Raw genomic sequence first — 144179 nt, forward strand, 5'->3', positions numbered from 1 at the left:
TAGTCAAGTTGGTCGTGTGCAACATCAAGATAAGACAAAACTGAAACTTAAATCATACACAAATATTCAGTTTCGGTGTCCCATGAAATTTTCATAAGCAAATACATGTAAAGAGTTTTTTCTCTTCCTGTTATCCATCATTTGGTACTAGTGAGCACCTTCACTGTGGAAATGGCATTTTTTCTTAGTAGTTATTTTTGTTTTACAGTGCAAAAATCTAATGTAAAACATTTTGATATTTGTTTCTTGTTTAGAGCATCATGTTACTTAATTTTGATCAGTACATCAGAAGGCAAGATGAAATATCTGAAGTGCTTTGAATTTAGCTCAAGTAGAAGGACTGAAATTACTGAAGAATGCGTTGATATCCATACTGAAATACACAAATCATTTATGATACATTTTGACACCATGTACACAAACAAAGCAAACAGCTAAACAAAAATAGGCAAATTAAAAATGATGTCAAAGAGGAAATACAAACAAAAAAGTCCCTGATAGACATCATCCCTTACACACACAAAGTCTTAAACCAACGAAAAGCAAATATTAACAGCATCACATCCCTTCATTATGGAGTCCTTTCATATGCATGTTCACCCTTTTCATCCGTCTTTGTTTTTTTTTTCTTCTTCTACAGATTTAAACATAGTCCTTCTTGTCATATCCAGCGCTGGCTGAGCGTGGAGCAGAATAGCCCATTCTTGCCGGCTTGTACTTCTTCTCTTTTGGAGGACAAGTGCAGCACAGCATGGCTCCTCCAATGATTAAGAGAGCGGCAGCAGCGAAACCTATGTAAATGGATGCCCCGAGCTCTCTTTGCTGAGCGCCGGGCAGTAACGGGTTGTAAAAGTCCCGAATGATCTGGTTTGCCACCCAGGCTGAAGGAATGAGATCCAGGATGCCAGCAATAATGAACATGATGCCAGAGACGATCATCACTTTAGCCTTAGCACCTTCATCCTCAATACAATTGGTGCATTTGGCGCCCATGACGGAGATCATCACACCTAGAACAGCCAAGATGATGGCAATGACAGTCATGGCTCTGGACGCCTGCAGATCTTGACCTAAAGCCAGCATTGAGTCGTAGACCTTACACTGCATCTGTCCAGTGCTCTGAACGACACAGTTCATCCATAAACCATCCCACATTACTTGCGCCGTGACAATGTTGGCGCCAACGAAGGCCGAGACACGCCACATGGGAAGAGCACAAGCCACAATGCTAATTATCCAACCAATAATACCCAGGGCAATGCCCCCAATTTCCAGTCCCATCGACATTTTAGGTGTACTTTTGTATCTAAGATATGGAAAAGTTCATTAGTTGTAATCGTATACACAAAACAAAGCAATAATATCACATAAAATAATCCAAAATGGAGTAATGAATGTCATTTACCAAGTGTTGAGATGTCTTTGTTGAAGCCGTCTCAATCTTTCCTTTCTTTGTGTAGCCTGTGAAGGTGTTGTGAAGGTGACCTGCCTTTATATTCCCAGAGAGACAGGTGCGAGTGGAGGAGGACCTAAATGCGATGACATGGGGGAAGAGATACAGATTTGTGCACTGCACCTGCCCGCTATGGACGCTGTGGGGTTGAATAACAATATGTTGGTGTTGCTTTTCCCTTGTAATCCAATTCCTACTAAAGTGGAGAAACTGGCTCAGCCAGGAAAAGCACCAGGAAGCACAGGCCAATAAGCAAATGGGTGGAGAAGTCGGCTAATATTTCACCTGAATTGGTTTTAATGTTTTACACAACAGTTAGTGATGTTACATATGAAGGATCTCAGTCTTTCATGTAAAACTGGGCTTATTTTATTGACTTATTTATACAGGAGATATTATGGTGAGGGTTGGTTAGTGGTTAGCACTGTTGCCTCACAGTAAGAAGGTTGCTGGTTTAAGTACTGGCTGGGACAGTTGGCATTTTTATGTGGAGTTTGCATGTTCTCTCCGTGTTCAAATGGGTTTCCCCCACAGTCCGAAGACATGTGCTATAGGTGAATTGAATAAACTAAATTGGACGTAGTGTATTTGTGAATGAATATTATGGTGACTGGGATTGTATAGAAGTACAGAAAATTAAACACTCTAAAATTAAGTCTTCAACATAATTAAACATGGTAAAACTTGCATTACCTCTGAAGCAGTTTTGTGTTTAATTTATGTCTAACAGATGTCTAAACATAGACGTCTTGGCTAAAACAAGGCTAATTTTGGGCTGTCAGTGAAAATCTAAGATTAACTCAAAACTAGACTATTGATCAAATACACAGATAAGACAGATTTCACATTACTAGTCTAGTTTTAGTGTAGTTTATTTTTAGTCTATAGTCTATTTTAACCCAGGCCACAGCCCAAATTTTGCCTTGTTTTTGCCAAGACGTCTATGTTGATCTATGTTTAGATGTCTTTTAGACTTTTCTTAAACACAAAAAATGCTGGTTTGGTGCAGTTAGCATCTGAATGATAAAATGTCTTTATAAAATGAATAGTTCCAGAGCTTGAACTACAGTTGAAGTCTGTTGAGTCTATTTTTTTCCCAATTTCTGTTTAACGTAAAGAAGATTTTTTCAGCACATTTCTGAACATAATAGTTTTATAACTCATTTCTAATAACTGAATTCTTTTCTCTTTGCCATAATCACAGTAAATAATATTTTACTAGATATTTTAAGACACTTCTATACAGCTTAAAGTGAGATTTAAAGGCTTAACTAGGTTAATTAGGGACGTTGGGGTAACTAGGCAAGTTATTGTATAATGATGGTTTGTTCTGTAGACTATCGAAAAAAATATAGCTTGAAGGGGCTAATAATTTTGAACTTAAAATAGGTTTAAAAAATTAAGAACTGCTTTTATTCTAGATGAAATAAAACAAATAAAACTGACTCCAGAAGAAAAAAATATCAGACATACTGTGAAAATTTCCTTGCTCTGTTAAACATCATTTGGGATATATTTCAAAAAGAAAAATAAATTCAAAGGGGGGCTAATTATTCTGACTTTAACTGTCCATCTCTTAAAATGCAGCCACTGATATTAAGACATTTCTTCTTACTGTTTTTTTTTTTAGTTGTCAATAAGTTAATTGTAATTGAATCATACTTATTAAAATACACATTTGTATAATACATTAGAAAGAACAGTATATATGTGAAATGTGAGTGAACTTTGGGAGATGCCTGTACAGAGCCTCTTTTCCTCCATTGTTTTGATCAGAGGAAGTTGAACTTACTGCTTGAATTCAGCCTGTGTTTCTGTCTCTATACTGTATCTCATGTGTATATTCCCTTTTCTATAGATATACAGAAGTAGACATGTATTATGCTGTGTTAGATCTAGAAAGATAGACTGTAGGAAAAAAAATATGATTTGACAATTTTTCTGCCTGGTTTAACAGATCTAATTTATTTTTCTGTGTAAAAACCAAAGCTGTTTTTTTTTCTTGAAGAAAACTGTAAAATTAGCACTGAAATAAACACTGAACACATGTAAACATTTGCTGACTTTGATTTCAAGCAAAGCATTAGTAAAAGAAACAGTAGAAGAAAAGTAACATAAATGAAAGCACACAAGACTGCAAAAAACAACAACAATTACATTTCTTTAATCATAAATCAACTTTGATTTGACAATTTTGACAGCTGAAATTAAACAAAACTCTAGACAGAGTATCACCAGAATCATTCTGTGCTAAAACATATCAATACATCTGTGAAGTGACAGTGATTGATCAAAACAATATAAACATTCACATTAAGCAAAAGCAAACAAGACTAGTTAAGCAACTCATATGGCCATAATAAATATTCTATGTCTGCTCACAAAGATGAAGATTTTAAAGTAGTTTTTGGGGCTGGTTTGCATGGCCTGATTCAAGACTTGTTGCAGCTGTGTTTGCCTCTTCCCCCAAAATGCCTGATATACCCACAGTGTTTGGTAAAAAAGTAATATAATCTTAAGCCTATCTTTTTAAAAACGTCACTAAAATGACTAATGTGACAGTATATTTTATGTTATTTTGCATTTTTGTTTAAATATTAAAATAGACTTAAGATTTTAATATATTACCCAAACACTGTTTATGGATACCCACAATAGCCAATGAAAGTAAGCAATTGTCACCAATAAGATGATGCATGCTTTTAATGAAACCAATACTATCTCATGACAATTTTTGATTTAGTAGCTAATTTGTATGAATTTGTACAATCTCATTTGTACAATTTAGTACAATTTACTTATTCATCAGTGACAGTTGGGTTTAGGGGTTTGGTGCCATGCCTCCTTTAAAAACTCTTTCTGTGAGATATTCTGTTTGGCTCTGTGAAATCTTTATTACATGACTTTGTGGCAAATAATCTTGAACTGGGCAACTGCAGCACAGGATGGAGCCTCTGATCAGAAATAGTGCCATTGCAGCCAAGCTGAGGAACCGAAATGACAAATCTCTGACAGGTAAACCTATAAATCCAGCTCGTAACACACAGACACACACAGATGAAAAGCAAATAAAATACAACTTTTCTAGACTTTTTATTGTGGAGTCGTTTCAGAAGCATCTACACAGTATTTGCGTAAGATCTTTAGATTTATTCTACTTTTTCTTAAAAAAAAAATAGTTTTAAGCATCTTCATGTCATTCAGCACTGACTGAGTGTGTAGATAACTCTTGTAGTAGTTAATTCAGAGTTGTTAACTCTTGGCGATTTCTCTCTTGGAGGACAAGTGCAGCATAGCATGGCTCCTTCATTGATTTAGAGAGTAGCAGCAGTGAACCCTAAGTAAATGGATGCACCAAAATCTCTTTTCTGAGCAATGGTCAGTAGCGAATAAATGAAGCAATGAATGTAATTTACCAAGAGATACAGGTGAAATATGTATGCAAATTCTTACTTTTGTGTAGCTTGTGAAGATGTTGAGAAGATGACCAGTTTTTATATTCTAGAGAGCCAGGTCTGAACGGAGAAGGACTTGATGTGAGGACACAAGGGATGAGATACTGCTTACTGCGGCCACTGTGGGGAAAAAAAAAATGTTGTATTGGTTTTCCATTACAATTCCAAAAAGCAGAAAGATGGTACCATTTGTAGATGTGTTCCAAACAAAAGTGACACAGACATCTGAACCCTCTTACAAAGAGCCCTTCCAGATGTTATAGCTCCGGAAACAAACAATGGTGATTTAAGGTAGTCAGTTGATCATTTATGTTCATTAATGTAAAACTAAATGTAGCAGAAGAAAATTTATAAAATAATTCAAGCCTATATAACAAGTTTTCATCATGCATTTCATCTGAAGTTTAACCAATTAGGTAGTTCATTATTAGTAAGGTTGTTAAATGTAACTAGACCAGTAGAGTTAAATAAGAGGCATCACATTTTATTAAGATAATATCCCTTCAAAGTGTCTTTATATGGATTTTGCCCAAGCAGAATGACAGACAAGATATTAAAAAAAGATCTTTGCCTATTGTGACCTGTCGTTTTTTACTGCTCTCTCTGGCCTAAGAAAGGGAAGATTGATCATACACACACACACACACACACACACACACACACACATATATATATATATATATATATATATATATATATATATATATATATATATATATATATATATATATATATATCACTTACATTAAAAAAATTATCAAATGAATTGGCCTAATTCAGCTAGCTCACTCAAAAAAAAAAAAAAAAACTGTTAAATGAACGTGATTTAATCGTGGCACCCTTTATGCATCTAATCCAATCAAGTAAACCTGAACTGCTTTGAACATGTTGTATGAACACAAAGCACATTTGTAGATAAAACATGGTTTCAATATGTCAGTGTAACTTCTTTGCAACTAATTGACTCAAAATGTTTGTATTGTGTTATTCTAATTAAAATGATTCTAATTTACTCGTCTCAATGTAACACTAAAGCTTTACTTTAACAAAATAATGTCTTGTTAAATCAGCTAGTAAATTTTTTGTTCAATATTGTTGTTTAAATTCATTCATTTTCTTGTCGGCTTAGTCCCTTTATTAATCCGGGGTCACCACAGCAGAATGAACCGCCAACTTATCCAGCAAGTTTTTTTACGCAGCAGATGCCCTTCCAGCCGCAACCCATCTGGGAAACATTCACACTACATACTCATACACTACAGACAATTTAGCTTACCCAATTCACCTGTACCACACGTCTTTGGACTGTGGGGGAAACCGGAGCAAACCCACACGAAGGCAGGGAGAAAATGCAAACTCCACACAGAAACGCCAACTGAGCCGAGGTTCGAACCAGCGACCTTCTTGCTGTGAGGCGAAAGTGCTACCCACTGCGTCGCCCTGTTGTTAAAATTACATTTTTTAAATGACAATACTATGAAGCAAGATTTAAAATTAAGTAATCCAACACAAAAAGGACAGAAAACATGTTTTATATATATATATAATATTCTGATACAAAATGTTATTTAATATCCAAAATTGTAATATGTAATATAAAATGTATGAGAAACATTTAGCCAACAAAAAAACTGATCCCCAAGCAATACCCAAGCAAGAGTTTAAACAGCTTTTTTCACTTTGGTACTCCTATTTAAAATGTACAAGTATAAAATGTATAGAAAACATATAGCCAACAACATAATATGCATAACATTAAAGCTCTTGGAAAACCAATGGGCTCTATGCACGTCGGCGCGTGACGCATTTCCGGTAAAATTTAAGACCCCGAGCCTACTTCCGCCGATCGTACAGTACAGTGCTACAACAGGAGCGCTGCTGATAAAAACGAGTAATGTTTTGGACAGTTGTCTTAATGTTTTATGCCATTATAGCCCACTTATATATGTTTATGTCAGCTACATAAATATGACATCTAAACGTTTAAAAGTGTCATTTCAAAGACGTGAGAACAGTACTTGTAGATACCACAGCTGTGTTCAGCAATGCACAGCGTCAAAAATTGAACTCTTACCTTAGTTTCCACAAGTTTCCAAAAGACAAAGTCGTGCAGAAGAGGTGGGTTGTTGATATTAAACGTGAGAATTTTACAGAAACAGAAAAAAACAAGAGTGTAGCTGACAATTTCAGTCTAGCAAACTGATCGAGGCTCGAGTGCCAACCGGATGCAGACATTTAAAGAAAGGAGCTTTTATGGCAAATAATAGTTTATTTTCATTGCCTTTGAAGTAAAAAAAAACTGAACATTAATATACATAAACATTTCTTAAGCTACTTTCTAAGTGCAATTTTTAATTCAGAATAAAGACCTTTATTTTATTCACTGTACATATAAAATATAATTCACTGCATAGAATTTGAAATAAAAATTGTCAAAAAAATGTAACATTTTGAAAAAAATATTTTATTCAGATGAACAGAAACAATGACATTGAATCAGTTGTTTTCTTGAATTAGGTGCTTCTTCTGTAACTTGTGCATAGAGAGGTATTTGGGCTTATACGTATTAAATAAATAAATAAAATCACCCCTCTGTTTCATGGAACTTAACACATAATTGATCCATTCCAAACAATTGTTCATGTGATAACACACATTACACATTTCAGAGTAATGGGCTGTCTGGAAAAGCAAAGCAACCAAATGTTTGCATATCCCACTCTCAGCCACACAAGAGCAGGAGCTATAAACTAGCAGGCGATGGCATGGATCTTCTGACTGATGTCCGCTCCAGGATGAAGTAACACATAAAATTTTCTAGCTCTGAATCTCATAATGTTACCTAGAAAACAGAAACAAGAATATTAATAGGTTTTTAAATAGAGTCATTAAAGGCAGTTCACTCAAAACTGAAAATTCTATTTCCTCATCCTTCACTTGTTCCAAACCTGTTTGAGTTTCTTTCTGATGTTTAACACACAAAAAAAATACTTTGAAGAAAGGTGGAAACTTGCAACCACTGATATTCATAGTAGTTCTTTTTCCTACTATGGAAGTCAATGGTTACAGGTTTTCAGCTTTCTTCAAAATATCTTCTTTTGAAAGGCATCTGCAGCAATATCATCAGATTAAACTACACAGTAAATCATTCATTTAAATTATTTAAAAGTAGCTCCCTTTAGTCACACTTTAAAATAAGGTTTCATTAGTTAATGTATTTGCTCACTATTAAAATAACTATTTAATATTTAATAGTTAGCATTGTTAAACTAATTTACTAATGAATAAAAATCCAAAGTCATGCTTGTTAACATTAGCTATTACATTGTGAGTTAACAAGCACAATGAATAAGCATTTGTTCATTAATGTAAAAAACTAATAAATATTGCAATAGACAAATTGTTGATGTGAAATTAACTAATGACACCTTATTGTTTTGGGTCACCCTCCAATTTAATTACAATGTTATCGACTAAATAGAAAGCATGCTATCTACACTGCTACACTGCATCTGTCATCTCCACTGTTTCAGCAATAAATCTCAGCATTGACACAGTGCTATTTGTCTGTTGTGGATGGAACGGCATTGTATTATTTTATTCCTAATATATCTTGCTCAATAATCATGCTTACAAGCTAAGACAGCATCTGTGTTTCTGTAATTATCCGAACTGAACAGTGGTGGTCACTTTAGAACAGTAAAAGTATGAATGGGACAGAACTTCACATGTATGTTGTCCTAACGTTACTCTCAGCTGGTGAGGAGACTCCGATTTCTTCATAGATCTATCGGTAGTAATGAGCTCTCACTGAGATCTTATTCCTGCCCTGTTTTTACCTGACACTATGAGACAGAATTACGTACACATATGATTATTTTTACTTACGTGATAAAGCTGCCGATGGACGGATCGTAAGAGTATTAACGCTAAAGTTAGCCTTCAGGCTAGCTGAACTTACCTTCATAATTGCACAGGTAGGAAGATGCATAAAACTTGAAACCTTTCTCAAGCTTTGCTCTGCGGTGTTGTAGAGCACATCCGGACAATCATTTGCACATCGTTGACCATAATTTACTCGCAAACAGCGAGTAAATATTGACGACTCTGCCATAATACTGCTTACCTCCGCTTAAAATCACCCAGACCGGAAGCTGGACCGCGGCCTTAGACAAAACGCGGAAGTAAACGCGGTGATACTTCTTCTTGTTGTTTTCGTATGGTGACATCCAAACGCACTACCGCCACCTACTGATATGCGCGAAGTGACTCTCCAGAGTGAGAGTTGTCGATTTGAAGCGTCTCAGTCTCATTGAATCAACATGTTCTGATCAAATTCATTTGATTATTTCTTGATTCAGTTTCAAATAACATGAATTAATCATTTAACATACGTAAACTTGATTTGTTCTTTTCAATCTGACAAATTTTTATTTTGTAAATCCAATACATGCCTAGTTGATTTTTTTGAGTGTTGAAGACATTTTTATTTTGGACATTACTATTCTGTGACAGCCAAATTAGTCCCAAAACAAATCCAGAAAAAGACAAGCTTTTTCTCCAGCAATATTATAGGCATGTTCAGTGATACAGTATTGTATAAAATGCAAAGAGAGAACAGAAGTACAGTGAACTCAAATGAGCTCTTGTCAAAAGTGTACTAATCAATACTAATGTCACATAAAAATATGAACAGGACTGACATCTCTTCATGAGTCACCTGTTCAGCAGAGATCATTCCACAATTTAGGGCTTACATGAGAAAATGCTCTTTATGTTTCAATTTTGTCCTTGTAGTACAGTGGAAAAAAATACTTTTCAGATCTTAAGGATCTAGGAGGGTTGTAGGTTGCCACTATACTAGCTAGATAAACTGGAACTAAATTGTGCATGGCTTTAAAAACAAATACAAGAATGTTATAAATAATCCTGATCTTATTGTCAGCCATTTTAATGAAGTTAATAATAGGATTACAGAATCATTTTTTTGCTGCAGCATTTAGAATTTTCAGTTGCCACATTAGTGTACAAACATCATCATCATTGTCTGCTGCTTATCCAGGTCTGGATAGTGAGGGCAGCAATCTTAGAAGAAAAATCCAGACTTCTCCAAGATGTTCCCTGGCAAGACGAGAGACTATGCCCAATCCCAATTCTACTCCTTAGCCCTTCCCCTTACCCCTCAATTTGCACGTTCACGTGAAGGGGTAGAGGTATCCTAATTCTCTTTAGCTTGAATATGTAGGGCTGAGGGAAAGCGAAAGATACCCCTCGAAAGGGGGATGAGTCAGGAGATGCAATTTTTTTTTGTCATTATTATGAATTTTTACAACAAACAAGCAAAGGCATATGTTTTAATACATTCATAAACATGTTCGTGTTTTACCGCCAAGCTTTAAAAAACCTGCTAAAATAATAACCGCTAAATTTTGCTATCTATAATCCTTAGTATTAAATCCTGTACAGTAGTCCCACAACATTCTGTCACATCTGACACTTAATGACACACAAATCCCCTGTCAGAAATGTCTAGTGGCTGGGAATAAGCTTTTTACAGAGTCTGCTATAATGTTAATGTTGTTTTTGTGTGTTTACATACGTAGATGAATATGGCCAGGGTGTAAATACACAGTACACAAGCTTATTGCCACATTAGATCGTTATGATAACATAATATATGCCTTCAGTGATTTCCTGAAGATAAATACCAAAAAAAAAACACAACTGGAATAACGGCAGTCGCGATCTCATATGAAGCAAGAGCTCATGATGAAATATGCTGACGTGCAGGTGTTGTAGTGGTGTACCATTTCTTAGGGGTAATTTTTGAAGCCCTTTCCTACACATTCTGTTTCAAAGGCCAAGAGCAAGGGGTAGGGATACAAAAGTAGAATTTTTTGACCGGGCCATAGTCTCTCCACCATGTCCTTCGTTGTCCTCTGGGTCTTCTCCTGGTGGGACAAGCTTGGTAAACCTCATCCAGGACGCATCTAAAACAGATGCATGATCCGCCTCAACTCTCTCGCTCGATGTGAAGGAGCAGCAGCTTTACTCCGAGTACCTCACTCTATCTATAAGTATGTGCCTTTCCACCCTGCAAAGGAAACTCATTTTGCTGCTTGTCTCCGAGATCTTGTCCTTTTGGTCATGAGTCATGACCCAAAGCAAACTCCAGTTGCATAAAATAGGGAGTTACAATAGTCCATCTGGAGAAAGACAATGGCAATAATAGCTCTCTTGAGGTCAGTGTTGGATAAAAATGGCTTAGGCTTACCTAGCAGACAAAAAAAAAAAAACAAGACATTAACAGAACATTTAGTTGTTTGTCCAACTTTAAGTTGCTATCAATAACAGAACAAAAATGTTTTTCACACTACATTTGTTACAAAACTAAAAAGAGATTTAAAAGCTGAATGGCCTCCTGCTTTTTTGGGGGGTTAAACAATTTCTCTCATTTAGTTTTCATTAAGTTAAAAAAAAATTGGTGCCATCCATTTTTAACTTTATGAAAGCACGCTGATAGAGTGGCTTCAACTCTTTAACAGAGATATACATTTAAGTATGATCAGCATGTGTCTGTGTGTACTATCAGCTTACGAAAGTATTTTACTTAAATATTTTACATTTGCCAGTTTAGTGGCTAATTCGTACAAATTCGTACAAGTTCAGTGGTACGAAATTGTACGATTTTAAAAAGGAGGCATTGCACCTAACCCACCCCTAAACCCAACCGTCATTGGGGGATAAGCAAGTCGTACAAAATTGTACGAATTAGATCGCATAAATTCATATGAAATAGCCACTAAATCAAATAGTTACAAATTGTTGTGAGATTGTGATGGTAATATATACAGTATAGAGAGAAAAGCATTGAGTGAGTCTCCAGTAAACGATTCACTCTACAAACTGATTAGAAAAGAGTTGTGTGTGAATGTGGTTTCATATGTTTTCACCAGAATTATCAGTGTGGGAGTTAGGGCATGACAAGAGGTTGGGTAATTCCATTTTCAACATTTTTAATTTACTGAAGTATTAAAGGTAATGCTGTAATGATACGTATTGTCAAACTTACTGATGGGCCAGTAAACATGATACTAATATTTGTAACCACTATTTACTCACTCTGAGGTGGTTTTAAACCTTTGTGTTTCTTTTTCTAACTCATTCTTAATTCAAGAGATTTAAGTAGTTGCACTTCATTCACATCATTTCTATTTCTTTGTATTAATTATTTGAGATTTAAGGTAAAACTCATGTGGTGTTAATAGCATATTAATGTGGACAGTAATGACTGGAGAAAACAGTTCATACAAGGGCAGCCAGCTGTTCAGCTGCAATAAATCGGTCAAACCCTACAAAGTAAAAGAAAAAAAGTCTTCCAGGCTTTTAAGCATGTGCTGTCACCATATATCATTTTCATACACGTTAAAGACGTACAAAGTGCATGTAACGAGGTAAGCATGCTCTTTTTAAATTTGCTGAAAGCAGCACACTATTTCACACTGATATCATGAAAACAATCTTTCAGCATTACAAGCAAAATGTTGCTTACGCCAGTGGTAAAAGTGGCCTTTACTCGTTGTTTGAACAGAATATAGGTTAATGGTGCAATAAGGAAATCCATTAATAAAAATCAAATGATCAATGATCATAAATGAAAACAGACAGTTTCTTTCTTTCATCACTGATATATATTTAATAATCAACAATTTAAGTGAAAATGGTTATCACAAGGCTATTAAGATACATGGTAGTGCTGAAAACAACGACAACAAACATGAAAGTGTGCAAAGTATATAATGTGAGGAAACTTTGGGAGGTGCCTGCACAGAGTCTCAGAGTTTCTCAGAGTTGTTTTGTCCAGAGGAGCTTGAATTCAGTCTTTTTTTCTGTCTCTTGAATGAGGGAAATAAATCAAAAACATTTTCCCATTTTGTAGTTTTACATACATTCACTAGTATTGTATTTTGTAACACGTACACAGATAGGAGAGGAAAACGAAAAGGATAAAGTTGCTCTCTAGACATGTTCCATATCTAAACTCTTCTCTGTCCATTTTTGAGCACTTCAGTGAATAAAAACAAGAACAATACTGAAATAAACATTAGACACAACTAAACATTTACAGACTTGATCACAACTCAAGCAATGTACAAGCATATTAGTAAAAGATTTCTCGATTCAAGGATTAGCAGATCGTGTTTAATTCTTTTAGATGAAAGTATAAAAATATTTATTCTCAACTAGCTTTGGTGAAAGAGTAAAAACTGAAAAATAACAAAAAACGAAAGCCCACAAGGCTACACAAATATAAGCACTGACATTTTCTCACTTTAAATCAACTTATATAATGGATTTTGAAACGCAATCCTAACAGAGAACTACAGCAAAATGAATTATAAAACTACATTGTGGAGTGACAATGGACAAAACCAAAACTTTTACATGGAGCAAAAGTAAACAATACTGAGTTACCTCCAACACACATGTTTACAATTATCTTTCAAGGAAAGACTGACAGCTACAAAACAAATGTCCTCTGAGCTTCTCAGACATAGTCTCTCTTGTTATAGGTACTTGGAGCCACTGAGTGGTGGGCTGAATAGGCGATACGACTTTGCGGAGGGTACCTCGTCTCATCTTTTGGTGGGCAACTGCAGCACAGTATTGATCCTCCAACAAGCAACATTGCCGAAGCAGCCCAGCCCAGATACAGCGATGCTCCAATTTCCATCTTCTGAGCTTCTGGTACCAGCGGGCTGTAGAACTCAAGAATGACCGTATGTGCAGACCAGCACACAGGAATAAGCTGCAAGACTGAAGCAGTTATGAAAGCGGCTCCAGAGCTGATCATCACACGGGCTTTGGCTGCTTCCTCCTCAATGCAGTTGGTGCATTTGGCTCCCACAATAGCCACAAAAAGCGCAAGGACACCGACAATGATGGCCACCACCACCAGAGCGCGAGCCGCCTGTAGATCTGCAGGAAGAGCCAGCATGGAGTCATAGACTTTACATTGCATCTGTCCGGTGCTTTGAACCACACAGCTCATCCAGATTCCCTCCCAGTACACCTGTGCTGTGACGATATTGGTGCCGATGAACGCCGTGACCCTCCACATGGGCAAAGCACAGCAAACAATGTTGAGAATCCAGCCAAGGACTGAGAGCGTGACACCTACTAACTCCAAACCAAAAGACGCCATGTCTCCAGTCTCTTTCTCCTGTTGAATGTTCAGTTTGCTTTCTCTTATGCTCGCTGAAGCTCTCACAAAGTCTGCCCAAGTCCTTGAGACAATTACATCAGAAATCTCCAAAATCACCAAAAGACCGTTCAGGCATGGAGGTGGGTGTTGACACACTGAATCTCCTCAACAAGGACGGCTGGAATGTTCTGTCCTGGTAGAAACTTCCCCTTTTCTGAGAAAAGGGCTGAGTTACCTGCCTTCTGACATCAGATGATAAGGTGCGATTCAAGTATTGGTTGGCGTCCTAATAAAAAAGGGGAGCTGCTTTCTGTTGAGCACTTTAACAGAGTAGCTTCTGGTGAAACGTATTCAAACCAAAGGTTGTAACTTTTTGGTGGCGTTAATAGATAACCTTGGGTAGATGTGTAAAAATGCTCCTAATGGATAATCATTGACAACACCAATGTAAACAGCTACCTGTAAGTGTAGGCTGGAATGCATGCATAGTGAAGTCTTAAAGGAATAGAGTTTACCTAGATATTTCAAACTATTTACCGATGGTTATACATTTATCTAAATGAAATAGACAAACGAGGCCCTCTAAAAAGATTATATGTTGGATGACTCAGGACATACACTACTTTTGTAGTCTATCACCTGTAGTGACCTACATTAAATATAAATGAGAAAAATGCTGAAACTTTAATGTTATTTTTATATAATTATTAAATATTATATTACTACATTATACATAAGTTAAAATAAAACCAAATACAATGCTATATATACATATTTAACGGAGAGAAGATTTTTTTCAGCACATTTCTAAACATAATAGTTTTAATAACTCATCTCTAATAACTGATATATTTTATCTTTGTCATGATGACAGTAAATAATATTTTACTAAATATTTTCAAGACACTTCTATACAGCTTAAAGTAACATTTAAATGCTTAACCAGGTTAATAAGGTTAACTAGGCAGTTTAGGGTAATTTGGCAAGTTACTGTATAATGATGGTTTGTTCTGTAGACTATTGAAAACAAATTTAAGGGGCTAATAAATCTGACCTTAAAATGTTTTTTTTTTCTCAAAATTAATAATAACTTTTAAATAAATGCTTTAGAGTTTTACACTTTTTCACAAAGTCTTCCTTCCTAGAAGTACGCGTAAACACACTAACTACTGAATACAAAGTCCTGGAAAAACTCGAAGGCATCTTGCTGTCCATAAAATCCCGTCATAAAACATGCCTGTAGTCAGAATATTTCAAATAGCCATTTCCTGGTTGTCCAAGTAAAAGAATTTAGTGATGCAACTCCAAAACAATACATAAAGAAGTGAAACTAAGATAATGATAAACTGATATCCAAACAGTGTAAAAGAGCAGCTTAGACAATCAGAAATTAGAGTTTCAGAATAAAAGAATTTTAGAGTGATCAGGTGAAGTGAAACTGTGGTAACTCATTATATTATGTCAATATGTGTTTTGCAGGTCAAGCTTGGTGCACTTAAGAGAACAAAAAGACACATTTCGTCAGGTGTGTACACAATTAGGAAAGCAGAAGTATGTGGCAATGTTGGAAGCGGGAAAGTTATGCAACGTAAAAAACAAATCTGAATGGAATTGTTAAACCAAGGCATCATAGATAGAAAATATGTATCAATTTCACGACAACAGCTCTAAAAAAACCAACAAATGTTGAAGGCCTTAAAAAGATAGCTTACCCAAAAAGCCCACAGTATCATAATTTCTGTTTTTGTGGCCATTGACTTCCATGTTATTTTTCTCGCTATGGAGGTAAATGGCCATTGGTTTATAGCATTCTTCTAAATATCTTTATATCTTTAATATCTAAATATAAGCAGAAAAAAAGAGGAAGTATTAAACTCTTTTATTATTAAATTGAGATACTTAAAAAAAATTGTAATACATTATATTAAAATGAATATTCATAAAATAAATTAAAATATATTAATTTATTCATTTTCCTTCAGCTTAGATCATATTATAAAAAATATATTTTTTAATAATAGTATAAGCAAAATTTATTTGTATCGCAATTTAACTAAATAGACCTTATTTGCCAAGCACTTGTGTGTTAAATAGGTTGTTTGTTCAAACTGACCAATCAGATGGGCCTTACTAACTTTATACCTACCTCCCCAAGTAGGTGCTATTTTGCTTTTGGCTGGACTGGCCCAAAATTAAGAAAGTTCACTAGAGAGTGCCTCTGAGCGCAGATCTGAAAATAAAATCCTGCTCAGTAAAAAGTGATTATTTACTTTACTTTAAAAAGTGAGTTAACATGTTGCCTTAAAAGCAACAAATTCATTAATTTTCCCACAGATTTATCAAGGGTCGTCATAGTGAAATGAATCACCAACTACTCTGGCATATGTTTTACGCAGCAGATGCCCTTCCAGCCACAATCCAAGTACTGAGAAACACCCGTACACACTCATTCACACACACTACAGCCAGTGTTTGTTTACCGAATTCACTTACTCAATTCACTGTGGGGGAAACATTAAGTGGGGGCACATTAAGTGAATAAGAGAACATGCAAACTTTACACAGAAATGCCAACTGGCCCAGCTGGGACTCGAACTAGCAACCTTCTTGCTGTAAGGCAACAGTGCTAACCGCTGAGCCAACGTGCTGCCCATTTTTTTAATGCAAGATTCAATCTTTTGGGTTTTAATGCAGGATTTGTGTATTTGCTGAATTACTGAATTACTGTAACCATATATATTATACATCCCTGATAAGACTTAAAGACCAATTTTTCCTTTTTACAAGATGTAAGATAAGCCTTTGGTGTCTCTGGAATGTGTCTGTAACATTCCTTTATTCATGTTCATTTGGCTTAGTCCCTTATTTATCAGAGCTCACCACAGCTAAATGAACTGCCATCTATTCCAGTATATGTTTTACGCAGCGGATGCTTTTCTAGTGGCAACCCAGTAGTGGGAAACACCCATACTTTTTTGTATTCATAAACACATTCATACACAATTTAGTTCACCCAATTCACCAACAGTTGAAGTCAGAATTATTAGCCCATTTTTGATTTTTTTTCTTTTTTATATATTTCCCAAATGATTTTTAACAGAGCAAGGAATTTTTCACAGTATGTCTAATTAATATTTTTTCTTCTGAAGAAAGTCTTATTTGTTTAATGTTGGCAAGAATAAAAGCAGTTAACTTAATTAGCAGTTAGCACTTAATATTGTAAAAGTCATTTAAGGACAAAATTATTAGCCTTGTTTGGAAGCCAGACATGGTCCAGTTATGTACCATAATTCACTGTGGCATGTGGGCCAAGCAAAAGCTGATTATGTGGGCCAGAGCTGGGCCAGAATTATTTTGCTATGCAGGATATGTCTGTGGACACACTGGACCTATACACAGTTTTGTCCAAACTGTTCCAACAGTTGATTTTGCCCTTTAAAACAAAAAAAAAGTACTTGCCTGTTTAATTTATATATCAGTAAAGCCACAATGTTTGTTTAAACTGCAGAGGATTCCCATACGAGAGTTGAAGTAAATACATACAATTTACAATGTCATACAATTTGATTAATGCCAACATTTGATTGATGAATTGATGAATAATTTGACACGAGGAACTCACTAAACACTTTACTGAACATTCAATAAAAAGTACAGCTCTTTAAAAAGGATACACCCAAAGAGCCTGAAGCTGGAAATATTGATAGCTTTGTAGAAGAAATATACTACCACACCCATATAAACCCTTTTAACCTTTTATGTGAAAGAGAAGAAGAAAACGTTATCACCAAGTGTTTTCGAGACTGCCTGAAACTGGTTTGAGTTTGATAGGTGAACATGACATCATCAGCATGTGTTGGCCTACTTCCCTTTCAGAAAGAGGCTGATTATATTTAAATGAGTTTCTGTGGAGCAGTAGACATGACTAATGAGTTTCAGTGGGAAGATGTTGTTCTCTGAAAGGGGCGGAGTTGAGGGAGAGGCAGCTGATGCCTGTGACACTCCATTGGCTACACACCCTTAGTTTTGGTTATTACTTTTTAACCCTTGTTACCCCATGTTAATAAAAAAGTTATAAGTTCATAGAGGACAAGAAAATTATAAAAGTATAATATTTGAATACTTTTCTGCAGTTTAATGGAGATAGATTTCTTTATATGCATTGGACTTGGTGATGTCTACCAAAAATGTAATCATTTAAAAAGACATAAAGCTTTTCAATTATAGTTTGTTTACATAATGCCACTGCTATTGTTTTTAAATGAAAACCAATAATGAGAAAAATACTCAAGGCTAAGCAATTTATTCAGATTAGTAAAGTCTTTAGTCTTTCATAAGTCAATGATTTAAAAAAAGCATTAGTTTAAATGCATTATTATTATTAGATTTTCTCTCTCTCTCACACACACACAAACTTCCATTGACAAACAAACAAACTCCAAATCATACCAACACACCCATATAATTATATAATTGAAACATTTGGCCAACAGTGCTAAGAAGATGTGCCAAAACAAACGAAAAATAAAATAAAAGTCCTGAGAAAATGTGCCAAATTATGACAAATCCAGCATTTTTTACACTAAAGGTTTAAAAACCTTCTAAACACAATGGAAGCTTGTTAACAAACAGTGTGTGACACTTATTACTTAAATGACACTGGGATGAAATAGCTTTATGAAATCAAATCGGTGTGAAGTATTAAAATTTCAATAAACATACATGTTTTGATGCTGTTTGCATTTGTTACTACACTTGTGAAATTCAAAGCAAAAATTAAATAAACTACTTTTAAATAGCTATATTAATTTGTTAATTTAAAAGTTGAATTATTTTATTTTTATGTTTGAGTTATTCAATTTTTAATTGATTCTAGTGGCACTTTACAACCTCTGCGGTACATCAACATCCTGGTAAACATACATTTTATTTTAAACATTTCACAGTGATGATTGTTCAGTATTAAAGTAACTTTCTTTTTAAAAATTGTTAAAAGTGTTTTGCCACACTAAACATAGCTTTTCCATGGTATTACTTACTTTAAACTAGAGATGCCCAAAGTTGGGCCTGCTGGCCAAAGTTGGCCCATTGTCCCTTTGGCCCACCATCCCTGAGAGTAGAGTGAGAATGATGGAGAGGGTTGGGATGAATGCTTTTAACACGGAGATCGTCATTACTAATTTGAGGTAACCTGTTTAACTTATAATTATTATAGGAATTTACCCGTGGCAACTATATTACCTTCGGCCCACCAGCCCAATTGGTTTTTGGCCCTTCATAAGAAAAAGTTTGGGCACCCCTGCTTTAAACAATGGTTCATGGGCACTGATAATATTATAATAAAACGTTTCAGAGTCAAATGAAGCAAACATTTAGTTTATTAACATCATTTCATATTTAGGCTATTGTTTAAACCTGCGCACGACACCTACATTTTTCTCTTCGTAAAAATGGAATAGTGCGCAAAGGGCATCTGAAAGCCACACCAGGTCGTCTCCAGTTTTTGACAAGTATATGTCAATAATTTATTGCGTTTGGTTTGGACTGCTTTCCTATTTCCTTTCCCTCCACCGTTTGCACAAGTAGTTAAAGAACCGACTCTCGCTGTGATTGTTGTAGCGTATTATGACTTAATAAATGAATAATTTACGGAGCGCCTGCTAATAAATAACTCACTCCGTTAAATGCAATTACATCCGTAGCCACAAGCTGGCATACATTAACCATACAAAACATTCCGTGATGCTATACATAACACATTAGGCAATATTAATCGTGAATATTAATATATGTGTTCATTTAAACATGCTAATTACTAGCTGCTTTTAATCATAGCCTATTTTTGTGTTAGCTAAATCGCATGTTTACCTTTTTGTTCAAGCATGTGGATGTAAGCATATACAGTTGCATAAATGTAATTTATGTTTCTCATAGCCTAATTTATGTTGCTCCAATAGCCTTAATAACAGTTTAGTGATCGGAAAGTATTGTAGCTATCTTAAAGGCTTGCATTTTTCTCATGTGAAACAGCTCATTATCAGGAGGGTGTCTTTCCCAGCCGGCACACGACCGACCTTCAACGTTGAAATATGGTTGAAATAAGGTCAGATGTGTTTTGAACGTTGAAATAATGTTGATAGAACGTTTAATTTTGAACGGTTGAAAAACAGCCTGCATATGACAAGGCTTCAACGTTGAAATGTGGTTGAAAATACGTCAGTAGTTGCTTTAATGTTGAAACAATGTTGAATGATAAATGGTTGAAAAAAGTTACAGAAATCCTTGTACAAATCAACGTTGACATTTTTTTTTATCATGATCTGTATGTTGAATTAACGTCATGACTTCACCCAATATTCAACATGTTTGGTTACCATGGTATCGGAGGACTCGGCGCACGCGGCCACGCGCAGCGCTTCACTTCACTTAATTACGAACACCTGACCTGCAGTGCAGCAGAATTCAGAGGTAAGCGTGTTTTTAGATGCTTTAATGTTTTATTCACCCCCCGATTTTGTTTTACACACAGTGTATCTTAAATGTGACTTGGTGTACTGTTTCGAATTTTGAAGCATTTAAAACTTTCCAGTTTGGTTTTTAGTCTTGTTTGCGCTCCGGTGACGCGCAGCTAACCTCGAGGTAATGTCACGTTTAACGTTAGTCTAAATGAGCGTTTTTATGGCAAATTCAAAGCGATAAAATCCAAACGCAGTTTAAAGTTACGGAGCAACGTTATAAAACAATATCCTTTTTATACGCTGTATCATTAGTGTTATTATTACAAAGTGAACTGCTGTCGTTTCACTGTTGTTGTTGTTTTTGCTTTTAGACATGTAACTTACTCCAGAGACGCACTAACTTGCACAGCATTGAATGGAAAAGGCTTTGTCCATGTAAGTTTACTTTACCTTTAACTAAGCTATCTGTTAAATCTTCTTGGTGCTTTGGTTGGTGATATTCTCTTTCTAACATGTTTGTTTATTGATTGTTAGGCTATGTTGTGATATTATATTGTTATATTGATATTATTATTGTGAAATCATGTTGTGATGTTATACTATGTGACAGTATTGGGGAACAAATATGTATTTAGTGAGAAATTAATGCTTAAATTACACTTTGTATAGTAGCAGATAAGAGGTGTAATGGATTTTAACTTTCTGGGTTTTCTGGAAGGTCCAGTTGAGGGGCATCAAGAACACGCAGATGGCCTAAACCTGTGTCAGCATGGACAGACTGCAGTTCTGCTACTCCACGCCAAGGCTTTTGTATGGATGTCTGACTACTACTGTGTTCTCTAAAGGTATTACTGGAGCAAAACAACAGCACCTGTTACAGTGAAATTTGTATTCATAAAAATAGTGATACATGTGTAGCAGGTCCAGTACATGTGATGTCATTGAGAAGTTGTTTTTATTAAATGTCAATAAAACAAATAAATAAACATGCTATTTAAATAAATCTAAATATTAAAAACTTGAGGATTAAGATGAGAAATGAAATGCATCATCTGTCTTGCGAAAGGGGTCTACTTAAGAATTCTGGTGTTTTCCAACTGAAAGGGATAGTTTACCCAAGAATGAAAATTTACTCACATTTTACTCCCCAAATGGTTTAAACCCAATATGAGTTTATTTTGTTGAGCAAAAAAGAGGCTATTCTGAAAAAAACTAAAAACCTGTAAACATTGACCTCCATAGTAGAAAAAAAATACTATAGAAGTCAATGGTTATAGATTTGCAGCTTTCTTCAAAATATCTTCTTTTGTGTTCAACGTGGTCAGTAAATGACGACAGAATACAAATTTTGAACTATCCCTTTAATTCTCTGTCCTACATGCAGACTTTTGTAGAAGTGCTACTCCTTCTAGAGTTTTTCTCAACCAGTCTAAAAAGCTTCAAACAGCTTTTACAGTACATTTAATGGTTTACAACAACTTGTAATTATTAGATGTGTTGAATGTTTCATGATTCTTTACTGCAGCCTTTGTTAAAAAAAAGAACGAAATTTTTTCGAGAATCTGAAATTTGAATTCTGGAAATGCTGGCACCGGTGGTGGCGAAGGGCTTCCTGACGATATCACACCTAATTCTTCACTTCTCTTAGTTAGGAATATTCAGATGGATAAGTCAAAATTATTGAGTGTGACGATATTATAGGACAAATTTGGATTCAATAAAAAATAAATATTTGAATTTCACTTTGTATAATAGCGGATACCAACTTAGTTGTATTCTCGTATTTCATTTATTGCAGGTTTTCTGGAAGCTCCATTTGAGGGCATCAAGGACATACTGATGGCCTAAACCATGTGTCAACCTAGACAGACAGACATCTATTGCAGTTCTGCTACACAAGACCAAACTCTCTGCTTTTGTATGGATGTCTGACTAGTACGGTGTTCTCTAAAGGTATAACTGGAGCAAAACAACAGCATCCGTTACAGTGAAATTTGTGTTCATAAAAGATAGTGATATGTGTAACAGGTCCAGTACATTTGTCATAAAGGTTAAATCACAGTAAGTACTGTAAAAATAACTTGTTTGCCTTTGCCACAACAGGTCATGGTGTGTGCATACTGCTCGTAGTAAACACACATGCTGATCTGATGCGGGAGAGATATATGCAAACACATTTGTATTTACTGTTTTGTTTTGCTTCACTAAAGTGTTGTTGGAGCTTGGTATGTTCACAGTTGAAATCACTGAAGTCACATGGAACGTTTTGACAATGTGTTTTATGCCTTATCTTGACAATGACCATCTTGTGACTATTGCTGTCTGTAGAGGATAAGGAACATTTAATCTAAAATATTTTAGTTTGTGTTCTGAAGATTAACAGGTCTCTGGGATGACACAAGTACTTAATAACAGAACCTATATGAACACTTAATGTGACATGTAATAGTGAAATAGTGGTCCTACATTCACAAATGTGAGCCATTATTATAAGACCCCTGTGAACATGCAATTTTTATGATACTAATAATAACGGAATAACAAATTGCTTTTACTGTTGTGTTTGTGAGAGAGAATCAAACCATATATTCTACACATTTTCTTGATGATTTACTGAAATATTTGTCTACATGTTCTACTGTCACAGGTGCTCAGTTTTGCTGCAGTAATGCTAAACACAATAGATGTACTTTATGCAAAAAAAAAACAAAACAAAAACAAACAAAAAAAAAACCTACTAAATATTTAGCATGCAGACCTGCAAAGTGAAGGAGTAATGTCAGGTTTAGATTATAGCATGAGTTTTTACTATTGTGAAAGTGAAGCCATTCATTCACAATGAATCGGAATAGCAAACCTCATTATTGATTTTGTAGGAAACTCACCTGGTGTTTGAAAAATAAATATGTATTTAACTGCTAGACTGATACAGATGTTTAAGTGTTTTACACTTGATTCTTTGTCCCAGTGCCATCTTTTATCTCAAGTTTTTCTCTCAACCTATAAAACCTCAAACAGATGTAATGTATTTCACTTGTGATTCTTAGTTGTGAGTGATGTTTTTTATTTTTATTTTTTTACTGCAGCCACTTTAAAAATGGGTATTTTGTAAACTTTGTAAACGGAATTGTATTTTGGAGACTGTGATGGTTGAAGCGTAGTTAGTTACTTAGTTTAATTTAGTTAGTATCTGTCTTTCTGAAGACAATAACACTTTACAATAAGGTTGTATTAGTAAGTGTTAATGTATTTACTAACATGAACAAAGAACAATGAAGCATCTTTCATATAAAGAAAGTACAGTTCATGTCAGCTCAGTGCATTTATGTTAACAAGCATGCATTTTGATTTTAATAGCATCGGGACATATTTCAATTAATTAAATGATTAATAAATGCTGTACAAGTATTTGTTCTTTGTTCATGTTAGTAAACATTAACTAACTTTAATTCATGAAACCTAATTAAAAAGTGACTATTTAATTGTATGCCTTTTCCTGTATTTGAGTGTACAGCGTGTATAGTAACCTGCATGGTTTTAATGAACTATGTATGCTGTAAATGTTGCTGTATATTTAGAATAATTGAAATAATGAGGTGTGTATTAAATAAATTGATACACAGGCTAAGTTGTGTATTTGTGTCGTGTATTTTTTATTAGTAAAAATTTGTTTGCTATTTTTATGGACTTTGCGTTGTATGTAATTTCTATTTAACTTACGTTGAAATGTATGACGGTGAAACAACGTCACGGTATCAACGTTGATCCAATTTGCAAAATCGAAAGGTAATTCAACCTTCATTCAACGTCTACAAAACGACCATAATTCACCCATGAAGAAGGTAAGAGTGAAACAACGTTGTGATTTCAACGGTGAATCACCGGTGGTGGTCCAACGGTGAAACAACGTCACTATATAAACGTTGATCCAATTTGCAAAATCGAAAGGTAATTCAACGTTGATCCAACCATAGACCTGACGTTGATTCAACGTTGAATCACCGTTGAAATGCCGGCTGGGTTGTTTAACATCAGGAGATCATGTTTATTTTTCTGAATGCGACATTTGAAACGGCTCAAGTTTAAATACTCGAGGTGAACACACCTTATAGCTGGGTGTGGGTTAGGTTATTACACAGACTATCCTTACTTTTGGGACATTCTATAGAAACGTATATCTGTTTCTGAAAAGCACAGCTGAATAACAATAAAAAAAAATCATCACAAAAATTTATAAAATGGACTGATGGTTGACTTCTGTGAGCTGTTCTGTTAAGGAATATTTCATTCGTGTCTCAGATTTTTTTATTGAAAACACTTTACAAATGTACAAATCCTGTCATTGCCCCTGTCCTCTGCCCAACTAAACGAACCTAGAGCTTTAATAGCTTTGTTATGACTAAAAACTGTTATTTAGAAAAAGAAAAAAAAACTTCAGAAATAGCAAGGTTAAGTTTTTATCATTCACATCACTTTAAAAACATGAAATTCTAAATTCTACAAATTAATACTACAAATATATAATATAAATAAATTTACAACTGCCTCCATGTTTTGTCATATTTGTATTAAATTTCCCATAAAATTAATGCTATGACTCGAAAGTGACATCATTTGATGGAGAAGCTAACAGTGATCAAGGATGCGTTCTATTATTGAATTGTAAGAATTCTTCTTTTTGTATGATTTTTTGAGGAAGACAAGCTAAAGGTCAGGCTCTGTCACATTTTTTTAAGTGAAAATGTAATGTTTTGATAGAATGTCCCTTTTAATGGTTTAAATAATTACACAGTATATCTGATGTTATTAAACACATTAATGGGCTATTTGTTTTTTGTTTTTTTGTATTTGCTATTTGTATTTACAACTTATTTCTCTTTCAATTTGAGGACATCTGCACAACAAAATTTAGCTAGTATCTAAATAGCTAGTATCTAAATTATGTGTGTAAAGAAGCTAATACAGCTATCAGATATAGAAACAATTAAAGAGAAACTTGAAAATTCTTAGTATTCACAATTTAGAGTTATTGTCACGTTCACAGCCTGTGTTTGTGTTTATTTCTTTTTAGTTCTGTTTCTTTTGTTACTCTTTGTTTCCTTAGCTAACCTGTTAGTTATTTATTGTTACTCATTGTTTCCATCCCTCATCTCATTATCTAGTTTAGCTTAATTGTTTCCTTTCACATACGTACCATTTTGCGTTTGCCTCTTGTTAACTAATGTTTTAAGTTACTCTTATGATGTCTGATTCCCCGATTGTTATGCTTTTGCTTTAAATTGTTAAAAAATTGATTATATTGCATTTGGATCCTCACCTTATTTTTTATTCTTCTACTACAACACGCTGGAATATTACAGTTAGGAGCTAAATGTAATACTCCATTCTGTAAACTAATGATGACATTTCTTCAGAATTTAAATTAAAAATGTGTTTTAATGTCTTTAAAAGTTAAGGAATCAACATTTGGTGGCAAAACCCTTATTTTCCATCACAACAAATTAAAATATTGGTTATTCAGAGCAATTGTCATTTTTGTTAAAAAAATTACATTTACATTTAGTCACTTAGACGCTTTTGTCCAAATTGACTTGAAAAGGCATTCAGCCTTAGAGTGCTATAGTTAGAAGGTGTTAGAGTTAGAAGGGTGTTAGAGTTAGAATGGTGTTAGAGTTAGAAGGGTGTTTCTACAGGTGGTTTGTCAAGACCACTCACCTGTGTGAAGCACACTTTAAGAATGCACAATTTTTAATTTATTCAATTATATTGAGATGTATAGTGATTGAAAGAAAGTTTGGTAATGTTTTACATTTTACATTTTAAATAACCCCCCACCACACCCCCCCACCCCCACACACACACTTTCATTTTTTTTTTTTTACGTTTCCATAGTTTTTGGAACTGTATTTCACATTGAACTACCCCAACCCTACACCTTCAAGTAAATTGTTTACAACTTTATTTTCTGAAGAAAAAAATCCTTATGTATGACTCATAAGGGTGACACTGTGGCTTAGTGGTTAGCACTGTCACCTATCAGTAAGATGGTCACTGGTTCGAGTCCCGGCTGGGTCAGTTGATGTTTCTGTGTGAAGTTGGCATGTTCTCTCTGTGTTTGCGTGGGTTTCCTTCAGGTGCTCCATTTTCCCCCACAGTCCAAAGAAATGCAGTATAAGTGAATTGAATAAACTAAACTGGCCATAGTGTATATGTGTGAATGAATGTGTGTGGATGTTTCCCAGCACTGGGTTGCAGCTGGAAGGGCATCCGCTGTGTAAAACATATGCTGGACATCAGCAATACCCTCATAATTCACCTTATACCCGAGTCAAATGCACGTTATACAGAAATTTATGTCACACACACACCCACATAACATATACCAATATTTCCACAAAATTTGCCCTATTGTTGTTGTGTTTTTGTCAGTTGAACAGACATGCCTGAGCAATGGCTTATGACGAGTCTTACGCTGGCTCAGAGTCAGTTCACCTGTTCTCCAGCAGAAACCGGTTTGACCAGGTGGCTACAGGTGCACTGAGCTGCTCCTCCCCCACACTGAGACACAGCAACACAGGACTCTTGAGAAATACTGATTATGTGCTGAGTAGGACACTACGTACATAAAGCATGTTTAGTACAAATGCGTCATGTCCAGGAGCCATAAAGTTTCACTTTAGATTCAGAAAGTGTGATGATGAGGTATGGTCAGCACTACGGCAAACAGAAAACATTCCAGGAATCTCCGAGTCTGCTCTCTGTTGTGTCACATGAAACCGGCAAACACTCAATAGTTTGTAGACCACTAAGGAGGAAATATTTTAATGTAGAAATGTAGAAAATATTCACTCTATGCTATAAATAATTTTTCTGAAGTAGTAAAGAATACAAAGATTATTTAACAATACAATTAAAATGTTTTTTTTTTTTTTTTTTGGAAACATGTTACATTGTTTTCATTAATTATATATGTTAATGTTTTTACTAACATGATCAAACAATGAACTGTCTATTACAGAAAGAATTGGTAAATGTTTGTTAACATAAGTTATTGAAAATACAGCAAGAGGGTCACTGGTTCGAGCCTCGGCTGGGTCAGTTAGCATTTCTTTGTGGAGTTTGCATGTTCTCACTGTGTTCGCTTGGTTTTCCTCCGGGTGCTCCGGTTCCCCCCACAGTCCAAAGGCATGCGGTACATGTGAATTGGGTAGGCTAAATTGTCTGTAGTGTATGAGTGTGTTAAAACTTCTAAGTTGCGTCTGAAGTTTAGATGGAAAATTAACATTTTTCTCTGCCTTCATTGTTTATGTTGAAATATTTCATTTTAAAGACCAAGAAAAGAAAGTATTCTTTGCCATAAAAGTGATATTACAATTTTTTTATATTAGTTCATATTAATTTTAATTATTTATGTCAATTATTTAGTGATGGTTTCTATTGACAGAACTTTGTTGTTTTTGTAGTTTCAATGTTGTTTTTTTATCCCTTTAAAAACATAGAGATCACTTCCTGTCAACAACTCTTCTTTTGTTACATTCTGTCACTTAAAGCTATTAAAAATGGTTTACTTTACTAGACCTTATAAATAATCAAAACATAAAAATAAAAACCCATTTATTTTACACATAATCTTGATCCATTTTCTTGACCCATCCTTAAATTTTCACACACATATAGTTTAACCCTAAACAGTAAATAATTGTTTAAGGAAACCCATATAAGGTCCTTCTTTCCACAACGGAAAGTCTCTTAGCAGTGACTCATTCAAAGTGAGGTCCGTTCGCACATCATGAAGTAACAACAAAACCAGTAGAGCAGGTCCTTCTCTAGAAGTCCCTCCCCCAACCGTCTTTTAAAGCATTAGCGCACACCCTTTCACACACACACGCTTGATAAGACTGCGAAGAGAACCACCAACCAACCAACAAGGAAAACGAAAAAGCATGGCATCAACCGGCCTACAGATGCTGGGCATCGCCCTGGCCATCTTTGGGTGGATCGGAGTCATTGTGCTCTGCGCACTCCCCATGTGGAAAGTCACAGCCTTCATCGGCGCCAACATTGTCACTTCACAGACATCCTGGGAAGGAATTTGGATGAGCTGCGTGGTTCAAAGCACCGGACAGATGCAGTGTAAGGTCTACGACTCCATGCTGGCTCTCTCCTCAGATATTCAAGCCGCTCGAGCTCTCACCGTCATCTCCATCGTGATCGGAGTCATGGGAATCATGCTGTCGATGGCTGGTGGAAAATGCACCAACTGCATCGAGGAGGAGAGCTCCAAAGCCAAGGTTGGGATCACGGCAGGTGTGATTTTCATCATCTCTGGGGTGCTATGTCTGGTCCCGGTGTGCTGGACGGCTAACGCTATCATCCAGGACTTCTACAACCCGCTAGTGGTCCAGGCACAGAAGAGGGAGATTGGAGCGTCACTGTACATCGGCTGGGGTGCCTCAGCTCTGTTGATCATTGGTGGAAGTCTGCTCTGTTGCCACTGCCCCGAAAAATCAGACAGCGGAAAATACACAGCTAAATACAACGCAACCCCTCGCTCTGAAGCCTCTGCACCCTCCGGAAAGAACTTTGTGTAAATGATCAACTCAGGAAAATGGACTCTACAATGTTTACGGTCTTAGTTTGTTGGACATTGAGGCTCAAAATGAGTTTGCAGGACTTGAAAAGCAGATGCTGAATGTTTTTTTTTTTTTTTTTTTTACCAATATATATGCAAAACAAACAAAGAAAATGGGGAACCACGTTTGAAACAGCCTCTGCAGTTAAAGGAGGTTAACCTGAAAATTATTTTTGCTTAAGTTTGGTCAAATGTTCTTTTGTACCGTGGTCATTATAAAAGTGTTCACTTTTGTATGTTTTCAAGTATGATTTTGTAAATATTAGCATTTTTGTACAGCCTAAGTACAGGTTTTTCTACAACTTTGTACAGGTTTATTTCTTGATATATGTTTAAAGGAATTAATAAATAAATACATTTTGTTAATATCACACCTGTCTTGTGGATTGTCTTTTGAATTTGCATGGGCGTTGACATGGGTGTTGCATTACAGGCCTCTATTATGTGTCACTAACCCTGTGGCACTTTAAAGATTTCAAAAGAGTTTCTGTGTGCAAAACATTCCCAAAGGGAGTTGGCAAACAGCAGGTTAGATGTAGTTTTTCAGGTTTTCTCTTGGAGCCAGTTCATTAAGGACAAGGCTAAACTTGATCTGAGGTTTGGCTTGTGTACTCAAACCTGCTGATAATTAGACACATTATGAACTTACAATTATTACAGTTACTTGTTAGTCAACAAAGTTTGAATTCAGGAGGCAAACAGATGCACTGCAAAGCTGCTTTGGAACAGCTTATGAATTGAATTTGATTGAATTGAAGTGAAATGAATTGAGTATTACAAATCAAATGTAAACGTATAGAAGCAGAATTAGAAGGTGTTTCACACAGCATTAATTCATATAAAAATGTGCAAATGAGATAAAAAATGTATATGAATTAGCCATAAACACACAAGCTATATAGAATATATACAGATGCAAAAACCTCTAAGTGCCATCCGAAATTTCCTTCTAAAATTAGCCCTTTTCAGAGACTCCTTTATTTGTGTTCACTTAATTCCCATTAAAGGCAATGAAAATAACATATTAATTGATAAAAAAGGGAAATTACCCAACTTATACATAGGAGCTTGACAAAAAATAAGGTCACACTTTATTTTGATGGTCCATTTGTTGAATTTGAGTTACATTGCAACTAATTGTCATTGGATTATAAATAGACTGTTGTAAGGTCCACCCAGTTGGCCCAATGCCGGTGTCCACTGGTGGATGAAGGTTCACTGCATGTTCGGTCTTTCCAGTGCACAATGTTGATTTATATTAAACTTAACTCATATCTGACTCCAATTTTAGTATGAGGTGGTTTAGAATATTAATATATTTATCCTCGTTTTATCTGACTCCAATCATAAAACATTAAGAAGATTATATCAATATGTAATTTAGATAAATGTTTGAACCGTTTGTCTTTACTAGTAACTATTACATCCGTTCATTCGGGTGCTCATGTCGCTCAGAGAAATCGCCTCGGCCGAAGGCGTCCCTCACGGTCACACTCCGGTCAGTCTTGAATATTAAACAGAGGTAAATTGACTAATACTTTAGATGGCCGCTACCAGCGCGCTCGTTCTAAAATACTTTAGTTAGTCCCGCTTAGATGTACACCTTTGAGTTAAGACAATCATCATTTCTAATTAGAGGTTAGGGCATTAATATAAATGTACCCGACTACTGGACTCTATAGTAACTTTGGTTTTCACCAAGCCCATGGTTTCCCATATGAACTTAATTTAGAATGATATTACCTTCAAACAAAGGTCGGGTACCCAATCTAGGTTAGTCGTGCAACACCTTGTTGACCTAGACGGAAGTTATCGCCCTTTCCACCTAAGTACACATGAATCAATATCAAGAGTCAGCCGGATCCCTAAAACACAATTAGTGTGCCAATGCTCCATCTCAATTGGATTTTAGTCCGTCTACTGACCTGACGCAAGACTTGCGGAAACAAGGATACAGCGTAATCTACTTGAATTAATAATTACAGAGTGAGCAAAATATGGTCAAACATTACAATTTATTAGTCAGGTAAATGTATTATGCCAATTCAATCAGTCAATTCATAAATGATCAATACAAAACATCAAATTATCAAAGATAAGTCCAAGATGAAAAAGATGCATTCCTGACTTCTTAATATACATAACATGGGGCAGACCCCATGTTATGGGCTGATCTGGTTAGGCAGAATCGCCCTGAGCTTTTCTTAGTCCTTACCTTAAATAATCCAAGAATTCCCTCAAGGAAGGGGGTGTGAATGTATAACAAAAGGCATTCACACTTAGTGTCACACCCCTCACAGTGGATCAAAAGATGCCTGAAGTTATATATTTATTGTTCTGATTATGTCTATTTCTGAGAGAATGAGACCATTGTACCAATCGCACTGAGACATTTCAAATGATATCAAACATGATAGTTAAAGTCAGTTTGGTTAATTCTAGAACATTCAAACATTGAAATGACCATATGTGTGAGTTGGGGGGATGAAGCAGACTCAGATGCAAATTCAGCAGGAACTGGTTTTTCCCGCATTCCTCCCTGGTGGGTTGTGAAGTCACCAGTCTCTGTTTTCAGCTCATGTTTTGAATTGTCAAAGATATCAGAATATTTGCAATATTTCAATTCTTACACTGTTAAATTGGGGTTATGGTTTGGGTTTGGGTTAGTGTATGCTGACATGTAACTGCAAAGTTTCTTATAGTCAGATAAATGTCTGTTGAAGGAGCAGTATCAACAAATATTAAGCAGACAGTCTACTAATACTCATGGACCATTAAAATAAAGTGTTACTGAAAATGCTAATTTTAAGAGAAAAATTCAGATGGCACTATAATGTTTTTGCATCTGAACTCTTCATATAAACTTGTATTTTTTTATTCAGAATAAAAATGCGAGCATGAAGGTTCATAATATTCATAAGATATAAAATTGTATAAAAGAGATGATACAAAATTCATATGTATTTGCCATCAGGGTTTGATAATATGATAATTTGAACAAAACAAGTTCAAACATTAAGGTCTGCAACAAAGCTTAAACATCACTGCAGGTAGGCTAAGCGGATTGTATGAAAACATATGAAGGAAAAGGTCCATATTTGTATGAATTAGCACCAATACATGATTTCATATGAATTTAAACAATGTTTTTGAATAGAAATGCAAGGATAAGGTGCTTATATAGCCTTAACTGTGATAGGGGTGTGTCTCCTAGCAGACTGTATGAAAACATACAACTGAGAAGATAATTAATGGATGCCAGCAACGTGCAATTAACTTTTCTAAAGTTTTTCTGTGGAAAAAGTTAAATATATATATGAATTTAGAAATTAAAGCACAAAGCTTTAGAAGGTTTAAACCAAACTGAAAAGCAGATCGCTTAAGAATACAGATTCAGTGTGATTAGCCAAATTACCATGAAGATTAATTGGTAATTTTTAACCAGAAAAACAAACTTTATCAAGACATGCAGTCCTTGACTTTGAAAAAATGTGGGGTGGATTCAGCCAGCCTAAACCAACCACTGGGTTAAATTTCAAATAAAAAACTCAACTGTAACCGTTTGCTTGGGTTTGTCCAGCTGTTTCCCCAAATTTGAGTTTAAAAAACGTGTTTTATCAATGCTGTATTCAATACATCCAAAACACAACCACACGTTTCTTATTTATCAAATAATTTGAAAAATTTAAGTATTTTGAAAAGCTGATTAAAAACTACATCTGCTCTGTACTGCCCGCTCACACTGACCCTCTGCAATTTGCATACGGAAACAACCGCTCCACCGATGATGCAATTGTTTACACTTTGCACACTGCTTTTTCTCACCTGGAAAACAAAAACACAAATGAGAGAATGCTGTTTGTGTACTACAGCTCAGCATTCATCACCATAGTGCCGGCCAAGCTGGTTGTGAAGGTCCAGGCTCTGGGCCTACACAGCAGGATCCTGGACTTCCTGTCAAGCAGATGCCAGGTGGTCAGAATGAACAACCTGACCTCATCCACACTGATCCTCAACACTGGTGCTCCACAGGGCTGTGTTCTCAGCCCACTCCTGTACTCCCTGTACACACACAACTGCACATCCAAACACAGCTCCAAGGTCATCATTAAATATGCTGAAGACACAACGGTGGTGGGCCTAATCACCAATAATGAGGAGATGGCCTACTAAGAGGAGGTGCACACTCTGACGCAGTGTTGTCAGGAAAACCACCTCTCACATCAGCAAACCCAAGGAGCTGTTGGTGGATTTCAGGAGAGAGAGAAAAAAAGAATACACTCCCATCACCATCAACGGGGCACCAGTTGAGAGAGTCAGCACTTTCAAGTTTCTTAGAGTCCACATTGCTGAGGATCTGACATGGACTGCTCACACAGATGCAGTGCTGGGGAAGGCACAACAACACCTCAAGAGAAGCAGCAGCAATCAATCAATCAATCAATCAATCAAGCCTTTATTTGTCACTACACTTTCGTATAGCGAAATTGGACCCCCCAGACCATACACAAAACATCACAAACAACTTTTCAGGGGAGACAGATCTTAGGAGGTAGCATTTAGAAACGAAGAAAGATACATTTGGACAGTTAATCTGTTTAGGACAGCAGGTTAATCTCCCATTCACGAGTATTTCATGCAGTGAAATCTCCTCAGGTCTTTGGGTAATTATGCATTCAGACGTTAATATCCAAACAAGTCTTTAAATAAGTTCAGTATTGTTGTTGCAGATGAAATATAACACAGAAAACGTGATTTAATTTTTTTCCAGTGGCCTAGATATTAATTAACAGTCATACAAACAACTTTACCGAAGCCTCTCTACTTGACGGTTGGTCTCGCGTGTCCATAATGTTTGTAGTTTGTTTACACTTTTCACCCGTATTTGTAGTTCTAATCGAATTCACGTCCATCGTGCAATGTACTGTGGGCAATATCAGCGGTTAGAGTATGGACTCTTCTATTCTTAATATTTTTACCGGAAATAGTAAACCATCCGGGAACCTTTGGCATACTCTTTTTAACATACTATGGTTTAGGACATACTAATTCTATTTTCAAATACTATTTAGGACATAGTATGCAGATTGAGAAGCAGCATTTGTCATATTCGTAATACTGTCAATATTGCTAAATGTATATTGTTTTGTTTTTGGGGAGTATGTCGTTTTTTGCACTGCTTGCAGCTAGCACCTAAGATTTTCACTCATCATAGCCCACATGCTGCTGATGATCTGACAATAAAAGTGATTTGATTTGATTTAGCTGTCTCATCAACACATATATTAGCTGCTTCATTACTTTTTTGAGCTGCCAGAAGGTGTCTCATGTTGTCTACATACAGTATCTCTTTAAACCCCATACACAATAGCCAAAGAATATCAAATATCCATTATTCTCCACTTCTTTTTATTCTGTCTTGAACCCCGCCCAAGGTTTTCGTGCTATAAAACCCCCTCAGACACTTTCGTTCAGTCACGCATGAAGTGATTTGTGTCCGGCGGCGATGGCATCTCAAGGCATCCAGATCCTGGGCATCATGCTCTCCATGATAGGCTGGTTGGGCACCATCATCGCCTGTGGTATGCCCATGTGGAGAGTCACAGCCTTCGTTGGCGCCAACATCGTCACGGCCCAGATCATCTGGGAGGGTTTGTGGATGAGCTGCGTGGTCCAGAGCACCGGACAGATGCAGTGCAAGGTCTACGACTCCATGCTGGCTCTATCACAAGACATGCAGGCCTCCAGAGCCATGGTCATCATCTCCATCATGGTGGGCATCTTTGGGTTCCTCATGGCTGTGGTTGGTGGGAAGTGTACCAATTGTTTGGAAGACGAAGCAGCAAAAGCAAAAGCGTGTATCTTTTCTGGGGTGGTTTTAATCATTGCTGGTTTGCTCATCTTGATACCTATTTGCTGGTCAGCGCACACTCTTATTAGAGACTTTTACAACCCTTTGTTAACAGCATCCCAGCGGCGGGAGCTGGGAGCCTGTCTTTATATAGGCTGGGGGTCTGGAGGCCTTTTGCTGTTGGGCGGTGGGTTACTTTGTTGGAACTGCCCATCCAATAATACAAGGCCCTACATTGCAGCCAAGTACACCCATGGCAGATCTATGACCCCAACAATTAACTACGTGTAAGAAAATGAGCGTAAGTTGAAGATATGAGGCACTTACTGTAAAGAATGACTCAAAGCGAATGCTAATGGATTTACTGTGTGCCTGCAGTTGGCTAACATGCAAATTACTGCTGTCATTGGTTAAATGCTTGAAAATGACTGAGTTGATGCATGTGAAAGTGAATTATTGTTTGTATGCAATAAAAAATCTAAAAATCTAGTGTTTGATTGATTATGAATGTCTTAAAATACAGATCTATTTACATACAGTGAGCAAGCGCTTCTCTGTTGACCATCCTACAGCTGCTGTTTTGTGCTGCTGTTTTTATTACACTTGCACACAATGGATAAGTTATTACCGTTGTCAAGGAGAAACTCTTTGCACTCCAACTTCTTTGCAAAGTAAACAAGAGGAAGAATTAATTATACAGTTGTGTATAACAGCACTCTGTTTAGGACAAGCAAAACTAGAGATGTAAGCAAATAGTGTTTTTAGATCAGTGCAAGAAAGAATTCCTGAAATTATTAAAAAATATTATAACTCTATTTTAAAAATGCATGTGTTGTTTCATAAACCAAAATATTTATTTTGGTTATGAAATGCAGAATTAATGTTTGATTTTTTACATAAGTAAATAAACACTGTTTCTAAATGAGATGTTTCATAAATATTTTATAAAATAATAATGGATATAAAATAAAATCTAACATTAACAGGCCAATATACAGTACAATTCTATTAAATGAAAATAACTTGACCTCAAAGAGGCTGATTTTATTTTAATTATATATATATATATATATATATATATATATATATATATATATATATATATATATATATATATATATATATATATATATAAAGGAGCTGAATGATTGTATGCACTAAATCTAATGTATTTTACCAACTAAAAACAAAAAAAGATTGTCACTTGACTGTTATTTCAACAGAGGTTTATTTTTGCTTTGTGCAATTAGTTAGAAAAAAAAGGTGCATAAAATGGTATAACAGATATCAATAAAGTTTGTGTTAACATAAGTGGATGCATTATCTAAAAATTCGAAATACATTTTTGCATGAAGTTTGCTAGGTTAGTTTATTAAAATGTTCAAGTGCATGTTTAACAGGACATTTACTTAACATAACTATAACAGCACTAACTTGATTTTAAGTAAAAGTTTGTTAGTTGGTGATTAATTATACTAATGTTAACAAATTAAACCTTATTGTAAAGTTTTTTTCTGTTCTATATTAAAACTAAAAAACACATAAGCTATATAAAAACGACAAGCATGCTCGATACAACACCAATAAAAGGCACATTTCGACCAAAGTTCTGATCGTCCCCTAAATGTCCTTCATACAAATTCTTTGTCCGATCCGTTTGATTTCGGTGCCGGGTATTTGGCCACGAACGCTCGCTGGTCTTTGGCAGGACACTGGCAGCACAAAATTGCTCCGCCGATGAGCATCAGCCCCGCGGAGCCCCAGCCGGTGTAGAGCGCAGCTCCGAGCTCGCGCCTCTGCGCGTCCTGTAGCAGCGGGTTGTAGAAATCCCGAATTGTGTTGTGCGCCGTCCAGCAGACAGGAGTGAGGCACAGCAGTCCGGAGAGTAGAAAAATCACCCCTGCAGATACGACAACTCTTGCCTTGGCGGATTTATTTTCGATGCAGGTGGTGCATTTGCCTCCGACGACCGCCAGGAGAACAGCCAGTATTGAGAGCAGGATGGAGACCACGAGCAGAGCGCGCGCGGCTTGCAGGTCCGGTTCCAGCGCGAGCATCGACTCGTAGAGTTTACACTGCATCTGACCAGTGCTCTGCACCACACAGACTATCCATAAACCCTCCCAGATCATCTGCGCCGTCACGATATTGTTGCCAATGAAGGCTGTGACCCTCCACATAGGGAGGACGCAGGTTATGATCGACCCAAGCGTCCCAACAAACGACAGGGCAACTCCTAAAATCTGCATCCCCAAAGATGCCATTTTGTCCCGCTCCTTTCATTTAACTGTATTTTGCACGAGTGGGGGGTTATATAAGACCCACTCAACTGTTCGGGGTGGGATTTGAACAACCGAACTATCAAAGAGAGACTTTTTCTGGTCACATAAACTCTCCTTCAGATCCTTTTTTTATATGTATTTATTTATTTATCGGCTTTAGTTATTGCCATAAATGCCTATAAATAACCCTTATGTAAAATATGTGAAAAAAGTTTCAAAACAATGTGGTGATATGAGTTCAGTGAGAGGCAATTCTCAATAATTGTGGCATGTATATGTTTAAGACACATGAAATGGTTCTGTTTACTTGTTCTCAATGAAAGCAAAAATTTCAAACAATAAAAAATAAAAGGGTAAAAAATAATAAAAGGTTTAACAATCAAGTAATTTTATCACAGCCTTTTTAATTTTCCTCATATTTACCACACACATTCAGTGGTTATTGGTTGTTGCAGCTTTTAATATGTATGTTCCCTGAATGCATTAAAGTATTTAAATATAAATACAAACTTGATAACATGCTGAATAATGTGACCCTGGTCCACAAACATACTTTAAATTTATCCAAACCTATATTCTGATTAGTAATATCCATGGCTAAAAGCTAAATGGACACTTTTAAAGGGATTTTCTCAATAGTTAGATTTTTTAAACCCTCAGATTCTAGATTAGTTGCATATCTCAGCCAAATATTGTTATATCCTAACAGAGCACACAGAAATGGAAAGCTTTTTTCATTCAGCTTTTATGTATGTATAATCTCAGTTTCTTAAAATGAACTAGTATTAGTTATTGACTCCTCAGTAGTCCATGGTCAAATATGAAAGTGAATTTTTTAGTAAATAAATAGATATTCTTGAATTTAATGTAGATTACTGTAAATTTACACAAATGAAGCAATACTATTTTGCATCATGGTAAAATGACAGCAATAAATTTCTTCTACATAAAAACAACAAAATGTCATGACAATTACCTTTACTTTATCAGTGTTGTCTTTACACACCAAATATCTTGCTCTTCCTCTTCACTGACACTGCCGGCTTTGGTAAATACCCTCTGAAAGAAAAAAGCATGTGGCTCAGGGTGGGTTTGGTAAAGTAGACAAGATTTTTCATGACTGATGAAGATTCTGTTCTGCTTTACATTTTTATTTCCTCAAACTCTGGGAGACTGTCATCATACTGTAATGATGAAGATGATTCTTTCTAAAAATACATAAAAAAATTTAAATGATCACAATCAGATTGCATTCAGAATCAGATCAGGGCAAATTCACCACAATTTAAATGGCACAATTAACAAAAAAACAAGGACCAAAAGAGTGATTCACAGTGTTACCAGAGAATAACCTGCATTGTTCCCTAAAAACATTTTATTAAAGGTTCTTCAAAAGATCATTTAGATTTAAAAACATAATAAAAATTAAAAAACATTTTTTTTGCACTAAAAAACACTTGAACATGGTTTTGGCCACTTCCAGGCTGGTTTCCAGCCATTTCCAGCCCTGTCTTGGCTGGACAGGCTGATAAATGACCAGCTAAATCCAGCTAAAATAACTAGATTACAGGTCATGTCCATTTAAGTGTGGCCAATAGTGTCTTCAAAGTTAGTGAAAGATCCAGATCCTGCTGATTTGATTCAGAAGGTCACTTTTTTTGTCAGATGGCTCACCGGTTGGACTTTCATTCACCATCATTCATTTTAAAAAGTACTCGGTCCATTTTATTTGTATATGTTGTACTCAAATGCATAAACTCTAAAGGTGCCTGATAGTTAGATGTGGAGCTAACATTGATCAGATTCACTAGTGAACTGCATCCATGTAAGCACGTCACATTTGATGCAGTAATTTCACAGTAGGAATACACACAAAGACTCATCACCATCATCATCATCATCATCATCTTATCATCTTTCATTGGAAGACTCGTTCTCACCACCTACAGTGCAATTCAGCCAGGTATACATACGCTAAAATATTAAGGTGAAAGTCATAATAGCTTGCGTAGAACAAACCCAGCTCCCAACCCAACTTTGAGAATAGATTAACAATATTAGCAATATTTTTTATAAAACAAATATAAACAAATTACATTCTTCATCCTTGTCTCTTCTCTAATAGCGTATACTGTTGTGTCTCGTAACCATGATTTAATTACTGGCAAAGGTAGCCTACAGTAGGACTAATTTTCAAATGACTCACATAGATTTATGTTGCTTTTTTAAAAGTCTATGCAAAACTTTTATTTTGCCTCCTCTCTTTTCCCCAAATATGACTTTAGTGTTTTTTGGATGTTCTTGACTGTGACCTTTCAAATTTACCCAATAACTGATAACTGAACTCTTCTTATTTCTATACACATGTCCCCATTTCAATTTGTAGTACTGCAATTGGTGTAGATGTAATTGCTCTTCTACATAATCTTATACCTCATGTTGTTTTTTTTTTTGTCTAATGTTCTCAGAGATGTCTCTGCTGCTGACCCAGTATACCACACAACCATAATCTAACACAGATCTAATCAATCAACAATAAATGGCCTTTAAAGCTAATTATCTGCACCCCATTCACTACCTACTAAACACCTTTTTATACTTATTATTTTATTATATTTGTTAAACAAATCTTTCATCTTTATTGACTGTAAAAAAGTCTTCAGTTGCAATACCGAGCTAGTTAGTATTCGGAAGAGCTTGTACGTGAAATCAATTAGGCAACGAGCGCGTGAACCACCACCAGCTGCATCCAATCCCATTAATTAAAACCCAACCTCCAAAGGCCACTATAAATAATCGTGCCGTCTACTCGAAAGATAGAGTCGGGTTCTTTACACTATCAAAATCTACAATGGCATCTGTTGGGCTTCAGCTTCTGGCCACTGTCCTGGCGATCATCGGCTGGTTGGGTGAAATCGTCATTTGCGCGCTGCCCATGTGGAAGGTGACGGCTTTCATTGGCAACAACATCGTGACCGCGCAGATTTTCTGGGAAGGCCTCTGGATGAACTGTGTGCAGCAAAGCACAGGTCAGATGCAGTGCAAGGTTTATGACTCCATGCTGGCTCTACCTCAAGACCTCCAGGCCGCCCGAGCTCTCGTGGTCATCTCCATAATCGTCACTTTCATGGGCGTTTTCCTGACCATCGCTGGAGGAAAGTGCACCAACTGCATTGAGGACCAGGACGCGAAGGCTAAAGTCGTGGTCGCCGCTGGAGTGTTCTTCCTGGTTGGTGGAATTCTTTGTTTGATCCCGGTGTGCTGGTCCGCGAACTCCGTCATCAAGGATTTCTACAACCCCACCCTGTCCGATGCTCAGAAACGGGAGCTGGGAGCGTCACTCTTCATCGGCTGGTGCGCGTCCGGTCTGCTGCTGCTCGGCGGAGCACTGCTCTGCTGCCAGTGCCCGAAGAACGAGGGTCGCGCTTATTCTGTTAAGTACTCTGCTCCCAGGTCTGCTCCAGGAGCTTATGTGTGACGCACCGACTTTCTGGACTAGTGTTATCGTCTCCTGTTTGTGTAGGAAGAGATTTTTATGTTTTACTTTCTGGTCTTGCATGACCGTTTTTAATTTAATAAACGTCTTAATGATTTTTATATATTTGTCTCTTGGGATTTATTTTAAGTGAAGTTGCTCCGTTTCCAAAAGTCAGAACAGGCTTAAGTGATTTGGTTCAATTTGATCTGGTAACGTGTTTCTGAAAACATGCTTAACGGTTTAAATTTAACTACACTGCCATGCTGGTAAATTCACAATTGTTGAAAAACAATATTTAAAGTCTATTTAACTACTTTTAAATAGTAACTATTACACTTATTTGAGGAATCTTTCAGTCTATATGCTTTAGCAATATGCCTATTCTGTGAGCTCTGCTAAAAGTATTTTGGTTTTGCTTTTGTACTAACATTAACAGTTGGAGTGCATCTTCCCATTTCCAGAAGCTTTAATTTTTGAATTGAATTCCTGCAGTGGTTTTAGAAGTTTGGATTTATTACTGCTTTGGCATGACTAGTGACCATTTTAAGTGGTCACTAGTGTGGTCTATACTTCTCTATCTTTACCTGCTGCTTTCCTTTTTTTTGTTAGCGTTAATTATAGTTTGTTTTGTTTCCTTACATTGTTAGTAAGTATTATTTTATGTTTTTGGATTAGAGAAGTGAGTGTTGGTTTGAGCCGGGGAGTCCCTGCTCTCACCTGTTGAGAGTATGGCTGCCCCAGGTAGTGGAAGTTTTAATGAGTTGACAAGACGTCACGGAGTGAAAATAGACTCAACTGCTAGTATTGAAGAATGTGGTTTAGCAGTGGGGGAAGAAGTCGGGCATGATAATATTTTATCAGCTTCCCGAATGAATGGCGCTGTTGTTGTTTTTGTGAAAACTGTTGATCTAGCTAATTTGTTAGTTCAAAATGGAATAGTGATTAACGGTATTTTTACACCGGTGCTTCCTTTGTCTACACCCTCAAAAAAAGTAACGTTGTCGAATGTGCCACCTTTTATCCCTAACGAAGTGTTGACAAACTTACTTAAGCGTTATGGGAAAATAGTTTCACCTATTAAAATGATCCCGATCGGAACTAAATCGCCGCTCCTAAAACATGTTGTGTCATTTAGACGGTACGTGTACATGGTTTTGCAAGAACATCTTGATGAACTTGACTTGTCCCTAAATTTCCGACATGAGGACTTTATGTTATTTTCGCCACAACAAATAACGTTAAGTGTTTTAACTGTGGCGGTTACGGGCATTTAATTCGCGGATGTCCCAATAAGGTGGACAATAAATCAAATGAGGCAACTTTACCGGTTGCGACTGATGAGAGTGACGCGCGTCAGGAAAATCAGACCGCTGCGGCGCAGGTTGTAGAAGAGGAAGCACCTGGACCAAGCTCAGGTCAGACAGCTGCTGTTTTGACTGAGCCTGGGAATATTGAAGAAAGGGAATCAGTGGACAGAGCTGTGGACGAAGAAGATATGATTGTCACGGGTGATGAAATGAATGAAGTTGAGAACGTTTCAACCGCTGCGGAAGCTGTGGTGAGTGAATTGTTTGATCAGCGGGAAGGTGCGATAGCAGAGTTGGATGACAATTTATTTAAAACACCTCAGAAACGTAGGCGGGAACAGTGTCCTTTAAATGAGCGAGCAAAGAGAGGTGCTGGTGATGAACCGGGTCAAACAGACACGGAAAGCGAAAGTGATTTCTCTGAATGTAGCGTCAGTTTCAGTTTACCATTGAGCGGCTATTCTAGCAAGAACTATACTGCACACGAAATTAAAACTTTTCTTAAAGAGAAGACTTATACAGATGATTTTAATGATATTACTGATATATGGAGGAATTTTAATTCTTATCAAAGACAGTATACTTGGCTACACACTTATGATAATTTATTATCTTTAGCCAGGTTAGACAGATTTTATGGATATAGGCACCAACTTAATTTATTTAAAGAATGTGTTATTTCTCCTGTTGGCTTCTCCGATCATAGCTTAGTAAAATGTTCTGTTACTATGGGCCAGTTTAGGCCAAAAAGTGCTTACTGGCATTTAAATACTAATTTACTAAGTGACTGTACATTTCAAGATATTTTCAAGGAGTTTTGGAGTAACTTTAAGTCTACAAAATCAACCTTTTGCTCCATACAACAGTGGTGGGATTTTGCAAAAACACAAGTCAAACAGTTGTGCCAGCAATACACCATTAATGTTACAAAGGACAGGAAAAGTACAATTGAAGTATTAGAGAATGAAATTAAAGCCATGCAAGAAAAAGCAGATGCTTCAGGAGACTTGGGTTTTATAAGGAATTTTAAAGAAAAAAAGAATTCTCTAAACAATTTACTTGACCTGACTGCTCAAGGAGCTCTTGTCAGGTCAAGATTTCAGAATATCGAGTCGATGGATGCACCATCCAAATTTTTCTTTAATCTAGAAAGAAAGAATGGGCAAAAAAGATGTATATATAACCTGCTCTCTGAGACCGGAATTTTGCTGTCAGAATCTTCTGAAATAAGAAAAAGGGCAGTTAATTTTTATCAAGACCTTTATAAGAGTGAGATCATTTCTGATGAATCAGATACAAGTGATTTTTTTAACAATTTACCCCAAGTTCCTCAAGATTTTAATGTTGAGTTAAAGAAGGCTGTCACACTAGAAGAATTACAAAAAGCACTTCAAAGTATGGAATGTAATAAAGTCCCTGGCATTGACGGCTTACCAGCCGAATTTTATAAGACTTTTTGGAAAGAAGTCGGTTTGGACTTATTGCAAGTTATAAATGAAAGTTTGGCATATGGACAATTACCTTTAAGTTGTAGAAGGGCAGTGCTTACTTTATTACCCAAGAAAGGTGATCTTAATGATATTAAAAATTGGAGGCCTGTTAGCCTGTTATGTACTGACTATAAATTACTCTCTAAAGTTTTAGCTAACAGGCTAAGTGATGTCCTTAGCCATATCATTCATCCGGACCAGTCATATTGTGTTCCAGGAAGGCGAATATTTGATAATATCTCTTTTATCAGAGACATTTTAGATATTGGAAAAATTTTTAATTTGAATTTTGGCCTTCTTTCTCTTGATCAAGAAAAAGCTTTCGATCGAAGTTGAGCACAAATATTTGTGGAACACTTTAACAGCCTTTGGTTTTAACAATGAGTTTGTATCTATGTTAAAAGCTTTATATAACGATGTGGAAAGTGTCTTGAAATTTAACGGGAATTTATGTGCCCCTTTTAAAGTTTTTAGGGGCATTAGACAAGGATGTGCCTTATCGGGTATGTTGTATACTTTAGCTATAGAGCCTCTGCTAATTAAAATAAGAGCGAAATTAAGTGGGTTATCTCTACCAAGTTGTACAAATTGTTTTAAAGTGTCTGCATATGCTGATGATATTGTTGTTTTAATTAATGGGCAGATTGATGTTACCTTGTTACTGGAATTAATGAATGATTTTAAAAAGATATCTGCCACAAAAATCAATTGGTCAAAAAGCGAAGCCTTATTAGTTGGAAATTGGCACAACGCAGAGCCAAAACTTCCAGAAGGACTAACTTGGACTAAGCAAGGTTTTAAGTATTTGGGAGTGTTTTTGGGAGATGAGCTGATCATGCAGAAAAATTTTGAAGACATTATTGAAAAAGTCAGAGGTCGACTTGAAAGATGGAAATTTTTACTTTCTAAAATTTCCTATAAAGGACGAGTGTTGATCATAAACAATCTAATCGCTTCTGCTCTGTGGCATCGATTAATTTGTGTGGACCCTCCAAGTGACTTATTAATAAAATTGCAGTCACTTTTGATAGACTTTTTTTGGGACAAGATGCATTGGGTACAAAAAGCTATTTTGTACTTACCGAAAGAAGAAGGAGGACATCATTTAATGCATATCCAGAGCAGAGTTGCAGCTTTCAGGATTCAGTTCATTCAAAGACTTCTGACTGGTCCGGTGGACTCTAGTTGGAAAATTGCTGCATGTGCTATTTTGCGAGGGTTTAGAAATTTGGGCCTTGAGAAATCTTTATTTTGGACTGACCCACAAAAGATGGACTGGTCTAAATTGCCCATTTTTTATCGAAACATGTTTAAAGTTTGGTCTCTATTTAAAGTACAGAGGCATGGCAATGCATCATCTTTATTTTGGTTGCTCCAAGAACCTTTGATTTTTGGATCTCGAATGGACTTATCGAATGAGGGGATTCTCCCTTCTGTTAACGAGATTCTTCTGAATGCGGGAGTTGTAACTGTTGGACACTTGTTTAAACTGGCTGGCCCTGCTTTTAGGAATGTTGAACCTGTTGCGAATCGTTTGGGTTTAAGGTCCAAACGAATAGTAGCAAAGTTACTTGAAAAGTGGAAATCCTTTTTTACCCCTGAAGAAGCTAACATGTTGGAAAATTATGCTGATGGTTTAATCATTCCAAATTGCAATGATCCTTTTCCTGATTTATATTTATCAACTGATTTTAAGGAGTGTGAAGGTGTTTTTTTGCAAAATAATGTGTTGTTTTTAATGGGAACCAATTCTGAGTTTGGAAAAAATGTTTATAATAGTTGTGTGAAATTGCTAAATAGGAAGTCACTGAATGATAAGGTTGATACTCCATGGCGCTCTGTTCTCCATTTAAAAGAGAATGCTAAACCAGAGCGGAGAGCTCTGTATAAACCCCCCTTACCAAAAAAAGTGGGGGATTTGCAATGGAGAATCTTGCATGGTGCCATAGCTGTGAATGCGTTTGTTTCAATTATAAATCCAGGTAATAGTGATGAATGTCCATTTTGTTCTCAACGTGAAACCCTATATCATGCTTTTATGTTATGTAACAGGCTTAGTTCCTTTTTTCAGGTCTTATCTAACTTGTTTGTTTGTTTTGGCGAGACATTTTCTATGGAAACGTTTATTTGTGGTTATAAGTATACACGTAAACGACGTTTTTTTTGTCAGTTATTAAATTTTCTTTTGGGTCAAGCAAAAATGGCAATTTATGACACTAGAAAAATACAAATTGAGCAAAACTCAAGTGGCTGTTTAAAAACATTTTTTTTTAACTTGGTGAAATCCAGAATTTTAATTGATTTCCAGTATTACAAAACAATGGGTGATCTTATGTGTTTTGAAAAAATTTGGTGTTACAAAGGAGTTTTATGTCAAATTTGTGATGAAAATTTAGAGTTTATGGTTCATTAGGCTGTTTCTAATTTTTATGTGTAACATTTGATTGTATAACGTCTTTAAAATGTTTATTAAAGGCGTGTTGAAAATTCAAAATTCTCTCTCTCTCTCTCTCTCTCTCTCTCTCTCTCTCTCTCTCTCTCTCTCTCTCTCTCTCTCTCTCTCTCTCAGCATGACTGTAAAACAAATCACAATGTTGCCAAAGCAATAACAAAATACAGAACATTCTTATAGATAAAATAAATATAAGTAATAATAAACAAACACATATACATATCGTTATATTATACATATATGTTGTCACAATAAACAAGTTAATAAAAAACAAAAAAGAATTAACAAAAGTATATAATAATAAATGGTAAGGACAGAGAGCTTTAATAAGGGATGAGGGGGTTCAGCCTTTTTCTCTCATATGGTGGCATGAGGACACGTACTGTGCTGCTAGGTGGAGACACTTCATTTTCTCCCAAAATATAATGGAGTTTCTCCGTATTTGTGGCTTGCTGGAATTGTGGTAGAATCAGAGACATTTGTGTGAAGTAAGCTTCTCTGATGCTCTGATATTTTCTGCAGTGAGTGAGGAAATGCAGCTCATCCTCCACAACTCCAGCAGGGCAGTGTGGACACAGTCTGAGCTCTGGGCTCCTCCAGCTGCGCTTGTGTCGGCCCGTCTCCACACTCAGACTGTGTCCACTCAGACGGTACCGGCTCATCAGCTTTCTCTGACCGGGGCTCTTAATGTTGGTCAGATACGGGGCCAGTTCATAACCAGGTTTAATCTGGTTGAAGCACGCTAACTTTTTTATTTGTTGTACTTTATTTTGCCAATTGAGTTTATAATCCTCCTGGGTAATCTTTTCTATTTCTTTAGTCTTTATATGTTGGGACAGGGTTTGTGAATTTAGTTGGTGTTTTTCCACCAGATAGTGCATGGGGTCGCTGGCCGGATGTGCATTTCTATATATGAGGGCTTGCTGATGGTAGCTCTCTGGGCTGGAGTCTGACAGATGGAGCCAGAACTTCCCTGCTCTCTTCTGGATTTCTGAGAGCAGAGGGAACCTGCCTAGTTCTGCTCTGCAACCAAGGCTAGGTGTGCTTCTGTGAACTCCGAGGATGTTTTTGCAAAACTCCAGATGAAAGATTTCAACTGGAGTTTTTTCCCAAGATTCATAGTTTAATTTAAATGTGGGTCCCCAGAGTTCACAGCCATACAGCAGGACTGGCTTTACAATGGTGTCAAATATTTTCAGCCACAGTTTAATGGGTGGGTTAAACTTAAAAAGGTTTTTTTTAATACAATAAAAAGCCCTGCGTGCCTTAGCGGTCAAGTCTTTTAGAGCTTGACTGAAGTGTCCAGAGGCTGTGATTGTCAGACCCAAATAGCTATAAGAGGTGACGTGGTCAAGTATTGTTCCTCTGATTTTAAAAGTGTGTCTTTTTTTATCAGCCAGACGAGGTTTTTTACAGAAGATCATGATCTTGGACTTCTGCATGTTAATGGGCAATGCCCAGTCTGTGCTAAACTCCACCAAGATAGAGAGACTGTGGTGAAGACCCTCTTCATGAGGAGACAGAAGCAGCAGATCATCCGCATACAGGAGACATTTGATCTCTCTGTCCTCCAGGCTCAGGCCAGGACTACAGGACTTCTCAAGTGCTGATGCCAATTCATTGATATAAATGTTAAATAGAGTCGGGCTGAGACTGCAGGCTTGACGGACTCCTTTACTCTGAGTGAAATAATCAGTCAGCTTATTGTTTATTTTTACACAACACTTGTTCCCATTATAAATGTTCTTTATTATGTCATAGGTTTTTCCTCCAACTCCACTTTGTAAGAGTTTTAGGAAAAGCCCATTGTGCCACACCGAATCAAAGGCTTTTTTAAAATCAATGAAACAGCCGAATATTTTCCCTTGTTTGGTCTGGTGGACATGTTTTTGAATGAGTGTTTGGAGTGTGTAGATGTGATCTGCTGTTCTTTTTTTAGGCATAAATCCAATCTGACAATTATTTAAAATCTTGTTTTCCTGGATGAACCCAACCAGTCTATCATTAATGATAGAGCAGAATAATTTCCCCAGGTTACTACTCACTGTGATGCCCCTATAGTTTTTGGGTCATATTTCTCACCATTTTTAAATATTGGCGTAATTAAATTCTCCTTCCAAATTTCTGGAAAATGTCCTGATTCTAACAAGAGGTTGAATAATTTCAAGATGGCGTTTTTTAATTGAGGACTGCTGTGTTTTAGCATCTCATTAGAGATTCCATCTGAGGCACAGGACTTTTTATTTTTTAGAGTTTTTAATTTTTCTGTTAACTCATTTAATTGTATTGGGATATCTAAATGGTTTAGCTGATCTTTAATAGTATTTTCTAATATATGTAATTGGGAGGTCAGATGTTTTTGTTTTTGGTTCAATTCTTTTTGTGAATATAGCTTTTCGAAATGTTTGGTCCAGATTTTTGGGTCTTGAATGGGAATTTGTTTCGATTCTTTAGATTGATTTAATCTTTTCCATAAATCCCAAAACAAATTTTGATCAATAGCCTCCTCAATTTGATCCAATTTTAACTTCATGTGATCAGCTTTCTTTTCTTTTAATAGTGATTTATACATTTGGAGAGTTTGTTGGTATTTTCCTCGTGTGTGTTGGTTTGTCGGATCTCTGTGTTTTTTATTTGACAATTGTCTTAATTCTTTTCTTGTATTTTGACATTCTTTGTCAAACCAGCCAGCTGTAGTTTTTCCTTTTTTAGATTTGTATTTCAGATTTTTCCTCAATATTTTTTGGGCAACTGTTGAAAAAATATTGGTCAGCTGTTCGGTTGCTAAATTTATAGTTTGTTCCTCTTTACCAAATGAAGTCAGTATGAATGCATTGATCATGTTCTCCACTTGAGTGTAGTGGAGCTCTGCTTCATACTGGGCAGGACTGTCTTTACTCCAGATTAATTTAGGTGGCAGGGGATGCAGTTTTATTTTTTGTTCTCTCTCTCTCTCTCTCTCTCTCTCTCTCTCTCTCTCTCTCTCTCTCTCTCTCTCTCTCTCGTGGTAAGTACTGAAATCATACTTGAGTAAAAATACTAATACTTGCCTAAATGTAGTTTAAATAGAGAGAGTATCTGTTGTCAATATTACTCAAAGTATGAATAAAGTAGCCCTTTAGAGTATGGAGTATTACGCTTTTAAAAGCTGATGGTTTTACATTGTGCACGTGTGTAAACTTAACATTCTGTAGTGCATCGAGTTATTGCCCAGCAGGCACACAACATCATAAGACATAACCATTAGGTTAGATTGTCTAGCCAGGGTCTAAGGACAATGTTATTTGTTCAATAACATTAAATTACATTGATATTTGGATGTTGGAAAGTGAGCAAATCCAATGTCGAGCAAATATCCAATGTCATTTTGGGATCACATGCTGACACTTCCATGATTTTCATGGAAAAACCAAATGCAACATCCCCATGACACTAGGGTACAACTTTATTCTGACATCTTGTGCCTGCTGGATGTTTAAGGCCATTTCGATCATCATACAGTAAACATCTGTCATCTTCTCATCAGTGACATGCATCTTAACAGTCTCTTTGTCCGATGCATGTATAGATTTTGGCCATCTTGTACACTTTTAATGCTTCCAAACAGTTTGCTGCAATTATAAAGTGCACATGTTTTAAAGTATAGGGTTGGGTATTATTTCAATACCGGTGCTAAATCGATACTTTTAAATCAAAACGGTGCCTGAACCGATACTTCTTAGTCACAAAATTATTTGACAAAAATATTTTAATCATCATTGAACAATGTAATTCTATATTTATAATAACTTTAAAGTAAACATCAATTCATATATTATAAATTTGAATTGCATTAATATATTTCTTTTGATCAACCCTATTTTGAGGTAGTTCATTATGAGGCGATATACCTTCTATGTGAGATTTGTTTGAACAGGAATCACATGACTGATTTTTCTAATCCCCATAGACGAGAAAATAAAACAGTGACTGCAGGACTGAAAGTAAAAGAACACATTTTTTTTTAAAACTACTTACTAAATTACAATTCCTGAGAAAAATCTATTCAATTACAGTCATTTGAGTAATTAGTTTCTTTACACCACTGGTTTGATAAAAAGGTATTTTAAATATTGCAACAAACATTTTGCAATAAAATATAATAATAATAATTATTATTATAAAATATGAAAGGGCAGACTGGCACTCAATTCATTCAATTATTTAATTCAGTAAATCATTTCAATGAGTTTTAACCAACTTTTTATCCCATCTAATGTTTTAAGTTCTATAAAATCCACAAAATATTCAGGTTGCACTAAAGAAATTTCAAAATGGTTGAAGACTTCTTTAGAGAATTGAAACATTCTTTCCACATTTCTGGGTTTCTTAGTAGTATAAGGCGTCATGGTTGGGTTAAGTACAGAGAGTTAAAGTACAATTTTATTTTTTACAATTATATTTGCTGAAGTAAAAGAAAAACACTATAATGCTGTTATCAAGACTTTCAGAAAAAGGAAAAGAATAGTGTGAGACTGACAAATATCAAATTTACACACTGCATTAAAAATGCCTCACATAGGCGTTAATGAGTCTTTTTTTTTGTAACTAGACCAAAGATGATATAATACATAAATGCATATAAATGTTATGTTTTTTTTTTTAAATCATGATGATGACCGTTAAACGTTTTATAAAAGTCTTGTGAAAGGGCTCCATTGGCATCAGTGGTTCAATAAACGTTGATCATTGTTCTCATTAAAGTCCACAAAATTTCTTTTAAAGTGGAAATCAAAATAGTAATATTTCATGTAAAACAATCCACTTTGGACTTTGACCAACATGTTTGAAATATTGAAAGGTTCTTTTAGGAAACCAAAATTCAAAATTTAAAGCATAAAACCTATAAAACTGTTATTTTAATTTGACAGCTGTGAATTTTTAAATGAAAATTAATGAGAACACACTTTATATATAGGGGTGACCTGGTAGCTCAGTGGTTAGCACTGTTGCTCCACTTCAAGAAAATCTCTGGTTCAAGCGCCAGAGTGTGTGGAGTTTGCATGTTCTTCCCATGTTGGCGTGGGTGAATTGAATAAAATAAAATGGCCATAGTGTATGTTTGTGGGTGTTTCCCAGTACTGGGTTGTTGCTGAAAGGGCATCCACTGTGTAAAACATATGCTGGATGAGTTGGCGGTTCATTCTGCTGTGGTTACCCCCGATAAATAAAAAGCTAAACTAAAGAAAAAGTAATTAATGAATGATTCATGAAATTAATTAATTATAAAACTAGAGCACTGGTGCATTCCTGAAATGGGTCAGACATTCAATACACATCAACACACACACACTGATTCTAACACACCAGAAGAGAGGAGGGGATTGTAAATCTAGCTCTTTAATATAAAATGTGGTCTGCTTATTAAATTCCTTTTTGATCATTTTATGGAAGCTATCAAATAAGCAGCACACACTCTAAAAGAAATGAGTGCATGCCTAAAGGTTTTTCTTTATTTGCTGGTTTGGGATGATATTAGCCTTATTAAATGAGGATCTTTCTATAACACCTAGTGATTGTAATGTTTTGAATTGCGGCCCACTATACAGTAGGTCAAAGTCTTTTGTCCATGAATCCTTGTGGACATATAGCGCTGAAAAATCAAGTCGAGCAGGAAACTCAGCACAGGTCTCCTCCCCTCCCTTTGCTTTCAAATACCAATACCTGAGGCACAACAAGGAAGAGAATTCACATTGTAAATAGTCTTTCACTTGCACAACTACCACATTTTCCTTCCTTTCATTGCAGATGGTTTGTCTTCGCTCTATGAAAAATGAGGACACGACAGTTCGTGGCTGCATTTCTGGCTTTGGTTGGCCTGTGCGGGACCATCCTGATTTGTGCCTTGCCTATGTGGAAAGTGTCGGCCTTTGTCGGAGCGAACATTGTGACTGCACAGGTCTACTGGCAAGGCTTGTGGATGAACTGCGTCTTGCAAAGCACTGGCCACATGCAGTGCATGGCGTATTACTCTGTTCTGGCACTGACTCAAGATCTCCAGGCCGCTCGTGGTTTGATTTGTGCTTCTATCGGTGTCAGTGCAATTGCCTTTGGAATGATGGTTGTTGGGGCCAATTGTACACGGTTTTACAGAGAAGATCAACTTAAAAAGACCAACATTGGAATATCAGCTGGCGCATTGTATATAGTTGGAGGTGTAATGTGCCTTGTTGCTGTCTGCTGGCAGACGTCTATTATTGTCATGAACTTTTATAATCCTCAAGTAATAGCAGGGACACAAGGAGAGCTGGGAGCCTGCATCTATATAGGATGGGTCGCTGGATTTTTGCTAATTATTGGCGGTGGACTGCTTTTAAGCACATACTCCAACCGATGTTGTTGACCAGATTTGGGGTTAATAAGACTCAACTGACTCAGTTTGACGCCGGATTGTTTCTATTTTTCCTTGGAGGATAAAATGTTTTTTTCTGGATCCCCCAATTCTTCAGAGCTGTTTTTAAGACTGTCAAATGTTTGTTTGTAATACTGTGTATCAGTACTTACTCAGGCCCGTAGCCAGCCTACTAAAAGTAAATCTTTTTACAGTTATTCAAGGTTTAAATACTGTATTTTTAAACACATTTTAAGCACTAATTTGTGCTGGATTAGCTTGTTGGGTGGTTATCATTACCACATTTTTCATTACCACATTTTTTGATCCAACAAAAATACTTCCTACATTTTTATCAAAGTGCTTATAATACTATTTTTTTGTTTACAAAAATGTATGTTTATTCACAAGTTGTAACAGTTTTATATGTAATGTATTGAGATTAGAATTTTTAGAAATATTGAAAAATACTGATTTTTAAATGCTTATTTATTATCATCCATCATTAAAAACAAACAAAAAAACAAACAAGCAACAAAAACTTAAGAATATGTTAAAACTAGTTTTTGATGAAAAACTTTAGCCTATAGGTTGGCCCACATGAAATCTGCACATGCAGAATTCCACAGATTTTTAGCCCATTATTGATTCTGTTTATTTACTTGTGTAAATGTGATTAAATTTATATTTATTCAGTTTTCAAATTAATTACAGTAATATTATTGAATAATATGAAAATATTCATATGATTTATTCACAATACAGTTTGTAAAGTAATATTTTCTGACTTTTAGTAGATATATGTGAGACTTGCTTTGTTTACCAAGTAAAGTGGATCCTAATTGGATTTGCATTGTAAGCATTAGATAAAAGTTTAAAAGCTATTACTTTTTTATTACATATATTGGTAACGCTTTCTTTGACAACCCGCAAAGTACTAGTTATGATACCCCTAGATTAATTCTGCATAAATCCACAGATTTTTAAGTCTGCCCAGAAATAGCAAAAAATCTCAGCAGATTCTGTCTGGCCCTGCCTATAGGCCAATAACTATAGGTATAAATTGCCTATTTAAATAATAAAAACCTTCTTTCATTCTTTATTTTATTATTTATTCTTCTTAAAGTCTTCTTCTCTTGGTTATTTTCACAATTTATGATGGCATACTGTCAAAAATTGGACAAATGTGCTCGGTTTGGAGTCAAAACCTGGACTTTGTGGGAAAGGGGATGGGTCTTTCAAACCACCCAAACCTCCCTGGCTACTTATGCCAGCTGTTTTGACATATTGACTCAGATTAAACACTTAGCTGTAGAACGGCTACTAGTTGCACAGAAAAAACCATCAGATGTAGCACAGTATATAAATAAATACATACATTTGTTGAGAATTACATGCAATAATATTCAATAACTGTTTCAATGAATGTCTCCACTGTAAAAAGCGATTATTGGTTTTACTTTAAAAATCGAGTAAACTAATTTACTCAGTATAAAATTTTACACAGGTTTTACTTCACACCTGTTCGACTGCACTGTCACCAAGGTTAAGCTTACTGGGAAATAGGGAACAGATGCCAAATATTACAAAAAGAGAGTTCACAGTGATCATGGCGAGGATTTCAGTAACGGCTAGAGTCATCTTAAAAAACTGGTAAACTCCAAAGTTAAAATAATGGGACAATATAATGACTAAAACAGCTTCCTGTGAATGTTTACTTTATTAATGAAATAACAAGGACAAAACACAGGTCCCTGTATCCCAGTGTGGGAAGACTTTTGGTCTTATGTGACGACGTCTTGTAACACAATTGAAAATCACTCAACAGGTTTTCTTTATAATATTGCACTTTTGTTGATAGTAAGCATTGTATGCACTCTGGCTTTATATGTAGTAGGCCTACCAGTGATCATTTGTAATATGTGTCTGTATTATTTTGTCATGTATACCAAAAGAAAAAAATAATAATCAAGTAATCAATTGTAACTTGGAACGGTTAAGCTGACAGTTTAACTGTATAATCATGCACGTAATTCATTTACTTTAATAGGTTTATGGCAACGGGTTTACTCACTTTAAAAAGTACAATGTAAAAATGATTATTTAGTACTGACAGCATATGCTTTAGGTCATTGTAACTTATTAAGCTAAGTTAATAATGTTCTAACTTAATTTGATAAGTTATGCAAGCTGTTTTAAGTCAGTTCAACATAATATAGGTTCAATGGACTCATAATATTAATTTGATTCAGCTTAAAATCAAATTTTTTAAGGCAACCAGGATTTTTTTTACAGTGTAAAGTTATTTAGCTTGTAAAACTGCATCATTTATATGGTCATAAATCAGCTGATTTGATTGGTGATCTAGCATTAATTATATCATACTATGTATTTTCTTTGTACATCTGTGATTACATTTCTTTTGCAAAAAAGTATAAATATATTTTTTGCATAAAATAGTAAAATCCCAAGATCCTGATTGTCTTCTACTTTGTGTGTGTGTGTGTGTGTGTGTGTGTGTGTGTGTGTGTGTGTGTCCAGAGGCCCCCACAAGTATAGCAAAGCAAGTACGTTTTGACCTTGTGGGGACATACTTTTTATGCCCGTGAGGAAAACGGCTCATAAAAGAACACAAAAAGTTTCATATTAATTAATTAATTATATTTTTGAATATTTTTTTGCAGACAGAAAAACAAAGAACAGACAGACAAACCCATCATAAAACAATAATCTGTGCAAAATGTAAAATAAAGCATGAAACGAGAAAATGGCGACATACAATGTGTCATAAAGATTTTTTTTCGGCATCAAGAAGAGGCTTTCCTCAGTATTGTTTACAGCAAGTATTTTCCACACCGTGTCTAACTCAAAACCAGTGTTTCAACACTTAGGTATGAAACCTAAATGCAATGAGCAGCTTCATCGTCATTTTAAGAACTCCTAAGATTGTATAAATAATCAGTGACTCATGGAAAGACATTCAAAGCAAATAAGTGAGCAATTTTCCTGTTTGCCATTAAATTGACTAGTTTAGAACTTTAATCGTAACTATTGTTAAATATCTATGTTGAAAGAATTAATAGCCCCCTTTTGATTTTGTTTTTCTTTTTTTAAATATTTCCCAAATGATGAACAGAGCAAGGAAATTGTCACAGTTTGATAATATTTTTTTTTCTGTAGAAAGTCTTATTTGTTTTATTTTGGGTGGAATAAAAGCAGTTTTTTAAATTTTTTAAAAACCATTTTAAGGTCAAAATGATTAGCCCCTTTAAGCTATATTTTTTTGATAGTCTACAGAAGAAACCATTGTTATACAATGACTTGCTTAATTACCTTAACCTGCATAACTAAAAATTACATAATTGAGCCTGTAAATGCGACTTTAAGCTGTATAAAAGTGTTTTGAAAAATATCAAGTAAAATATTATTTACTGCCATCATGACAAAGATAAAATAAATCAGTTATTAGAAATGAGTTGTTAAAACTATTATGTTTAGAAATGTGTTGAAAAAATCTCACTGTTAAACAGAAATAATTCTAAATTCAACTGTACATTAACATCATATTAAAGTGAATATATGAAGGCACCATTTTAATTTTATTATTATTATCTTTTTAAAGGGATTGTGCCAAACCTGTTTGACTTTCTTTCTTTTGTTGAGCAGAAAAAGAAGATATTTCGAAGAAAGATAAAACCTGCAAATATTGACCTCCATAAGTTAATGGTTGCAGGTTTACAGTTTTCTTCCAAATGACTGAGCTTTCCCTTTAAAATACAGTATAAAAAGATTGTTACATCCATTATAAACACTTAAACAAATAAATAGAGACTTGGTGCTCTTATATAAAGGTCTTCAAAATCTCGGATACAACAAAAGAAACAAAGTGATATCAAAACTTCCTCTGATATCACACAAACATCCAAAGCATCTAATGCAAATTTCCAGCAGCCTATCTACCTGCTTTTTCATGACCCGCCCATATTGTCCGGAGCTAGAAGAAGGAATCTGGTTAGTCTGGTAGTATTTGAATTACTGGAGGCATGGTCTGTTTAACTGCACACACCTCCTCTCTTATTCTCTCTTTTTTTTAGCACATAAACACCTCACCATCGTCCTGAGAGTGAAAGCTGAGCTGTAGACAGCAATGAGCGAGGAAGCAAACATCACAAGGCCTTCAAAAAGGCTTTGAGAAAAACAAAGAGGCCTCAAATAGCTGTGGACGTTTAACCCCGGCACAATGGCGTCCCTCGGCATGCACATGCTGGCGAGCGCTTTGGCTTTAATGGGATGGACCGCAGCCCTCCTGTGCTGCATCCTGCCAATGTGGCGAGTGACAGCCTTCATCGGAACCACCATCGTCACCTCAGAGATCATGTGGGAAGGCATCTGGATGAACTGCGTGGTACAGAGCACAGGTCAAATCCAGTGCAAGCCGTATGAATCGACACTCGCTCTAGATGTGAATCTGCAGGCCTCTCGGGCCCTCATGGTTATGTCCGTCATTGTTGGAGCTGTGGGCCTCATTTTGACCTTCATTGGAGGAAAGTGCACCATTTTTCTGATCAGATCCGAAAGATCCAAAATGAAGATTGTCACAGCGGCAGGTGCCATTTTAATCATTGCAGGAATTCTCTGCTTGATCCCACCCTCATGGTCGGCTGGCATGGTGGTAAAGGCGTTTTACAATCCACAGTTAGCGGATCCACAGCGCAGAGAGCTTGGAGGGGCCATTTATCTTGGTTGGGGGGGAGCCATTGTCCTCATATTGAGTGGAGGAATTCTTTGCACCTCCAAATGTAAAGACAAACCAGAGGATGACCGTGGTCCTTCGGTGAAGTATCTGGTTGTGCGATCTTCGCAGGCAGGATCCAGCAGGCCGGGCTCTCAAAGGATGCATCCAATCTCTGTGAGGTCACTTCAGAGTGGTGCCCCATCTGTGAGGTCCCAGTGGAGTCAGAAAGCCCCTTTTATTCAGGGCAGACCTCAGTCAGTAGGCTCCAACCAGAGCAGGCCAACACCTACAAAGTCGCAGCTTGCCAGTTCTGAATCAATGCTAGTGTCTGAGCAGGACGAGGGGATGTCAACAAAGTCCCAGCTGTTTCATGATGGCTTCATACACTGACCAACTCAACAAGAGAGATGCTCCATTGACATGCTTTTGATTGTGGAGACTGCAAAAAGTATGCAGATCAAGAGACTTGCACTTGGACAGTCATATATCTGCCATTGCACTATTAATTACTGCTATTATTGATAAAATGAAGGATTCTAATGAAGGCTGAAATTATTGCTTGTCAATTATTAGGCATTTTTGAAGAAGTGGAGGCACTTTAAGAGGTCCTTGAGGTATAAGGAAACTGACTGAGGTAATTTGCACTGAACTACACTCAAACCTCAGGAGCCAAGATTATCGTTGTTGCTATTATAGTTCATTTCTAAAAGTATGTATGTGTGTACACCTACTCGAAGTAATTCATATTCTTCATTGTGTGTCTTATATAAGCCTCATGTTACCTACAAAATTCAATGGACAATGTGGCCATCAGTAAGCTACTTACAAAAGCTTGTTCTTATATGTAACATAAAAAGCTGATGCCTCTTCAACAAGCATACAGAATTTTTTTGTTTCATTCAAATCTCATGTTTTGCTTCCTGTTAGGAAACTAGAATGAACACATTTCTGATGTATGAAGCACTGCTATGACCTTGCCGACATTGGTGGTCTTTCATAGTTGGACAATGGTTTGGTTCAGATTTTACAAGGGAGGGAAAAGTACACTCTCTTCTTTGTTAGCCTTTCTTCTACGTCAATTCGAGCCCTCAGTGAAACGGCAGATCCAGGCAAAACCGGTTCAACAGAGAGTATCACCTCGTAATAGCGCTTTGCATTTTGTCAGTACAAAGAGCATTTAAAAAGAGTTCAATGGAGTGTGCTGTAATGAGGCTACTTGTTTAGACAAAAGTTAGCAATATTCAACAGTTTCGTTTAAAATAAATTGATTAGCTACAAAAGTTTATAAAGTATAAATACAACACTTCCTGAATACTTTTATGCCATTATAATGTCTGTTTAATGAAAACACTGTGATGCTGCATGTTTCCGGAAATGCAAGCTAATAAATTATTTTTAAACTGTGTAAACTTTTGGAGTGTGTTTATTTATAATACAAATCTTCAAATTGGATATTGAAATTGCGGTCAATAAGATGAAACAGATTCTCGTTTATTTACGTCACTTACTTGACACAAATGCAAATGGCGGCTCCAAAAAAAAATTGTGGTCGGAGTATCGAGGAGTGGCAAACTGAAAGGTTAGATGTAACTGGGATCGAAAGCTTTGTAATAATACACCTGAGACATTTCTCACAAATTCCTTTAGGTTCATACACTTCGGCTGAACAAATGTATTTTTAAATGTACCCAGTGTGTTTCAGTGTTTATGAAGTGAAAATAGTTGTGTGTTAAACTAATGGATCAGGTTTTGACATTTCAGGCGCTTCTCTGGGGAGCAAAAGAACTTTCAAAAATAAACAAGTGGTCGTCCAGTTTCTGATTAACTACCGCCACCTGCTGGTGGATTATGAATTCCTTTAAAAAGTTTTAGTGTTTGGTTGCAATCATGTGCTCATAAAATTATAAAAACCCTTTCTGATACAGATAAACGGCTCCTGGAATGTACCCGGTGTCCAGTTCTGATACGCCTCTCTCCCACTCCTCCACCTCAACAACAGCCACACTTCTCCATTTCTGCTCTTCTTCCAATGCTTTGATCATTTGCTCCAATTCAGCCTTGTACTTTTGGTTATCAGTGTTGGCTCTTGTAGTCATGCACACATAACCGCCTGTATCAGAGAATAATGGGTTTAGGGAAGATAACTGAAAATCACTCACCTTAATTACACCCTTTCAAAAATACAAACTTGAGAGCACTTAAAGGCATAGTTCACCCAAAAAGTAAAATTACATCATTATTTACACTCCCTCATGTAATTTTAAACCATTATGAATTTCTTTCTTCTGTTGAACACAAAAAAGAAATGCTTGTTACTACTGGGACTCATTGACTTCATTATAGGAAAAAAATACTATGGATGTCAATGGGTCCCAGCCAAGGGTGTAGATTTGCTCTTGATATTGGTGGGGACGTAGATCCCTTGAGTAGAATGTATTGAACAGCACAAATTATATTTTGTGCTTTTAAAAACATTTAAACACTTAATAATAAAAATAACAATTAATGAAGCACGTCCTATATGCTGCTAATGTCAATTTATGATTTTACTGTAGTATGGCTTTGAGGAGGTATGAATGTATAGAAATATAGATAGCTATGTGACACAACCTAACCAATTTATCACCTGTTATCTTTTATATGTCTTTGGATTTATCCCTTTGAGCAAATCTAGGGTACTAAAGGTTGATAGCAATATTTTATTTTGAAGATGGTTAAATTATTGGTGGGGACATTTCAGTAATTGGTGGATATTACAGGGGACATGCCCCCTCCGTTCATGCCAATTCTACGCCCTTGGTCCCAGCAACCCAATAGTATCTGGATGCATCCTTTATGATGCAAGCTGAGATTGCATCACTCAGAAATTCAATGTTAGACACAATTAATGCACTTAATGGAGCTAGTGACGTCACTGTGAGGGGTAGTGTTAGGTGAGCGCAATAAAAAAACATTGGATGCAGCTCAGATTGCATCTGCACTGAACCTGCAGCCAGACCCCTCTTCGGCAACCAGCATTTTTTTTTCAAACTATCTGATTTTGTTGAACCGAAGAAAAGTGAAAGATGAGTAAATGATGACAGAATGATCATTATTGGTTGAACTATGCCTTTATAAAAATTTCCTAATAATAATACTAAACGTGCACAGTAGTGGCCAAATGTGGTGTTTAGTTAAACCATCAAAAGTTGAGGTAATGTTCGGTAAACGCTGGACTATTTAAGGTATTTAGCTGATAATTATTTAGCAAAGAAGTCAGTGGATTTTATTTTAGCAGCCATTCTCCTCCACATTCCCAGATAAGCATGTTTCCTTGTGTTATCACAATATATATAAAGCGCAAAGATAAATATTTCCCAGGCTGGACATGGGTCTGTTGTGTATTAGAAAGCAAGATGCCCCATTTGGATGTCTGCATCAAATTAAAAACACTGAATAAAATGATTCCTTGGATTGATTCTTTTTTTTTAAGGTACATGGTTGCAAAAATGTATATGGGTTGAATTTAAACAAATAAATTTAGCTGAACAACTTTTTTTGCTAGTTTTAATTTAGCACATATACCTAAAAAATTGTAAATCCAATGAATCTACTTTTTATAATTCAAATTATCTTTGAAGAAAAAAATGATGGGTGAAATAATGCTCCATTGCATAACTGATTTATTTCTGGAAAATTCTGACTTAACAGTCTTAACAAAATTATATTATTTGAAAAAATGGTTTATAATGACAAAAGGGATCATCCTAAATCATATTTTAAATCATTTAAAAACTGATATATAACATGGTGGGTTGAATAATATTGGCAAAGTAAAAAGATTTAAAACAGCAACAACAATTCATTAGTATTTTTGGGACTGGGGTCTGATCATTAAATAAGAGTGTATCAATATGTCATTTACTAATTTGCTAAATATCTCTGACGAGATCTGTTGATATATAAGTTGCCAATGGTTGATTTGAATGACATTTTAGTGGATGTCTTCTGTAAATCATGGTAAAATCTATGATAGAATCTATGATATTGCATTGGACTGTTACAGTTATAATGCTTGAAACCCATTTTTAGTCCTTAACTCAAATGCATGTAACAATGATTATTCTTGTGAAATTTACATGGTACCTGGTTTTGTAGCATCCCAGAGCTCTCTAATGACTTTCAAGGGCACCTGTCCAACACTTAGAGCTCCAACAATTATAACAACATCATACGTTTCTGAGACAAAAGAGAAAACATAATCAAACAGAGCTTATCAACATAAAGATCATCAGCAGAAAGTGCTGTTTTGTAGTTAGGATTATTTGTTTAGAACTACTTAAAATGTGCAGTATATTTTGTTGAGAATATCCTAATCACTAAACCAGCATTTCTAGTGACAACTCTCTAACTGGTTATCATTATTACAACAGCCATAAACTGAAAAAATGAGATCCAAACATACAATTCTGATAAGAAAACCTAGATTATTCAGTTAAACTTTGACAGTAAACGTCAAAAACATTCCAGCATGGTATGGTTCGTTACCGGCTTTAACAGGAATTCTGTCTTGACCCAGCATGCAATGCATAAGCTGCTTATAAAGTCCTGTTTTCTTTGCCCCCTCCAGCATCCTCAGACTTCCATCTACTCCATCGAAGTGACGAAACCCCATTCTCTTCAACTTTCCTCGAAGAATTATCAATTGAGAAAATAAAATCACACTACTCTTTGATTTAGGAGGCTCATTGCAGGCTCAGAATCCAAATGAAGCAATACTTACGTGTTTGGAGACCAGTCCTGTTCCACAGGCCACATCCAGAACAGTGGCCTTCTCTCTGTCATCGTTGAAAAACGAGCTCACACACTCGGCTGCCAGCAACGGGGCTCTGTAATCCAGCACAGCTACATCCTGAGAAAAAAAACATTAGAATTGAAATAGCTTTTCTGAAAAAGGAAGAAATTCTTGCAGCCTAAAGTTTACCTGCTCATAGTTATCAGCCCAGGTGTCATAGAAGCCCACCTTATCCTGGGCCTCTGTGTTTTTATGAGCCGACAGAATCACATTCCTAACATCAGAAAAGGTCCGGCTGGTGTTTGCCATCCTTCAGGGGAAATGAAACATTATTTACCATTTTGAGGGATGTAAACAATAACAATAGTCCAAATGTATTTTCTGTTTTAGATCTTTCATTTCAAAAGATTCTGAGAACCAGAAAGCTTCACATGTTAATACAATTTTAATGACAGCTGTGTTAACGTTATGACACCTCTTGTTTCAGTTATGAAAAAGTTTTAGGACAAGCAGGAACTGTTTATGGACTAATGGTATTGTCATATTGAAATGGTCTATCTATAGGACAATATCTTACAGATAATTTTAGAAGCATTTTACAGACATTTTATTATAATATGTAGTTATGTGCAGATACTATACAGCAATGGTCTCTGCACAGTTTTGCTCCAACCCTAATCAAACACCGCTGATCCTACTAACCAAGGTGTTCAAGACTACTAGAAACTAAGCAGGTGTGAGTTGGAGGTGGTTGGGACTATGCAGAGCTGCGGCCCTCCAGGAATTGAGTTTGAGACCATTGCTATGCAGTACATGACATTTCATCGAGTGGAATAAATTGGCACTGCACTCAACCAAAATATTTTAAAAGAGTATTTAAAAAAAAAGTAGTTTTATTTAGCATTAGAGTAAATTATATATTCATACATACAGTTGAAGTCAGAATTATTAGCCCTCCTTTGATTTTTTATATTTTCCAAATGAAGTTAACAGAGCAAGGAAATTTTCACAGTATGTTTGATATTTTTTCTTCTGGAGAAAGTCTTATTTGCTTTATTTTGGCTATGTGTGTGTGTGTGTGTGTGTGTGTGTGTGTAAATAAATCATGATTTACTCTAAAACTAAATAAAACTTTTTATAACTAAGCAATAATTTACCAAGTGTCTTATCTGAAAATATAATAAATAAATAAATAAATAAATATTTTGGAAGTTGCTGTTTAAAAGTTGGAAATTTATTATTAAAAAAAGCATAAACTCCCTTATTGGTACAAAATATAAAACAAAATACAGATTTACAGATTTTTTTTTACAGATAATACAAAATACAGTACAGTCATTTCACTAAAATAAAAACTTTTTACAATTTTACACTCATTTTACAAACCACTCTAATAATATCAAAGGGCTAAAATAGTAACTGTTATAGATCATTTCAATGTGGTCATATCATTGGCCCGTGAACAGTTCCTGCTTGTTATCAAATTATATCAGAAATGTAAAGAGGCAATTCAATCATAACTTAATATTAAAACAGCTATCATAACATTATTTATTCATATGTGGCTCTTTTTGGATTCTCCGAAGCTATAGAAATTAAAAATGCAAAACAGGAAATGCAAAGGGCACATTGTTTTTGTTTACATCCTTCAAAATGGTCTGTACATACAATACTTGCAACAGAATGATATTACATAATAGACCAATAAAATAAACTAAATCACAACAACTTCAGAGGGCTAAATTAGCAGTAATTGTGTTGTGTAGTTGACTGTACAATACTTGATATAAAACAGCATGATATTACAAAACAAACCAATATAATAAATTAAACAAAATAAAACATTTAACACTTACATAATAAATGACGTTAATTGATCTTATTGAGCATAGAAAGAGTGACATAAATCACTGTATACACACCGTCATGAACATTCCTCAACTGCTCTTCTCCATCCAGCAGGAAGAGGGCGGCAAAGAAAACCAACAACAAAGTCCTGCTAACTCCCTATCCAACATTTTCTACTCAAGATAACATCGTATTTATATTCCACAATCGTCCAGTTAATAGTTTATTACCAAAATGGACACTCTTTAAACGATTTCTACAGTTTCGGACAAGCTTACAACCATTTCCATGTAGGTGACCGACGAAATCCGGTTTGCATTGTTGTGGTTTAGCGGAGTGCCTGGAAACTCCTTGCTGTGGATCGGGCCTGGTTTAACACATAACCTAATCAAGGTAACTGACTGATATTTGGCTAGTTTCATTCACATATTTTTAACAGTGTTCAGAATGGATTATACTTATCGTTTAAACGTATACTGTGTCGCTGTAAAGGGAGTAAATTTGCCAGCTTACTTTCTGTCACGTTAGCCAGGATGTAACGTTAACGTTAAGCTTTGTGAGTCGCTTTCTACATTCTCGCTCGATATAACAAGGCAGATTGTGTTATATCTTACTTATAAAGGTTGAAAACTAACAATGTGTTTATTTTAAGGAGAGTGGGCATTGTTACAGTTGTTAAGTTACAGCACTTTGCGTAAAGTACTCGTGAATGCGACTTACCTGTGGCTGACTTCATTCATCTGCCTTGTGATAGTAGCACTAGTACGTTAGATAAATGATGATAATAATGATGCATAATAAGGGAAGGAATAAGTTGAAGTAATTTTCTAATTAAAGCTCTGATAGACTTTTTAAAATGTCTAAATTATCTTTTTATGTATGTATTGATGCACTTTGTTTTAGTTTTTAGATATATATTTAAGTAAATGAATGTTAGCTTCATTTTGTTAAATGCTAAATATACTTTACTATATTGAGGTATTAAAGTAATTATTTGTGTTTTCAGGTGTATATAAAGTCACTATGTCAATTTTGGGTCTGAAAAAGAAGCAACCAAAGACTTTTAAAGTCAAAGTCAGCACTATGGATGCTGAAATGGAGTTTAGTTGTGAGGTAAACGTATGGAAATACTTAATACATGTGTCTGTCTGATTCTGTGTCCTAAAATGTCCTACAAAGTTTAATGTTTGTCTATAACTTCTAGGTCAAATGGAAAGGGAAAGATTTATTTGACCTGGTATGCCGGACCATTGGCCTGAGGGAAACGTGGTTTTTTGGTCTTCGATACACAGTAAAAGACACATATGCCTGGCTGAAGCCTGATAAACGGGTGAGATGTAATTGTAGTTTAGAGCCTAAAATCTGTTCCCAAATCACTACTCACTGAACCCAATCTACAGAAATGAAAGAAGGAAATCTTGACCCAAGACAAAGTCAATCAAATTAGACCTGAGTCTGACCCAATGGCATTTATTTTTAACCCAAAAGTAAACTGCATTGAAGTAGGGCTGCACAATATATTGTTTCAGCGTTTATATCTCTATGTGTGTGTCTGCAATAGTCACATCGCAGGATCTGCAATGTTGAGTTGTTATTATAGTTGATCAGCACAACAGTTGAGAATAAATGAGATTTGTGGAGTCTTTGCAAAGTATAAGCATAACAGAGTGAAAGTTTATAATTTGAATGTGTTTCTTAAGGCAATGTCATAAGAGTTTAAAACGTTTTGGCACAAAAAGTTAATTTGTGACTTTAAAGAATAATACTTTAACTGAATTATTTATACAATAAAGACTATACAATGTTATTTTGATTTTATTATTCAATTTCTGTAACTGAATAGTTTTGACTCCAGAAAACCAGTTATTCCTGGGCCCAGCTTTTAACTGTGACCAGTGGCTTCTACACACACACACACACACACACACACACACGCACGCACACACACACACACAAACACATTGTTTTAACACACTGCATAATAAAGCAAATGGCGTTTCCTGGTTTTTATCTTTTTTCAATGAGGATATATTTCTTTGTTTGAGGTTTCAAATGCTTCTTCCATTTTTTTATAAGTTTCTTAAAAATTTAATACCAGTAGTCTAATTGGTCAAGTACATGCTGATTGCTGAAATTCTTAAAGCTCATTTACTTATCACTCAGTTATGATGATCACATCCTATAAGTTTTCATGTCTTTTTGGTAGTACCAGCGAGAATGTTCAGACATTGTTTGCTATTTCTACGCAGCATTTTGTAATGAAAAATTAGCAGATTTATGTGAAATAATTTTGGTAGTATCGTAACTAAAAACTTAATATTAAAACTTAAAAATAAAACTTTAAATATTACCATTTTAACTTTTATTTAACGTTTACAGTGCAAATGTAATTAGATCCACTTATTTGGTAAGCAAAGCAACTCTGATAACTGATCTACTAAAAGACAATTATTACTTTACAAATTAAATAGTTAAAAATCATATAAAAATTTTCATATTAGTCAATAATATTACTGAAATTAATTTAAAAACTGAATGAATATAAATTTACACACATTTACAGAAGTAAATAAATAGGCTTGATGGATTTTTGCACGCGCAGTTTCCGCATGGGCCTTCTTATTGGGTGCATTTTCAAAAGCACACTAAATGTTAAATTAACCGAGACCTGAGGCTACTAACTTACTAACCTAACCTGTGTCCAAGGCACAAAACCCATCTGGGTTCTTCGTTCAGACCATGGGTTTTTAGATTTATGTGACCCATGAAGACATTAAGCATGAACAAGTACCCAAAATACAAATATGTTGTTAAAGTTCTCCCCATTTTAGGTTATCCACAATGTAGCTGACTTTTTAAGTGCAGTGTAACATTGAATACAATTTAATTTCTGCTCAAACTGCTTCTTGGTGTTAATTATAACACAAATAATTAGTTACAAAATAGATTAGATTAGATTCAGCTTTATTGTCATAACAAATTTACAAGTACAAGGTAACAAAATTCAGTTTTGGCCTAACCAAGAGTGCCATAGCATCAAGTGCAGGATATAGGTTATAAAGTGCAATTATAGAAAAACTATGGTGATATTTACATATGGATGTACTATGAACATTATAAACAGATTGTATTAACTGTGAACAGAGATTTACAATAGATGAATTTATGTACAGGTTGCTATTAATAATCAGAAGTATGCAGATAGATAAAAAACATGTATACATGTATGTGCAGTGGATATGTACACTTCAAGATCAATTAGTACAACCAAGTGAAATATAGGCAAGAGGGAATAGTGACATTGAAATCTTGTAAAGCAAATTGAATTGTTGGTCTGTATTAAAAACTGAACGTAATTTACTAAATTAATCCACAATCCTAGAAAAACAGTACTAACCAAGTTCATGGCAGTCAAGTTTCGTGGTGTTGGTGCATACAGTTTCTATTACAGACTGACCTTTGATTTTCATAACACCTTGGTTTGACTTCAGGAGAAATTTATTTTGATGTTGTTTGGCCCCTAACATATTTGTTGACTTTTTAAATCCATCTAGGTTTTGGATCAAGAGGTTCCAAAGGACTCTCCGATAACATTTCACTTTCTTGCTAAATTCTTCCCAGAAAAAGTTGAGGACGAGCTCGTTCAGGAAATTACTCAGCACCTCTTCTTCTTACAAGTATGTGGGAGTTGTTCTTGTGAATTTGGCATGATTGCTCTCCATCATGGTCTTTTCCGCTGTACAGAAACCTCATTTGGGGGAATGAATAATCTTATTTTCTTCAGGCCAAATTCTTGAGATTAAAATCCCTTCTGTTTTTTTACAAAGGTTAAAAAGCAGATACTAGATGAGGAGATATTTTGTTCTCCAGAAGCCTCCGTTCTTTTAGCCTCATATGCTGTTCAAGCCAAGGTAGGTCTCCGTATCAGTGTTTTATGAAGGGACACACTCAATGTATATCGTTTTATTAAATATGACATTCTTTCTGCAGTACGGGGACTACGATCCAAACTTTCACAAACCAGGTTTCTTAGCTCAAGATGAACTCTTGCCCAAAAGAGTGAGTAATGGCTCTACTTGACTACTTGAAAATAAGCCAACATTTGCATTCTTTAAGATGGTTTATGTGATCTGTGTGCTTTATTGTGCAGGTGTTGATGCAGTATCAGATGACACCAGACATGTGGGAGGAGAAGATAACCGCTTGGTATGCTGAACACAGAAACATCACAAGGTAAAACTGTGCACGTCCTGCTGCTGTTTGTGTGTGTGTGTGTGTGTGTGTGTGTGTGTGTGTGTCTAAACCACCTTCCTCATGAAAGATGAACTACAATTGAGCTTTGTTTGTAGGGACGAGGCTGAGATGGAATATCTTAAAATAGCCCAGGATCTAGACATGTATGGAGTTAGCTACTTTTCGATTACAGTAAGTATTTTTTTATTTTTTAAAGTTGGCTTGAAATTGAATTTTCAGTAGTCCATTTTTCCATATAGTTATGAATAGGGATTTCCCTATTTTTTTTTGCCCCCGAGTCATTTGATTTTGAACATATAGCGATACTGAAACCCGATCCGATGCTTCTATAATACATTAAAAAAATAAAGATGAGTGAAGAAACAGATCCAGGATGTTTTTTTTATTTTTTATTTAATTCACCTTATTTTAACATTCAACAATTCTGTTAACAAACAGAGCACTTATGTGAGGTAGTTTGAACATTCATTCATTCATTCATTCATTCATTCATTCATTCATTCATTCATTCATTTTCTTGTCGGCTTAGTCCCTTTATTAATCCGGGGTCGCCACAGCGGAATGAACCGCCAGCTTATCCAGCAAGTTTTTACGCAGCGGATGCCCTTCCAGCTGCAACCCATCTATGGGAAAGTAGTTTGAACAATCAATTAATAAATAACATGAATTCTTCACCTTTGGACTTAAGTGCAACAGTAAATATAAAAACAATCACATGTAAAAAAAAAAAAAAAAATAGCACCTCAACTTAAAATACCCGGCAGATTTGTAAACAAAAAATAAATAAAAGTGCCAAAGTGTTTGCGAAATCAGTAATTTGCTTTTAGGAACTGCACTCTTAACTCTAACTGTCATCACAGTAGTAAGTTTCACAGAAGGAGATGAATGTTTTTTTAATGAAAACTAACATCTCTACCTTGTCAGGTTTGAGGCTGTCTCATCAACCTTTTAATACCTTCAGACTGCAGACATACCTGCCCTGTCCGTTTTAAGCAGCTTCTGTGTTCTAGTTTTCCGCCATTTTACCAGTAGCGTCTCTGCAACAAAGTGATGTCACACCGCACACGTTGCTGATCCGGAGGTAATGTCGGATTCCGATCGAGTCTGAATTTGCCTGATCAAGCCTGATTTCTAATCACGTGAACAGATTTGGAGATCCATTGTAATGAATGAACCAGAATTAAGTATATTAGGGATTACAACCATCTAATCACAATGTACATTTACATTACATTGTTTTAAAAATAACTCGCACTAGGTGAAATCGGTTAAGTTGTCAGCTTTATTTTTACAAATATAGATGTTATAAGGCTAAAAAACCCCATCACTACACACTTTATACACTTTTCTCGGACAAGCATAATATTTTCACACTTTTTTCTGTTGTTTAAACACTCAAAGTTCAAACCTTTGTAGAAAAATAAGTCTAGTATTGTAGAATAAAACCAAAGATCAAAACCATCTGATCTTCACTTATTTATTCCATAATGGTGCCCTGCCGTCACGTAACATCTACCTTTCTTTAGCATGTCCAGAAGTTTAACTTTTTGTGAAATGGTTAGCATCTTCCTCTGCTTTTTGAGTGCTACCACAAGTGCCTTTGATGGTGCAGAACGTTTCATTGATATTGTGGGGAGAAAGCTTGCATACTGTACAGCACTTCAGAAGCACACCTTTAGCGATCTGTACTGTACAGAAGACATGGCACGGAGAATGTTGATTGGCAACGGTCTACAGCCAGTCAGGCACTGTAGAAAAAAAACATGTGAAAAAATCTGCGAAACTGCGAGGTCGCAAAAAGTGAACCGCATTATAGTGAAGGACCACTAATATATATATTTAGATTTAATATTTATAATTGTTTAATATTTTCTTTATTTTTTACATTTTGATAATAGATATTGTCTAATTTGACCTTTTATGACATTGTGAAGCCATTTTTTTTCCACAACATGGTTGATTTCTGACTCTAATGTACAATTCAAACTGTCCCACCATGATGTTTCACAGCAAAATAAGAGGGACACAGAGCTTCTTCTTGGAGTTGATGCTCAGGGTCTTCACATTTACAACCCCAACAACAAGCTGAGCCCTAACAAATCCTTCCCCTGGAGTGGAATCCGAAACATCTCCTACAGCGAGAAAGAGGTTGAAAGATTACCTCTTTTTTTAAACACAAAATATGCAAATAATTTTACAGAACTCTCACAAAAATATTTAAACATTCTGTATTTGTCTATTCTCAGTTTACTATCAAACCACTGGACAAGAAAAAGGAAGTGTTTAAATTCTACTCATCCCAGCTTAGAGTTAACAAACTGGTGAGCTACTTCTATGAGTATTTGTGTAATAAAGTATATTCAAGTAGTTGCTCACATAAATTTTTTACTGTATATTTTAGATCTTACAGCTGTGTATTGGGAACCATGACCTGTTCATGAGGAGGAGGAAGGTGGATTCAATAGAAGTGCAGCAGATGAAGGCTCAGGCCAAAGAGGAGAAAGCTAGGAAGAAGGTAATTTTCTTCCATTCTACATATGTTAACCATAGTGGTGTTACTCCAAATTAATTCTTTTCTTTATGAATTTAATGTTTATGCAGATATACAATGAAATATAGTAAACATTTATTTGTTTAAACATTAAAATATAACTTATGCAGTAGGGCTGTTCAATTAATCATAATCGTGAAAAAAACGCAATATAAGCACATGGTATTTCTAAACCGTATTAGGCTGCGATTTTTATCTTTTTACTTTAAAATTTACTTCTTTTTATCCAGAAAATGTTCTTGTTTGCACGACTTTAATTTTAACCAAATAGAGCTGACGCATACAATCACAGATAAGCTGAGCAGGAGAAAGATGTTAACCAGCACACTCTGTGCACAACAAAGTTGAGTGGGGAACCGAATAGAGTAGCGGGAGGACAGAACATAAAATATGGATGCAGGTCAAAGTAAAAATAATTTGGTGGCAAAAAAAAATCAACGTCAGTCAATTGGGAGTATTTTGGATTCAGAAGAGAGGATGTGTCACAGAGCAAGGTAATTTGCAAGACTGTTCTAACATTTAAAACAGCGTCATAAAAAACTGCATGATCAATGCATGTCGACAAAATCCAATGAAACAAAGAAAAGCACAACAGATTGTACAAGTATCCATTGTTCAAGCATTTGCAAGCGCCATGGCTTATGAGAAAGGATCAAAACGGCACAAAGAAATTAACGACGCTATCACCTATCATATATGCAAAGATATCATGCCTGCGCACATTGTCAGTAAAGACAGCTTCCGAAAACTAATACAAACGCTTGACAAAAGATACCAGCTGCCATCTCGCACTCATTTCACACGATTTGCTATTTCCGAAATGTATGGCGGGCGTTGAACACAAGCTCAAGTAGGTGAAATACTTTATTTAACGGTCCACTATTTTAATGATAACTTTGAAATGAAAAGTGGTTGTTTGCAAACAGCATTCTTCCAAGAAGACCACACTAGAGAAAATATATCTGAAGGTTTTAAAGAAGCTTTACCATCATGCTTTGTGAAGAGCAACAAGTTATTCCCGAGGTTTCCATAATCCTGGACCAGGCTGTATCACCAGCTGCTGTGGTGGTCATGGAGGAGTGAAGCGCATGAGACTGATTCCTGTAAGACCCCAGTGACAGACGAGTCCTTGAATTGATCTTGAAGGGCCAGCATGTACGCCAGCCAGTGACCTCTCCCACCTGCAGTTTCTCCTTGATTGATGACCAGCGTTCTCCAACCTCTGGTGCCTAGACTGCAGCTCTGCACAAAACGTTTGGCCATTGGAGAAATGGTCATACCCAACTGAGCCTGGTTTCTCTCAGAGTTGTTTTTCTTTCACTTTCTCCAATTGGTGAAGTTTATTCCTCGCCGTTGTCGTCACTGGCTTGCATGGTTCAGGACTTCTGGAGCTGCGCATAAGATGGATTTGCTCTTCAGTGTTTGGACTTTCAACAGTGAAAATCACACTGAAATGAACTAAACTGAGCTTCAACTCTGAAAACTGAACTGACACAGTTTAAATTTACTATAATCTTCTATGTAAAGCTGCTTTGACACAATCTACATTGTAAAAGCACTATAGAAATAAGGATGAATTAAATTGAGCAGGTGTATTTCAACAAGTTTATTTTATGTTGTCTGTTTTAAAGACAATTTTACGACAGTTTTGTTTATTAAACTTAATACTATGTTATGTTTTGTTAAGCAAATATTGTGCACTGAATACATATAGAATGTATGTATGTTGCTTGTTTGCAAAAGCAAAAACAGTTGCCAAAATCACAAATAAAATCGCAATCACAATATTCGTTCAAAAAAATCGCAATATGATTATTTTGTCTTTATTGCACAGCCCTATCATGCAGTACATGTTTCATTTGTTAAAGATGTTATTTTGGCCAGTACCATTTATTTTACAATTAATACTTGTTTTAAAGAGTCCTGAAACAATTTTTTTTATTTCAAAGGTATTAAGAAGCTGTGAAAATTCAGCTTTGAATAAAAGGAGTATATTGTAAATATATTGTATTTGTGACAACATATATTGAGCATAAATAAACAGTACAGATTTACAGAACAATTAGTGTAATTAAAAAAAATAAAGTGTATTAGTTTGTTTATTTTATAAACTTCCTTGTTTCCGGTTGGCTTGAGTCAGAGGTCACACGATCCTCTTTGATTGATGTACCCTGCAAGAGTTGGTATGGACAGCATAGTGAGATCTCAATGCAGACACATGTTAAATGCTCCTGATTATTCCACTGCTGGTTATCAGGCCAACACGGTAAACATTATAACGGTAAACATTTTGTTTATTATTTGTTTATTTTGATTGTGATTGTGTGAAACATTTGGTTTGTTTGTTTATCTTTTTAGTTTTCACAATGTTCAATAAATAAAATGCATGGCTATCTGTATTTGGGAAGCGTGGACTGTTTAATAACCTGCGGGTAGCTACAATCACACTTAAATTAAACCAAATGTATTTGATCAAATCTATCTTGAGTAGATTTAGTCAACCTAAATATTATAAATTAAAACTAAAACTAGACTAAAACTAAAATGATTCAGAAGACTAAAATATGCCTAAAACTAAATTGGAATTTTATTCAAAAGACTAAGACTAAAAATCATTTTGAAGATTTATATTAAAATGTTTCTCATTCAGCATTCTCTTTTTTCTAATGTCTGCCTTTGATTTATGCTGTGTGTCTAGGTTGAACGTCAGATTCTTGCACGGGAGAAGCAGATGAGAGAGGAAGCAGAGCGAGCGAAAGAAGAGATGGAGCGGCGTATGTTTCAGCTGCAAGACGAGGCTCGAATGGCCAATGAAGCTCTAGTGAGGATTTTGCCAAGATTGAAATTGAGCGATGCCAAATAGCTTTCTTTCCCCCGCCAGCTTGTGTTTTATGTCCTCAAAGGCCCTGAAGTATAGAAGTATGTGGTCCAGACGTAAATTTGAGATGAACTGCAGACATATTGAGGTCTAAACCATTGTCCTGGGCTCCCATTAGAATTCCAGTCAGGTTGTGAAACTCCCTGTGCTTGAGTCTGTAAGTCTTTCTTATCGCTTTTTCCTTTCTGCAGCTGCGCTCTGAGGAAACAGCCGATCTTCTGGCGGAGAAAGCCCAGATCGCTGAGGAGGAGGCCAAGCTGCTGGCCCACAAAGCGGCTGAGGCTGAACAGGAGAGGCAGAGGCTGGAGGTCACGGCTCTTAAAACCAAAGAAGAGAAGAGGCTGATGGAGCAAAAGATGAGAGAAGCAGAACAACTGGCCGTTAAGCTTGTTGAGCAGTCAGAGAGGAGGTAGGCCATTGATATCAGTACTAGAGAAAAATTTGTATCAATAATAATCTTGATAAAGGGTGTTAAATCAGCAAAAATTGCCAGTTATGTCAGCATTTCCTCACTCTCATGTCATCACAAACCCATATGATTTTTGTTCATCTTTGAAGCACAGATATCTGAGAGAACAGAACATTCTTTTTCATTGAAAACCTGTTTACTCAAAACTTTAATGTGTCAAAACATAGATAAAATGTGTCCATATGAATCAAAAGCAAAAACATCTAAGTTCAATAAAACAAATCAAGTCGTTTTTTTCAATATCTTTTGAAGAGACACATTGATTTATAATTTTTTTTAGACATTTATTTACATTTAACAGGGTTTCTGCAGGCTTTTTAAAAGTCTTAAATTGCAAAAACTAAATTTTAAGCCTTAAAAAGTCTTAAATTCACTGGAATATTATCTTGTAGGTCTTCATTTATATCTTGATTTTTCTATATTCATTTAAACAGGGTTTCTGCTGGGTCTTAAGTCTTAAAATGTGTTAAATCTCTAAATCCAAACTTTACGCCTTAAAAAGTCTTAAATTTACTGAAATATTGTGTTGTTGGTCTTAAATCTTTTTTAAACAGGTCTTAAATTTCCTTTGTTCATGCATTGCTACCAAATCTGGCCAAAACCCATACAATCACCAACAATCATTTCAGTAAAACTTTTTATTAAATTTTTTTAACTACACTTTTTAAAAAAAAAAAAAAGGGTTATTTTAAACTCTTTTTATCATAATAGTTTAATTATTTTATGTAACTGCTTACAAGTAATGCCATTTACATAATTTATTTACAAAAATGAAATGTTACTGTGATCCATAATAGGGCTGCACGATATTGGAAAAATCTAACATTGCGATATTTTGTTGTTCTGTTGATTAATAAATAGATGAAGTCAAAAAGAAAATTAATGAATGAATAAATGAAGGAAATAACTCGTATTTTTTGGATGATCTTTTTTGCAAGTAAACGTCTTAAATCCTTGGTGTTCAACCCTGTATGAAGGCTGAAATTTAATTCATAATGGTTTTAAAAAGGTCTTAAAGTCTTAAATTCGATTTTGTGAAACCTGTAGAAACCCTTTTTAATGCTTGATTAATGTTCATAAAATATCTTCAAAGACTTGGATTAAACCAATTTCAATTTTTGATCCCTCTATGAACATTTTGACGTGTCACAGTATTGGGTTGAGTATTTTAGATCTGACTTGAAATGGAGGGGTAGATCTGTTTTTGAAATAATATTTTCATTTGTGTTTGAAGATTAACAAGATTATCTCCCCTTTAAATTAATAATCACACCTTTTAATTGGAAAGTTTCAAATTGAAACGCCAGTGAACATGTATGTGTCAATTCTTTATGAACCATGAATCAATTTTATATGAATGTAGAGTCAGGTTTTATTTGTACAATTATATGTACACGTACATACTTGTTTAGCTGGGGCCCGTACCATGAAGCCAGATTAGCTGTTTAGCCAATTAAGTTTCAATTTAGTTTGCATCCGTCCTTGGGTTCAGGTACCACAAAGTTAGCTAGGCTTTATTCACTCTTTATTGCTATGACATCTTACATGGCATGGATGACCTTCTCTGGTGGAGGACATGTTTTGGACATAACATAATTCTGACTCGATAAAAACACTCCCCCAGTTTCACCTGCTCCAAATTATAGATCACTATATATCAAAAACATTTTTATAAATAAAATTAATTTTAGCAAAGAATATTTATTGTAATTATTATAGATAATTTACACAATTATTACATTGTTAATAAATACAAATATTTGCAACATGACAGCCTTATTTTTGAATCATTAGCTAAAGCTTTAAAAATGATTACACATGAGCTTAGGTTTTTGAGTCTCTTTGTCAGCTATACTGTATAAGCTAAATTAGACTAAACTACTACACTTGCAGCAATAATGCTAGCTATTTATTTTAGCGGTCTTCTTTTATGGACAGCTCTTTTCATCTTGCTGTATTAATGCTTTTAAATTATTTGTATTTTAAGCTATTTAATCTTTGCCTCTCTCACGAGAAGTCAGTCACAGCATCTTTATGTTTCAAGGCATGTGACTGGCTGTTTACTGCTGATGTCCAGCCTTCATGTACACATGCTCTTGGCCTCAGGATCAAAGCCTGAGTTAACAGACAAAGATTAGTGTCAGGTATTGAAAAGGCCTGATTGCACTGGTTTAGCTTTGTCAAACTCAAAACTCATGCAATAATTCTGAATTTGTTTAGTCTTGGTATAGAACCCTGGTTATTTTAAGGGCTTTGTAACAAAATTTTGATCATTAAATTATGTGTTTACTCATATTATTATAAATAGTAATAAAACTATTTTAAAAAATTAGCTTGCAGGCTTTGATTGTTGCTGAATACTAAAGGCGCCCTAGGGTTATCTTGACTAAAAAGGTTTAAACGCACAAACTCAAAATTAAATTTTCTTTAAAAAAAATGCTAAAATGTTTCTCCACACTGTGCCATAATTCACCACTGATTTCCAAAGAGCTTATAATTTTTCATTTTAATTTTTGCTTGTTTTTTGTTTTTTTGTGACCTTTAGGCTAAAAGAGGCAGACCACCTTAAACAAGATCTGAATGAAGCTAAAGATGCAGAACGGAGGGCAAAACAGAAACTTCTAGAAATCACCAAAACAACATACCCTGTAAGGATTTGTAATCAACAATTTGTAACTAATTTACTATTCTGTTTATTGCCTGCATTGTCATTTTAAAACATGTGATCTGTTCTCAGTTAATAGCAGCATACTCCAACCCTCCTCCACCTGCTGGACCAGAGAGTCCAGAAATGGCAATAGAGATGGGCAACCCCATCCAAATGGACTTTAAAGACTCGGACATGAAGAGACTTTCGATGGAGATTGAGAGAGAACGGTATGAACTTGAACAGGTTTTTTTAATTTGATTGTCTGAATTTAAGCTGAACATACTATAGGTTTTCTTGTGTTTGTTTATGTCAGGCTCGAGTATATGGAGAAGAGCAAACATCTTCAAGACCAGCTGAAGGAGCTCAAGTCAGAGATTGAATCCCTGAAGCTGGAAGAACAGCAGCAGGCTGGCGTTTACAATCTCAGAAGTTATGCAGAACCGCCTTTTATCCCACCCAGCAATGTAAGAACATGTACTTTATCCTGCTTAGTGCATGTCTACTTTTCCACATTATAAAATATGAAAATAAATGGCCATCAGGTTTTGATTTGACTTGAAATGTTGAAAAGCAAAATGTCTTTGATGAGAAAGCAGCTTTTAGACCATATGAATGCTCAAATGAAATAAACAATAAGAGATACAGGATACTGTACAATTTATCATTAATAATTTAAAGTTTTAATACATCAATAATACACATTAAAACCTGTCGTGGGCACTCAAGCTCTTAAGATTTCTGCCTTTGAGTTTATTTTGAGACAGATTTGTGATTCAATACCTGGAGACTCATCAGTGAGTTGTTGACTCAGGAACAGAATTGGATCAGTCCAGTTCTTGAATTAATTAAGTATAATTGGTTTAAAAGCAATAATTGTATGAAAACAACTATTATACTACACTATATACTATTGTACTTTGTTGACTATACTCATTCATTCATTTTTCTTTTCGGCTTAGCCCCTTTATTAATCTGGGGTTGCCACAGCGGAATGTTTTTACGCAGCGGATGCCCTTTCAGCCGCAACCCATCTCTGGGAAACATCCATCCACACACACTCATTCACACACTACGGACAATCTAGCCTACCCAATTCACCTGTACCGCATGTCTGGGGGAAACCAGAGCACCTGTAGGAAACCCCACATGAACACGGAGAACATGCAAATTCCACATTGAAACGCCAACTGACCCAGCTGAGGCTCGAACCAACAACCCACTACCTACTGCGCCACTACATCGCCCTATACTATACTATACTATACTATACTATACTATACTATACTATACTATACTATACTATACTATACTATACTCTACTCTACTATACTACACTGTACGTATACTATACTATATTATAAATATTTTTCACTAAAACAACCATTCAAGCAGTCTTTTTAAGAAAATTTTAAATTAATCAAAAGTGGCAGCACACTACAAACCAGGATTTTGTTTTGTAGTTTCTATTATGCTCACTAAATATGCATTTTGTTCAATACAATACAACCTACACTACCGTTTGGGGTCAGTAGGATTTTTAAATGTTTTAAAATAAGCTTCTCCTGCTCTCCAAGGCTGTATTTATTTAGTTAAAAATACAGTACAAAATGTAAAATGTGAAATGTTATTGCACTATAAAATAACTGTACAAAAGTAGTTTATAATTTAACATTTTTTTCCATTGATTTTACAGATGATTTTTTTGCCTCATTGCTCCAGTTTCTTCAGAAATCACTCTAGTGTTAATTATTATTATTGTTATTATCATTACTAATATTATTATTAATAATGCTAATAGTAATAAAAGCAATAATGACTAGAGAGATCATTTCATTTGAAACTACATACAGTAAGTAATAAATATATATTTAATAACTAACAATTTTTTTTTTTACATTTAATAAATGCCGCCTTGATGAACAGAACAATTAAAAAACGAAAAACATGAATAAACAAAACAAAACTGACCCCAAACTTTTGACCGGTAGTGTATTTTTTTTTATTGATTTACTTATTCACAATACATTTATTAATATTTAATGTGTAATAAATATTTCAGTAGTTCAAATAATTAATGGATTTAGAAATTGGGCTACTTGGTAAAAGTGTGCTGAACCAAAAAGTTTATTTTTCTTTTCTTTCAAATTCTTTTCATGAAATAGTTCACATTCCTCAAAAGACTGCAACAATCTAGTTATTCTGCCGTTTATGTGTCTTGCAGAGAAACTCTGCCTACATGGCTCAGATGGCCTTCTACGAAGAGGTGTGAAAGAACAATCCGAGCTCTGTTGGAGGAGAGGCAGGGTCTGGAGGAACAGTTTGCAGCTATCACTGAAGCGTGCATGTACACCAAAATATGCAGCAACCTCATATACTGTGCTTTTTGAAAATTAATATATTTCTCTACCAGCCAGTTTTTGGTTTTGTGTTCACCTCAAATGTCATGTATTACTAATAACACATACAGTTTGACACTTTCAAGCATATGAAAGCATATTGTTGATCATATGCCAAAAACGTGTCAGAAATGCATGCAAGGCATTAAGGGATATTTCTGTGCCTTCAGATTTTATCAGGTTTCAACATCACCAGAAAAAAAACACACTATGGTTTAGAATGTATTTTTATTGTATTTACCTTCTACTCTTTTTTCCTATGGGTTGCTTGATCTTTTTAAAACTAGGTGCCTTTAACACGACACAGGTTTTGAGAGGATAGTTCACCCAAAAATTACAAATTGCGGTTAATTTACTCAGAAGTTATACAAGATGTAGGTGACTTGACTTTTTCATTTCTTCAGTAGAACGTTAATACTTGGGGAATCCTAAAATGCAAACATACAGCTACCAGCACTTTGAGATTAAAAAACATTCAGGCTAAACAAAATTAACATGTGGCTCATGGTGATAAACATGATAAACGAGTTTTCATGGTTCGGTTTTGTGCAAGAAACTGGAAATTATTTACAACTTTTGTTTTTATTCTTCACCCATTCTAGCAGCCTACAGCAGGGATGTCCAAATTCAGTCCTGGAGGGCTGGTGTCTTGGATAGTTTATCTCCAACTTCCTTCAACACACTTGCCTGGAAGTTTTAGTATACCTAGAAAGATCTTGACTAGCTGGTTCAGGTGTGTTTAATCAGGGTTGGAACTAAAATATGCAGGACACCGGCCCTCCAGAACCAAGTTTGGGCACCCCTGGATGTTCAATTAATTGTGTTTTGCCTTCGTTAGTGTTGTCATGATATTGGAATTCGATACTAATCAGTACTGACATGTTAAAAACATCCATTTCCCGCTAACATGTGAGCGCTGTTGACACATTCTTAACAGAAATTACTATGATCAGGGCCGGCGTGTCCATAGAGTCCACAGAATAATGAGGCCGGTGTCCGCAACACAACCCCCACCTCTGGTCTTCACTTTGTGAATTGGTCACTTTCGTTTTCACTTTCAGAATGAGGGGTACGTGATTGTCGTTTGCCTAGAGAACCAGTTTAGCTTGCTCCGGTCCTGACTGTGATTGGCCGTAAAGATCATCAGTCCACCGAACTCACCGCAATTTACTGAGTGTAACCACAGATACATGGACACTGGAGCGTTTTAAAGCTGTGAAGATCAGTTTATTCATCAGTGGATTGCTCGTCCAGCTAATCTTTACAACTTTAAAATGCTCCAGTGTCTCTGTATCTGTGATTACACTCTGTAAACAGCAGTGAGTTTGGTGAACTGATGACCTTCACAGCCAATCACAGTCATTTCTATTGAACAAATGAACACAATGGCAAATCAGGGCTGTTTAAGAACATGCTCAACAGCGCTCAAATGTTGGTGGACATTTTTAAAATTCCAGTAACGATTGGTATCGAATTCCAGTACTGTGACAACACTACTGTTAGAAAAAATGGTGACGAAGAAAATCTCAATAAAGATGTTTATTCAGCATAGCAGTCTCAAAATACACAACTGTACCTTGGGTTCACCGGAGTGAATCCAACCCTAAAACTGCTTAGACTCAAACCTTTATAGTGTTTTAGATGTTGCCTTTTAGACTTGCCTTTAGATGTTAATGAAGTTGCTCCTTGGCTGTTGACCCAGCTGTTCTCTCTATCTCTCTATGTTAATGCAGTTTCAACGCTATTGGTGAATTGGTTCTCTGTGCACCACACCCATCCCCATTCTACAATTGGTAGCATTTGGTCGAGATGTAGTCACTTCAAACAATGCAGAGATTCTCTTTTTTCTCATAAGTCAGCCCTTTTCGGAAATGAGCATCAATCAACCATTTAGAGTGGAAGTTGGGTCAAAACAGACTCATTTCTTACACTACTTTATATGTTGTCTATATGTTATTTTGACTCTTTAAGTGCCAGTGCTTTATTTTAAATCAAGGTTTCAGCTAAAATTTATTTAATGTTCTACTGGAAAAATCTGATCTGGGCTGAGATTAACGTCATACTTTATTTATTTTTTGCATGATCTATCCTTTTCACTGCAATATCTCTGTATGTCAATTGATTTTAAGTGTTTGTCTGTCTTGAACTGTAGACTGTGTTCATCATCAATTTTGTTTCTTTAAGCTTGTTGACTTTATAGATGATTGATATTTTCTAGTCCACTCCAGTGCCTTTTGGAAAAGCTTGCACTACTCATTGAGCTGAGTGATTTTCTGCCGATGCTCCCTTTTTCTGCTGTATGACTGGTCATATAACCTGCTTGTTGAGTGCATCAGCTAAAACTGCTTTATCAAATTCAGGAACAGAGGTAGATTGATGGCCTCTCTGTTTATAAATGTGCTGTACTCATCCATTTTGGCTGGAGACTGTTTGTTTTTTAAATCCGTGACAGTTCTTGAAATAGTGATCCACAGGCAGATTTATTAGTTTCTCTGCCATTTTCGGTGCCTAAATCAACTGATGCTTGGGCTTAGTGTTATGGTTATGAGCCATGTTGACATTTTATCGCATTTCCATCTGAGTAGCATTTCAGATCTTTAAAAATAGTTGTTTTTTTTGTCCTTTGTTTCAAAACACAATGTATGCAACTACACAGGATACATTTTGCACTTTTACATTTTGGATATAAATACTGTTGCAGAAATGTTGACGTGAGAAATGAATTTGTGCGCTCGTATATAAAGGGATGTGTTTTGATGTCGGTTTTAAGATTGTTATGCCTCATTACGTTACAGCTGATTTCGCAGCATGCTATATTATCAGCTAATTATATGCATTAAGATGTATTTTGGAGCAGTATCTTTTGTAAATACACTACATACATTGCTAAGTCTTAGTTTAAGTAGTAGAGACATTCCTGTTATCGCACAATAGCTTGAGATGTCTTAACAGAGTGACTTCACAAGGCAATTGTTCATGTTTTAATGAATGCCTCAAACACCTGCCAGTTTGATTTGGTATTTGTTTGTTTTCATCCTGTTGCACCACATAACCTTGTGTTTTTGGCATGGATTTCATGACGTCACAATCTACAAGGATGACTTTCTTTCCGTGTTTGATGGAAATGTTTATCAGAGCACAAACTGCCTGTTTAATGTGCCATGGATTTAGACACATTGTCATATGTCTCATGTGCAGTGAATTGTAAAGTGATATACAAATAAACTGCATTAAAGATTTTTTATTTGTGCTGTGTGCTTGTCCTCTGCTGAAAAACAAAACAGGAAAACATGACAATCCAATTTGTGTGTCAGAGCATGTATCTCAAACTTGCTGTGTTTATCCTCAGACCAGCCAGTGCTTCTGTGTTTTTTATCTCGTCAGGCAAAAGTACGAAGTAAGACAGTCTGTGTCAGTATAAAAACGTTACAGATACTACCAAAAGAGGGCGTAATAAACCACCTTTTCGGCTGAAAATCTCTTCCAATTGTCTACAGGTAAGGTAATTTCGCACTTTATAGACTACTTATTAAATTTAACGCAATTGAATAAGCCTGCGAGTCTTTACAATGCCTCTGATACTAGATTATGGGATAACTCGTATAACTTTTAAATTTATAGAAGTTTTGTTAACTAAATGTAAACTCAAAGAAAGTTAGCATTGCTCAGTTTCACTACACATTACACAGTGCAGTAATCTTTGATGAATTTGTGGTTACCAAGTGTTTTATTTGTTGTAAAACTATGGGGAATTTTGAGAGGCTACGTGTATCTGGCAGTCCAGCTTTGTAAAAAACAAACCGTGAAGTGAGAAATACACTTTTATTTATTATTTAACATTTCTGAGGAATATTTAGTTTTTTCCCCCACTTGTAGGTCTGTGCCTCATGGCCTTTTCAAACCAAACAGAGGACGCTATGGGCTTGCAGCTCACGATGAAAAAAGGTAGGCTATATATATAACTAAAGAGTGTTTTTCAGTTTTACTCTTAATAAAATTTAAAATATATTTAATACTTTAGGGGCTACTTCTTAGGTTGTGTCGCCGTTTGTGCAAATTCTTAACTTAGTACCATATTTCTTTGACCAGTTTTTCTATGGTTAGCAGTATAACGAAACCATAGTGTATTTTAGTTCTGAGTTATTATTTCAACTACAAAACTCATGGTGTTGTTTTGTAGTAAAATCTTATAGCTGTTTAACTAAGCTTGTTGGCTGGTTTTAGTTGGTCGACCAGTCTGGTTTTAGAGGTTTGACCAGCTAAAAACAGCTTGACCTGCCTGGTTTTACCACCTAACATCAGGCTGGAAATGGCTGTAACCCCTCTCTAACCAGGTTAGTCGACCAGCCAACCAAGCTGGATTTTTTTCAGCAGTGTAATCAATTAATTAAATCATAAGTCATTTAAAATGAATGCTTTTGACCCATACTATAAGAAAGTTAAATAAATGTGTTGTCATAATTATTTTTGTTGTTGTGATACAGCTTTAGATATATAAAGAACCCTGCTGTACTAGTTTTCTACAGCTATATACAGTATACCTATAGTCTAGTTGTCGTAAAAACTGTAGAAAAATATTTTACAGTATTTATTAGTTTTGCAGTTCAGTATAGTTAACACAATGCTGGACCATTCAGTAACAAAGAGTTATAGAGAATACTTTTTATATACAGTAGAAGACACTTTATAGTATGCTTTAACACTATAATATTAACTAAAATTGCAGTAGTATTTTTTCTATGCAGACAATTTAAAATGATAACAAAATATAGACCTATACCAGTATTAAAACATTTGCATTCGATTCGATTGCTGGCACCAGCAAACCAAAATTACACCAGTCTTAACAAATAAGTGATTTATTAATTCCTTAATTCAAGCGAATTGCTTAGAACAAATTATATATTCAGGAACAAAGCAAAGTTATTCTGTAACCAAACCATTCTGTAACCAAACTCTGTTGTTGTAGTTGCAGTGGTTCTTCTCTGACTTTGACTCTCTGCAGAGTATATATTAAAACCTAAAAAGCATCTTATCATTTTTACATAATTACACAAGACCAAGCAGCACCTAAATAGTTGTTAACTAAAAATTAATTTATAACCTGCCAAAGTTGTAGTTAGGTCAAAATGAAATGTTTTGTCACTTCACCAACATCTTGCTACTTTCAAAACCTAAACATTGCAGAAAGCATATTCAACACATTTCAATCCACTGACATATTTTTTCCTTTTCTATTATTATGTTTGTATTTTATTCTTTAGCATATTGTTGTGTCATTTGGCCCTCCAGTGAGATGAAGGAAATATATATCTCCTCAGATATCAAAGTTATGGGTAATTATTTTCAATGGTGCATCTGAGGCCTCATACATTTTTTTCTTGTGGCTACAACAACAATCAGATCCACCCACAAATATTGAATGTACAGCGAAATATGGATGTGTCCAAGGCTGTATATTTTATCATGTATTATCATACATTACGCATTCAAGGCCATCTGGCAAGTAGTTGGAAGAAGGTGAAAATCTTGTGGAAAATCTAACTTGAGGATTAGAGCTAATTATATTACTCCCTGAAATTCAATTAGACGTGAGTTATATATGCAAATTGCTTTGAAGGACAGTTTTTGAATAGAATTGCAGAATAGTATGGAGTAGACCTACCATGAAGTGAGATATTGCTTTCATTATGATACACACCTAAGTCAGTCCATTAAAAATTATAATGTGAAGCATCCAGACTTTCTAAACATGTCAGTTTTGATTTAATCAATTGGATTTTTCAAGGTTACATAGATTTTATTTACTAAATTAATTTAATAAAATAAATGATTATTATTTCACTTAAATTTTTTTTTACATAGATTATTATTAAATAAATATTGTAATATTGCATGTTATAATTAATAATAGATTATATCTATAAAATATATGTAAATATATTTTACATTTATATATTATCTGAATAAACTAATGTAATTATGGTAGTTGTATACATTAAAAAATATTTATTCATATTTATATAGCACATAATTCAAAAAATATAATTATTTAAAATATATATACACTCACCGGCAACTTTATTAGGTACACCTTACTAGTACTGGTTTGGAACCTCTTTTGCTCTCAGAACTGCTTTAATTTCTCGTGGCATAGATTCAACAAAGTACTGCAAATATTTCTCAGACATTTTGATCCATATTGACATGATAGCATCACGCAGTTGTTGCAGATTTGTCGGCTGCACATCCATGATGCAAATCTCCTGATCCCCCACATCTCAAAAGTGCTCTGTTGGATTGAGTTCTGGTGACTGTGGAGTCCATTTAAGTACAGTGAACTCGTTGTCCTGTTTAAGAAACCAGTCTGAGATGATTCTTGCTTTATGACTTCAGTCTTATGACTTCAGCCATCAGAAGATGGGTAAGCTGTTGTCATAAAGGCATGAACATGGTCAGAAACAATGCTCATGTAGGCTGTGGTCTTGACACGATGCTCAGTTAGTAATAATGGGCCCAAAGTGTGCCAAGAAAATATCCCCCACACCATTACACCACCAGCAGCAGCCTGAACTTTTGATACAAGGCAGGATGGATCCATGATTTCATGTTTTTGATGCCGAATTCTGACCTTACCATTTGAATTTTGCAGCAGAAATTGACACTCATCAGACCAGGCAACGTTTTTCTAATCGTTTATTGTTCAATTTTGGCGAGCTTATAGGATTTGTAGCCTCAGTTTCCTGTTCTTACCTGACAGGAGTGGCACCTGGTGTGGTCTTCTGCTGCTGTAGCCCATACGTCTCATGACATATTGTGCGTTCAAGTAATGCTCTTCTGTTGTCTTTGTATCAGCTGGAATGTTGAGATCAACAAGGCAGTTATGCCCACAGAACTGCCGCTTGCTGGATATGTCTTTTTTGAACCATTCTTTGTAAACCCTAGATATGGTTGTGCGTGAAAATCCCAGCAGATCAGCAGTTTCTGAAATACTCTGACCAGCCCATCTGGCACCAACAACTATGTCACGTTCAAAGTCATTTAAATCACCTTTCTTCCACATTCTGATGCTCTGTTTAAACTGCAACAGATTGTCTTGACCATGTCTACATGCCTAAATGCATTGAGTTGCTGTCATGTGATTGGCTGATTAGAAATTTGCGTTAGCAAGCAGTTGGACAGGTGTACCTAATAAAGTGGCCGGTGAGTGTATATGTGTGTAATTTACTAATAAATATTTATATTATATACTTTTATATAAATATTACATTTTATATTATTATAACAGTATATAATGTATGCAAATATATTGATGCATAATAATATAACTAATATTAATTTCATTTAAGTTAAACAAATAGAAGCAAGAATTGCAATGGCTAGTTTCTTTAGTATAAATGTGCTCATTAAATATTTTGAAGTGTAATTAATTTTAATTACAGCAGTGGCTGTTATTATATTAATATTATGTGACATCAAATATTTTGAAAAATTAGAAAAAAACAGTCACTAGACTGAGACCGAATGCTGCTTTAGACACAAGCTGATTTTGAAACTGAAGGTCAGATTTGTGTGTGTTTGTGCTGGCTTTTTTTTTTTTTTTTTTTTACTCCAGTAGACTTCACTGTTTAAGTGATGAGTCACCACCACACTGTTTTGTACCTCAGACTGCAGGGACATTGTTTTCCATCCGGCGTCTTCGTGGCGTGCCAGCTGAAAAATGTATGCAGATTTTTACAGTCCCATCTCCACCGTTGATGTGTTTCGCATCCCGTTTGCCTCTGGCACCATTCTTCTCAAAAAGTCTGAAAATATGTTTTAAATAGACTTGCCATTCCAGGTATTTGTTTGTTGTTTGCTGTGCAAGACTTTATTGCCTTCAGGAAGCATTCCGAGAAGCACTTTGCTTTTGCCTGAGGCAGATTGGGGAAATATTTTATATCCACGACACTCATATCTACTGTCATCACATATATAGTTCAGATTGAACACATTCATATTTCCAAATGCTCCTGGAAACAGTTTTGTTTGATTCATTAGTATAACTACTTGAAGTTGGAAAGCTGATGGTTTTTATTTTGAATAAATTTGTGCGTGAATTCGACAGAGCCGAATGACTGGATGCTTTTTCTAACACAGCTCATTAAAACAAACTCTTCATCAGTGATTCCCCCTGTTTTTATTTTGATGCCTAAAACAAGACCCGTATGGGCCCCGTTTGGAAAGAGAGACCCTTTATTTTCAGGAACATCCCAAAAACCAAATGTTTCCTCCTTTTTATTACTAATTAATACAGTCCCTGTCAACCCAGACCCCCAAAAACCATTCAATTAATGCACACCAATGCACTTCCCAAATGTATTAATAAAGAAGATTGAAATATTTCCATTTTTATAACTTTTTTCCATTATGTCCCACTACAGTTTGCACCAGTTCCAACAGCGTGCCTCTTAGCAGTTGTTAATTCTGAGCCTTAGCATTCACAATGCTTGTAATGGAGTTATTTAAAAGCAAGATTGCTGATTTAAGCCACTTATTCGAGTAAACAAGACATTATCTCTAATCTTCGCCATGCACTGTCACTGTTTCCTCTTGAGTGAAATGTGATCTTTATTGGCTAATAGTTTCATCTCCTCTGAGAGATGTTGCTGAGTTCAGAATTTAAGGTGGCTGATCACTCAAAGGTATGGAAATGTGTATTTTAATGAAAAGGAAATTCAGTAGACATTAGTACAGTGGCATGCAGGAGACTGCGGCTGGTTTTATTGCCCATCATCCAGAGTTGATGCGTCTCTGGAGTTTTCCTGCAAGGCAACCCAACTGAAAGTCGTATTCTGACTGACTTTCAGCTTCTTGTTTTCTTCTCAAAGTATTTGGGGTGGGAGGTAATCATCTTCCTTGTAGAATATGTAATAGACCGCTGAGCAAAACATTGAGATTGCCTGCTTAATATACACTTGGTCCATTGCATAATTGCCAAAACTGTGTTGACCTGCCGAGACATGGATTCTACAAGACCCCTCAAGTTGTCATGTGTGATTTGAGCACTAAATCATTAGCAAAATATTTCTTAAAATCTCATAGGTTTGAAGTGGAGTTAATAGATTGAACTTTTTGGTCCAGTAAATCTCATATATGCTCAGCCAGATTGAGAATTGTGGGGTTTTGGAGGCTAAGGCAACAAATTAAACTCTTCATCCTGTTCTTCAAACCATTCCTAAACAATTTGTGATTGCATTACGCCAACCTAATTTCACCAAGTAGGAGATGTTCCTGGATTAACATCTAAGTTGATTTTGGAACAACATTCCAATTAGCCAATCAGAATTAGGGGATATATTTACCGTTTATGTTAGGTTTAGGCTTACAGTTAGGTTTATGCACTTCTTCATGATTGTTATCCAACTATTATTCCCCTCTGATTTTGGGAATAATTTACAATTATGGTTTGGTTTAGGGGTAGGAAATAGGTATGGATTACATTTTTGAACAAAAATGATGTTCCAGGATCTACAGACATGTTAATCCAGGATGGCATCATACTTGGCAAATTCAAGAGGTGCAATTGCATTATCCTCCTGAAAGAGGTGCCTACTTCCAGCAGTGAGCAGTATTGTCATGAAAGGGTGTACATGTTTTGGAACAGGTGTATTGCATGTTTCAAGCTTACATCCACATGAAAGGCCTGAGCGATGGTTTCAAACACTGTTTAGAGCATCAGACTCCATCCACTGGCTCATCGTCCCACAGTTTATTCTGGTGCTCTCTGATTCCCAGGTATATGGGTTACATGTACACAGATGCCCACATGAGAAAATATTGTTCATACCAGGTGGCTATTTTTCACTGCTCAAAGGTGAAGTAAACCATTTTGTGTTTATTAGATGTCTAATAAACATCCATATATAGACAACTTGGCTAAAACAAGGCTAAATTTGGGCTGTCAGTGAAAATCTAATAGACATCTAAGAATAGCCCAAAACCAGACTAGTAGTCAAATGGACAGATTATGCCGAGTTCAGACTGCATGATTTTCAAAGTAGTCGTGTCATGTTTTCACACTGCATGACTATCTGGGTTAGAGTTCGGTCGGTGCTGTGTTTACACTGTAGGGTGGATCAGCGAATGGGGATTTCTCACTGCATGACTTTAAAATAGGAAGAATCACCGACAACTTTGTCCAAACTATATCTCACAACCAAACACACGTGAGAAGTGACATGGAAATATGCAAGGTGACGTAATTTATCTTTCGTTATAAAGTACATAATGGAAAAAGAAGGTTAGTGTGGTAGAAAATACTTCTTTTGCTCACCTGGGTTTTGAAGAAAATGAGCAATTTCTCCTCAACTTTTTTACTTTTCAACCCAATTGTAATATTGCTCAAGGTTAGTGTGGTAGAAAATACTTCTTTTGCTCACCTGGGTTTTGAAGAAAATGAGCAATTTCTCCTCAACTTTTTTACTTTTCAACCCAATTGTAATATTGCTCAGATGACACGTCAAACAGACACGTTTACTCATGCCAAATTTACTCTAGTTTTTCTTCAATTTTTTTGGGTCCAAATCAACTAAAAATGAGCGCTTTTAACTTCTCCCCCAACCTCCGACTGGCCTGCAGATACCCACACTAGTGAATGTTGCTTTCTCATTGGCTGTAGTTAATCACCAATGGTTTTTTCAATCAGAACACATTTCACACGGCATGATTTGAATCGCCAACAGGTCCAGATATTTAGCATGCCAAATATCTCACGGGTGTCGGCGACTCATCTGCAATTCTCTTAGATCATGTCTTTGATAGTTCACACTGTGTGTATATTATTTACGTGAACAAGCAACGATTTGCCCGTTATTTCTGGCATTTGTCTGAGATTTCTCAGAGCCTGTCAGTGAGTCAAAATCAGGGCTAAAATCATGCAGTCTGAACTTTTCATTAGACAGACTTTACGTGTAGTCATTCATTTCTGTTTATTTGATGACTAGTCTAGTTTTGGCCTATTCTCAAGCAACGCTCCAGGGACAGACGAGTCTTCGCTGAGGCCATCTTCCAGCCTCCACCCAGTGACTGAAGCTCTGCACAAGACTTTTGGCCAGCGGAGAAATTAAAATAGTCGTGCCCAACTGAGTCTGGTTCTCTCAAGGTTTTTTTTTTCTTCACTCCCATCAGGTGAAGTTTTTTTTCCCTCTCCGCTGTCGCCACTGGCTCGCATGGTTCAGGATTGGTAGAGTTACGCATCAATGAATTTGCTCTTCAGTGTTTGGACTCTCAGTAATGATTAAATCACACTGAACTGAGCTAAACTGAACTGAGCTGAACTTAAACACTAAAAACTGAACTACACTGTTCCAGTTACTATGACCATTTATGTGAAGCGCTATACAAATAAAGCTGAATTGAAATTCTCAGACCACTGTTACTGTAGATTTTCACGGACAGCCCAAATTTAGCCTTGTTTTAGCCAGGACAACTATGTTTAGACTTGTATTAGACATTTATTTGACATCTTTTAAAACAAGCCAAAAAAAAGCTTGCTAGGGATGCTTGCATGCAATATATAGATAATAAGTATAGCATGGTGTGATGCCCTGTGTGTTGTGACATTTCTTTTAATCCCAAAAGCCATTTGGAGCCCATATGGATTAACACTAGAACTACCAGAATGTCTATAGTGCTGACTATTTATATAAGACTCAAATTTGAGATTTTAGAATTACATTTTGAATGTCTGTCATCATACTTTATAAAGTCATTATCCTAAAAATATTATTTTTTTGTAGTACAGCTTATAATTGTAGATGCGTTACTAGAGTGATCCCAAGGCACATACCTCATTGGAATGTTTTTTCACCCTAATGAATATGTTGCTTTGAAATACAAGTCTGATTAATAAGTGATGATAATAATGATTAATGATTAATGATTTTCCTATAAGATAGTTATGTTTTTGTTAGCAGAAACTTGCTAGGAAACAAAGGTGCATATTCCAAACTCTCAGAATTGAATATGGCCAATTTGACCCATATGGCCAATGCGAGAAATACTCAAAGCTCTTTTGTGTTTTGTAGCTTCAATAAAAAACAATGTTAGAATAAAATATATACACATATACCACAATTATATCGGTTTGACAGTTTAAATAAACATTTAAAAATTGAGCTTTGGGAGCCAGCTTGATGTGTCATGCCAGTTTGTTTTTTCTATTGGCCACTCTTGGAAAATCCTCATCACTACTAAGTGCTGTTTCAGAGATATGCCTTGCCATGACAATTTGACCCTTGTCTATTAATTTGGCTAGTAGTGGTATATAGGAGCAATAATAGGATTCTGAAGTGTGGAATAAAGTCTACCTTGATTTGGCACTATCATGATCATAAGAAATCAAAACATTAATAGAATGTTATACATAAAACCCTTTTAAGTGCAACAAGAAATTTGGTCATCGAGGCTCCAAATCCAATTAGCTGCAGCTGAGTTATTCATAGCAATTTGCATAACATCTGTCCTATCCAATTTATCTAAATCTGCTAATTACTGCTCATTTATTGTGTCTGCCTGCTTAATGTGCCCTGAGACAGAGTGAATTGAACGTGACATCAGGGTGCTCAGGTGCTGCTCCAGAGCCTTTTGTCTGCATTTCAGGCTCATGATTAAACAAAGTCCTTCTCTGTTGCATCACATTGGAAGAACATGACAGGGTGTAGAGCTAAATGCTTTGAAACCCCTAAAGCAATGCTCTTCGGAGCTTCTGAACTGGAACATAATTGCAGTCTGACAGATAAAAATGCTTCGCCAAGCATTTTTAAAAAACGAAATGAAGAAGAAAAGCAGTTGGCATTGTGGATAGTGAAGATACACAAGTAATGTGATGCATCTTTGATGGGAAGAGAATTGCAAATTATTCATTAGCTTTCAAGGACGGTTTATAGAGGCATTAACAGTACAGGGATATATTACTTTTATGGCTTTTATCACATTTTCAGAAATAACAGTTTTTTTCCTTATGTATTAAGTGTTAGAAGAGCAAAGCAATGATTTTGACCTTGCCAACAGTGTCCTGAGAGAGTTATAAAATGGACGAAATTTTTGAGTGATACATAATAACAGCTAATAGTTTTTTCCAGCAAGGTGTCATTGACATTGCTTGATATTGTGTCAGTTTAGAAGGAAAATTACCAAATTTGAAGGCAATATTTCTCAGAGGAAGGCTCTCTGGGTTTCAACATTTTGACGATTCATCATGGCAAATTCAAGGACCTCATAAACCTGTGTCAGTTTACAAGATTCACATCTTGCTGTCTGCAAACTAATCTCAGTTCTAGGATTCAGTCAGGTGACTGTGGGATAAAAAGAAAACATCCAATTCAGAAACGGATACAACTCCAAACACTATGAAGCAGTAATAACACTGAATGACTCTCATACTTAGGCATCATTACAGTTTTCCAGGAAGTGATTATGATTACTATCATTGTGCAATGACTATTGTAATATAAATTTCCATTCTGATTGTAGGTTTAATGTTGAGCCTGAGAGGTTATTTTTTTGTAAACGTATGTGTTTGTGTTACACTGTGCACTCTTGTTTAGCACATATGAGCCTTTTTGAATTATACTGATTTGCTGTATGAGGAAAAAATGTTTGAATCAGCATAAAATGGGACTGGTTTGTTGTTATTGTGAGTATTGATGGAACATAATTAAATGTTTGGGTGAAAAATAAGCTATTTAATAAATCATTATTAGATTTTCACCTTTAAAATAATTTGTTTTAAAGGGCCATGACACCCCCCACTTTCGGTTAAAGTCTACTTCAGAATTTTTTAAAAAGATGCATGATTAATGGGCGTGGAGCTCCGCGAGCATCGGGCAGGAGTGGGCGTGGCCAGCAGGGGAGAAGAGGAGCGAATAACTGTTGTTGACAGTTAGCTCACAAACTGAGACACAAACCGTGAGGAGACGCATGAGTTTATAGTTCACAAAGTTAAAATGCAAAGAAATAAATAGTATTTTAATGCCCTGCAACATTTTTTATTCGTAATTTCATATACACATAACCACAATTTATATCATTATAAAGATAAGTGTGTTTATGTAAACACTATAAATGAGGATTCTCCCTCAATCCCCGTGTCTAAATTATAGATCTTGAATGCAGACTCAGTGCAGCAGGTCTCCTGACGTGCCTATTTTAACCATTAGCCCTGCTGGTAATATAGAGGATTAGGCAAACACAGCAGCACGACGATGTGTCTGAATGTGAACGAACTCCTCATAAAAGTCAACGTCCGCCATTCTTAAATTCTCATACTGCTCTCCCGACAAAAATGCTTGCAGCACACACACAGCTTTGCTGTATGATCGGTCCTGACAGGATCGTGGGGAAAAAACATGCAACAAACCCCGTGGATCATGGAAACAAACACATACGAGCCTTCATGAACGGCTATGTGCCGTTGGTCTGTGTCTCACAGCTTGCTTGAAACTGGCAGGTCTGCCTTCGGAAAGCACACTCTCATGAATAATTAAGCAGCCGGCTCTTCTCATAGGATAAGAAAACTCCGCTATGAATAATAACGAGAAACCGACGCGTCATCATTGCACTTGCAGTTCTGCGCTACGTCGCCGATTTTGATCCCTCCTCAAAAATCATTTAAACCCGGAAGCTGAAATTTGCTGACAAAAGCTCAAAATTATCCAGTTTTCCCCACAATTAAAGCTGACAGGTGCTAACATTGTCTTAACTGATGCTCAACACACAAAAATCTGTTAATATAAAAAAAAAAAAGTTCTCCAGGCTGTCCTGAACCTTTAAATACTACACTTAAATTTAGACATCAAAACATTACAAAATATAGCATGACAAACGTATATTTACAATATGAGCTTAATATCACATTTTACAGTCTAGTATTATAATATACAGTGCATTCGTAAACTCAGTATTCATAGCGCTTCACTTTTTCCACATTTTGTTATTACAGCCTTACATTCACACGGGGCTTCAGCGTCAACGCTTGACTGAAGGCGTGTCTGAAGTTGGGGCTGAAGCGATCGTTATAAAGCGTCAGCCAATGAAATTCAGTCAGCAAAAGGCCACTGTCTGAGCTGGTGTATTTGCATACAGCGATCTGATTGGCTGACGCTTTCATTGGCGCTTGAAAAGTTGAGCTAGTCCCAACTTCTTTAGCGAGCTACGCTTCTGAAGCGGTGCCGACGGATCCACAATGCAGTTCGGCAACGCCTGACATCACCCATTCAAAGTGAATGGGAAGCGTTGACGCTGACGCTCCGTGTGAATGGGGCGTAAAAGGCTGATTTATACTTCTCATACCCTTCGCCGTGGCCATCGGCGTGCACCTCTCAAAAAATGTAACTACACATCGCACCAACGCGTAGCGCAAGCTCTGTGATTGGTCGGCTTGGTAGCGCTGATGAGTCTGGGCGGGGCGGGACCGAGAGCGGTTGATGGAGCGATTGTTTACAAATGTGGAGTCCCGTGAAGTATGGAAGCATATGAGTAGCATAATTCAATTCACAATGTAATATGCAAAAGGGCAATGCAATATGTTAAATGGCAATGTATTTCTGTATTTGAATTTGCATTTTCCAAGACATATGAGCAATGTTTGGTGCAGAATAAAAATGTAAATTAAATTACATTGTTCGCATTTCTCATTTCAAACACTGTTTTAATATGTAAATTGTATCCACATTTTAAAGCTTTATGAGTTGCAAAATTCAATTGAAAATGCTATACACAAACTGAATTTGATGTGAATAAAGTACAAGCAGAAACTGTAGCAAAATGATCATTTAAATGTTATTTGTCTTAAATGAATTTACACTCGCGTCTAGAAATCGCAGGATTACATTTTCAGCATAACAGCATGGGATGTGTGTAGCAAAATTAATTTTGAAATGTAATACACAAAACGATAATGCAATATGTACATGGCAGTGTATTTCTGTATTTCAGTTAGCATTTTCCAAGACATATGTGCAATGTTTGTTCTTTTAACTTTAAAATAATATTTTAAAATAATTAAAAGATTCATGAAACCTCAGATTTATACAAAGGTCTGTTATGAAACTATGCATGCACAGAGGCTGATGTTCCATTCGGATTTCAACCCCATTATTATATTTACAAGACGCTGGTGATTGGTTGCTGTCTCCTTGCCAGCCAATAAGCTTGTCCCTCAACCTACCTTGACATTTTCCTTTGCACTAGCAATCTGCAATGGGTTTTCGGAGAACCTCCTTTACCCAACCTCCACCTGTGTTCAGATCTGCTGTGGGGGTTTCATGTATGACTGCATGTTTATGAATATACTGGATGTACCAAGTCTCCATACTTGCTCTGCACCTTTAGTCAAAGCAGCAGTAGCATAGAAGAGCTATTCCCCCTGACACATCCACAAGATAACAATTTATCATATTAAATCTCTTCGAGAGTTGACAAAATGTGATCATTATGATATGATACGCTTATATTTTTTCATAATCTTGAGATAAAAATATAAAAGGCTTAGTTTGAGATAGAATTATAATTCTAACAGTTTTTTAAGATTATGAGGTACTTGAAATTAGATGATATATGTCAATTATGATACAGCATTTAAAAATGTGTGATTTTAAGTCAATTCTGACCTGGAAGTTCTAATTATGAAATGAAAACATGAGACAAGTAATTTTGAGCCTAAATGGTGCACATATTAAATAAAATGATGAAAATAGGAGTCAAAAGCTTGACTTATATGAGTCAAAAAATAGAAATATAATTATGAAAATGTTAAAAAGAGTCAAGAGTCAATTACAAGAAAAACGAAAACATAACAATTTAGTCATTATGAAATAAAAAGTTAAGATGTCATAATATGAGATAGAAAACTGGAAATATGAAAGTACCTAATTATGATGATTTCAAATGATGACATAAAACACTGACACTGAGATATATTTGTTAAAAAAATAGATGTTATGCCATAATTTTGAGATATAATCATAAGTATAAAGAACTTTTTATGATTATGAGATAGAAATGACAAAAAAGTTGAGATGATGACAGGGAATGTTGATTATGAGACGATTAATGTTGATTATGAGACATCACTTAAAAATATAAGATGCTTCATATTTTGGACAAACATTTTAATTATTAAAAAGTTATCATGAAATGTTGAATTTATGAAGTACTTGTTAAAAGTATTAGATAAATGGATGAAAATATCAGACGTAAAAGTCAAAATGAAAAGTCAAAAGCATGGCCAAACTATTAAATATGAAAGATTTTTTTTTTTTTTAAGTATTCAGTCAATTTTGAGATAAAAAAAAGGAAACATGACAGTCTAGCCAAAATTATGACTAGAAATGAATTATGATGATTTAAAATGATGACACATAATACACAATGACATTATGAGAAATAGTTATGTAATAAAAAGATATAAATATGAGATTTTGGTAGGTCCGAACAATATATTGTTTGAGCATCCATATCGCAATGTGTGTATCTGCAAGTCACATGGCAGGATTAGATTATTTATTAAAGATTAAAAGATAAAGACATTCAATTTTTCGTTTTTTTTATTTTTTTATAATTTATATGATGCAGACCAATTGATTGTACTTAATTACTGTTAGACTCCACTGAAAACCATAAAGCCCTGTTTATTTATTAATTTTTGCTTGTAATTTATTGATGCACTGCAAAGAAATAGACTTGATCATCCCAGTCGATCTAAATTGATGCAATCTTTCCAAATAGGACTATTCAAATCACCTACCGAATTTTTATTCATATCGCACAATATATCATGGCAAAAGAAGATATCACAATGTCAGATTTTTCCAATATCATGCAGCTCTAGATTTTGGTGTTGCTTATACTACTATTCTGAACCAATAATCGAGAACAGAAAGCAGTTGAAGGATGGCGTGTTTAAATCAATTTGTTTTATTATTTATTTATCTGATTCCATTGTATTAATCTGACTCCATTAAAGTTGCTATCATCATTGATAAAGAAAAAGAATCTCAACTCCTTAAATTAGGCAAAGTTGTTTATTAAGTTACATGTTTAAATATACAAACAGTAGAATGAAACAAACTAACATACTGTATAAAGAAACATAGCTGTAAAATATGAACCGCTGTGTAACAAAGACAGTGAAACTGCCTTTGTTAGCATATGACGCTACACACCGGGAGAAGCAGCGTAAAAGCCATTTTCCCCGATCAACAGTTACTTTTCCTTCTTATACCCTTAACAAAGCATTGTCAAATGTGTGAAATACCAAACCCTTAAAACCAGCTGAACATCAAAGCAAAGTTGAGGAGATAAAATGAGGGAGAAGTACATTAACATACTTTCCTCAGGCCATGACTCGACAATAGTATAGTTATATAAAAGATTATCATAGGCAGATCAATTTTTTATGGTGAAAAGCACATAGTTACTGTAAGCAAATGGCAGAGATGTGTATGGGAGCTGTGAGAAACTCTGCCACACCAGGAGGACCCATCCAATGCTTGGAATGTCTCAGTAGTCTTTCATTAGCATATAAGGAATAGAATATAATATTTTCTTACAGTGTAAACCTTGGATTTTGAGTAAACCAGCAGAGTTGAAGAGTGTTACATGGACCGTAATAGCGAACATCAGTGAAATAACATGAGCACACACCGTGCATCTGTGCACATCACACCCCTTCCAGAGCAAGACCAAATCTCCCAATGTCATCTCAATGTTGTGTGAATGGAGCCAGTGGATGTGTTTGCTGAGCTGAAAGAATAGTATTACCCTACTGTGGTGAGCTGATAATCCTGCTGAACTTCCAGAAGGCCCTCTGGCTGGTTGCTGGAAACTCTATCAGCTCCATGCAGTCAGTTTGTCTGGAGCCAATGAAATTACACAACGCTGTCATGCCTTTTATGCAGAGGCACAATACAATGTGACTTTGCTTAATGGTTTCTTTAACCTCAGTGGTATTATTTGTGTTTTGATTGTATTTCAGGGCCACATGTCAGAGGACCAAGCAAAAGAAATTATCTGTCAGTACAGAGTAAGCGTTTGCTTTGGAGTACTTAACAAATGCTGAGATGTTTTTGTAGGGCAGTGTGAAGAAGTGGCACTTTGGCAGCAACTTGAATGTGATTGTAATGTAACTTACATAATTAATGTAAATTAATTATATATGTGTAAATGTAACCGTTTTAGCCGAGGATGGTTTTGATCCATCAACCTCTGGGTTATGGGCCCAGCACACTACCGCTGCGCCACTCTGCTTGTAAAACTACTTTTGCTTGTGTGCTGATCATTTTAAAATGTCCTGGGATAAAACATTGGTTCACTTGGTCTATAACTCAGAGGGTGAAGAAGGGAAACCACCCTCTATTAAGTGTGATTTGTTGTTTGCATGCATGGAGACAAATTATTTAACCCCTAATAAATGCCTTGTTCACTGGGATGCCTCATTGTGGAGGAGTATTCTTGCCACAGGTCACTAACTCTCCAGCTGCCCAATACTTTTTGTGTCGTGCCCCAGTGGCCTAATGGATAAGGCACTGGCCTCCTAAGCCAGGCATTGTGGGTTTGAGTCCCATCTGGGGTGGTTTGTAGCAGTAGAGTGGCGCAGCGGAAGCGTGCTGAGCTCATGATCTAAAGGTTGATGCATCGAAATTATCCTCTGCTGTGATAGCTTCTTTACCTAATTCCACCTCTGAAACAGGAGCTGAGAGTACATGTTCAAACCATGGACATTTCAATTCTTTTGCCTTTTGAGCAAAAGGTGTTGCAAGTTGGCTATATATGTGTAAATGTAACCGTTTCAGCCGAGGATGGTTTTGATCCATCAACCTCTGGGTTATGGGCCCAGCACACTACCGCTGCACCACTCTGCTTGTAAAACTACTTTTGCTTGTTTGCTGATCATTTTAAAATGACCTGGGATAAAACATTGGTTCACTTGGTCTATAACTCAGAGGGTGAAGAAGGGAAACCACCCTCTATTAAGTGTGATTTGTTGTTTGCATGCATGGAGACAAATCATTTAACCCCTAATAAATGCCTTGTTCACTGGTATGCCTCATTGTGGAGGAGTATTCTTGCCACAGGTCACTAACTCTCCAGCTGCCCAATACTTTTTGTGTCGTGCCCCAGTGGCCTAATGGATAAGGCTCTGGCCTCCTAAGCCAGGGATTGGGGGTTTGAGTCCCATCAGAGGTGGTTTGGAGCAGAGTGGAGCAGCGGAAGTGTGCTGGGCCCATAACCAAGAGGTCGATGGATCAAAACCATCTTCTGCTATGATAGTTTCTTTACCTTATACCATCTACGAAACAGGAGCTGAGAGTACATGTTCAAACCATGGACATTTAAATCTTTTTGCCTATTGAGCAAAAAGTCTTGCAAGTTGGCTATATATGTGTAAATGTAACCGTTTTAGCAGAGGATGGTTTCGGTCCATCAAGCTCTGGGTTAAGGACCCAGCAACTTTCCTCTGAGCCACTCTGCTTGCAAAATCTGCTTTTGCTCATTTGCTGACCATTTTAAAATGACCTGGGATAGAACATTGGTTCACTTGGCCCATAACTCAGAGGGTGAAGGAGGGAAACCACCCTCTATTAAGTGTGATTTGTTGTTTGCATTCATGGAGACAAATCATTTAACCCCGAATAAATGCCTCGTTCACTGGGATGCCTCATTGTGGAAGAGTATTCTTGCCACAGGTCACTAACTCTCCAACTGACCAATACATTTTGTGTCGTGCCCCAGTGGCCTAATGCAGGGGTTTTCAAACATTTTCAGCTGAAGGCCCCTTTGTGTAGGGCGAATTCTTTTGGGGACCCCCAAAAAACAAAAATGACGCCACCCACTCAAATTAAAAACTGTACTTAATTTTTTTTAAATTGTATTATTCAATACATTTATATTATTATATATTATTCAATAAATCTATACTATTCATTATCTGGATTATCTGGATTGATCAAATCTTCATGCGCAGTGTTCATTGTGGTCTGCTCTCACTGGATTCCATCAAGCCATATTTTGTGTACGAGTCGTCACTTTACACAGTCTTTTATGCTATTTTTATGCTTTTTTTCTGCCTATGCACAGCTAGACTCTTCTGTATTTACCCTTACAGCTAAGAGTCTAAATGTATCTAAAGATTTAAAGACTTAAAGTTTTAAAGAGTTTTGTCATTCATAAGCCTGTTAACAGTTAACTGTACTGTTGTAACTAGCAATACTACAATGGTGGCTGTAGTGGTTCAGTGTTTTGTTTATTTTTATTCCATTTTTGAATAATTAAAAAAAAAATGTCCTAAATGCAATCTAGAATTGGGTATTCAAGTTCAAAGAGCCACAACTTTTACTTTGCATAATTTTAGAAGCTTTGCTGACTTTAAAATGTTCATACCAGTTTGTTCTATTAATAATAATACTGAACATTACATTTAAATTAGTTACACAAATAAATATGGGAAAAAGTGGAACATGTTGAAAAAAATGCATTTATATTCAGAGTATTGAAATTTGATCAGATATGTTGAGCTCCATTAAATACAGAGCACTAATACATTTTAATATTTAATAATTAATTAGCCCTATAACATAACACAAAAAGATACATTATAATTTTTATAGGTTATAGTGGTTTTACTCAGGGCGTATACAATATAGTTTTTTTTTAATCATCCAGTTATGAACCAATGCAAGTAAGAGGTCCACTGCAGAGCTCATCAAGCTGTCATTAGTGTAACAGGAGTGAAACTCTGAGAACTTGCTGATGTAATGACAGCTCCATTCATTGTTATTGCAGCACTTTTTGTTTTACAATTTTAATATGTTTGTTTGCCATGCTGCAAAGAGGACCGTCTGATATTAGTACAATGCAAAGTGTGAAGCCTGTCGCACTGTGGACGAAGTGCAATGTTGTGCCGTGTCTTTAAAATGCTATTTGTTCCCTATGAGTGAAGCCTGCGCAGAGAGGCGCGCACTCCGCAGCACCCAGCTGATCGGTTACTTAGGAACGCAAGCCATAAACAGGGAAGTGCTTTCAGCCATGATAATGTTCTTATTGATCATGTATAACTGAAATATAGTCAGTTAAATAGACCTGAGCATTCATTTAGGTGTTTAGCGTAAAAGAGGCAAGCGTAAGTGAAAGGTAAACACTGTCAGGTGCAGCAGACAAGCGCCAAAAAATCACAGGAAGCGCCCGGCCAAAAGTCCCCGTGCACAGAGGCGGGCCGCTGCGCTTCTAGTCCTGTGTCACGAAAATGTCAACTGCATTTAAATGACATAAGCATAAAGCTTAATTTTTGCAGTACTTTTGAGCTCAAATTATAATAAAAAATATATTAAGCTTCAGAATGATGCGGGACACAAAATTCATCCATGTGGGCCCATTTATTACCCATCATCTAAAATTTCTTTGCGGCCTATGGCCCCAGAAAGCTATCCAGGGGTCCACCTCTCTTCCTGAACTTGAAGATAGGCAGCAAAGTGCCCCCTGGCCCTCCACCTAGGGGCCTCTGACTCCAGCAAGCTACCCAGGGGGCCACCTCTCTCCCTGGACTTGCAATATAGGCCCCAGGGTGCCCCCTGGCTCTCCACCTAGGGGCCTCTGACCCCGTCAAGCTACCCAGGGTTCCACCTCTCTCCCTGGTCTTGCAGTATAGGAACCAGTGTGCCCCTTGGCCCTCTACCTAGGAGCCTCTTGCCCCAGCAAGCTACCCAGGGGTCCACCTCTCCCTGGACTTGCAGTATAGACCGGAGAATGCCCCCTGGCCCTCCACCTTGAGGCCTCTGACCCCAGTAAGCTACCCAGGGGTCCCCCTCTCTCCCTGGACTTGCAGTAGAGAGCCCAGAGTGCCCCCTTGCCCTCCACTTAGGGGCCTCTGACCCCAGCAAGCTACCCAGGGATCCACCTCTCTCCCTGGACTTGCAGTATAGGCCCCAGGGTGCCCCCTGGCCCTCCACCTAGGGGCCTCTGACCCCAGCAAGCTGCCCAGGGGTTCGCGTCTCTCCCTGGACTTGCAGTGTAGGCCCCAGGGTGCCCCCTGGCCCTCCACTTAGGGGCCTAGGACCCCACCAAGCTACCCAGAGGTCCACCTCTCTCCCTGGACTTGCAGTATAGGCCCCAGGGTGCCCCCTGGCCCTCCACCCAGGCATCCCTGACTCCAGCAAGCTACCCATGGGTCCACATCTCTCGATCGACTTGCAGTGTAGGGCCCAGGGTGCCCCCTGGCCCTTCAACTAGGGGCCCCTGACCCCAGCAAGCTACCAAGGGGCCACCTCTCTCCCTGGACTTGCAGTATAGGCCCCAGGGTGCCCCCTGGCAATCCACTTAGGGGCCTATGACCCCACCAAGCTACCCAGGGGTTCACCTCTCTCCCTGGACTTGCAGTATAGGCCCCAGGGTGCCCCCTGGCCCTCCAACTGGGGGCCTCTGACCCCAGCAAGCTACCCAGGGGTCCACCTCTCTCCCTGGACTAGCAGTGTAGGCCCCAGGGTGCCCCCTTGCCCTCCACCTTAGGGCTCCTGAACCCAGCAAGCTACCCAGGGGTCCACCTCTCTCCCTGGACTTGCAGTGTAGGCCACAGGGTGCCCCCTGGCCCTCCACCTAAGGGCTCCTGACCCCAGCAAGCTACACAGGGGTCCACCTCTCTCCCTGGAATTGCAGTGTAGGCCCCAGGGTGCCCCCTGGCCCTCCACCTAGGGGCCCCTGACCCCAGCAACCTACCCAGGGATCCACCTCTCTTCTTAGACTTGCAGTATAGGCCCCAGGGTGCCCCCTGGCCCTCCACCTAGGGGCCCCTGACCCCACTGAGCAACCCAGGGGTCCACTTCCCTCCCTGGACTTCCAGTAATGGCCTCAGGGTGCCCCCTTGCCCTCCTCCTAGGGGTCTCTGACCCCAGCAAGCTACCCAGTGGTCAACCTCTCTCCCTGGACTTGCAGTAAATGCCCCCGGGTGCCCACTAGCCCTCCACCTAAGAGCTCATGACCCTAGCAAACTACCCAGGGGTCCACCTCTCTCCCTGGACTTGCAGTATAGGCCCCAGCGTGCCCCCTGGCCCTCCACCTAAGAGCTCATGACCCCAGCAAACTACCCAGGGGTCCACCTCTCTCCCTGAACTTGCAGTGTAGGCCCCAGGGGGCCCCCTGGCCCTCCACCTAGGGGTTCCTGACCCAAGCAAGCTACCCTGGGGTCCACCTCTCTCCCTGGACTTGCAGTATAGGCCCCAGCGTGCCCCCTGGCCCTCCACCTAGGGGCCCCTGACCCCAGCAAGCTACCAAGGGGTCCACCTCTCTCCCTGGACTTGCAGTATAGGCCCCAGGGTGCCCCCTGGCCCTCCACCTAGGGGTTCCTGACCCAAGCAAGCTACCCTGGGGTCCACCTCTCTCCCTGGACTTGCAGTATAGGCCCCAGGGTGCCCGCTGGCTCTCCACCTAGGGGCCTCTGACCCCAGCAAGCTACCCAGGGGTCCACCTCTCTCCCTGGACTTGCAGTAAATGCCCCAGGGTGCCACCTGGCCCTCCACCTAGGGGCCTCTGACTCCAGCAAGCGACCTAGGGGTCCACCTCTCTGCCTGGACTTGCAGTATAGGCCCCAGGGTTTCCCCTGGCCCTCCACCTAGGGGCCCCTGACCCCAGCAAGCTACCCAGGGGTCCACCTCTCTCCCTTGACTAGAGGACACAGGAGGGCCAGGGGGCACCCTGGGGCCTACACTGTACGTCCAGGAAGAGAGGTAGACCCCTGGGTAGCTTGCTGGTGTCAGGGGCGCCTAGCTGGAGTGCCAGGGGGCACCCTGTGGCCTATACTGCAAGTCCAGGGAGAGAGGTGGACCCCTGAGTAGCTTGCTGGGGTCAGGAGCCCTTAGGTGGAGGGCCAGGGGGCACCCTGGGGCCTATACTGCAATTCCAGGGAGAGAGGTGGACCCCTGGATAGTTTGCTGGGGTCAGGATTAATTAGGTGGAGGGCCAGGGGCACTCTGTGGCCTATACTGCAAGTCCAGGGAGAGAGGTGGACCTCTGGGTAGCTTGCTGGGGTCAGGGATCTTAGGTGGAGGGTAAGGGGGCACCCTGGGGCCTACACTGCAAGTCCAGGGAGAGAGGTGGACCCCTGCGTAGCTTGCTGGGGTCAGAGGCCCCCAGGTGGAGGGCCAGGGGGCACCCTGGGACCTATACTGCAAGTCCAGGGAGAGAGGTGAACCCCTGGGTAGCTTGCTTGGGTCAGGGATAATTAGGTGGAGGGCCAGGGGTCACCCTGGGGCCTATACTGCAAGTCCAGGGAGAGAGGTGGACCCCTGGGTAGCTTGCTGGGGTCAGGGGCCCCTAGGTGGAGGGCCAGGGGAAACCCTGGGGCCTATACTGCAAGTCCAGGCAGAGAGGTGGACCCCTAGGTCGCTTGCTGGTGTCAGGGGCACCTAGCTGGAGTGCCAGGGGGCACCCTGTGCCCCCTGGCCCTCCTCCTAGGAGCCCCTGACCCTAGCAAGCTACCCAGGGGTCCACCTCTCTTCCTGGACTTGCAGTAAATGCCCCAAGGTGCCCCCTGGCCCTCCACCTAGGGGCCTCTGACTCCAGCAAGCTACCCAGGGGTCCACCTCTCTCCCTGGACTTGCAGTATAGGCCCCAGGGTGCCCCCTGGCCCTCCACATGGGGTCCTCTGACCCCAGCAAGCAACCCAGGGGTCCACCTCTCGCCCTGGACTTGCAGTGTAGGCCCCAGGGTGCCCCCTTGCTCTCCACTTAATATCCCTGACCCCAGCAAGCTACCCAGGGGTCCACCTCTCTCCCTGGACTTGCAGTATAGGCCACAGAGTGCCCCCTGGCCCTCCACTTAATTGCTCCTGACCCCAGCAAACTACCCAGGGGTCCACCTCACTCCCTGGAATTGCAGTATAGGCCCCAGGGTGCCCCCTGGCCCTCCACCTAAGGGTTCCTGACCCCAGCAAGCTACCCAGGGGTCCACCTCTCTCCCTGGACTTGCAGTGTAGGCCCGAGGGTGCCTCCTGGCCCTCCAGCTAGGCTCCCCTGACACTAGCAAGCTATCCACGGGTCCACCTCTCTCCCTGGACTTACAGTTTAGGCCCCAGAGTGCCCCCCAGCCCTCTTACTAGGAGCCCCTGACCCCAGCAAGCTACCCAGGGGTCCATCTCTCTCCCTTGACTTGCAGTAGAGGACACAGGGTGCCCAATGGCCCCCACCTAAGGGCTCCCAACCCCAGCAAACTACCCAGGGGTTCGCCTCTCTCCCTGGACTTGCAGTGTAGGCCCGAGGGTGCCCCCTGGCCCTACACCTAAGGGCCTAGAACCCCAGCAAGCTACCCAGGGGTCCACCTCTGTCCCTTGACTTGCAGTATAGGCCCCAGGGTTCCCCCTGGCCCTCCACCCAGGCATCCCTGACTCCAGCAAGCTACCCATGGGTCCACATCTCTCTATCGACTTGCAGTGTAGGGCACAGGGTGCCCCCTGACCCTCCAACTAGGGGCCCCTGACGCCAGCAAGCTACCCAGGGGTCCACCTCTCTCCCTGGAATTGCAGTATAGGCCACAGGGTGCCCCCTGGCCCTCCACCTAAGGGCTCCTGACCCCTGCAAGCTACCCAGGGGTCCACCTCTCTCCCTGGACTTGCAGTATAGGCCACAGGGTGCCCCCTGACACTCCAGCTAGGCGCCCCTGACATCAGCAAGCTACCCAGGGGTCTACCTCTCTCCCTGGACGTACAGTGTAGGCCCCAGGGTGCCCCCTGGCCCTCCTCCTAGGAGCCTCTGACCCCAGCAAGCAACCCAGGGGTCCACCTCTCTCCCTGGACTTGCAGTGCAGGCCCCAGGGTGCCCCCTTGCCCTCCACTTAAGATCCCTGACCCCAGCAAGCTACCCAGGGGTCCACCTCTCTCCCTGGACTTGCTGTAAAGGCAACAGAGTGCCCCTGGCCCTCCACCTAATTGCTCCTGACCCCAGCAAACTACCCAGGGGTCCACCTCACTCCCTGGAATTGCAGTATAGGCCCCAGGGTGCCCCCTGGCCCTCCACCTAAGGGCTCCTGACCCCAGCAAGCTACCCTGGGGTCCACCTCTCTCCCTGGACTTGCAGTGTAGGCCCCAGGGTGCCCCCTGGCCCTCCAGCTAGGCGCCCCTGACACTAGCAAGCTATCCAGGGGTCCACCTCTCTCCCTGGACTTACAGTGTAGGCCCCAGGGTGCCCCCCGGCCCTCTACTTAGGAGCTTCTGACCATAGGAAGCTACCCAGGGTTCCCTCTCTCTCCCTTGACTTGCAGCAGAGGCCACAGGGTGCCCAATGGCCCCCACCTAAGGGCTCCAAACCCCAGCAAACTACCCAGGGGTTCGCCTCTCTCCCTGGACTTGCAGTGTAGGCCCCAGGGTGCCCCCTGGCCCTCCACCTAGGGGCCTAAGACCCCAGCAAGCTGCCCAGGGGTCCACCTCTCTCCCTGGACTTGCAGTATAGGCCCCAGGGTGCCCCCTGGCCCTCCACCCAGGCATCCCTGACTCCAGCAAGCTACCCATGGGTCCACATCTCTCGATCGACTTGCAGTGTAGGGCACAGGGTGCCCCCTGGCCCTCCACCCAGGCATCCCTGACTCCAGCAAGCTACCCATGGGTCCACATCTCTCGATCGACTTGCAGTGTAGGGCACAGGATGCCCCCTGGCCCTCCAACTAGGGGCCCCTGACCCTAGCAAATTACCCAGGGGTCCACCTCTCTCCCTGGACTTGCAGTATAGGCCCCAGGGTGCCAACTGGCCCTCCACCTAGGGGCCCCTGACCCCACTAAGCTAACCAGGGGTCCACTTCCTTCCTGGACTTGCAGTGTAGGCCACAGGGTGCCCCTTGGCCCAAGCAAGCTACCCAGGGGTCCACCTCTCTCCCTGGACTTGCAGTAAATGCCCCCGGGTGCCCACTGGCCCTCCACCCAGGGGCCCTGACCCAAGCAAGCTATCCAGGGGTCCACCTCTCTGCCTGGACTTGCAGTATAGGCCCCAGGGTGCCCCCTGGCCCTCCACCCAGGCATCCCTGACTCCAGCAAGCTACCCATGGGTCCACATCTCTCGATCGACTTGCAATGTAGGGCCCAGGGTGCCCCCTGGCCCTCCAACTAGGGGCCCCTGACCCCAGCAAGCTACCAAGGGGCCACCTCTCTCCCTGGACTTGCAGTATAGGCCCCAGGGTGCCCCCTGGCAATCCACTTAGGGGCCTATGACCCCACCAAGCTACCCAGGGGTTCACCTCTCTCCCTGGACTTGCAGTATAGGCCCCAGGGTGCCCCCTGGCCCTCCACCTGGGGGCCTCTGACCCCAGCAAGCTACCCAGGAGTCCACCTCTCTCCCTGGACTAGCAGTGTAGGCCCCAGGGTGCCCCCTTGCCCTCCACCTTAGGGCTCCTGAACCCAGCAAGCAACCCAGGGGTCCACCTCTCTCCCTGGACTTGCAGTGCAGGCCCCAGGGTGCCCCCTTGCCCTCCACTTAAGATCCCTGACCCCAGCAAGCTACCCAGGGGTCCACCTCTCTCCCTGGACTTGCTGTAAAGGCAACAGAGTGCCCCTGGCCCTCCACCTAATTTCTCCTGACCCCAGCAAACTACCCAGGGGTCCACCTCACTCCCTGGAATTGCAGTATAGGCCCCAGGGTGCCCCCTGGCCCTCCACCTAAGGGCTCCTGACCCCAGCAAGCTACCCTGGGGTCCACCTCTCTCCCTGGACTTGCAGTGTAGGCCCCAGGGTGCCCCCTGGCCCTCCAGCTAGGCGCCCCTGACACTAGCAAGCTATCCAGGGGTCCACCTCTCTCCCTGGACTTACAGTGTAGGCCCCAGGGTGCCCCCCGGCCCTCTACTTAGGAGCTTCTGACCATAGGAAGCTACCCAGGGTTCCCTCTCTCTCCCTTGACTTGCAGCAGAGGCCACAGGGTGCCCAATGGCCCCCACCTAAGGGCTCCAAACCCCAGCAAACTACCCAGGGGTTCGCCTCTCTCCCTGGACTTGCAGTGTAGGCCCCAGGGTGCCCCCTGGCCCTCCACCTAGGGGCCTAAGACCCCAGCAAGCTGCCCAGGGGTCCACCTCTCTCCCTGGACTTGCAGTATAGGCCCCAGGGTGCCCCCTGGCCCTCCACCCAGGCATCCCTGACTCCAGCAAGCTACCCATGGGTCCACATCTCTCGATCGACTTGCACTGTAGGGCACAGGGTGCCCCCTGGCCCTCCACCCAGGCATCCCTGACTCCAGCAAGCTACCCATGGGTCCACATCTCTCGATCGACTTGCAGTGTAGGGCACAGGATGCCCCCTGGCCCTCCAACTAGGGGCCCCTGACCCTAGCAAATTACCCAGGGGTCCACCTCTCTCCCTGGACTTGCAGTATAGGCCCCAGGGTGCCAACTGGCCCTCCACCTAGGGGCCCCTGACCCCACTAAGCTAACCAGGGGTCCACTTCCTTCCTGGACTTGCAGTGTAGGCCACAGGGTGCCCCTTGGCCCAAGCAAGCTACCCAGGGGTCCACCTCTCTCCCTGGACTTGCAGTAAATGCCCCCGGGTGCCCACTGGCCCTCCACCCAGGGGCCCTGCCCCAAGCAAGCTACCCAGGGGTCCACCTCTCTGCCTGGACTTGCAGTATAGGCCCCAGGGTGCCCCCTGGCCCTCCACCCAGGCATCCCTGACTCCAGCAAGCTACCCATGGGTCCACATCTCTCGATCGACTTGCAATGTAGGGCCCAGGGTGCCTCCTGGCCCTCCAACTAGGGGCCCCTGACCCCAGCAAGCTACCAAGGGGCCACCTCTCTCCCTGGACTTGCAGTATAGGCCCCAGGGTGCCCCCTGGCAATCCACTTAGGGGCCTATGACCCCACCAAGCTACCCAGGGGTTCACCTCTCTCCCTGGACTTGCAGTATAGGCCCCAGGGTGCCCCCTGGCCCTCCACCTGGGGGCCTCTGACCCCAGCAAGCTACCCAGGAGTCCACCTCTCTCCCTGGACTAGCAGTGTAGGCCCCAGGGTGCCCCCTTGCCCTCCACCTTAGGGCTCCTGAACCCAGCAAGCTACCCAGGGGTCCACCTCTCTCCCTGGACTTGCAGTGTAGGCCACAGGGTGCCCCCTGGCCCTCCATCTAAGGGCTCCTGACCCCAGCAAGCTACCCAGGGGTCCACCTCTCTTCCTGGACTTGCAGTATAGGCCAAAAGGTGCCCTCTTGCCCTCCACCTAGGGGCCTCTGACCCCAGCAAGCTACCCAGGGGTCCACCTCTCTCCCTGCACTTGCAGTAAATGCCCCAAGGTGCCCCGTGGCCCTCCACTTAGGGGCCTCTGACTCCAGCAAGCTACTCAGGGGTCCACCTCTCTCCCTGGACTTGCAGTATATGCCCCAGGGTGCCCCCTGGCCCTCCACATGGGGGCCTCTGACCCCAGCAAGCAACCCAGGGGTCCACCTCTCTCCCTGGACTTGCAGTGTAGGCCCCAGGGTGCCCCCTTGCTCTCCACTTAAGATCCCTGACCCCAGCAAGCTACCCAGGGGTCCACCTTTCTCCCTGGACTTGCAGTATAGACCACAGAGTGCCCCCTGGCCCTCCACTTAATTGCTCCTGACCCCAGCAAACTACCCAGGTGTCCACCTCACTCCCTGGAATTGCAGTATAGGCCCCAGGGTGCCCCTGGCCCTCCACCTAAGGGCTCCTGACCCCAGCAAGCTACCCAGGGGTCCACCTCTCTCCCTGGACTTGCAGTGTAGGCCCCAGGGTGCCCCCTGGCCCTCCACCCAGGCATCCCTGACTCCAGCAAGCTACCCATGGGTCCACATCTCTCGATCGACTTGCAGTGTAGGGCACAGGGTGCCCCCTGGCCCTCCACCCAGGCATCCCTGACTCCAGCAAGCTACCCATGGGTCCACATCTCTCGATCGACTTGCAGTGTAGGGCACAGGGTGCCCCCTGGCCCTCCAACTAGGGGCCCCTGACCCCAGCAAATTACCCAGGGGTCCACCTCTCTCCCTGGACTTGCAGTATAGGCCCCAGGGTGCCAACTGGCCCTCCACCTAGGGGCCCCTGACCCCACTAAGCTACCCAGGGATCCACTTCCCTCCTGAACTTGCAGTGTAGGCCACAGGGTGCCCCTTGGCCCAAGCAAGCTACCCAGGGGTCCACCTCTTTCCCTGGACTTGCAGTAAATTCAGCTTTATTTGTATAGCACTTTTACAATGTAGATTGTGTCAAAGCAGCTTCACATAAATGGTCATAGTAACTGGAACAGTGTGGTTCAGTAACTGGAACAGTGTGGTTCAGGTTTTAGTGTTTAAGTTCAGTTCAGTTCAGTTTAGCTCAGTTCAGTGTGATTTAATCATTACTGAGAGTTCAAACACTGAAGAGCCAATTCATCGATGCGTAGCTCTACCAATCCTGAACCATGCGAGGCAGTGGCGACAGCGGAGAGGGAAAAAAAACTTCACCTGATGGGAGTGAAGAAAAAAAAACCTTGAGAGAACCAGACTCAGTTGGGCACGACCATTTTAATTTCTCCGCTGGCCAAAAGTCTTGTGCAGAACTTCATTCGTCGTGGTTTAGGCTGGAAGATGGCCTCAGCGAAGACTCGTCTGTCCCTGGAGCGTTGCTGGAATCAGACTCATGTTCTCCACTCCCCACGACCATCAGCGCAGCAGCAGCTCAGGATATGGCCTGGTCCCGGATATGGAATCCTTGGGATCATCACGTCGCTGGTCTTGGATCCAATCAGTGACTCCGCATAATCTGAGGACCTCGGGATGAGTATCCCCAGGTGAAAATAGAGAATAAAGAGAATAATTAGCGTAGCTGCTGCTCATAGTGTATATAAGCAAGATGTAGAAGCTAGTGTGGAACCCGCTAGGTGATGCATTGAGTGTATGCTTTACTAAACAGATAGGTCTTTAATCTAGTTTTGAACTGGGAGAGTGTGTCTGAGCCTCGGACAGTATCAGGAAGGCTATTCCAGAGTGTAGGAGCCATGAAAGAGAAGGCTCGACCTCCTTTACTTGATTTTGCTATTCTAGGTACTACCAGAAGCCCTGAATTTTGAGATCTTAAAGAGCGAGTTGGTTTGTAGCGAGACAGAAGGTTGGTTAGATAAACAGGAGCTAGATTATTTAGAGCATTATAGGTGAGAAGTAATATTTTAAATTCAATACGAAACTTAACAGGCAGCCAGTGTAGGGAGGATAAAATTGGGGTTATATGATCATATTTTCTAGACCTGGTCAGAACTCTGGCTGCTGCATTTTGTACTAATTGAAGTTTGTTAATAGAGGATGCTGGGCAGCCAGCAAATAGAGCATTACAGTAATCCAGTCTCGAAGTCATAAAAGCATGGACTAGCTTTTCTGCATCTGAGATGGATAGCATATTTCGTAATTTAGCGATATTTCTCAGATGAAAGAAGGCAGTTTTTGTGACATGGGATATATGGTTTTTAAAAGTTAGATTGCTGTCTAATATGACACCCAAATCTTTTATAGTAGAGCTAAAGCTAACTTTGTATCCCTCTAATTGTAAATTGAGTTGCGAGATCTGCTGTGTGCAAGATTTAGGCCCAATAAGTAATAATTCTGTTTTGTCTGAGTTTAAGAGAAGAAAATTGTTGGTCATCCAGTCTTTGATGTCTTTGATACACTCAGTTAGTTTAGAAAGTTCAGACGTCTCGTCAGGTTTAGTTGAAATATATAATTGAGTATTATCAGCAGAGCAGTGAAAGCTGATCCCATGTCTTCTAATAATGTCTCCCAAAGGTAGCATGTAAATTGTAAACAGTAAAGGGCCTAAAACTGATCCTTGAGGCACCCCATACTTTACTGGGCAGATTTGTGAAGGCTGTCCATTAAGATTCACAAACTGGTAGCGGTCAGTTAAGTATGACTTAAACCATTGTAGAGCCTGTCCCTGGACACCTGTAGACTTTAAGCGATTTATGAGGATATTGTGGTCAATGGTATCAAATGGAGTACTAAGATCGAGTAAAACTAATAGCGAGACGCACCCTCGGTCAGCAGCTAAGAGTAAATCATTGGTTATTTTCACTAAGGCGGTTTCTGTACTGTGGTGAGCCCTGAAACCTGACTGAAACACTTCAAAATTATTGTTCGTCTGCAGAAAAGAGCATAATTGAGTGGAATAAAGAAGAGTTAATAATGTTAAGAAGAGGTTCTCCTATAGCAGGTAGCAGCTCTTTCAGTAATTTTGTTGGAATTGAGTCCAGCATACACGTAGCTGGTTTAGAGCTATTTATAATTTTTACTAACTCTTCATGTTCTATGATTTTGAAGCAGTGTAGGTTATTATTATGATTTAACGAAATATTTACAGGATTTGGAGTATAAGCCGGTGCAGAAAGTTTGGCATCTCCTATTTTCTGTCTAAAGCCTTCTATTTTATTACTGAAAAAATTCATGAAGTCATCACTACTAATTTGCGGTGGAGTAGTTTGTTCCAAGGATGACCGATTATTAGCTAATTTAGAGATGGTGTTAAATAAAAATCTAGGATTGTTATGATTATTTTCTATCAGTTTGCGCAGGTGCTCGGTCCTGGCAGATTTTAGAGCCCTCCTATAGCTGTACATACTGTCTTTGTACGCAATTCTAAAGACCTCTAAATTAGTTTTTTTCCATTTACGTTCCAGGGCGCGGGTTGCTGTTTTGCTCTCTAGCCTTTTTTAATTTGATGGGTGCCACAGTATTTAGTGTGCTAGTAAAGATGGCATCCATACTGCTGGTTACTACATCAAGATCATTTGAGTTTGCGGGTGCATTACGAAATAGAGAAAGATCAGGTAAGTTATTTATAAATTCATCTTAGTTGACGGAACAATAGTTCTACTAGGGCGGAGTATTGGAGCGGGTTTGCTGATTTCAGGTAAACACAGCTTATATAGTAAGAGGTAGTGATCTGTAATATCATCACTTTGTGGTATAATGTCTAGGTCAATAACCTCGATTCCATAAGACAGAATTAGATCTAATGTATGCTTTAAGCGATGGGTTGGACCCACAACGTTTTGCTTTATCCCAAGTGAGTGTATTAAATCCATAAACGTGAGCCCTAATGTATCATTAGCGTCATCTATGTGGATGTTAAAGTCACCTACAATTAGCATTTTATCAGTTTTGACTAGTAAGTCAGAAATAAAATCAGAAAATTCTTTTAGAAATTTGACATAGGGTCCTGGGGGTCTATATATGGTGATTAAAGCGAGAGATAACATAGGTTTTTGCATAGTATCTGGAAGCTAAACATTAAGCGATAATACTTCAAAGGAGCTAAACATAAGTCCGTTTCTCTGTTTAATATTAAGGAAATCACTAAAGATTGATGCAACTCCACCACCACGACCAGTTTGACGAGCCTCATGTTTATATAAGAATCCTGGAGGAGTTGCTTCATTTAAGCTAATATAGTCATTTTGTTTCAGCCAGGTTTCAGTGAGACAGAGTGCATTAAGATTGTTTTCTGTTATTATTTCATTAATGATAAGTGCTTTAGGTGCAAGTGACCTGATGTTTAGGAGACCAAGTTTTACGAAATTTGTATTTTCACTTTCTACTGGTTTTTCTGGTTTGATTGTTAATAGATTTTTTCTGGAGCACACAGTACGTTTATTTCTTAATCTAATAATACGAGGAACAGACACAGTCTCTATAGGATTCGCCAGATATGCGTTACTGATGTTTAAGTGGGGTGAACAAGAGTCTAGGTGGCTATAGTGTGAATTTTGTGAATTTTTACCTGCTAGTCAGATGGTGCGAAGTAGTCTGGAGATGTTGTCCGACAGGAGTTCAGCTCCGGCTCGACTGGGGTGCAGGCCGTCAGGACGGAAGAGCCTAGGACGCTCCCAGAAAAGATTCCAGTTATTAGCAAAGAGCAATTTCTGTTCTTTACACCATGTTATTAGCCATTCATTCAGAGCTAAAAGTCTACTGAACCTTTCATTTCCTCGGCGGTAGGTAGGAAGCGGCCCAGAAACGATGATCTGCGTGGCGGGCGAGGTGCGTCGAACCATCTCGATCAGGCTCCTGAAGTCCTTCTTCAGGATCTCCGACTGCCGGAGCCCGGTGTCGTTTTTTTACCCCACATGGAGGACAACGGCACCAGGGCTCTCGGCAGCCCCCAGGATGGTTGGAATCTGTGTAGAAATATTTCTCACACGGGCACCAGGAAAGCAGAAAGTACGTACTTTATTACCTTTTGAGGAGGCGGCACGGACGTGACGAACGATCGAGTCACCGATGATGGCCACATCGGGACCCGACTCGCGGAGAGGGGAGAAGCGGTTCTCCGTGGAGATCTCGAACACAGGAGGAGACGTTCTGCCCCGGGATCTGGGAAGCACCTTGCGCGGCTGCACCCAGGCACCGTGGTAGCCGGGTGTCGGCGTGAACGACGCCTGGCTGAGCCGCGCCCCGGGTGCGCTGGGCCTGGACAGAGAAGGACGCGGGGTTGAGGTAGAGGGAATGATGTGGTTGTAATTTCCATGTACCTTAGGTGATGAGACGGCCTTAGCATTAGGTACAACACGAAGTTGTTCCCGTAGCCGCGACCTTCTCACCACCAGTGCCCGGATCTGGGACTCCACTTCTTCCAGCTCCAGCTCCAACGCCTCCATCGATGCTTCTCCTGCACACAAGGACAGAGACGGAAGCGACATTTTACGGGGTAAAGAGCAAAGCCAGTAAGTCAAAAGTGTATGAGAAAAAAAGTCTAAAAGCTAAAGCTACAAACAACAGGTGGATGCTCGAGGGACAGACCGTTTTTAAAGTAGTTTTGTTTGTATAAATGTATTAAGGGTTTGGTCACCCTAAGTAGGAGAGACAAATACTTAGCGAATGAGGAAGAATTTTATGATTAAGATTTAAATTGCGAGTAAATAGCAAGTCCAAACTTCAAGCGCACACAGTGTGTGACCGAACAGAGACAGTGACGCCAGTGACGTCCCCCGGGCCCCCGGGCGCCCACTGGCCCTCCACCCAGGGGGGCCCTGACCCAAGCAAGCTACCCAGGGGTCCACCTCTCTGCCTGGACTTGCAGTATAGGCCCCAGGGTGCCCCCTGGCCCTCCACCCAGGCATCCCTGACTCCAGCAAGCTACCCATGGGTCCACATCTCTCGATCGACTTGCAATGTAGGGCCCAGGGTGACCCCTGGCCCTCCAACTAGGGGCCCCTGACCCCAGCAAGCTACCAAAGGGCCACCTCTCTCCCTGGACTTGCAGTATAGGCCCCAGGGTGCCCCCTGGCAATCCACTTATGGGCCTATGACCCCACCAAGCTACCCAGGGGTTCACCTCTCTCCCTGGACTTGCAGTATAGGCCCCAGGGTGCCCCCTGGCCCTCCACCTGGGGGCCTCTGACCCCAGCAAGCTACCCAGGGGTCCACCTCTCTCCCTGGACTTGCAGTGTAGGCCACAGGGTGCCCCCTGGCCCTCCACCTAAGGGCTCCTGACCCCAGCAAGCTACCCAGGGGTCCACCTCTCTTCCTGGACTTGCAGTATAGGCCAAAAGGTGCCCCCTTGCCCTCCACCTAGGGGCCTCTGACCCCAGCAAGCTACCCAGGGGTCCACCTCTCTCCCTGCACTTGCAGTAAATGCCCCAAGGTGCCCCTGGCCCTCCACTTAGGGGCCTCTGACTCCAGCAAGCTACTCAGGGGTCCACCTCTCTCCCTGGACTTGCAGTATAGGCCCCAGGGTGCCCCCTGGCCCTCCACATTGGGGCCTCTGAACCCAGCAAGCAACCCAGGGGTCCACCTCTCTCCCTGGACTTGCAGTGTAGGCCCCAGGGTGCCCCCTTTCTCTCCACTTAAGATCCCTGACCCCAGCAAGCTACCCAGGGGTCCACCTTTCTTCATGTACTTGCAGTATAGGCCACAGAGTGCCCCCTGGCCCTCCACTTAATTGCTCCTGACCCCAGCAAACTACCCAGGGGTCCACCTCACTCCCTGGAATTGCAGTATAGGCCCCAGGGTGCCCCCTGGCCCTCCACCTAAGGACTCCTGACCCCAGCAAGCTACCCAGGGGTCCACCTCTCTCCCTGGACTTGCAGTGGAGGCCCCAGGGTGCCCCCTGGCCCTCCAGCTAGGCGCCCCTGACACTAGCAAGCTATCCAGGGGTCCACCTCTCTCCCTGGACTTACAGTGTAGGGCCCAGAGTGCCCCCCAGCCCTCTTACTAGGAGCCCCTGACCCTAGCAAGCTACCCAGGGGTCCATCTCTCTCCCTTGACTTGCAGCAGAGGCCACAGGGTGCCCAAAGGCCCCCACCTAAGGGCTCCAAACCCCAGCAAACTACCCAGGGGTTCGCCTTTCTCCCTGGACTTGCAGTGTAGGCCCCAGGGTGCCCCCTGGCCCTCCACCTAGGGGCCTAGGACCCCAGCAAGCTACCCAGGGGTCCACCTCTCTCCCTGGACTTGCAGTATAGGCCCCAGGGTGCCCCCTGGCCCTCCACCCAGGCATCCCTAACTCCAGCAAGCTACCCATGGGTCCACATCTCTTGATCGACTTGCAGTGTAGGGCACAGGGTGCCCCCTGGCCCTCCACCCAGGCATCCCTGACTCCAGCAAGCTACCCATGGGTCCCCATCTCTCGATCGACTTGCAGTGTAGGGCACAGGGTGCCCCCTGGCCCTCCAACTAGGGGCCCCTGACCCCAGCAAATTACCCAGGGGTCCACCTCTCTCCCTGGACTTGCAGTATAGGCCCCAGGGTGCCCACTGGCCCTCCACCTAGGGGCCCCTGACCCCACTAAGCTACCCAGGAGTCCACTTCCCTCCTGGACTTGCAGTGTAGGCCACAGGGTGCCCCCTGACCCAAGCAAGCTACCCAGGGGTCCACCTCTCTCCCTGGACTTGCAGTATAGGCCCCAGGATGCCCCCTGGCCCTCCACCCAGGCGTCCCTGACTCCAGCAAGCTACCCATGGGTCCACATCTCTCGATCGACTTGCAATGTAGGGCCCAGGGTGCCCCCTGGCCCTCCAACTAGGGGCCCCTGACCCCAGCAAGCTACCAAGGGGCCACCTCTTTCCCTGGACTTGCAGTATAGGCCCCAAGGTGCCCCCTGGCAATCTACTTAGGGGTCTATGACCCCACCAAGCTACCCAGGGGTTCACCTCTCTCCCTGGACTTGCAGTATAGGCCCCAGGGTGCCCCCTGGCCCTCCACCTGGGGGCCTCTGACCCCAGCAAGCTACCCAGGGGTCCACCTCTCTCCCTGGACTAGCAGTGTAGGCCCCAGGGTGCCCCCTTGCCCTCCACCTTAGGGCTCCTGAACCCAGCAAGCTACCCAGGGGTCCACCTCTCTCCCTGGACTTGCAGTGTAGGCCACAGGGTGCCCCCGGGCCCTCCACCTAAGGGCTCCTGACCCCAGCAAGCTACCCAGGGGTCCACCTCTCTTCCTGGACTTGCAGTATAGGCCAAAAGGTGCCCCCTTGCCCTCCACCTAGGGGCCTCTGACCCCAGCAAGCTACCCAGGGGTCCACCTCTCTCCCTGCACTTGCAGTAAATGCCCCAAGGTGCCCCCTGGCCCTCCACTTAGGGGCCTCTGACTCCAGCAAGCTACTCAGGGGTCCACCTCTCTCCCTGGACTTGCAGTATAGGCCCCAGGGTGCACCCTGGCCCTCCACATGGGGGCCTCTGACCCCAGCAAGCTACCCAGGGGTCCACCTCTCTCCCTGAACTTGCAGTATAGGCCACAGAGTGCCCCCTGGCCCTCCACTTAATTGCTCCTGACCCCAGCAAGCTACCCAGGGGTCCACCTCACTCCTTGGAATTGCAGTATAGGCCCCAGGGTGCCCCCTGGCCCTCCACCTAAGGGCTCCTGACTCCAGCAAGCTACCCAAGGGTCCACTTCTCTCCCTGGACTTGCAGTGTAGGCCCCAGGGTGCCCCCTGGCCCTCCAGCTAGGCGCCCCTGACACTAGCAAGCTATCCAGGGGTCCACCTCTCTCCCTGGACTTACAGTGTAGGCCCCAGAGTGCCCCCCAGCCCTCTTACTAGGAGCCCCTGACCCTAGCAAGCTACCCAGGGGTCCATCTTTCTCCCCTGACTTGCAGTAGTGGCCACAGGGTGCCCAATGGCCCCCACCTAAGGGCTCCCAACCCCAGCAAACTACCCAGGGGTTCGCCTCTCTCACTGGACTTGCAGTGTAGGCCCCAGGGTGCCCCCTGGCTCTACACCTAAGGGCCTAGGACCCCAGCAAGCTACCCAGGGGTCCACCTCTCTCCCTGGACTTGCAGTATAGGCACAGGGTGCCCCCTGGCACTCCACCCAGGCATCCCTGACTCCAGCAATCTACCCATGGGTCCACATGTCTCTATCGACTTGCAGTGTAGGGCACAGGGTGCCCCCTGGCCCTCCAAATAGGGGCCCCTGACCCCAGCAAGCTACCCAGGGGTCCACCTCTCTCCCTGGACTTGCAGTATAGGCCACAGGGTGCCCCCTGGCACTTCAGCTAGGCGCCCCTGACACCAGCAAGCTACCCAGGGGTCTACCTCTCTCCCTGGACGTACAGTGTAGGCCCCAGGGTGCCCCCTGGCCCTCCTCCTAGGAGCCCCTGACCCTAGCAAGCTACCCAGGGGTCCACCTCTCTTCTTGGACTTGCAGTATAGGCCAAAAGGTGCCCCCTTGCCCTCCACCTAGGGGCCTCTGACCCCAGCAAGCTACCCAGGGGTCCAACTCTCTCCCTGCACTTGCAGTAAATGCCCCAAGGTGCCCCCTGGCCCTCCACTTAGGGGCCTCTGACTCCAGCAAGCTACTCAGGGGTCCACCTCTCTCCCTGGACTTGCAGTATAGGCCCCAGGGTGCCCCCTGGCCCTCCACCTAATGATCAATGACCCAAGCAAGCTACCCAGGGGTACACCTCTCTCCCTGGACTTGCAGTTTAGGCCCCAGGGTGCCCCCTGGCCCTCCACATGGGGGCCTCTGACCCCAGCAAGCAACCCAGGGGTCCACCTCTCTCCCTGGACTTGCAGTGCAGGCCCAGGGTGCCCCCTTGCCCTCCACTTAAGATCCCTGACCCCAGCAAGCTACCCAGGGGTCCACCTCTCTCCCTGGACTTGCTGTAAAGGCCACAGAGTGCCCCCTGGCCCTCTACCTAATTGCTCCTGACCCCAGCAAACTACACAGGGGTCCACCTCACTCCCTGGAACTGCAGTATAGGCCCCAAGGTTCCCCCTGGCCCTCCACCTAAGGGCTCCTGACCCCAGCAAGCTACCCAGGGGTCCACCTCTCTCCCTGGACTTGCAGTGTAGGCCCCAGGGTGCCCCCTGGCCCTCCACCTCGGGGCCTAGGACCCAAGCAAGCTGCCCAGGGGTCCACCTCTCTCCCTGGACTTGCAGTATAGGCCCCAGGGTGCCCCCTGGCCCTCCACCCAGGCATCCCTGACTCTAGCAAGCTACCCATGGGTCCACATCTCTCGATCGACTTGCAGTGTAGGGCACAGGGTGCCCCCTGGCCCTCCAACTAGGGGCCCCTGACCCCAGCAAATTACCCAGGGGTCCACCTCTCTCCCTGGACTTGCAGTATAGGCCCCAGGGTAACCACTGGCCCTCCACCTAGGGGCCCCTGACCCCAGCAAGCTACCCAGGGGTCCACTTCCCTCCTGGACTTGCAGTGTAGGCCACAGGGTGCCCCTTGGCCCTCCACCTAAGGGCTCCTGACACCAGCAAGCTACACAGGGTCCACCTCTCTCCCTGGACTTCCAGTGTAGGCCCCAGGGTGCCCCCTGGCTCTCCACCTAGGGGCCTCTGACCCCAGCAAGCTACCCAGGGGTCCACCTCTCTCCCTGGACTTGCAGTAAATGCCCCAGGGTGCCACCAGGCCCTCCACCTAGGGGCCTCTGACTCCAGCAAGCTACCTAGGGGTCCACCTCTCTCCCTGGACTTGCACTATAGGCGCCAGGGTTTCCCCTGGCCCTCCACCTAATGATCCCTGACCCAAGCAAGCAAGCTAGGGGTCCACCTCTCTCCCTGGACTTGCAGTATAGGCCCCAGGGTGCCCCCTGGCCCTCCACCTGAGGGCCTCTGACCCCAGCAAACTACGCAGGGGTCCACCTCTCTCCCTGGACTTGCAGTGTAGGCCCCAGGGTTGCCCCTTGCCCTCCACCCAATGTTCCCTGACCCCAGGAAGCTACCCAGGGTTCCACCTCTCTCCCTGGACTTGGAGTATAGGCCACAGAGTGCCCCCTTGCCCTCCACCTAATTGCTCCTGACCCCAGCGAACTACCCAGGGGTCCGCCTCTCTCCCTGGAATTGCAGTATAGGCCCCAGGGTGCCCACTGGCCCTCCACCTAAGGGCTCCTAACCCCAGCAAGCTACCCAGGGGTCCACTTCTCTCCCTGGACTTGCAGTATAGGCCACAGGGTGCCCCCTGGCACTCCAGCTAGGTTCCCCTGACACCAGCAAGCTACCCAGGGGGTCCACCTCTCTCCCTGGACTTACAGTGTAGGCCCCAGGGTGCCCCCTGGCCCTCCTCCTAGGAGCCCCTGATCCCAGCAAGCTACCCAGGGGTCCACTTCTCTTCCTGGACTTGCAGTATAGGCCAAAAGATGCCCCCTGGCCCTCCATCTAGGGGCCTCTGACCCCAGCAAGCTACCCAGGGATCCACCTCTCTCCCTGGACTTGCAGTAAATGCCCCAGGGTGCCCCCTGGCCCTCCACTTAGGGGCCTCTGACTACAGCAAGCTACTCAGGGGTCAACCTCTCTCCCTGGACTTGCAGTATAGGCCCCAGGAAGCCCCCTGGCCCTCCACCTAATGATCCCTTACCCAAGCAAGCTACCCAGGGGTCCACCTCTCTGCCTGGACTTGCAGCTTAGGCCCCAAGGTGCCCCGTGGCCCTCCACATGGGGGTCTCTGACCCCAGCAAGCAACCCAGGGGTCCACCTCTCTCCCTGGATTTGTAGTATAGCACCCAGGGTTTCCCCTGGCCCTCCACCTAATGATCCCTGACCCAAGCAAGCTACCCAGGGGTCCACCTCTCTCCCTGGACTTGCAGTATAGGCCCTAGGGTGCCCCCTGGCCCTCCACCTGGGGGCCTCTGACCCCAGCAAGCTAAGCAGGGGTCCACCTCTCTCCCTGGACTTGCAGAGTAGGCCCCAGGGTGCCCCCTGGCCCTCCAACGAAGAGCCCCTGACCCTAGCAAGCTACCCAGGGGACCACCTCTCTTCCTGGACTTGCAGTATAGGCCAAAAGGTGCCTCTTGGCCCATCAACCTAGGGGTCTCTGACCCCAGCAAGCTACCCAGGGGTCCACCTCTCTCCCTGGACTTGCAGTGTAGGTAACAGGGTGCCCCCTGGCCCTCCACTTAGGGGCCTATGACCCCAAAAAGCTACCCAGGGGTCCACCTCTCTCCCTGGACTTGCAGTATAGGCCACAGAGTGCCCCCTGGCCCTCCACCTAATTGCTCCTGACCCCAGCAAACTACCCAAGGGTCCACCTCTCTTCCTGTAATTGCAGTAGAGGCCACAGGGTGCCCCCTGACCCTCCTCCTAAGGGCTCCTGACCCCAGCAAGCTACCCAGGGGTCCACCTTTCTCCCTGGACTTACAGTGTAGGCCCCAGGGTGCCCCCAGGCCCTCCACCTAATTGCTCCTGACCCCAGCAAACTACCCAGGGGTCCACCTCTCTCCATGGAATTGCAGTGTAGGCTCCAGGGTGCCCACTGGCCCTCCACCTAAGAGCTCCTCGACCCAGCAAGCTACCGAGGGGTCCACCTCTCTCAATGGACTTGCAGTGTAGGCCCCAGGGTGCCCCCTGGCCGTCCAGCTAGGCGCCCCTGACACCAGCAAGCTACCCAGGGGTCCACCTCTCTCCCTGGACTTACAGTATAGGCCCCAGGGTGCCCCCTGGCCCTCCAACTAAGAGCCCCTGACCCTAGCAAGCTACCCAGGGGACCACCTCTCTTCCTGGACTTGCAGTATAGGCCAGAAGGTGCCTCTTGGCCCATCAACCTAGGGGTCTCTGACCCCAGCAAGCTACCCAGGGGTCCACCTCTCTCCCTGGACTTGCAGTGTAGGTAACAGGGTGCCCCCTGGCCCTCCACTTAGGGGCCTATGACCCCAAAAAGCTACCCAGGGGTCCACCTCTCTCCCTGGACTAGCAGTATAGGCCCCAGGGTGCCTCCTGGCCTTCCACCTAGGGGCCCCTGACCCCAGCAAGCTACCCAGGGGTTCACCTCTCTCCCTGGACTATCAGTGTAGGCCCCAGGGCGCCCCCCGGCCCTCCACCTAAGAGCCCCTGACCCTAGCAAGCTACCCAGGGGTCCACCTCTCTTCCTGGACTATCAGTGTAGGCCCCAGGATGCCCCCTTGCCCTCCACTTTAGGGCTCCTGAACCCAGCAAGCTACCCAGGGGTCCACCTCTCTTCCTGGACTATCAGTGTAGGCCACAGGGTGCCGCTTGGCCCTCCACTTAGGGGCCTATGACCCCAACAAGCTACTTCGGGGTCCACCTATCTCCCTGGACTAGCAGTATAGGCCCCAGGGTGCAATCTGGCCCTCCACCTAAGGGCTTCAGACCCCAGCAAGTCACCCGAGGGTCCACCTCTCTCCCTTGACTTGCAGTATAGGCCCCAGGGTGCCCCCTGGCCCTCCACCTAGGGGCCCTTTGCCCCAGCAAGCTACCCAGGGGTCCAACTCTCTCCCTGGACTTGTAGTATAGGCCCCAGGTTGCCCCCTGGCCCTCCACCTAGGGGCCCCTGACACCAGCAAGCTACCCAGGGGTCCACCTCTCTCCCTGGACTTGCAGTATAGGCACCAGGTTGCCCCCTGGCCCTCCACCTAATGATCCCTGACCCAAGCAAGCTACCCAGGGGTCTACCTCTCGCCCTGGACTTGCAGTATAGGCCCCAGGCTGCCCCCTGGCCCTCCACCTCGGGGCCTCTGACCCCAGCAAGCTACCCAGGGGTCCACCTCTCTCCCTGGACTTACAGTGTAGGCCCCAGGGTGCCCCCTTGCCCTCCACTTAAGATGCCTGACCCCAACAAGCTACCCAGGGGTCCACCTCTCTCCCTGGACTTGCAGTATAGGCCACAGAGTGCCCCCTGGCCCTCCACCAAATTGCCCCTGACCCCAGCAAACTACCCAGGGGTCCACCTCTCTCCATGGAAATGCAATATAGGCCCCAGGGTGCCCCCTGGCCCTCCACCTAAGGGCTCCTGACCCCAGCAAGCTACCCAGGGGTCCACCTCTCTCAATGGACTTGCAGTGTAGGCCCCAGGGTGCCCCCTGGCCCTCCAGCTAGGCGCCCCTGACACCAGCAAGCTACCCAGGGGTCCACCTCTCTCCCAGGACTTACAGTTTAGGCCCCAGGTTGTCCCCTGGCCCTCCACCTAAGAGCTCCTCACCCCAGCAAGCTACCCAGGGGTCCACCTCTCTCAATGGACTTGCAGTGTAGGCCCCAGGGTGCCCCCTGGCCGTCCAGCTAGGCGCCCCTGACACCAGCAAGCTACCAAGGGGTCCACCTCTCTCCCTGGACTTACAGTGTAGGCCCCAGGGTGCCCCCTGGCCCTCCAACTAAGACCCCCTGACCCTAGCAAGCTACCCAGGGGACCACCTCTCTTCCTGGACTTGCAGTATTGGCCAAAAGGTGCCTCTTGGCCCATCAACCTAGGGGTCTCTGACCCCAGCAAGCTACCCAGGGGTCCACCTCTCTCCCTGGACTTGCAGTGTAGGTAACAGGGTGCCCCCTGGCCCTCCAATTAGGGGCCTATGACCCCAAAAAGCTACCCAGGGGTCCACCTCTCTCCCTGGACTAGCAGTATAGGCCCCAGGGTGCCTCCTGGCCTTCCACCTAGGGGCCCCTGACCACAGCAAGCTACCCAGGGGTTCACCTCTCTCCCTGGACTATCAGTGTAGGCCCCAGGGCGCCCCCCGGCCCTGCACCTAAGAGCCCCTGACCCTAGCAAGCTACCCAGGGGTCCACCTCTCTTCCTGGACTATCAGTGTAGGCCCCAGGATGCCCCCTTGCCCTCCACTTTAGGGCTCCTGAACCCAGCAAGCTACCCAGGGGTCCACCTCTCTTCCTGGACTATCAGTGTAGGCCACAGGGTGCCGCTTGGCCCTCCACTTAGGGGCCTATGACCCCAACAAGCTACTCAGGGGTCCACCTATCTCCCTGGACTAGCAGTATAGGCCCCAAGGTGCAATCTGGCCCTCCACCTAAGGGCTTCAGACCCCAGCAAGTCACCCGAGGGTCCACCTCTCTCCCTTGACTTGCAGCATAGGCCCCAGGGTGCCCCCTGGCCCTCCACCTAGGGGCCCTTTGCCCCAGCAAGCTACCCAGGGGTCCAACTCTCTCCCTGGACTTGTAGTATAGGCCCCAGGTTGCCCCCTGGCCCTCCACCTAGGGGCCCCTGACACCAGCAAGCTACCCAGGGGTCCACCTCTCTCCCTGGACTTGCAGTATAGGCACCAGGTTGCCCCCTGGCCCTCCACCTAATGATCCCTGACCCAAGCAAGCTACCCAGGGGTCTACCTCTCGCCCTGGACTTGCAGTATAGGCCCCAGGCTGCCCCCTGGCCCTCCACCTCGGGGCCTCTGACCCCAGCAAGCTACCCAGGCGTCCACCTCTCTCCCTGGACTTACAGTGTAGGCCCCAGGGTGCCCCCTTGCCCTCCACTTAAGATGCCTGACCCCAGCAAGCTACCCAGGGGTCCACCTCTCTCCCTGGACTTGCAGTATAGGCCACAGGGTGCCCCCTGGCCCTCCACCAAATTGCCCCTGACCCAAGCAAACTACCCAGGGGTCCAACTCTCTCCATGGAAATGAAATATAGGCCCCATGGTGCCCCCTGGCCCTCCACCTAAGGGCTCCTGACCCCAGCAAGCTACCCAGGGGTCCACCTCTCTCAATGGACTTGCAGTGTAGGCCCCAGGGTGCCCCCTGGCCCTCCAGCTAGGCGCCCCTGACACCAGCAAGCTACCCAGGGGTCCACCTCTCTCCCAGGACTTACAGTGTAGGCCCCAGGGTGCCCCCTGGCCCTCCATCTAAAAGCTCTTGACCCTGGCAAACTACCCAGGGATCCATCTCTCTACTTGGACTTACAGTATAGGCCCCTGGGTGCTCCCCTTCCTCCAGCTAGGTGCCCCTGACCCCAGCAAGCTACCCAGGGTTCCACCTCTCTCCCTGGACTTGTAGTTTAGGCCCCAGGGTGCCCCCAGGCCTTCCACCTAGGGGCCCCTGACCCCAGCAAGCTTCCCAGGGGCCCACCCCTCTCCCTGGACTTACAGTGTAGGCCCCAGGGTGCCCCCTTGCCCTCCACTTAAGATGCCTGACCCCAGCAAGCTACCCAGGGGTCCACCTCTCTCCCTGGACTTGCAGTTTAGGCCACAGAGTGCCCCCTGGCCCTCCACCAAATTGCCCCTGACCCCAGCAAACTACCCAGGGGTCCACCTCTCTCCATGAAAATGCAATATAGGTCCCAGGGTGCCCCCTGGCCCTCCACCTAAGGGCTCCTGACCCCAGCAAGCTACCCAGGGGTCCACCTCTCTCAATGGACTTGCAGTGTAGGCCCCAGGGTGCCCCCTGGCCCTCAAGCTAGGCACCCCTGACTCCAGCAAGCTACCCAGGGGTCCACATCTCTCGATGGACTTGCAGTGTAGGGCCCAGGGTGCCCCCTGGCCCTCCACTAGGGGCCCTTGAACCCAGCAAGCTACCAAGGGGTCCACCTCTCTCCCTGGACTTGCAGTATAGGCCCCAGGGTGCCCCCTTGCCATCCACCTAAGGTTCCCTGACCCCAGCAAGCTACCCAAGGGTCCACCTCTTTCCCTGGATTCGCAGTATAGGCCACAGAGTGCCCCCTTGCTCTCCACCTAATTGCTCCTGACCCCAGCAAACTACCCAGGGGTCCACCTCTCTCCCTGGACTTGCAGTGTAGGCCCCAGGGTGGCCCCCTGCCCTCCACCTAATGTTCTCTGACCCCAGCAAGCTACCCAGGGGTCCACCTCTCTCCCTGAACTTGCAGATTGGCCCCAGGGTGCCCACTGGCCCTCCACGCAGGCATCCCTGACTCCAGCAAGCTACCCATGAGTCCACATCTCTCGATCGACTTGCAGTGTAGGGCCCAGGGTTTCCCCTGGCCTTCCAACTAGGGGCTCCTGACCCAAGCAAGCCTCCCCGTTGGTCCACCTCTCTTCCTGGACTTGCAGTGTAGGCCCCAGGGTGCCTCCTGGCCCTCCACCTAGGGGCCCCTGACCCCAGCAAGCTACCCAGGGGTTCACCTCTCTTCTTGGACTTGCAGTAAAGGCCCCAGGGTGCCCCCTGGCAATCCACTCAGTGGCCGCTGACCCCAGCAAACTACCCAGGGGTTCACCTCTCTCCCTGGACTTGCAGTATAGGCCCCAGGGTGCCCCCTGGCCCTCCACCTGGGGGCCTCTGACCCCAGCAAGCTACCCAGGGGTCCACCTCTCTCCCTGGACTAGCAGTGTAGGCCCCAGGGTTCCCCCTTGCCCTCCTCCTTAGGGCTCCTGACCCCAGCAAGCTACCCAAGGGTCCACCTCTCTCCCTGGACTTGCAGTGTAGGCCACAGGGTGCCCTTGGCCCTCCACCTAAGGGCTATTAACCCCACCAAGCTACACAGGAGTCCACCTCTCTCCCTGAACTTGCAGTGTAGGCCCCAGGGTGCCCCCTGGCCCTCCACCTAGAGGCCCCTGACCCCAGCAAGCGACCAAGGGATCCACCTCTCTTCTTGGACTTGCAGTTTAGGCCACAGGGTGCCCACTGGCCCTCCACCTAGGGGCCCCTGACCCCAATAATTAACCCAGGGGGCCACTTCCCTCCCTCGACTTCCAGTAATGGCCCCAGGGTGCCCCCTTGCCCTCCTCCTAGGGGTCTCTGACCCCAGCAAGCTACACAGGGGTCCACCTCTCTCCCTGGACTTGCATTATAGGCCCCACGGTGCCCCCTGGCCCTCCACCTAGGGGCCTCTGACCCCAGCAATCTACCCAGGGGTCAACCTCTCTCCCTGGACTTGCAGTAAATGCCCCCTGTTTGCCCACTGGTCCTCCACCTAGGGGCATCTGACCCCAGCAAGCTACTCATGGGTGCAACTCTCTCGCTGGACTTGCAGTATAGGCCCCAGCGTGCCCCCTGTTCCTCCCCCTAGGGGCTCTTACCCCAGCAAGCTGACAAGGGGTCCACCTCTCTCCTTGGACTTGCAGTGTAGGCCCCAGGGTGCCCCCTTGCTCTTCACCTAGGGGCCTCTGACCCCTGTAGGCTACCCAGGGGTCCACCTCTCTCCCCGGACTTGCAGTAAATGCCCCAGGGTGCCACCTGGCCCTCCACCTAGGGGCCTCTGAATCCTCCAAGCTACCTAAGGGTCCACATCTCTTCCTGGACTTGCAGTATAGGCCCCAGGGTTTCCCCTGGCCCTCCACCTAGGGGCCCCTGACCCCAGCAAGCTACCCAGGGGTCCACCTCTCTCCCTGGACTTGCAGTATAGGCCCCAGGGTGCCCCCTGGCCCTCCACCTGAGGGCCTCCGACCCCAGCAAGCTACGCAGGGGTCCACCTCTCTCCCTGGACTTGCAGTGTAGGCCCCAGGGTGGTCCCCTGCCCTCCACCTAATGTTCTCTGACCCCAGCAAGCTACCCAGGGGTCCACCTCTCTCCCTGAACTTGCAGTATAGGCCACAGAGTGCCCCCTGGCCCTCCACCTAATTGCTCCTGACCCCAGCAAACTACCCAGGGGTCCACCTCTCTCCCTGGAATTGCAGCATAGGCCCCAAGGTTCCCCTTGGCCCTCCACCTAAGGGATCCTGACCCCAGCAAGCTACCCATTGGTCCACCTCTCTCCCTGGACTTGCAGTATAGGCCACAGGGTGCCCCCTGGCACTCCAGCTAGGCGCCTCTGAAACCAGCAAGCTACCCAGGGGTCCACCTCTCTCACTGGACTTACAGTGTAGGCCCCAGGCTGCCCACTGGCCCTCCACCTAAGAGCTCCTCACCCCAGCAAGCTACCCAGGGGTCCACCTCTCTCAATGGACTTGCAGTGTAGGCCCCAGGGTGCCCCCTGGCCGTCCAGCTAGGCGCCCCTGACACCAGCAAGCTACCCAGGGGTCCACCTCTCTCCCTGGACTTACAGTGTAGGCCCCAGGGTGCCCCCTGGCCCTCCAACTAAGAGCCCCTGACCCTAGCAAGCTACCCAGGGGACCACCTCTCTTCCTGGACTTGCAGTATTGGCCAAAAGGTGCCTCTTGGCCCATCAACCTAGGGGTTTCTGACCCCAGCAAGCTACCCAGGGGTCCACCTCTCTCCCTGGACTTGCAGTGTAGGTAACAGGGTGCCCCCTGGCCCTCCAATTAGGGGCCTATGACCCCAAAAAGCTACCCAGGGGTCCACCTCTCTCCCTGGACTAGCAGTATAGGCCCCAGGGTGCCTCCTGGCCTTCCACCTAGGGGCCCCTGACCCCAGCAAGCTACCCAGGGGTTCACCTCTCTCCCTGGACTATCAGTGTAGGCCCCAGGGCGCCCCCCGGCCCTGCACCTAAGAGCCCCTGACCCTAGCAAGCTACCCAGGGGTCCACCTCTCTTCCTGGACTATCAGTGTAGGCCCCAGGATGCCCCCTTGCCCTCCACTTTAGGGCTCCTGAACCCAGCAAGCTACCCAGGGGTCCACCTCTCTTCCTGGACTATCAGTGTAGGCCACAGGGTGCCGCTTGGCCCTCCACTTAGGGGCCTATGAACCCAACAAGCTACTCAGGGGTCCACCTATCTTCCTGGACTAGCAGTATAGGCCCCAGGGTGCAATCTGGCCCTCCACCTAAGGGCTTCAGACCCCAGCAAGTCACCCGAGGGTCCACCTCTCTCCCTTGACTTGCAGTATAGGCCCCAGGGTGCCCCCTGGCCCTCCACCTAGGGGCCCTTTGCCCCAGCAAGCTACCCAGGGGTCCAACTCTCTCCCTGGACTTGTAGTATAGGCCCCAGGTTGCCCCCTGGCCCTCCACCTAGGGGCCCATGACACCAGCAAGCTACCCAGGGGTCCACTTCTCTCCCTGGACTTGCAGTATAGGCACCAGGTTGCCCCCTGGCCCTCCACCTAATGATCCCTGACCCAAGCAAGTTACCCAGGGGTCTACCTCTCGCCCTGGACTTGCAGTATAGGCCCCAGGCTGCCCCCTGGCCCTCCACCTCGGGGCCTCTGACCCCAGCAAGCTACCCAGGCGTCCACCTCTCTCCCTGGACTTACAGTGTAGGCCCCAGGTTGCCCCCTTGCCCTCCACTTAAGATGCCTGACCCCAGCAAGCTACCCAGGGGTCCACCTCTCTCCCTGGACTTGCAGTATAGGCCACAGAGTGCCCCCTGGCCCTCCACCAAATTGCCCCTGACCCCAGCAAACTACCCAGGGGTCCACCTCTCTCCATGGAAATGAAATATAGGCCCCATGGTGCCCCCTGGCCCTCCACCTAAGGGCTCCTGACCCCAGCAAGCTACCCAGGGGTCCACCTCTCTCAATGGACTTGCAGTGTAGGCCCCAGGGTGCCCCCTGGCCCTCCAGCTAGGCGCCCCTGACACCAGCAAGCTACCCAGGGGTCCACCTCTCTCCCAGGACTTACAGTGTAGGCCCCAGGGTGCCCCCTGGCCCTCCATCTAAAAGCTCTTGACCCTGGCAAACTACCCAGGGATCCATCTCTCTACTTGGACTTACAGTATAGGCCCCTGGGTGCTCCCTTTTCCTCCAGCTAGGTGCCCCTGACCCCAGCAAGCTACCCAGGGTTCCACCTCTCTCCCTGGACTTGTAGTTTAGGCCCCAGGGTGCCCCCAGGCCTTCCACCTAGGGGCCCCTGACCCCAGCAAGCTTCCCAGGGGCCCACCCCTCTCCCTGGACTTTCAGTGTAGGCCCCAGGGTGCCCCCTTGCCCTCCACTTAAGATGCCTGACCCCAGCAAGCTACCCAGGGGTCCACCTCTCTCCCTGGACTTGCAGTTTAGGCCACAGAGTGCCCCCTGGCCCTCCACCAAATTGCCCCTGACCCCAGCAAACTACCCAGGGGTCCACCTCTCTCCATGGAAATGCAATATAGGCCCCAGGGTGCCCCCTGGCCCTCCACCTAAGGGCTCCTGACCCCAGCAAGCTACCCAGGGGTCCACCTCTCTCAATGGACTTGCAGTGTAGGCCCCAGGGTGCCCCCTGGCCCTCCAGCTAGGCACCCCTGACTCCAGCAAGCTACCCAGGGGTCCACATCTCTCGATGGACTTGCAGTGTAGGGCCCAGGGTGCCCCCTGGCCCTCCACTAGGGGCCCTTGACCCCAGCAAGCTACCAAGGGGTCCACCTCTCTCCCTGGACTTGCAGTATAGGCCCCAGGGTGCCCCCTTGCCATCCACCTAAGGTTCCCTGACCCCAGCAAGCTACCCAGGGGTCCACCTCTCTCCCTGGACTTGCAGTATAGGCCACAGAGTGCCCCCTGGCCCTTCACCTTTTTGCTCCTGACCCCAGCAAACTACCCAAGGGTCCACCTCTTTCCCTGGATTTGCAGTATAGGCCACAGAGTGCCCCCTTGCTCTCCACCTAATTGCTCCTGACCCCAGCAAACTACCCAGAGGTCCACCTCTCTCCCTGGACTTGCAGTGTAGGCCCCAGGGTGGCCCCCTGCCCTCCACCTAATGTTCTCTGACCCCAGCAGGCTACGCAGGGGTCCACCTCTCTCCCTGGACTTGCAGTGTAGGCCACAGGGTTCCCCTTTGCCCTCCACCTAATGTCCCCTGACCCAAGCAAGCTACCCAGCGGTCCACTTCCCTCCCTGGACTTCCAGTAAATTCCCCAGGGTGCCCCCTGGCACTCCACCTAGGGGTCTCTGACACCAGCAAGCAAACCAGGGGTCCACCTCTCTCCGTGGACTTGCAGTATAGGCCCCAGGTTGCCCCCTGGCCCTCAACCTAGGAGCCCCTGACCCCAGCAAGCTACCCAGGGGTCCACGTCTATCCCTGGGCTTGCCGTGTAGGCCCCAGGGTGTCCCCTGGCCCTCCACCTATGGTCCAATGACCCCAGCAAGCTACCAAGGGGTCCACCTCTCGTCCTGGAGTTGCAGTACAGGCCCTAGGGTACCCCCTGGCCCTCCACTTAGGGGCCTCTGACCCCAGCAAGCTACCCAGGGGTCCACCTCTCTTCCTAGACTTGCAGTATAGGCCTCAGGGTTCCCTTTAGCTCTCAACCTAAGGGATTCTGACCCCAGCAAACTACCCAGGAATCCACCTCTCTTCCTGGACTTGCAGTATAGGCCCCAGGCTGCCCCCTTGCCCTCCACATAGGGTCTCTGACCCCAGCAAGCTACCCAGGGGTCAACCTCTCTTCCTGGACTTGCAGTATAGGCCACAGGGTGCCCCCTGGCCCTCCACCTAGGGGCTTCTGACCCCAGCAAGCTACCGAGGGGTACACTTTCCTCCCTGGACTTCCAGTAAAGGCCCCAGGGTGCCCCCTTGCCCTACACCTAGGGGTCTCGTACGCCAGGAAGCTACCCTGGGGTCCAACTCTCTCCCTGGTTTTGCATTATAGGCACCAGGGTGCCCCCTGGCTCTCCACCTAAGGGCTAATGACCCCAGCAAACTATCCAGAGTTCCACCTCTCTCCCTGGACTTGCAGTGTAGGCCCCAGGGTGGCCCCTGGCCCTCCACCTAGTGGCCTGTGAGCCCAGCAAGGTACCCAGAGGTCCAGTTCTTTACCTGGACTTACAGTATAGGCTCCAGGGTGTCCCCTGGCCCTCCACCTAGGAGGCTCTGACCCCAGCAAGCTACCCAGGGGTCCACCTCTCTCCCTGGACTTGCAGTGTAGGCCCCAGGATGCCCCCTTGACCTCCACTTAAGATCCCTGACCTGAGCAACCCACCCAGGGGTCTACCTCTCTCGCTGGATTTGCAGTATAGGCCACAGAGTGCCCCCTGGCCCTCCACCTAATTGCTCCTGACCCCAGCAAACTACCCAGGGGTCCACCTCTATCCATGGAATTGCAGTATAGGCTCCAGGGTATCCCCTGGCCCTCCACCTAAGGGCTCCTCAACCCAGCAAGCTACCCAGGGGTCCACCTCTCTCAATGGACTTGCAGTGTAGACGCCAGGGTGCCCCCTGGCCCTCCAGCTAGGTGCCCCTGACACCAGCAAGCTACCCAGGGGTCCACCTCTCTCCCTGGACTTACAGTGTAGTCCCCAGGGTGCCCCCTGGCCCTCCAACTAAGAGCCCCTGACCCTAGCAAGCTACCCAGGGGACCACCTCTCTTCCTGGACTTGCAGTATAGGCCAAAAGGTGTCTTTTGGCCCTCAACCTAGGGGTCTCTGACTCCAGCAAGCTATCCAGGGGTCCACCTCTCTCCTTGGACTTGCAGTATAGGCTCCAGGGTGCAGCCTGGTCCTCCACTTAGGGGCCTATGACCCCAACAAGCTACTCAGGGGTCCACCTATCTCCCTGGACTAGCAGTATAGGCCCCAGGGTGCCATCTGGCCCTCCACCTAAGGGCTTCAGACCCCAGCAAGCTACCCGAGGGTCCACCTCTCTCCCTGGACTTGCAGTATTGGCTACAGGGTGCCCCCTGGCACTCCACCTAGGGGCCCTTTACCCCAGCAAGCTACCCAGGAGTCCAACTCTCTTCCTGGACTTGTAGTATAGGCCCCAGGTTGCCCCCTGGCCCTCCACCTAGGGGCCTCTGACACCAGCAAACTACCCAGGGGTCCACCTCTCTCCCTGGACTTGCAGTTTAGACCCCAGGGTGCCCCCTGGCCCTCCACCTAATGATCCCTGACCCAAGCAAGCTACCCAGGGGTCTACCTCTCGCCCTGGACTTGCAGTATAGGCCCCAGGGTGCCCCCTGGCCCTCCACCTGGGGGCCTCTGACCCCAGCAAGCTACCCAGGGGTCCACGTCACTCCCTGGACTTGCAGTGTAGGCCACAGAGTGCCCCCTGGCCCTCCACCTAATTGCTCCTGACCCCAGCAAACTACCCAGGGGTCCACCTCTATCCATGGACTTGCAGTGTAGGCTCCAGTGTGCAGCCCGGCCCTCCACATAGGGGCCTATGACCCCAACAAGCTACTCAGGGGTCCACCTATTTCCCTGGACTAGTTGTATAGGCCCCGGGGTGCCATCTGGCCCTCCACCTAAGGGCTTCAGACCCCAGCAAGCTACCCGACGGTCCACCTCTCTCCCTGGACTTGCAGTATTGGCTACAGGGTGCCCCCTGGCCCTCCACCTAGGGGCCCTTTACACCAGCAAGCTACCCAGGGGTCCAACTCTCTCCCTGGACTTGTAGTATATTTCCCAGGTTGCCCCCAGGTCCTCCACCTAGGGGCCTCTGACACCAGCAAGCTACCCAGGGGTCCACCTCTCTCAATGGACTTGCAGTGTAGGCCCCAGTGTGCCCCTTGGCCCTCCAGCTAGGCGCCCCTGACACCAGCAAGCTACCCAGAGGTCCACCTCTCTCCCTGGACTTACAGTGTAGGCCCCAGGGCGCCCTCTGACCCTCCACCTAGAAGCCCCTGACCCTAGCAAGCTACCCAGGGGTCCACTTCTCTTCCTGGATTTGCAGTATAGGCCAAAAGGTGCCTCCTGGCCCTCAACCTAGGGGTCTCTGACCCCAGCAAGCTACCCAGGGGTCCACCTCTCTCCCTGGACTTGCAGTGTAGGTTCCAGGGTGCCCCTTGGCCCTGCACCTAAGGGCCTCAGACCCCAGCAAGCTACCCGAGAGTCCACCTCTCTCCCTGCACTTGCAGTATAGGCCCCAGGGTGCCCCCTGGCCCTCCACCTAGGAGGCTCTGACCCCAGCAAGCTACCCAGGGGTCCACCTCTCTCCCTGGACTTGCAGTGTAGGCCCCAGGGTGCCCCCTTGACCTCCACTTAAGATCCCTGACCTGAGCAACCTACCCAAGGGTCTACCTCTCTCCCTGGATTTGCAGTATAGGCCACAGAGTGCCCCCTGGCCCTCCACCTAATTGCTCCTGACCCCAGCAAACTACCCAGGGGTCCACCTCTCTCCATGGAATTGCAGTATAGGCTCCAGGGTATCCCCTGGCCCTCCACCTAAGGGCTCCTCACCCCAGCAAGCTACCCAGGGGTCCACCTCTCTTAATGGACCTGCAGTGTAGGCCCCAGGGTGCCCCCCGGCCCTCCAGCTAGGTGCCCCTGACACCAGCAAGCTACCCAGGGGTCCACCTCTCTCCCTGGACTTACAGTGTAGGCCCCAGGGTGCCCCCTGGCCCTCCAACTAAGAGCCCCTGACCCTAGCAAGCTACCCAGGGGACCACCTCTCTTCCTGGACTTGCAGTATAGGCCAAATGGTGTCTTTTGGCACTCAACCTAATTGTCTCTGAGTCCAGCAAGCTACCCAGGGGTCCACCTCTCTCTTTGGACTTGCAGTGTAGGCTCCAGGGTGCAGCCTGGCCCTCCACTTAGGGGCCTATGACCCCAACAAGCTTCTCAGGGGTCCACCTATCTCCCTTGACTAGCAGTATAGGCCCCAGGGTGCCATCTGGCCCTCCACCTAAGGGCTTGAGACCCCAGCAAGCTACCCGAGGGTCCACCTCTCTCCCTGGACTTGCAGTATTGGCTACAGGGTGCCCCCTGGCCCTCCACCTAGGGGCCCTTTACCCCAGCAAGCTACCCAGGGGTCCAACTCTCTCCCTGGACTTGTAGTATAGGCCCCAGGTTGCCCCCTGGCCCTCCACCTAAGGGCTAATGACCCCAGCAAACTACCCAGAGTTCCAACTCTCTCCCTGGACTTGTAGTATAGGCCACAGGTTGCCCCCTGGCCCTCCACCTAGGGGCCTCTGACACCAGCAAACTACCCAGGGGTCCACCTCTCTCCCTGGACTTGCAGTATAGGCCCCAGGGTGCCCCCCTGGCCCTCCACCTAATGATCCCTGACCCAAGCAAGCTACCCAGGGGTCTACCTCTCGCCCTGAACTTGCAGTATAGGCCCCAGGGTGCCCCCTGGCCCTCCTCCTGGGGGCCTCTGACCCCTGCAAGCTACCCAGGGGTCTACCTCTCGCCCTGGACGTGCAGTATAGGCCCCAGGGTGCCACCTGGCCCTCCACCTGTGGGCCTCTGACCCCAGCAAGCTACCCAGGGGTCCACCTCTCTCCCTGGACTTACAGTGTAGGCCCCATGGTGCCCGCTTGCCCTCCACTTAAGATCCCTGACCCCAGCAAGCTACCCAGGGGTCCACATCTCTCCCTGGACTTGCAGTGTAGGCCACAGAGTGCCCCCTGGCCCTCCACCTAATTGCTCCTGACCCCAGCAAACTACCCAGGGGTCCACCTCTATCCATGGAAATGCAGTATAGGCCCCAGGGTGCCCCCTGGCCCTCCACCTAAGGGCTCCTCACCCCAGCAAGCTACCCAGGGGTCCACCTCTCTCAATGGACTTGCAGTGTAGGCCCCAGGGTGCCCCTTGGCCCTCCAGCTAAGCGCCCCTGACACCAGCAAGCTACCCAGGGGTCCACCTCTCTCCCAGGACTTACAATGTAGGCCCCATGGTGCCCCCTGGCCCTCCACCTAGAAGTTCCTGACCCTAGCAAGCTACCCAGGGGTCCACTTCTCTTCCTGGACTTGCAGTGTAGGCCCCAGGGTGTTCCCTGGCCCTCCACCTATGGGCCCTTGACTCCAGCAACCTACCCAGGGGTCCACCTATCTCCCTGGACTTGCAGTATAGGCCAAGGGGTGCCCCCTGGCCCTCCACCTAAAGGCTCCTCACCCCAGCAAGCTACCCAGGGGTCCACCTCTCTCAATGGACTTGCAGTGTAGGCGCCAGGGTGCCCCCTGGACCTCCAGCTAGGTGCCCCTGACACCAGCAAGCTACCCAGGGGTCCACCTCTCTCCCTGGACTTTTAGTATAGGCCCCAGGGTGCCCCCTGGCCCTGCACCTAGGCATTCCTGACTCCAGCAAGCTACCCATGGGTCCACATCTCTCGATCGACTTGCAGTGTAGGGCCCAGGGTGCCCCCTGGCCCTCCAACTAGGGGCCCCTGACCCCAGCAGTCTACCAAGGGGCCACTTCTCTCCCTGGACTTGCAGTATAGGCCCCAGGGTGCACCCTGGCTCTCCACCTAGGGGCCCCTGACCCCAGCAAGCTACCCTGGGGTCTTCCTCTCTTCCTGGACTTTCAGTTTAGGCCCCAAGGTGCCTCCTGGCCCTCCACTTAGTTGCCCCTGACCCCAGCAAGCTACCCAGAGGTCCAGTTCTCTACCTGGACTTGCAGTATAGGCTCCAGGGTGCCCCCTGGCCCTCCACCTAGGAGCCTCTGACCCCAGCAAGCTACCCAGGGGTCCACCTCTCTCCCCTGACTTGCAGTATAGGTACCTGGATGCCCCATAGCACTCCACTTAGGGGCCTATGACCCCAGCAAGCTACCCAGGGGTCCACCTCTTTCTCTGGACTTGCATTGTAGGCCCCAGGGTGCCCCCTGGCCCTCCACCTGGGGGCCTCTGACCCCAGCAAGCTACCCAGGGGTCCACCTCTCTCCCTGGATTTGCAGTGTAGGTCCCAGGGTGCCCCCTTGCCCTCCACCTAAGGCGCCCTGACACCAGCAAGCTACCCAGGGGTCCACCTCTTTCCCCGGACTTGCAATATAGGCCCTAGGGTGCCCCCTGTCCTTCCACCTAGGGGAATCTGACCCCAGCAAGCTACCCAGGGGTCCGGCTCTCTTCCTGGAATTGCAGTATAGGCCCCAGGGTGTCCCCTTGCACTCCACCTAGGGGCCTCTGACACCAGCAAGCAAACCAGTGGTCAATCTCTCTCCCTGAACTTGCAGTATAGGCCCCAGGGTGCCCCCTGGCCCTCCACCTAGGGGCCCCTGAGCCAAGCAAGCTACCCAGGGGTCCACCTCTCTTCCTGGACTTTTAGTATAGGACCCAGGTTGCCCCCTGGCCCTACACCTAGGGGTCTCTAACCCCAGCAAGCTACCCAGGGGTCCACCTCTCTCCCAGGACTTGCAGTATAGGCCGTAGAGTGCCCCCTGACCCTCCACCTAGGGGCCTTTGACACCAGCAAGCTACCCAGGGGTGCAACTCTCTCCCTGGACTTGCAGTATAGGCCCCAGGGTGCCCCCTGGCCCTACACATAGGGGCTCTTTACCCCAGAAAGCTACCAAGGGGGACACATCTCTCCCTGGACTTGAATTAATAGATCCCAAGTTGCCACCTGGCCCGCCCTCCACTTAGGGGCCTCTGACCCCAGCAAGCTACCCAGGGGTCCACCTCTCTTCCTGGACTAGCAGTATAGGCCACAGGGTGCTCCCTAGCCCTCCACCTAGGGGACCCTGACCCCAACAAGCTACCCAGGGGTACACTTTCCTTCCTGGACTTCAAGTAAAGGCCTCAGGGTGACCTCTTGCCCTATACCTAGAGGTATCTGACCCCAGCAAGCTACTCAGGGGTCCACCTCTCTCCCTGGACTTGCAGTATTGGCCCCAGGGTGCCCCTTGCCCTCCTCCTAGGGGTCTTTGACCCCAGCAAGCTACCCAGAGATCCATCTCTCTCCCTGGACTTGCAGTGTAGGCCCCAGGGTAGCCCCTGGCCCCCCACCTAGGGGCCTCTGACCCCAGCAATCTACCCAGGTGTCCGACTCTCTCCCTGGACTTGCAGTATAGGCCCCAGGGTGCCCCCTGGTCCTCCACCTGGGGGCCTCTGACCCCAGCAAGCTACCCAGGGGTCCTACTCTCTCCCCGGACTTGCAGTATAGGCAACAGGGTGCCCCCTGGCCCTCCACCTAGGGGCCCTTTACCCCAGCAAGCTACCCAGAGGTCCACTTCTCTCCCTGGACTTGCAGTATAGGCCCCAGTGTGCCCCCTGGCCCTCCACCTAGTGGCCCCTGACCCAAGCAAGCTACCCAGGTGTCCAACTCTCTTCCTGGTCTTGCAGTATAGGCCCCAGGGTACCCCCTGGCCCTCCACCTAGGGGCCCTTGACCCCAGCAAGCTACCCAGGGGTCCACCTCTCTCCCTAGACTTGCAGTATAGGCCCTAGGGTGCCCCCTGGCCCTCCACCCAGGCATCCCTGACTCCAGCAAGCTACCCAGGGGTCCACATCTCTTCCTGGACTATCAGTGTAGGCCCCAGGGTGCCCCCTTGCCCTCCACCCTAGAGCTCCTGAACCCAGCAAGCTACCCAGGGGTACACCTTTCTCCCTGGACTTGCAGTGTAGGCCAGAGGGTGCCCCTTAGCCCGCGATCTAAGGGCTCCTGACCCCAGCAAGCTACACAAGGGTCCACCTCTCTCCCTGGACTTGCAGTGTAGGCCCCAGGGTGCCCCCTGGCCCTCTACCAAGGCGCCCCTGACCCCAGCAAGCTACCCAGGGGTCCACGTCTATCCCTGGACTTGCAGTGTAGGCCCCAGGGTGTCCCCTGGCCCTCCACCTGGGGGCCTCTGACCACAGCAAGCTACCCAGGGGTCCACCTCTCTCCCTGGACTTGCAGTGTAGGCCCCAGGGTGCCCCCTTGCCATCCACCTAAGGGTCCCTGACCCTAGCAAGCTACCCAGGGGTCCACCTCTCTCCCTGGACTTGCAGTATAGGCCACAGAGTGCCCCCTGGCCCTTCACCTTTTTGCTCCTGACCCCAGCAAACTACCCAAGGGTCCACCTCTCTCCCTGGACTTGCAGTGTAGGCCTCAGGGTGCCCCCTGGCTCTCAACCTTAGGGCCCACTACCCCATCAAGCTCCCCAGGGGTCCATCTCTCTCCCTGGACTGCCAGTATAGGCCTCAGGGTGCCCCCTTGGCCTCCACCTATGGGCCCCTGACCCCAGCAAGCTAACCAGGGGTCCACCTCTCTTCCTGGACTTGCAGTATAGGACCCAGGGTGCCCCCTGGCCGTCCACCTAAGGGCTCCTGACCCCAGCAAACTACCCAGGGTTCCACCTCTCTCCCTGGACTTGTAGTTTAGGCCCCTGGGTTCCCCCAGGCCCTCCACTCAAGGGCCCCTGACCCCAGCAAGCTACCCAGGGGTCGACCTCTCTCCCTGGACTTGCAGTATAGGTACCTGGGTGCCCCCTGGCACTCCACTTAGGGGCCTATGACCCCAGAAAGCTACCCAGGGGTCCTCGTCTATCGCTGGACTTGCAGTGTAGGCCCCAGGGTGTTCCCTGGTCCTCCACCTATGGGCCCCTGACCCCAGCAATCTACCCAGGGGTCCACCTATCTCCCTGGACATGCAGTATAGGCCACAGGGTGCCCCCTGGCCCTCCACCTAGGGGCCCTTGATCTCTGCAAGCTACCCAGGGTCCACTTTCCTCCCTGGACATCCATTAAAGGCCCCAGGGTGCCCACTTGCCCTCCACCTAGGGGTCTCTGACCCCAGCAAGCTACCCAGGGTCCACCTCTCTCTTTGGTCTTGCAATATAGGCCCGAGGGTGCCCCTTGCCCTCCACCTAATTGCTCTTGACCCCAGCAAGCTACCCAGGGGTCCACCTCTCTCCCTGGACTTGCAGTATAGGACACAGGGTGCCCCCTGGCCCTCCACTTAGGGGCCTCTGACCCCAGCAAGCTAACCAGGGGTCCACCTCTCTTCCTGGACTTGCAGTATAGGACCCAGGGTGCCCCCTGGCCCTCCACATAAGGGCTCTTGACCCCAGCAAACTACCCAGGGTTCCACCTCTCTCCCTGGAGTTGTAGTTTAGGCCCCTGGGTGCCCCCAGGCCCTCCACCTAAGGGCCCCTGACCCCAACAAGCTACCCAGGGGTCGACGTCTCTCCCTGGACTTGCAGTATAGGTACCTGGGTGCCCCCTGGCACTCCACTTAGGGGCCTATGACCCCAGCAAGCCACCCAGGGGTCCACCTCTCTCTCTGGACTTGCATTGTAGGCCCCAGGGTGCCCCCTGGCCCTCCACCTGGGGGCCTCTGACCCCAGCAAGCTACCCAGGCGTCCACCTCTCTCCCTGGACTTGCAGTATAGGCCCCAGGGTGCTCCCTTGCCCTCCACCTAAGGCCCCCTTACCCCAGCAAGCTACCCAGTGGTCCACCTCTTTCCCTGGACTTGCAGTATAGGCCCCAGGGTGCCCGCTGGCCTTTCCACCTAGGGGAATCTGACCCCAGCAAGCTAGCCAGGGGTCCGGCTCTCTTCCTGGAATTGCAGTATAGGCCCCAGGGTGCCCCTGGCCCTCCACCTAAGGGTCCATGACCCCAGCAAACAACCCAGGGTCCGCCTCTCTCCCTGGACTTGCAGTATAGGCCCCAGGGTGCCCCCTGGCCCTCCACCTAGGTGCCCCTGACCCCAGACAGCTACCCAGGGGTCCACGTCTATCCCTGGACTTGCAGTGTAGGCCCCAGGGTGTTCCCTGGCCCTCCACCTATGGGTTCTGACCCCAGCAACCTACCCAGGGGTCCACCTATCTCCCTGGACTTGCAGTATAGGCCACAGGGTGCCCCTGGCCCTCCACCTAAGGGCCCTTGACCTCTGCAAGCTACCCAGGGGTCCACCTGTCTCCCTGGACTTGCAGTGTAGGCCCCAGGGTGCCCCCTTGCCATCCACCTAAGGGTCCCTGACCCCAGCAAGCTACCCAGGGGTCCACCTCTCTCCCTGGACTTGCAGTATAGGCCACAGGGTGCCCGCTGGCCTTCCACCTAGGGGAATCTGACCCCAGCAAGCTACCCAGGGGTCCGGCTCTCTTCTTGGAATTGCAGTATAGGCCCCAGGGTGCCCCTGGCCCTCCACCTAAGGGCCCATGACCCCAGCAAACTACCCAGGGGCCGCCTCTCTCCCTGGACTTGCAGTATAGGCCCCAGGGTGCCCCCTGGCCCTCCACCTAGGTGCCCCTGACCCCAGAAAGCTACCCAGGGGTCCACGTCTATCCCTGGACTTGCAGTGTAGGCCCCAGGGTGTTCCCTGGCCCTCCACCTATGGGCCCCTGACTCCAGCAACCTACCCAGGGTCCACCTATCTCCCTGGACTTGCAGTATAGGCCAAGGGGTGCCCCCTGGCCCTCCACCTAGGGGCCCTAGACCTCTGCAAGCTACCCAGGGTCCACTTTCCTCCCTGGACATCCATTAAAGGCCCCAGGGTGCCCACTTGCCCTCCACCTAGGGGTCTCTGACCCCAGCAAGCTACCCAGGGTCCACCTCTCTCTTTGGTCTTGCAATATAGGCCCCAGGGTGCCCCTTGCCCTCCACCTAATTGCTCCTGACCCCAGCAAGCTACCCAGGGGTCCACCTCTCTCCCTGGACTTGCAGTATAGGCCCCAGGGTGCCCCCTGGCCCTCCACATAGGGGCCTCTGACCCCAGCAAGCTACCCAGAAGTCCAGCTCTCTCCCTTGTCTTCTAGTATAGCCGCCAGGGTGTCCCCTGGCCCTCCACCTATGGGCCCATAACCCCAGCAAGCTACCAAGGGGTCCAGCTCTTTCCCTGGACTTCTAGTATAGCCCCCAGGGTGCCCCCTGGCCCTCCACATAAGGGCCCCTGACCCCAGCAAGCTACCCAGGGGTCCACCTCTCTCCCTGGACTTGCAGTATAGGCCCCTGGGTGCCCCCTGGCACTCCACTTAGGGGCCTATAACCCCAGCAAGCTACCCAGGGGTCCACCTCTCTCCCTGGACTGCCAGTATATGCCTCAGGGTTCCCCCTTGCCCTCCAGCTATGGGCCCCTGACCCCAGCAAGCTACCCAGGGGTCCACCTCTCTCCCTGGTCTTGCAGTATAGGACACAGGGTGCCCCCTGGCCCTCCACGTAGGAGCCTCTGACCCCAGCAAGCTAACCAGGGGTCCACCTCTCTTCCTGGACTTGCAGTATAGGACCCAGGGTGCCCCCTGACCCTCCACCTAAGGGCTCCTGACCCCAGCAAACTACCTAGGGTTCCACCTCTCTCCCTGGACTTGTATTTTAGGCCCCTGGGTGCCGCCAGGCCCTCCACCTAAGGGCCCCTGAACCCAGCAAGCTACCCAGAGGTCGACCTCTCTCCCTGGACTTGCAGTATAGGTACCTGGGTGCCCCCTGGCACTCCACTTAGGGTCTGTGACCCCAGCAAGCTACCCAGGGGTCCACCTCTCTCCCTGGACTTGCAGTATAGGCCCCAGGGTGACCCCTGGCCCTAGACTTAGGGGCCTATGACCCCAGCAAGCTACCCAGGGGTCCACCTCTCTCCCTGGACTTGCAGTATAGGCCCCAGGGTGCCCCCTGGCCCTCCACCTGGGGGCCTTTGACCCCAGCAAGCTACCCAGGGGTCCAACTCTCTCCCTGGACTTGCAGTGTAGGCCCCAGGGTGCTCCCTTGCACTCCAACTAAGGGTCCCTGACCCCAGCAAGCTACCCAGGGGTCCACCTGTCTCCCTGGACTTGCAGTATAGGCCACAGAGTGCCCCCTGGCCCTCCATCTAATTGCTCCTGACCCCAGCAAACTACCCAGGGGTCCACCTCTCTCCCTGGAATTGCAGTATAGGCCCCAGGGCTCCCCCTTGCCCTCCACCTTAGGGCCCCTGACCCCAGCAAGCTACCCAGGGGTGCACCTCTCTCCCTGGACTTGCAGTGTAGGCTGCAGGGTGCCCCCTGGCCCTCCGGCTAGGGGCCCTTGACCCCAGCAAGCTACTCAGGGGTCCACCTCTCTTCGTGGACTTGCAGTATAGGCCCCAGGGTGCCCCCTGGCCCTCCACATAGGGGCCTCTGACCCAAGCAAGCTACCCAGAGGTCCAGCTTTCTCCCTGGACTTCTAGTATAGCCCTCAGGGTGCCCCCTGGCCCTCCACCTAAGGGCCCCTGACCCCAGCAAGCTACCCAGGGGTCCACCTCTTTTCCTGGACTTGCAGCAATACCCCAGGGTGCCCCCTGGCCCTCCACCTAGGGGCCGCTTACCCCAGCAACCTACCCAGGGGCCCACCTCTCTCCCTGGACTTGCAGTATAGGCCCCAGTGTGCCCCCTGGCCCTCCACCCAGGCACCCCTGACTCCAGCAAGCTACCCAGGGGTCCACATCTCTCGATGGACTTGCAGTGTAGGGCCCAAGGTGCCCCTTGGCCCTCAACCTAGGGGCCCTTGACCCCAGCAAGCTACCAAAGGGTTCACCTCTCTCCCTGGACTTGCAGTTTATGCCCCAGGGTGCTTCCTGGCCCTCCACTTAGGGGCCCCTGATCTAAGCGAGCTACCCAGGGGTCCACCTCTCTTCCTTGACTTGCAGTATAGGCCCCAGGGTTCCCCCTGGCCCTCCACCTAGGGGCCCCTGACCCCAGCAAGCTACTCAGGGGTCCACGTCTATCCCTGGACTTGCAGTGTAGGCCCCAGGGTGTCCCCTGGCCCTACACCTATGGGCCCCAGACCCCAGCAACCTACCCAGTGGTCCACCTCTCTCCCTGGTCTTGCAGTATAGGCCACAGGGTTCTCCCTGGCCCTCCACCTAGGGGCCCTTGACCCCAGCAAGCTACCCAGGGGTCCACTTTCCTCCCTGGACATCCAGTAAAGGCCCCAGGGTGCCCACTTGCCCTCCACCTATGGGTCTGTGACCCCAGCAAGCTACCCAGGGGTTCACCTCTCTCTTTGGTCTTGGAGTATAGGCCCCAGGGTGCCCCCTGGCCCTCCACCTAGGGGCCCCTTACCCCAGCAAGCTACACAGGGGTCCACCTCTCTCCCTGTACTTGCATTATTTGCCCCAATATGCCGCCTGGCCCTCCACCTAGTGGCCTCTGAGCCGAGCAAGCTACCCAGAGGTCCAGCTCTCTCCCTGGACTTCTAGTATAGCCCCCAGGGTGCCCCCTGGTCCTCCACCTAAAGGCCCCTGACCCCAGCAAGCTACCCAGGGGTCCACCTCTCTTCCTGGACTTGCAGTATAGACCCCAGGGTGCACCCTGGCCCTCCACCTAAGGGCCCCTGACCCCAGAAAGCTACCCAGGGGTCCACCTCTCTCCCTGGACTTGCAGTATAGGACCCAGGGTGCCCCCTTGCCCTCCACCTGGGGGCGTATGACCCCAGCAAGCTACCCAGAGGTCCACTTCTCTCCCTGGACTTGCAGTATAGGCCCCAGGGTGCCCCCTGGCCCTCCACCTAGGGGCCCCTTACCCCTGCAAGCTACCCTGGGGTCCACCTCTCTCCCTGTACTTGCAGTATTTGCCCCAGGATGTCCCCTGGCCTTCCACCTAGGGGCGTCTGAGCGCAGCAAGGTACCCAGAGGTCCAGCTCTCTCCCTGGACTTCTAGTATTGCCCCCAGGGTGCCCCCTGCCCCTCCACCTAAGGGCCCCTGACGCCAATAATTTACCCAGGGGTCCACCTCTCTCCCTGGACTTGCAGTGTAGGCCCCAGGGTGCCCCCTTGCCCTCCAC

The 144179-nt window shown here is 43.2% G+C and overlaps 9 protein-coding genes, 2 long non-coding RNA genes and 1 other non-coding gene across 18 annotated transcripts in view; 7 read left to right on the forward strand and 5 right to left on the reverse strand.

Annotated features, from left to right (window-relative positions):
- cldn3c (claudin 3c) overlaps window positions 1-1448 on the reverse strand; it is a 1958-nt gene extending 510 nt beyond the window's left edge. The window contains 2 exon segments of the mRNA NM_131767.1: window positions 1-1306; window positions 1406-1448. The exon segment at window positions 1-1306 is cut by the window's left edge and continues 510 nt beyond it. Of these exon segments, the coding sequence (NP_571842.1) occupies window positions 643-1287 (645 nt within the window). The 5' untranslated portion in view covers window positions 1288-1306; window positions 1406-1448 and the 3' untranslated portion in view covers window positions 1-642.
- A 2153-nt stretch (window positions 1449-3601) lies between these two features.
- si:dkey-17e16.18 lies at window positions 3602-9081 on the reverse strand. Its single transcript, XR_222811.6, has 4 exons — window positions 8870-9081; window positions 6185-7750; window positions 4907-5028; window positions 3602-4790 (listed from the first exon to the last, which is right to left on the reverse strand). It is a non-coding gene; the product is annotated as a si:dkey-17e16.18 (long non-coding RNA).
- A 3503-nt stretch (window positions 9082-12584) lies between these two features.
- Window positions 12585-14428, reverse strand: cldn3d (claudin 3d). The gene has a single exon (NM_131764.1). The coding sequence runs from the start codon at window positions 14111-14113 to the stop codon at window positions 13457-13459; it is 657 nt and encodes a 218-aa protein (NP_571839.1). The 5' UTR covers window positions 14114-14428; the 3' UTR covers window positions 12585-13456.
- Window positions 14429-20518: 6090 nt separating this feature from the next.
- Window positions 20519-24199, forward strand: LOC141379879 (uncharacterized). The gene is made up of 4 exons (XR_012396813.1): window positions 20519-20581; window positions 20943-21006; window positions 21290-21416; window positions 22370-24199. It is a non-coding gene; the product is annotated as an uncharacterized lncRNA (long non-coding RNA).
- A 4247-nt stretch (window positions 24200-28446) lies between these two features.
- cldnb (claudin b) lies at window positions 28447-29574 on the forward strand. Its single transcript, NM_131763.2, is given in 1 exon segment — window positions 28447-29574. A coding segment is annotated over 1 exon segment (648 nt). The 5' UTR covers window positions 28447-28514; the 3' UTR covers window positions 29163-29574.
- Window positions 29575-36263: 6689 nt separating this feature from the next.
- Window positions 36264-37339, reverse strand: cldn29 (claudin 29). Its single transcript, NM_001017771.1, is given in 1 exon segment — window positions 36264-37339. A coding segment is annotated over 1 exon segment (633 nt). The 5' UTR covers window positions 37319-37339; the 3' UTR covers window positions 36264-36685.
- Window positions 37340-40177: 2838 nt separating this feature from the next.
- Window positions 40178-40932, forward strand: cldnd (claudin d). Its single transcript, NM_180964.2, has one exon. The coding sequence runs from the start codon at window positions 40188-40190 to the stop codon at window positions 40812-40814; it is 627 nt and encodes a 208-aa protein (NP_851295.1). The 5' UTR covers window positions 40178-40187; the 3' UTR covers window positions 40815-40932.
- A 10851-nt stretch (window positions 40933-51783) lies between these two features.
- cldn28 (claudin 28) lies at window positions 51784-54904 on the forward strand. The gene has a single exon (XM_005161279.6). It carries the CDS (start codon window positions 51876-51878, stop codon window positions 52443-52445), a length of 570 nt encoding a protein of 189 aa, XP_005161336.1. The 5' UTR covers window positions 51784-51875; the 3' UTR covers window positions 52446-54904.
- A 1673-nt stretch (window positions 54905-56577) lies between these two features.
- cldn30 (claudin 30) lies at window positions 56578-58573 on the forward strand. Its single transcript, NM_001040360.1, is given in 1 exon segment — window positions 56578-58573. A coding segment is annotated over 1 exon segment (885 nt). The 5' UTR covers window positions 56578-56673; the 3' UTR covers window positions 57559-58573.
- Window positions 58574-64563, reverse strand: mettl27 (methyltransferase like 27). 6 transcript variants are annotated; one of them, NM_001040381.1, is given in 6 exon segments: window positions 58574-59278; window positions 61294-61386; window positions 61696-61831; window positions 61931-62059; window positions 62132-62252; window positions 64511-64563. In NM_001040381.1, coding segments are annotated over 5 exon segments (687 nt in total). In that variant the 5' UTR covers window position 62252; window positions 64511-64563; the 3' UTR covers window positions 58574-59069.
- Window positions 63917-82227, forward strand: nf2b (NF2, moesin-ezrin-radixin like (MERLIN) tumor suppressor b). 2 transcript variants are annotated; one of them, XR_012396515.1, is made up of 18 exons: window positions 63917-64183; window positions 64797-64903; window positions 64995-65120; window positions 67345-67467; window positions 67618-67701; window positions 67781-67849; window positions 67941-68023; window positions 68140-68215; window positions 70055-70192; window positions 70291-70365; window positions 70446-70559; window positions 73294-73416; window positions 73665-73882; window positions 76488-76590; window positions 76680-76819; window positions 76906-77056; window positions 78814-79889; window positions 80411-82227. XR_012396515.1 is itself a non-coding variant. In NM_212951.1 (17 exons), the coding sequence occupies exons 2-17, from the start codon at window positions 64814-64816 to the stop codon at window positions 78859-78861; spliced, it is 1761 nt and encodes a 586-aa protein (NP_998116.1). In that variant the 5' UTR covers window positions 63952-64183; window positions 64797-64813; the 3' UTR covers window positions 78862-79005. The 2 variants fall into 2 exon arrangements, 1 of the variants encoding a protein (NP_998116.1); NM_212951.1 differs by lacking the exon at window positions 80411-82227 and having other exon boundaries at window positions 63952-64183; window positions 78814-79005.
- A 16303-nt stretch (window positions 82228-98530) lies between these two features.
- Window positions 98531-98603, forward strand: trnar-ccu (transfer RNA arginine (anticodon CCU)). The gene has a single exon. It is a non-coding gene; the product is annotated as a tRNA-Arg (tRNA).
- The last annotated feature ends 45576 nt before the right edge of the window (window positions 98604-144179 follow it).

The sequence above is a fragment of the Danio rerio genome, chromosome 21, assembly GCF_049306965.1.
Source record: "Danio rerio strain Tuebingen ecotype United States chromosome 21, GRCz12tu, whole genome shotgun sequence".
NCBI lineage: Eukaryota > Metazoa > Chordata > Actinopteri > Cypriniformes > Danionidae > Danio > Danio rerio.

Bases quoted from the DNA above. Each gene is read 5' to 3' on its own strand.
- cldn3d (NM_131764.1), bottom strand. From the start codon at position 14,113: ATGGCGTCTTTTGGTTTGGAGTTAGTAGGTGTCACGCTCTCAGTCCTT.
- cldnd (NM_180964.2), top strand. From the start codon at position 40,188: ATGGCATCTGTTGGGCTTCAGCTTCTGGCCACTGTCCTGGCGATCATC.
- cldn28 (XM_005161279.6), top strand. From the start codon at position 51,876: ATGAGGACACGACAGTTCGTGGCTGCATTTCTGGCTTTGGTTGGCCTG.
- mettl27 (XM_005161203.6), bottom strand. From the start codon at position 62,251: ATGGCAAACACCAGCCGGACCTTTTCTGATGTTAGGAATGTGATTCTG. The intron at 61,832-61,930 runs GTAAGTATTGCT...CTTCGAGGAAAG, and splicing joins CAGGACTGGTCTCCAAACAC to TTGAAGAGAATGGGGTTTCG. The intron at 59,279-61,293 runs GTACCATGTAAA...TCTCTGATACAG, and splicing joins CTGGGATGCTACAAAACCAG to GCGGTTATGTGTGCATGACT.
- nf2b (NM_212951.1), top strand. From the start codon at position 64,814: ATGTCAATTTTGGGTCTGAAAAAGAAGCAACCAAAGACTTTTAAAGTC. The intron at 70,366-70,445 runs GTGAGCTACTTC...TGTATATTTTAG, and splicing joins AGCTTAGAGTTAACAAACTG to ATCTTACAGCTGTGTATTGG. The intron at 77,057-78,813 runs GTAAGAACATGT...TGTGTCTTGCAG, and splicing joins CTTTTATCCCACCCAGCAAT to AGAAACTCTGCCTACATGGC.